The sequence below is a fragment of the Clinocottus analis genome, unplaced genomic scaffold (genome assembly GCF_023055335.1).
Source record: "Clinocottus analis isolate CAN_PGR_092001 unplaced genomic scaffold, fCliAna1.0.p SCAF_6, whole genome shotgun sequence".
Taxonomy (NCBI): domain Eukaryota; kingdom Metazoa; phylum Chordata; class Actinopteri; order Perciformes; family Cottidae; genus Clinocottus; species Clinocottus analis.
In genome coordinates, this window is record NW_027176218.1 from 19194797 (window position 1) to 19338975 (window position 144179).

The window sequence follows — 144179 nt, forward strand, 5'->3', positions numbered from 1 at the left end:
TTTTGATCTAAAAAACACTTTTTTTTTCTTCTGTTGGACTGGACACCCTGGCGGGCCGGATGCCGCTGCCTTACACTGTCATCTGTTATTCCCCTGGAGAATACATTCCTTGATAAAGAGAAGAAGAAGCCATTCAGCAATATTTCTCTTGTTTTCTGGGAGGTTGAGTGGATGACAATGCAGGGAGGTCATCCAGAACCAGACTCTCTCGGCGGGAGATGGCTTAGCCCGATAGTGAGACGACAAAGCAGCGGCGGCATGCGATGTCTTCAGTGATTTTCATGGTAATATTCTGTCTGAGGCTGTTACAAATACAGTGGCATGACAATTCAATTTTCCGAGCGTTCAAAGACACCAGGGGGAGCTGAGAAGTGCTTTCACAACGATACCGCTGTAGATAAAACCGACTGGAGAATGCATAGACAGTATTTCTGCCGATGGTGTTAATTAGTCGGTTAGATTCACAGACCTGCATATCGCTGAGGAATCTGGGCCCCGTTCAAAAAGGAAAGGAGCCTCAGTGAAGACAAAGTGTATTTCTTGGCTGTAATCAGACTCATCAACAGGCGCAAATCATGAGCCCCTCAGGTGGCAAATGGTGCCAAATTTGTCCACCTAATTTACCCCATCTTGAGCTCTCTGTCGCTGTGTGGATATTTTGTGCTGCTCCTGTGATGCTGCTCTGAGGCGCTCAGAGTGAGATGAGCTTCCCGAAAACTGAGGAAAGGTTGTGCAACTGTGCCACAGGCTACGTTGTGTTTTGTTAATTGAATTGTCAAAGAACTGATCTAAAGAATAAAAAAGAACTTTATTGCCTTATTCCTTCTTACTTTAATGGCGTGTCCTGTGTTTGTTAGTTGACTTTTTTTTTCTCGTTATTATTTTGTAGCTTCCGAGTGACGTGTGCTCGTGTATATAAATCCAAACATTCAAACTTTGGTGGAAATACATGTTAAATGCATATCACGTGACCTGACGTAGGTTTCTGAATCATGACTTTGGTAAATAAATAAATACCATAGTCATTTAGTGTGTATTATCAACAGTAACTTATTATAGATGTGGAGAAGCAGATAGAGGACGAGCCATGTATTGATGCGGACGTCCTGGTATTTTGGATCTAGTAGTGATGTAATAACATAAACTAACAAATCTGAGATTTGGTAGAATGTTAAATAAATAAAATAAATAAGAATGAGTGACATACACAGTTAGAAAGTGCTGCAGTTTGACAGGAAAGTACAGTGGGTAAAATATTCTAAATATAACGTACACATACATTTTTTTGTCAAAAGGTGCTTTTGACTCGATTGACAAAAATAGCTGTTTTTACCCCACAGAACAAGGGAGTATCCATGTTTCCACTGAGAGAGAGGAAAGCTGCTGCTCTGCTGAACTCACGGTGCCCGCTGTGATTTAATGATGGTTGAACTTTTTTTCTACTTGTTGCCACGTGACCATGGTATAATAATGATATCATGTTGTTAACATTAAACACAAACCACTAAGCTTGAGCTCAAACCGATTAATAAATCAAATGAAAACACCCTTTACATTTTTTTTCAGTAAATTACCACCTTAAAATATGCTGTGCAACATTACAAATAAAGATGCTTCCAAGGGGGCATTGAGGGCAACTGATTGCAGTGATTTGATGATTGTTAAAAAACATGTGAATCTTATTATGCAATAAAATAGCAAAATATTCCACCAAAAGTGGCAAAGTGATGGCATGGTAGAAGCAAAGAGGTGTTCAGAAATTATGTGTTTTTAATGTGTTTGATTACCTTTTATGTAAGCGAGCTTGCACTGGAGCTATATATATATATATATATATATATATATATATATATATATATATATATATATATATATATATATATATATATATATATTAGGACACTTTAGGATAACTTTAGGACACAGTTTGCAACATGCATTGCACATGAGATAAACATTCTGCAGTTTACACTCACACACTGTATTATGTCACTAACTTAAAACCTTTTAAAATTCATATTTCTCAATCAGACGTCTCTTGATTTCTGAGCGATGATGCAAAGAGGTGTTGACAGCTTTGTGTGTCTGTGTGTGTGTGTGTGTGTGTGTGTGTGTGTGTGTGTGTGTGTGTGTGTGTGTGTGTGTGTGAGGAGCTTCCTAAACCCACAGAAGAAGCAGATGGAGACAAACAACGTAAAACAAAAAACGACGCTCCTCGTCCTCTCAGCTGGTTGTCGGGTGGTGTTTGGGGTGGAAGGGCTTTCTAGGGTGAGAGTGGTTCAGTGGTCAGCAGTGGTGCTGGGTCTTCCTGGGATGACCGGCTGGTTGGTGACGTCCTCAAGGAAAACATGAATAAGCCTTTTTAACACCCCAAAATGACTATATTTGCAACATAAACTACAAATGAATCTCTCATAATGTATCAGCGTGTTGGAGATGGATTGAGAGATGGGGCTGCAGAGGAGAATTTGGATGGCCTCATCAGAAATGCTGTGGGTTACAGTTAGGCGTGCTGTTAATTCTGCTTATGCACACGTGTAGGTGTTGAGCTACGGCTCAATTTGAATGCACTCCCACACAGTGTTGCTTCGTGCTGTTTATTCACCCCCATTTTCTAACAGATCACTGAGGAAACCACATTCAACCAGCCAGAGGCTTGTTTAATTCATTCACAGTCAAACATTTACTGGAAGGTGAAGGCCAACCTGATGGAGCAGACTCAACACCATTTGCGTTTGACACGTTTTTTTGTGTGCCCTCGAATCAAATTCATTCAAGTAAAGCGTTCGGCTTTGACCCAGAGATAAAAAATAGTTCAACGATCATGTGACGAGGAACAGCCAATCACAGCCAACAGATATGTTTTTGATTCTTCTGTAAAGACCAGTCTCAACCAGTTCCACATTCCATTGAAAGGTCACCTAAACTGAAGGTCACAAATACAGCAGTAGTGCTGTGAGGGATTGGAGCATAGTTCTTGGTCCAGAGGTTCTAAAAATCTTCATTTGTTGAATTATTTTGCCACCAAATCAAATAGTTTACAGGATATTCAACCTTTGTTTCTCTCATGCATTTAATACTCTACTTGTTTATTTACAGGGCTTGCACAAAGGAAATTAAGTAGGCTATGAATAGTGGAGGTTGGTTTAATCGTCTTTTTGATCTTTCACAGTATTTCTTTTGGTTTATACGCCCTCTGTGTTTTGGAGAAGAGTGCAATGAATATAAAACGCCTTGTGCGTGTTACTTGCTGGCACGCCATCTGCAGGCAAGTGTAGCATTTGCCCCATCAAAGCGTGTGTAGGCCACAGCTGCCAGTCAGAACCCAGTACAGCCGGAGCGTAACTGGCTTTCTTCTCGACACTCTCAAGGGCGTGAAAGAACGAATGAACGTGCGCTACTAGGGAGCTTGTTACCAGAAGACGGGACACACTGCCCCATTTTCACCGTCTTCTGCCAATGGAGAAACCATTCCCTCTTTGCGATTGTGTTTGACCTCCGAATAGAACAAGGAACAAAAGAGAGAGCGAGAAAGAGGGAGCTGGTGGAGGAGAGGAGGTTGGATGGTACCAAGACCGTCCCACCAGTCAGAAGCACTTAGTTGAAACAGTAGAAAACAGAATCACTTAGTCCGCAAGCCGCATCACCGCCAATGGGATTCCAATAACAAACACCAGTTACGATCCACACAAACGTGCACACACACATACTGTAATTGCTCAGGCATGCTAATGGTACCACTGTGCAAGTATGTTCTCTTCTGAGTTGTGAGTTACTGATTTGTTTTTTAAACACGAGGGTAGAACAAAATGCATGAACATCAGAAAAAAACGTTATGCATTGCTATCGAACATAATGTAAACTCATACACAAAGACATTGTATGCGATTTGTAATCATTTATTGATAAATAATCATCTTCACATGGATGTTTTTAAAAAAAAAAAAATTAGCACCTACAGTAAAAGGCACAGAGTGTGTATATTTTTAGAACGTGCCGCGGAACGCGTTGAGAATAGATTGACTTATGCAGATGAGATCATGAATTTTTCACATCTGCCGGCAAATCAGAGCAGCTTTGAGCTCCCCGGTCGCTCTCAGCTGTCCACCAGAGCTGGCGGAGTTAAGTAGATGGAGCTAAACCCCACGGGGACTAGCTGACAGTCGACAGAGAGCAAGCTGGGACAGAACCCCTGAATAAAACAGGGGCTTTTTGAGAAATTCTCAGCGGGGAACGCTGCATTTTCACATGACGTATGTGCTGCATGTGCATGCACAGACTGGCTGCCTGAATACAAGCCTCTCTGGGAATTCTGGTTCAGAGTTACACTTTATTTAATCTGCATTGTATAACCTTGTTAGCAGAGTAATAGTGTGAAAGCCGCGCCTGATGCACGATGGCTTTCACAGCAAATCTTTTCCTAAACCTAACTACCTAGTTTTGTTACCTGGAATGAATTAAGTTGTTTTCTCTGAAGACAGAAGTTTATTTTGAAAAGACCTTAACAAGCCGAAATGGTCAGATCTTAATTTAGTGTTACGTTAGCATCATGGTAACATTCTGTTTTGGGCTTATCTGAAACAAACCTTTGGCGTATCTCAGAAAACAACATTTCTACCTATTGTAATGCTTTTCAGATGCATCATGTCCACAGACTATAATAATAAAATTTAATTAAACGTCACTTCTCAAATACGTAAACAAAATGGTTCACAGACGAAAACGGAACCATCGATCCTTTTGATTGAAGGACGGACCTGCTCTGCCACTGAGCAAGTCACCGCGCAGTCGTCTGTAAAAACATATGCAACAAGCCCTTTTTCACAAGAGGCACTGAAGCAGCAAGATGGAATTCAGCCTTGTGTTTGTTCTATGTGCATTCTCTGTGCTTCTGCTGTGCTTCTCCTATAAGATGTCTTCTGTGAAAAGGTCTAGGGTAGGATTCGGTAATATTCAGTGTTTTTCAAAACTGACGCACCGGTGCAGATCTTTGTTCCATCGCCTGACAGAAAGAGATTGATGACACACCTGTCCAGAACCAAGAAGGCCCTCCCGCTCTCTGAATGCCCACACAGGTGTTTTCACTCACGCTGCCTGATTAGAGGTCTCTTTAGGACTAAGCACCTGTGAGCTCGATCACCAGAACATCACAGGCAGCTGCCAGTTTGCCACAGTGGGAGTTGCAGATTCATACACAATTCATACACTGATAGGAGGAGCTAGCATGCAAGGTGTCACCTGCTCATCAGGAATCTAACTAACATTCATACGCCACAGGAAATTATACATTTATGTATATATATTTTTGTCTAGCTCTTATAGTAACAATTGCACACATTCAAAACTTTGCCTACGCCACCTCTGCTGTAAAATATGTGTAACACGGTAACTAGAAAACAAACCCTAACCCTAACCCTCACAAAGATTTCCAAATGAACATAAATCCTCTCATATGCTTGTCAAAAAGACCGGCGGGCAGCTAGCTGGGGTTAGCTGTCAGTATTTACATCCTCATGCAGCAAGCTAACGCTGACCCAGGAAACAAACGCCTGCGTCTGCTTTGCCGAGGACTCGAAGACACACATTTGAAATGATTCATGTGAAATTCAAGGTTGTTTAGGATACTCTCCAAGGCCTGATCTAGGTGAGTACAGCGTTAGCATGACCCTGTAGTCAGAATAGACACAGAAGATGAAATAAGGTTACGAAGTATTTAATCTGCGTCTCTTTAAGAAGCTGTTGAAGGGGTAGGTTGTGTTTACAGTCAACTGGATGCAATACTTGGATGTATGCACACATGCATGTGCAGGAATACAGATGATGCTATCTTCCCCTCTCCCTTCTCTGGATGGATACTGATCCCAGGCATCGTTTTCTTTAATACACTGAGAAAAATATCCTGCTTGTTCTACTTAATGAAATCAAGGCAACCTTTTGCATACATTTATTACATAGAATAAGCAATGTTGGTTTTTTTATGCATTCCTTAATTTCTTGTATGCAGCGAATCAATTTGTCAAGTGAAGTCAACCTAACTTTGTAAGTAAAGTCAACTTAAATTTGCTTATACATTTAAGTTGAATTAACTTACAAAATAACTATTGTTATCTGAACATTTTTGAACACTTTACTTGCAAAAATATGGTTAAAATTAAGTTAGATATACCTTGAAAGAAGAATTTGTTATGTACAAAATTGAGTAATTCTTTCTTAATTTTTTTGCAAAAAGTTACCTCAATTTGGTTAATGTTGGGTTTTGTAGAATTGTAATAGTTTGGGTTGTAAAAATTAAACTTGCACATGTATAATAAAGAATTGTTTAATGCGTACATTAAAATATATGAGGGTTATAATAATTAATAAGGGATATTATTAGGAGTGAATGGATTTTTGTATAGTCTGCATGTGTTAAAATTGTGTTACTGTAGCTTTAAGAGTTAGTTCTTGCAGGCTCTTGGTAAGGTAGTGGAGGTGGACATTGAAAGTGAGAGTCTGGTGCACGGCTGAAGATAACCCGCCCCTGAAACAACGTATAGCCAATTGCAAGTGAGGAAAATGGTTTAGGTGTGAAATTAGGAAAACTAACCAATAGTGGCCTTAAGCTGAGCGAATGTGCAGTATTTAACCTGGTGCAGAGATAGTCACCTTCTCTTTGGTCTTAGACAGTTTGGATGATAGCTAACTAGCTAATTAAACAACAGGGAGGTCACTCAAACTCCCTGCCTTCAATGATGTATGAAGATTTCATAAATATCACAGGAGAAATATGTATACAGGATTCCACAAAGCCATCAACTACGCTCGATTGTACAACGGTGATTCATACAGTCAGGGCTTCAAATCCAAACAGCAGAGTTATATTTTCTTTAACTTATAGACCTTGATGAACTCCTCGGGTTTTTCACCAACGTAGAGAATGAGGCCTCTGATCACAGTTTCTCTTCGAGACTCAATGCTGTTGTCCTGTAAAAATATGAAAAAATGGGATTAATTCAAGTATAGACCACAGACTGTGTCATCAGAAAACTTCTAATTTGTACGTGCCTCATTCAGTTTGTTAAAGGTCTCATCGAGTTTCTTCCTGACAGCTCGCTCGCTCCGACTCGCTCCGACTTCCCAGGAATGTGAACATTAGTGGCTTCAGTGTGATCCTCCAAAATTCTTCCTCAATCTGAGAGAGACCAAGAAAGAGATGAAGAAACATCACAGATACAGAAAAATATATAGACACTAGGCGAATAAAACGTTCATGCCAGTCAAGCACATGCTTTGTGCTTAGTTTATTTAGGCACATAGTTTAACGTAAGATAAAATAAGATAATCCTTTTATTAGTCCCTCAGCGGGAAAATTACAGGATTACAGCAGCATTGCAAACAAGAGACACGGTAAATACAAGTCAAGTAATATAAATAAGCAGTAAAACAGTAATAAATAAACAGTAATAAAAAACAGAAAGAAGAAGAAGAATACAGTCGCAAAATTAAAATAAATGATGGAATAAAAAAGTACAAAAGTACTTAAATGTATCTGTGAAGAAGAAGAGTGTAGTTAAAGCGGCCAAAGTGTTACAGCGATTGTTACAATTGTTTGTGGTCTACTTTGAGTCCTTATTGAGCAGCCTGACAGCAGCAGGAAGAAAGGACTTGTACCTCTCCCTCAGACACTGGGGATGAATGTGGTAAAAAGCGATGGATGTTGGTAAAAAGAAATTGCTCAATGACTTTGGGAATCGGCCAAAGTATATGGATCAGCCTGGTTGTCCTGGATGAAGTCGGAAGATTTTACGTCTCACGGTAGTTTAAGGCCACTTGCTTACATGTAAAGACTTTATCTAATCAAGTCACTGTACATTGCTAGCTTTATTCTTACCTTGAAGTTCAGCTCGCAGGTCTTTGTCGAGGTGGTTCCAGTGACTTATGATCGGAAACAGGAAATGGTGGAATTCTTGGGGCGAAATTGAGTTACGTGACCACAACTACTTTACAGCAAATACAATGATGCAATGTGTGTTGTTGTGTGCATTCACTTCAGGGGCCAGTATTTCAAAACTTGTAATCCATATCAAAATGATCCGGATAACCAGATCCCCCTGTCCTCTGCCACGGATCAACCTGATCTATCCCGGTATTTCAAAACTTTGCCGGATTGGATCAGAGTGATCCTGATACTGGCAGACTGGGATCTCCAAATCCGGCCCGCCTACTGGATCACAGACAAGAAACATGAAATGGAGCAAAGATTTTCAGAAAAAAGGAGAAGCTGGCACAACTATTGTCTCTAAATGCAAGTATCATCTTGGTTGGTGTTGATGCGTCCTAAGACTAGATGAAAGGCAATCATTATATTGAGTTAACAAATTATGTAAATCAGCACAAAGTTGAAAGAAGAGCTGCGCGAAGTCAAATAAAGCCGAGTTCGCGCTAATGCGAGCTAACGCTGCTCCATTGACTTCTGTGTTAAGGAGCAAACAAGTTAGTAAATAGGCTAGCGTCTGTATGTCGTGGTCCACATTTTAATGCATTTACTGGCAAGGCATTGTGTGTAGATTTTAAAATGTGTTGTACATATCTTTTTAGGAAACAGTTGTCAACAAAAGGAACAGCCCTAAAACCTTAAAATTTGTTTTTCTTTTCAGATGTTTGTGGAAAGAAAAGACCACCAGTTAACACAGACCTGCTCCAAATTGCAAAACCTTTTGAGCTTTGGTTATGCAGATGAAGTGTGTGTGCTGAATGCATGTTAATAAATACATTTGACTGATTTTCAGTGGAGTCCTTTATCAGTGGGTATAACTTAACAAAAAACAGTTACTTAAATAAGACATCCAAATTCAAAATTCAACATAGAAATAGCACTTGTTTTTTTACTCCAGTTTTTCACGGTGTTTGCTGAAAAAAAGAAAGGAACGTGCAAAGAATAATAAACATTGATCAAACAGCATCGAAGATTAGCTATATCAAACAATAAACTTTGGGAGCAGTTACACTTAGGCTGTTCAAAACCTTTGCATGTAATCTCCCTCAAATCCACCTCTGAGGTGGGATCAGGGTAATCCATATTTTTATGATCAAACTGATCCAGATTTCCCACTAAAGTTTTGAAATACTCAACAGCAGTTTGTTATCTGGATCAAAGGCAGGATTGGATTCCCAAATCTGAATCTGAATTTTCAGGATCAGATTTGCTTTTAAATACCGGTTTTGGGGATCAGATCAGGATTTAATTCAATCCAGGAGAATTAATCCTGTGGGATCATTTTGAAATACCGGCCATTTGCTGAGATTACGCAGATACAGCTTGTTAAGGAAGAAATGCACAATCTTAGGTAATTTTAACTAATACAGATCAAGTCCAGGACTAAAATGCTCCGTGTAGAGAACAAAACATGACTTTTCATTGTTAATGTCATATGTTTAATTGTGTTACATATACATCTTCTCATAATCACTTTCATCAGTGTACTACTCTTTGTAATCCCAGAAAAAGTCTTTGTAACTCAGTTTGGTATGCAGAGGCATTGTTGCTTTAGCCCCAGGATGGCAGGAATGTGAGGGAATTATGCTAATCAGGGACAGAGAGACAGACTCAGGGAACATATAATACACTGGAGGATTCCAGGAGTTTAGTGAAACTCCCCTTGGACACTACATGTTATATAATACTTCAAATTGCTTATCAACTGTATACAAATAGAGCAAATGAATATTTTTGCTAGGAAGAGGATGATGGAGAGTTCATGTTCTTGGTAAACCCTGAGTCTGGTATCATCTAGGAAAAAAATAGGATTTTGATGGTCCCCAATAGATAGACAATAGACATTTCGGTTAGTTGGCAACTTTGGATAGAGAACATTGTAAAACCGAAATGGACGATTTCTATGAAATTGTCAAACGAAAATGAGTAGTTCTGTTTTGGAAATGTGAAATACTTGGATGGCAACCTCAATATCAATATCAAGCCTGTGTTGTAACGGTATAATAAAGATTCCCAATTAAAATCTCTAATGTTCCAACAGTTATCCAACTGAGATACATTTGTAGTTTTAATCAAGGAAAAGATTGTTCATCTGGTCATGCATGCGTCAGCTTGTGGTTGTCTAGATGTCATAAATGACCTTTTTATTAAATTTTAAGCAAAACACCAACAACGTTTGGTCGTTTTTAATTCTAAAAATAAATATAATTGTTTGTGTAAATTGAACATAAACCAAAGTGTAAAATCGTCGATTTCAAAGGGGGTTATGTGATTAATCATTTTTAATGTCCGAATGGAGCATATATTTCAAAATGTCAAACTATTCCTTTTAGAGATTTAGCATTTTGGCTCCCAAACATCTCTAAATAGAACGAGCGGAAAATACAAAAGGATGGTAAAAAAAAATGCCAATTGTTTTTCAAATTGTTGAATTGTTGTCATGAGTGCTTGACAAAGGCAAAGAATACACAATGAATATAATGTGGCAAAAAAGTTTTTTGTCTGTGTGAGGTAAAAAATTTCTGAACTTTTGCACCAAATAAAAGACATCAACCAATCACGTTGTGCAGAACAGTCATATCAATACACTTTTATTGTAGGACAACAACACACACAGTATATTACTACTTTCAACCATCACAAAGGCAGAGCAGATCCCCTCCTTCCTTTCTTACTTTCCACAATAAAAGTGCAAGACATATTCACAGCGCAACTGTTTACCAGAGGGAACTCAAATTCACTTATTAATGAAATAACTTACAGTAGTTGAGGCTCTAAAAACATTTAGCAGTGAAAAGTTCATTTCTCAAAGTTTTACCATCACAGGCACAGAATGGGGCATAAAGAGAGCAGATCACCAGTAAAGATTCAGAGCAGTTTTTCATCTGAGCTACTCGGATGGATGATTGTAGTTAAATAATCGTGTGTTAATTGATTACTCGCATTTATAGCTGCAAACTGCTATTGACCGTTATCAATGATTCACAACGAAACAGTCATAAATGTGCATTTGTAAATGTTTATTTTGGTTTAGATGTTCAGACAATGCATTGAAGGTCTTGTGTCATATGAATTGAAGGAAGGTAACCTTGGCAGCCCAAATACATCAGTATTAAAGTCATTTGTGTGTAAATGCATCCCCGCAAGAAATTGTTACCCAAAATAGCAGAAAGTTGTTGAAAAGGTAAACAAATCATCTTACCCGGAACCTCAGAAGCGAGTGTACTAAATCACCTGACATCCTTTTATTTCTCAGGTTCCACGTGAGACTTTTTACTGTCAGTTCCTTCTTCGCCACACCAGCAATAAAACAATTCACAATGCCACCGCTTAACCCCTCACATCGGACAATCTAGACGTCTATTACATTTTTATACACACCTACTTAAACCTTTTTTAAAACATTTTTGCATTTGCTTAATTTTGAAATATTGCTGTGCTGCCAGTTCAAGTGCTATAAATCTGTGGTGTGAGAGACGTTACATTGTTAAGTATCTGAACCGCTTGGGGCTTTAGGTGGTTTGAGAGGAAACTGAGCGGATCCTCTGTCCTCGGTTGGTTGCTCTTGCTGTACAAGCTGAAACACGATGCCCACGACTGAACTGCAGCAGAAACATCATTCAATATTGATCATTAGCAGATAAAAAAGCTAGTGTACTTCATCTGGCATCAATTATTCACGAGCATCCTTTACCGGTGATATGCGGTTTGACGTTGTACCGCTTAACGTCTCGTTGTATTGCACAGTTCACTTAAACAGCCTAAACGTTTCTGTGCAGAGGGGCAACAAGTTCATCACAAACAACTAGACATAGAACTCAAGTTCAGGGGGAGAGCACTGGAATGTCACACTTGAGTAAAAGTAGCGTTACTTTGAATACATTTACCAAAGTAAAATGACTTCAAATAAAATTGGACTTTGATGAAAGTAAAAAGTAGGTCAGTTAAAATGTCTTAACCTCTCCACGTTTCCAATGCAATAGCTAATAAGTACTCCATGAGGAGTAACTCCGATACATAGCAGTGTGTGCTGGGACCCCACTGCATCTTAACATTTCAAATGAATTAAAATGGTACTCTTTAAACATAACGGCTATTATGCATTATTAATCATCTTGTAAAGCAGTTATATCCATTCTAATGTTACATGTTTGTCTTTAATGTTAATGTATGGAAACTGTTAAACTGATAAAAGAAACAAAAATACAGAAACAATATGAGTAAAATAAAAAAAGATGAACTTATCAGCTTGATTATCAAACTTCTAAAACACAATGTTTGAGTTTAAAACATATCTTTCTGCTGTTTTATCGGTGTGGTCGTGACCTTCAAGGTTAAAGGATTCTGTATTCCTCTACCTCCATCTAGTGGAATGAACTTGTAAGTACAGAGCTGAGAACGCTGTTAGGGCTACACACTCAAATGGCCATGTGGTCATAATATTATTTTAACATCTACTACAAAAAAGAATTAATAAATGTCACTGGAAAATCTCAGACCATGGCCCAATCTCAATCTCCACCCTTACGGAGACACAGACTTTGACTCCCGCAAAGTCCTTAAGGGTTTAGGGGTGTCCCATTGTCAAATTGTGGAGTGACTAATGGCTCTGTGGCAGACATTTTCCGCCCTTATGAATCCTTTCCGTAAGTCAACATTATATGCTGACTTTGCCTTTGGGAATTACCCACTATGCATTGCAACGTGAGGTTAAACACGCAGTTCCCAATGTAAGAATGGGAAAAAGGTAAACAAAGAGGCAAGTGGGCATTTAGCCCGATAAAATACCTTTACACTACGACATTATGGACTAAAAATGGAACATAAAAACACATTGATCAAACATTTCGTTTTGACGAAAACGAGTAAATGAATCATTTTAAATGACTTCTCATCTTGTGAGGAAGACGTTCAAATCAGTGAATAAAAAGAATACAATAAATACTCAATTGTACACAATATTTTGTTATGTAAGTCACGTGATGGTGCAGCAAAGTGCTATCCCATTCATGTTTACACCATCAAGCCCTCACAGCCTCTCACACTCAACCACTCAGTAGCTGACGTCAGTGAATCCCTGAGGGTTCAGGCCTTGAGGGTTTAGGGTGGAGAGTTGGCCAATATCTTTAAATGCTTTTAAGATTCCTGATCCCTTAAACTCTGTGTTTTTTTAGGCATTGGCTTTCCTTCCCAAATGGTGCCACAGACCTGTAAAAAATGTATGTAATATTTTACCTTATTTACATCTACAAACAAATTCCAGCATCTGCTTCTTCTAAAACATGTAAAAAGTCATCAAAAGTATTTTATTCAAGCAGCTCTTATACAAAAGTCATGCACACCTCAAAGAGAACACTAAGATGGATCAAAAAGAGTCAAATGACGTCGTGTTTTTCACATTAACATTTTTTTTAAATGTTTTTTTATTGTAAAGGTGGTTTCTTAGAAAATAGTCATGTAATACAGGTTACAAGGAAATCAAGAAAGAGGCCTGAAAACAGAAAAGAGTGAAGGCAAGAAAGTCAAGAGAACATCGACAGAAAATAGAACTTTGGTGATGACATTCTTATTTAAACAGAAAAAAACGGTGATAATCATAAAAACATTTTTTTTTTTTTTTTACAAATCACTCTCATCATGGGGACATGATGGAAAGGGCAATATATATATATATAAAAAATAAGCAAAGTGTGTTGTAACCAAGGCCCCAGTAACAGTCTGCTGCGTGTTGAGCCGCTTGTCTCGACAACATCTTCTGCAGCACACACACTGCACACACACGTTTGAGTTGTTCAGGCAGACGCAGTCATTTGAGAAATGTGTTTTAAAGACGACATCTACGGCAGAGAAAGCATAATGTGCAAACCAAACAGTCATACTGCATGCTAACAGAAGGTCTTCCCACTAGAGTCGAGGGTTCAATGCTACATCAGCTGAAACGACAAGATCAACAGCAGGACAGTATATAAAGACTAATTTTAACAGTATAAAACATCTCTATTTAAACATATCTGTCTAGGAGGGAAAGTGGTGTTTTTTAGTACTTACATAGTAGTGTCATTTATAAGTGTTGGTTAGATAGGAGATAAAGTACATCCATAAGTCTTTAGAGACTTCCTGTGTGAGTGTCTATGTCTTGCAAAGAAAAAGGAAATCCTAAATTCGTTCAGATTGTTAGTGGGGGTTTTTTCTTGGCAACTTAAACTTAGTCATACTAAGGGGATTTTTAAAATGACAACTCTTTTTCATACTAACGCTCTGTAGAGTAATCTGAGAAGAAAACCATCTTTGATTTAGGGAGGCCAATGATTCCCAACCGGTTTTCCTTCAGGGACCCCTTCCTGTATCACTGAGTAAACTGACAGCCCCCTATTGAGTGACATATGTTATGGATCTTTTACATTATTTTTTAATTTATAACAATAACAGAGTTTTAAAAAATTGATAAATTCTCCAATCAATCCAAATAGTGTGAAGTAATTGTGCTAACTTGGATGAGCAGATGAATTCGTGTGAATATTGCATCAACGATGAGTTGTTATTCTAACAATAATACATATGTAATAGCTCTGGTTGTTTTAACAGTATACTTTTCTATTTCATGCTCTGTGGATTGCCTTGAAGACTTGTATCCTCCATCTGTAACACATGGGCGACTCCTAGTCCCCAATGTCAAATTGACAGATCAGATTTGGGCCGCAATGGCAAAACTACTCGTTGTTTCTTTATTGTTTTTGCAGGACACAGACTTTACTCTCTAATACTTCCATTGTGGTCTAAAGTAAATGCCAGCCCTGGTAACTAAATGCCTACAATGGCTTCACTAAACAGCACATCATCCCCCCTCCCCGCCCCCCCCCCCCCCGCCAACCCTTCCTATCTAAACTCATATTTTGTCTTCAAAAGTATCTAACCAACTCCTCCCCTCCCCTCCCTGTACACAAAACACTTCCCCATCATCATCCTCCTCAAATAAACTCATGTCTTCACGCCTCACGTATGTAAACCGCTGCTCCCCTCCCACCGCCCCTCCCAACAGTAGTGCTCCCCTCTAGCAGGGATAAACGTTACAGGCGCGGATCTCCTTCCGGTCCTTGCAGCCGGCCGTCTGGGCGCTTTTGGCTCTCTTCTTCGCCACCATGAAGCGCTCCTGGATGCCCCCCTCGCACGGCTTGGTGCATTCCGTCCAGGCGGTCCATGGCCGCATCCTGCAACCTGAAACACAAGCAACTCAACTCAACTCTGGCTCTCCTGTCGTCAAGCTAATATAGCACATCGTTCCCAACCAACCTGTCTGCTCCTCGGCCGCCGCGTCTCTTCCCTGTTTGCCCCGTCTCCTTCTCTGTCCTCCTCCTGCACCTGCCCCTCGGCCTCCTCCTCTCTCCTCCTTCGTTTTCGTCCGGCACTTCCTGATCTTGCACTTCTTCCTCTGGATGGTCTCGGGGCAAGCCCCGCCCCCGAACTGCGGCTCCAGTTTGACCATACGGGTCCGGATGGTGTGCCCTTTGCCGCAGGACTTGTTGCACTCGGACCACTCGGACCACTCGGAGACCATGCAGTCGACGGCTGGAAGGGAGAACGAGAGGAAACCCGGCCAGACAATGAAACGTCATGGAACTAATACAAGCACAGGACACGTTTCGTGGCATATTTCTTGTTGTGATTGATGAACTCAAAAAGACGTTTTTCCCGTGGTGCACCGGCCCTTTACCCTTCCCTCTTGGTGTCGTTCCATTCCCCTGAAAACACGAGTGAACTTGTGCGACATGGACGGTTGGTGGCGCCATGTGGAGCCACCTTACCCAGAATGCTTTACACTGTCATCAATTATCAGTACCCACTGGACAATGTGAGATCATGTTGCATTAACCCACACTATCCAACTACAGTAATGGGCCTTTGTGCAGAGAACCAGTTTAAGTTTAAGTTTGTTGACAAATCCAATAAACTTTTTCAAACAAGGTGACTGCATCCTCAATAATGCTGGCAAAAAGTGAAACAAGCAGCCGGCTGCTTTCAATAGGAAGTAAGACGGAAAAAAACCCCTGAATATAGAGCCGCCAAAAAAACCCATTAAAATCCGTTCATCTCATAATTAGCATATCAATTACTGAATTTGAGTGCAGGCGGACGTTGGTGATCAAATTCCCTCGAGGCGCCTTTCTGAGATATCGCATTGACAGGAATGGGACGGGCGAAAACAAAAAAAACAAACACAACCCACACCTCAGGAAACACACATGCATCAGGGCAGTTTCAATCAGGTCGTTAAGTTTAAACTAAAGCGAATGCGCCGACAAAAAGCCCTTTTCCATCATTCTTAAAGCAGCGTGCTTCAGGTACTCACGGCACTCGGGCAGCATGCACTTCTCCGTCTGCTCCAGCTCCTCGGAGCACCCCGCGGGATCTGACTTCAGCATCCTCTGGCGGGTTCGCAAACCCCGCCCACACGTCACGCTGCAGTCGCTCCAGTCGGACCAGGGCGACAGCATGCAAGGGATGCTATCTGCAAACAAGCACACGCATGCAAGAACACAGCTACCGTCAGGTGGGCCAATTGTCGCTAATTATCTGGATAAGTTTACAACATTTAAAAAAAAAACATCATGAAGCTCTAAACCTAGTTGGTGCTCACGTGCAGTATCTCCCTCGTCTGTGTGCTCGTGCATTACAGTGAGGTGAGTTGAGCCCAGGTGTACATTGACAAACCCTCATTATTTGCAGTTTAAAGTCCACGTCAGAACAAAACGGCATCCCTTCAGCATTTCATCCTTTTTGACATTTGTGTTAAATTGTCATGGGGAACATATTAACCCATGAGTTATGGCCCAGAATGTGTTTTGCGAGGTCACAGTGACCTTTGACCAAATTCTAATCAGTTGATGCTTAAGGAAAAATACAAAAATAACAACTAAACTGCACTGGACTGCTTGGCTGAAACGTGCTACAAGTGGGTGTTTGAGCCAGAGATGCTGAGATGGGACCCATTCTTGTTCCCGAGGACGGAAAGAACGTAGAGTTACGTTGACCTTTGACCCCCATCATCTATAATCAGTTCATCCTACCAAACTTCAAGACACATTTGAAGAAAATTCCCTCCAAGGCTTCCCGAGATCTCATGTTCACATTCAGCTCTGATGCGCACACAAAGGAAACAACGTGTAATACGATAAAGGCCCCAGAATGAAGAAAGTCTCTTTTTTTTTTTACTTACGACATTCTGGCATCATGCATTTCTCCACTTCTGCCACCTCGGTCTTGCACATGGATCCGTCTATAGGGGGCATCTTTACCATGCGCTCGCGTCTTCTCATGCCTAAGCCACAGGTGACGCTGCAGGGGTCCCACTCAGCCCACTCGGTCACCACGCAGCTACTGGGTGCTGTGGAGGAGGAACGCAACACCAAAAAACACACAGTTAGTATTATGGTGTTTGCCAATGTTCCAGATTGTTGCAGATTCCGATTCTTTAAGTCTTAATCTTTGCAGAAAGGTGTCTTATTAGTAAGTGGACTAAGGCCCTGAACCTTACAGACTGCCAGAAGAAGCATTTTTGGTGAATCTTGCTCATAATCATGCTAGATGTTTATCGTTATGATCAAAATATGGTATCAAAGTAATTTTTTTGAACGTTCAGAACGAATCATAGAAAATAACAAGTATTAGATCTCATTTGAGGTTCATACAACTACTTGAACACGGGGAACATGAGGTACAGGAGGAAAAGCAAACCTCATGGAGGTCTATCGAGCTTAAATAATATCTATTTAGATGAAAATAAAAATGTGTTTCTCTTATTACACGTGTAACTCATATATACATAATGGTTCATAGTTGGGAAAAAATGCTAACAAATCAAAGACACTAGGTAATGGAAGAACATTAAAGTCACTTATGAAATTTTATTATTCAACACAATTCTCTAGTCACGCAGCAATACAATAAAACAAAAAGGCCTCACAGCATTCATCATTGACGACGCACTTCTCCGTCTCCTCAGTCTGGAGCTGGCAGAGCGAGCCGTCCTCAGGATACTGTTTGACATAACGCTCCCTAGACCTCATCCCCATCCCACAGGACACGCTGCAGGCCGACCAGCTGATCCACTCAGACATCATACACGTCGAAGGCTCTGTCCACCAGGGGAGAAGAGATGCTTTCAGAAGAACATCCAAGACATTTTTGATCTATTTCTCTTTTCGAGGTTTATTACTTGAAAAGGGTTCTGGGATTGCTGTTGAAACATGAAGAGATTCGACTCCAGAGAAGCACGTTGGAGCTGACTGGATATTCTGGAATTTGAATGAACAGCTGAAATTGTTGACTTGTGTCTACCCAGTAGCAACTGGAATAGAACTAGAAAAGGTTCCCTGAGAATATTATATTATTTGTGAAATTGAAATAAAAATCTTGCATTTACTGAGTAGATATCTTTTTCCAAACACATATGGTACAATTTGCTGTTCAGTTTGGTGCAAAAGAGAAACGTGTGTTCGGTGGCGTGTTATATTTTCTTTACTGTAGGTGTGAGAATATCTGCTTTAGTAACATTGAATCAGTTTATCAGAAGCAGCAAAATCGCTTGCAATGCATCCTAGTATGATGAGGAGAATCCAGCAGAAGAGATCAGCTTCCTCAGTATATACAGCACACACTGGGAAATGTATTCCTCTAGTGGACTACGGTCACCATCAGCACTGATTGCACATCCACATAACTGCTTTTTCTGAGCTCAGGAAAATGTCACAATTCTTAGTTTCAGATGATTACACACTGATTAAAACATGGTTCTGAATATTTTATTGAATGTCACGCCAATAAACCCGCCTAAACGTTACACACTGTCTCTTCATTTAAGTCTTCATATTTGGAAGTCCCAATGTGAGTCAATGGGGGAAAAGCATTTTTGGGCTCAACGGGCTCACATGGACCTGGAAGTTGTAATTCCATGGTTCGGCCACTAGGAACATTGTCTTCGCTGTTGGGGACTTGGTTTAACTCAGATCCTCTTGTTACAGGACAGTCTTCCTCCACGCCACATTAGCCTCCTCTCTAACAGCGTCTCGTATTTTAGTCTGTTTAAATCGTCTTGCCACAGTTGCCACTTTCATAAAAGAGCTCGGCTTTGGCTCTTTTTAATAAGGCAAGTTGCCTAGAGGACAGTCCTACTCACAGAGTGGGCCTGAGGGAGTGAAAGTCAATATGTATGACCCCCGGCTGCTCTATCAGCTGAAAAGTGAAATGCAGCTTCTCTTAACAAGGCTCCATGTTGGTGTACTTTATCACTATTAGCCAGCCCTGGCACCGCGAGATCCTTCCTATCCCTCACTTACAGAGAGTCACTACGAGTCTAACGGCCCTTTGATGCCGGACCCCTGGTGCAGAGACTGAAGGTGAGTCGAGGCAATGAACCGAACCGTGGAAATGAAGTTGCATTGAGAAATCACCCGAGAGCACCATTGCTTACCGGCTGCGGCCTAATAAAGCAGAACTGAGCGTTGTGTTGATGAAAGATACGGGTATCTCCAAACTCAAAACAACGGGGCCTCCAAAGAGCCAAAGTGTTTTCCAGGAACAATCAATCCGTGAACCATGCAATTATCAATCACGGCGCTCTCAATGAGAACAATGGAAGGTGATCCGAAGCAAAATACTATTGCTGTGTGATATATCGATAAGAACAGGAACAGTGTGTGTGTGTGTGTGTGTGTGTGTGTGTGTGTGTGTGTGTGTGTGTGTCTGTGTCTGAAGCACCGTCAGCCTTGAAAAGTTCGAGCTCTACTCATCCGGTGACTCACAGACATCACAAAAGCAAGAGAAAGGGGGGAAGCCGGGCACTGACCGGTGCTGCATCTGCATTGTTACAAACTGACAACTTGACATTTGTTTATGGGTGTTTGTTTTATTTTAGATGGAAATCGGAGAGGTAAGAAAAGATGAGTCAAATTTGATCCTCGGATCCCGGCAAATTTGTGCTGTGTTGTTGTTGCTTGTGTCTTCGCATCTACATTTTGTTTCTGCATCTTAATGAACACACGACCGTCCTCAAATCCCATCACCGCCACTAGACCCACACGGCGGCGGCATCTCGAGGACGCTCGGCGCCAACAGGCAATCCACATAATCTCATGTTTCAGTGAAGTAATCAGGGTTTCCAAACCAGTGCTTAGGGATTTGTATTTTTTCTGACAGATCCTCTCGAGGTAACCACAGCTACTCCAGGTATGTGTGAGCTTCACTGACTTTCCCGGCTTAGCCCCCGGCTCCTTCGGTTTAGCCGTTGCTTACCACACACGCCGCAAAATCCTCCACAACAACTATCCTAAAAGTCACGCGATGGCTACACAAACATTTCCAAATATAAATGAGGCGGCGGCTTTGTGTTTCTACTTGCGGATCAGCCCAAGTGAACCATCCACTTTGGGTTTTAGTCACGACGAGATGAATACCTGAGCTTTAATCTGCCTATTATTTTGAGGGCTCGCTGATCAAAGGAAAACAAGGATCACGAGCAAGAAAATAAATGCGGTATTTGTTTTTTTTTAATGATAATTTGTGTGACGGTGTGCGGCAGAAGACAATGATACCAGCATGTTTATATTCATGGGTTTGGACGCAAACTAATCATTATTTTTTTTTTCATCGCGTTATAAGACTTCAGAAATGTACATCAACAAAATATACATTAATTATCCACATACAAGATCCATTGTAGCTGCTGCAATTCCAATTATGAAATACAGCATTAATAAACAGCAAATTGTTGACATTGTTGTTGCTTTCATATTGGTATAGGAAGATGGGATAAACTAATAAGAAAGCGCTCGGCAGTCTTTTCATGTGTGCTGTGAGACAACGATACATTTGTAAAACATTTAGATATAACTGGTGGCTGTGTTTTTGTAGTAATCTGGAGTAATATCCAACATATTTGTGAATTCCAGTACATTTTATGAACCTAAAAAACGAGTTTAACGTCTAGTCAGTCCCCAGGGACCTGAGTCCTGCTGACACCGCCAAACTTCAGAGAGCTGGAGGTGATCAAATGACAACATTCGCTTTCAGTAGTTTCCCTGACATGAGAAAAACGTTCAAAATATGACTGTTTTTATTTCCATAAACGGGCAAAATCCAGTACACAGAGCTACTGTATGGGGCTAAAGCTAGTGTAGGGGCAAACAAGTCATGCCGCTGATGTGTATCTTGTATACTAATATCTTGTAAGAACAAGACAATGGAGGATATTTGGTAAGCCCGTCACTAATTATGTCAGAGCTGCAACATTTTTCAATTTAGAATGGTATTCACTAAAATTATACATGTAGATGAGCCCAGTCGCATCTGATTTGCATGAAATGCTGCTCAATGAGATCTTATGTCTGGAAAGGATAAGAAAGTGTTTCCTGCTTGTGAACCTGCTTGGATATTTATAACGCGAGAGGAAGGTTGTGTGTGATAATATATGCATGTTTATACTCCGGGAGAATATACTCTTGTATATACATATGCATGTATTCCTTTTTATAAAAATGCATTAAAACACAGAGGGCAGTTTAAAGAATAAGTCTTAACCGTTGCCATTTGTAGATAGCATGTAAATACCTATAATGTAAATACCTGTTTATACTGTCAATACTGTCAATACTGTCTATATCAATACTGCCAATACTGTCTATATCAAAATCATATTATCCACCACACGGCACTGCACCTTAAATGCGTCTTTTGCACTCTGGACAGATGCAAATTACATATTGTTCTCACAGTACTTGTGCTAAGTGCAATGACAATAAAGTTGAATCTGAATCTGAATAGCGTTGCTAACCAACCATCACGCAGTATTTTCAGTGAAGTATGTCTGCTGTTGTAGACAGCAGCGTGTACTCACTTCACAGACTGCTGGACTAATAACTTGTATCTACTTGAAACAAGTGGTGTGCTCCAGATTTTCATGAGTGGTAATGCTTATTAGTGAAATATGGCTTCCCATTTCTGGCCCTGTTTAGAGGGAATTAATAAAGTTACATTCGATGCAATGAGTGCAATACTCTCCGACTTTGGCTGGATTACTGGTAGTGCAGAGATGCAACGCAACCAAATAAATATTATTTATTGAAGCGAAACTCTTCCAAATCCACCATTATTAGATGATTCTCTAAATCAACCAAGCAGGAGCGCCACCGATCACCTACATAGCACCTACAGTGGAGCACCTTGCTCAAGCACATACCTACATTGCTTCAGTAGATACAGTGATGAACGAATGTACCCCCTACCCCATACACTATCCAACCTTTACTTCTGTATTTATGTGTGTGTGTTTTTACCCTCGATGCTGCATCCCGGCCCCATGCAGGGCTGGAAATCTTGGGTGTGGGGACAAGGCACACTGAGGTCCAGCTGGGCCTTCAGCATCCTCTGCCTCATCCTGCGGCCCTTTTCGCAAGTTGCGCTGCTACAGGCCGACCAGGGAGACCAGCCCGAGTAGATGCACGTCTCTGGTGTGTCATCTGAGAGAGAAGCACAGGCGTTAACAAGAAGAAACAGGCATTATGATATGTCCGTTGGGCTGACACTGATTGTTTAACATTGTACCCACAGGTGATTACTGGCAGTACTGGACCACGAGAGGGCACCGAGTGACATCCGTGGGGGGGAGAGGGAGAGGAGAGTGTGATTTGTGAATGTCTCGCCCAATTATGAGCGGTAGCTGGAGCACCGAGAAGTAGCAGGGGAACTGGCTTCAATTAAAAGTGCTCTCTTGGGGGTTAGGAGAGCCAGAGAAAATGAGACAGAGAGAGGCGAGAGAGACTACATCGTCAGGCTTCGGGGACGAACCTTGAGCTGGGGCAATTCTCCCGGATAATGTAATGACAGAGGAGAATGAGGGAACAAAGGATCTGGAGACGCAGAGAGGAAGGGAAGAGAACAGATGGGGCTGATGCGTAAGTGAAAGCAGTGAGGCTCCGCAGCGGGACATAAGGGGACCGGCTTCGTCTCTGTAGTGTCATCTCACAATGGAGGAGATGGGAGGCGGCGGAAAACAAGAGGATGGGCAAGAGAGGAGGGAAAGGAACAAATGGTCTATGACTGACTGAGGAAGACATTTATCAGGTAGTGGGAGATTCTTGTTAGGATATTCTGCAGCGTGGGCAAAATGCCGCACCCGTCTCGAGGCCACTTAAAATAGGCTCAAAGCGCCAATGTACTACACGAACACCGGTGTGCACTGATGCGTCTTGTTTAGCCCGTCTGTTGGTTAACAAGCAGGAAGGGGACAGCTCATTTCGTAGGGTTTAAGGTCACAGCGCCGATCCCGGTTCGTGCTCGAAAATAAATTGATTGTACGACCATTTAGAAATTAAAACACTTGAATATTTACTCCATACTCATTTGTTACTGTATTTTTTATGGTCGCAGTTTCAAACGGTTAACTTTGTAAATTCAACCAAAAGAAAAACACTACAAACTTACTTGGTTATGTTTCATCAAAAATCATGGTAGGTATGTTTGTCAACTAATTTAGGTTATGTACATAACTTTAACAGGGTAAATGTTGACTTTTTATTTCACACAGGACATAAACAGAGGTCTCATGAAAATCTGGAGGTTTTGTTTGCCACTCTTCCCTACGCGGCCTTCCGCTGAGTAGGATGACTAATGTTTTTGTGGAACGTCAGAACATTTGGTTTTATGGAAAGTTTGTTTTAGGAGTCCCAGCTGACATTTTCATGAATTTTTGAAGTAGTCTGCATTTGTTAGCATTGTGTTACAGTAGCTTAAAGAGTTAGTCCTTGCAGGCTGTTGGTCAGGGCGCAGAGGTGGACATTAAGACACTGGAAGTGGGACTTTGGTGCGCAGACTTTTTTTTGATGACCGGATTTTGGTGACGGCTGAAGAATAACCCTCTGTTGAACACATTGTTTTCAGATGTGAAATTAGGAAAGACTAACCTAAAGCCCAGCGACTGTGGAGTAATTAACAAGGAGCGGAGCTTGGCCCGGTACCTCTTTGTTCTAGAAAGTGGATACAACAGCTAACTGCTTGCGGTCTGTGGTTTCTGCCGAGACTTAGAGGACCTTGATCAAGTATTGTATTTACTGAATTATCATCACCTTTTTATTACATCTTTTTTATTATAATTCATTAGATTCCGGACTTCTTTCTTCACGGTCACCTGGAATTTTTTCATTTATTTTTGAAATCTTAAACAAATAATACAAAATAATTTCCCTTGAATTACTTCTTGAACCAAATGCTTTGACTTTCCTCGAAATACTCGTAAAATAATGCTTTAGTTAAGCGGTGTGGACATTGTAGATAAACTAATAAAATACTCTAACAGTGAACTTTAAAAAAAAATCAGGAACCGGGCAGTATTACTTTAAAAGGTGTATCTGCTAATACAAATGCCCATTTTTAGGTGAAGGGGTTGCAAACATCCTAAATGTTTATTCTTTGTCGTGGTCTCACTACTTGAACAAAACATGTATAATAGATACAAAAAAATGTGTGAGGATGTGAGATGAAAAGAGAGCACGAGAGAAAAGAAACCATGATATTGCGGTTATCCAGTAAATTACCAATACAACTCTGACCGTAAACGGTTTTAGTATGCAGCACTGCTGAAATATCGTTGTCCAAAAGTGACAGGATCTGTGATGCATAGCGGAATATAAAGTGTGTTTGATAGGGACAGGACTTGCTCTCTGTGTGTTCTGACTACCTGACCTGAGCCCATCTGTGCCTCCAAACCAGTTGTGTCTGTAATGAGTTATGTGTGTGTCCTCGAGCATCACACGTCCCTGAATCCCTGCAGTGTCTACTCAGTCTGTAAGTGGATAATAGCTCATGTGAATGTTTTGCAAACACAGAGTGAATTAAAGAGTTCAAAGAACATAAAGGAATGCAATATCACGTAATGACATGGTCAGAATAGTACACTCCATCGAGCCCTAAAAGTGAATCCATTGTATCTTGTTTGGGCCTTTCCCAGAAGAACTGTAATCAGGAAAAGGTCTGTTTACTTAAATTAAATGGGAGTAAAGGACATTTTTCAACCAAATTAAAAATCACAGGATAGCCAGAGCTGAGGCCATTTTTATTTGTATCGGTGTCGCAGCAATCGTTGTAGCGCGCAAACTTCTGACGTTAATAACTTAATGCTTCATCCTTACTTGATTGTCACAGCGTCGGAAAGCACATTGCTATCGCTAGTATAGTGACAATTCTGTTCAGCTCCTTTTCTGTAACCAGTGTAGCATTAAAGGGTGGGGGAATGAACAAGCAAGCTATCTAGCTAACTAGCAGACAGTTGGCCAGTTAGCTAGCAAAATTCCACCACGATTTCATGCTACACTGGTGACAGAAAATTAACTGAAAAGCAAGCTGGTGTCCAGCGGGCCTTACTCTCACTCCTGGTGTTACCCGCAGAATGAGAGGCTACATAGCTAACTAGCCAGCCAACCGTCTCCGGAGCTGCATCCGCTCTACTCCCATTTTATTTGTGCGTATGTGTGCATTTACTGTACCTTCTTCCTTCTCCTCCTGTCCAATATCTGCAACGATGTCGTCTATGGTGTCCGGCACCACGTTGCACTGTTCACCCTGTACCACACAAGAAAAACCCATGAATAAATCATCCAAAACTCCGAGCAAAATACTTGTATTATTGCAATGGTTATCTCACTAGATAACAATTGGCTGTGTATGTAACAATGATATTTCAAAAGTTCTGTGTCTTGTGGAATGAAGTTATTTTCTGAAGTAACCTCCAGGCCTGTATGTGTAATCCACAGAGTTTACATAGTTTGACAACATCATCACGAAGCAGTCTTGTTTCAACATGAAAGCAAACAACAGCTGCTTGTTGTTGAAACCCTGCATAAGGTCTTAACTTGTATGTCAATGACATATCTTAAAAAAAGAGCTGTCAGCTACAACGTAAATTTGCCAGCGATAGTCTCGTGCAAGTAAGCCCAAATTTGTGAAAATAAATTGTTTTAAAAATGGCATTTTACTTGCTTAACATAGTGTGTTAGCTGTACTTCTCATACAGTATTTCTTCCACATATAAGTTGAGTGAATATTCAATGACAGTTAAAGACTTTAAAAAAAGTCACCTGTGAAGGTTATGAACATGATGCTTCACTGCGGTTTAGGCAACGTGGTTGTAGATCACTGCACGTTTTGTAAAATGCTAATAAGTGGAATTTTTTGTCAAGAAACGTTTTTATACAAGCATACCTACTTTTCAATATGACATCGTACCTTTCTAGCGATGCGTTCCACCACCAGCCTGGCCACAGAGGTAATTGCCCCTCCCTCAGGGTCGTAGAACGGGCTCTGGGGGTGGTCCAAACTGGTCAAAGGTCGGATCTTCTCTTGAGGAATGGTGGGTTGGTTTGGTGACTGAAAAAAAAAGACGCAATAAGGAATAAAGTGAGAACAAAGTACAATATTCAAAGGTTACAGCTGCTAAACACTTGTCTATTTTATGGTAACAATGAATCAAATGAATTTGTGTCATGTAAAAAGTTTTGCTTGCTTAGACAAACCCATAAATAACAATGGCCAGACTCCTCTCGACATACCGTATTTGTCACCTTACAGTTCTTTGTTTTGGTTTTGCATTTATCAGTGCTGTTTTCCAGCTAATTAGCATATAATATAAATATAAGCTGACTTTATGCCACAACGGACAGATAACGTGAGACAATTTCCCACTGGAGACTACAACAAAGTTTAATGTTGTAAAAAATAATGTTGCTCCATGACAGCCTAATATATATAACGGCATGTCTTTAACACAGTTGTCATAATAGCTTTTAACTGTATGGTAATAATATGTCAAAGCTGTGTTCACAGCTGGTTCAGTTGCCCCCAGGCAGCCATAAAAAGCAAATAGATTATTACAGCTTTGAGTATCTTATACATAAAATATATCATGCCTCTGGAACACATCGAGCCCCTTGTGACCCTTCTAGAAAACAAGCCCAAGTAATAAGATGCTACCGATGAAGATGACAATGATTTGAAGGGAGAGTATTCCCCCCTCTTGCATTAGCATTAAGAAAATGGAGCAATTGGAGTTGGAATGGTTGGTGTCCTAGAGGAAAACATCTGCTCTAGTACTGTATACTGAGTATAATATACAACTCGAGGGTGAACGGTCTGAGTCTTCCACTGAGCAATGGTAAGAGTAATCAAAGTTAAACAGACAAAATTTAGGACATGGGAATTATTCGTGGGACAAGAATACTAATCCAATAGCAAACGTACAGAGTCTGTGTGTCTTTGAAACAGGCTTTTAGAAGGAGAACAACATAATTTCTCTGGAGGGGAAGGGAACAGTGGAGCGGCAGTAATTTGAAGTAAGCAAGCAAGAATTCATAAAAAGTAATAACACTCTAATGGCTGCCGTGATTTTAGTCTGACGGGTGAGGTAGGTAGATGTCAGGGGCTCTTGAGAGTCACCTACAGCCGCCGCTTCTCCCATCAGCCATCTGGTGCGGGGCTTCTTTTCTTCTCTTTTCCCTCACATTAATTATTCTCTTTGTTCTCACAGGTTAACTCAGAGTTGTTTCAAGTTTCAAACCAACCTAACATATGCAGGAGTAGTGAATGAGAAAAGGAAGACATCCACGACAGAATTAGGAGAAGGAGATATGAATGTACATCTACAGAACTGTACCCGCGACATTGATGATGTCCTTTGTGGTTACAAGTTCACTAAAAGTATCTTCTCTGAGTTTTTTGGTTAAAAAGGTACAGAGGACATCCATCACATCATGTGGGAGACATTGCATGCCACACATTTCATGTCTGCAAGCAGAAAGAAACTTCCAAGTCTTTGCTTTGTGCAAAGTTGAACAAGGAGACTTGTATTTCCGTGATTCTGCCCCTAGGTGGCAATGATTCAATGTCTGTTGTGATGTAGCGCGGCATGCATTATCTGGTGGTAAACCGACTCAGTATGTTTTTAGGGGAACACTTTCCAGAGAAATGGTCCATTATCTACTTGGAAACTGTCGTTTAAAAAGACCTTCCAGGAACCAAGGAAGCAAAGGCGATTCACATACATGTAGCACAATACACATTGGACAGGGGGTTGTTCGTAGCCGCTTAGTGCTGCCGGTGATGGAGACAGTTTGATCAAGGGGGCTAGCTGTTCCAGTATTTGGGAGGGCTGAGAGTGCTGTGGACGCCATCACACCTCATCTCGGGGCCCCCACAAAAGCACTGCTGACGCCAGCTGGGCTCTGTTCCCGCCGTCCAGCAAAGCCTTTCACCGGGGAGTTGGACGGCATCGCAAGCTTAGCCTCCAACGCCTCCAGTGCAGGGGGATAGTGTGTTTTTGGGTGCCTTGGCGGATAGTGGAGGTTCCCGGTTGTAGTCCATCCTCACCTATTTTTTTATAAACTGCGTCATATCTATTCATGTTAATAAAAATTGTCCATTTTGTTCTGTAAAGTTAAGTTTTGGGATCATTTGACGGCTTTGACTGGGTTGCAAGTGAATTCCTGCCACACCTTTGGATTAGGTGTGGCAGGAATTATCACGCAGCACACAAATCGGCTATTTTCCTTCATCGTGAGAGGAAAAAATGCTGCTGTTTAAATATGTTCAGTTTTGAGGATGTCTCAGGTTTCTACCATTGCCAACCAACTTATGACCAAACCAGTTACGTCATGTTAGATTACCTCATATGTGACACCATTGTCAGTGCCTGCATCCCAGGGAATGAGGCCCGTCTCCAGCCTCTGGACCCAGCCACACTCCTTGGTGCAGAGGTCCTCTCCCGATAGTCCCACATTCCAGTCTGGGCTGGGCCCCAGCATGGTGAGGAAGGACATCAGGTGACGGGTCCGGTCCACAGAAAACTCAGCTGATGGAGCTGCTCGCCTGGTGATACGGGAGGGTAAAGAAAAGAAGAAGAAGAAAAAAATGGAAACAAACAAAAGGTTATATCCAGATAATTCAATATTATAATGAGACAGTTCTAAGTCAGCAATGTTTTCATTGAAAACGTGTGAATGGCTCTGATGTCAAGACCTCTGGCCCGACTAAACCTGTGCTAATTGCTGGATAATTGAACCTCCGAAACATCCAATTAGCGGCAGAAAATAGCTCATAATAAAATGTTCTCTGCCAACGTCTAAAAATCTACGGGAAATAATAAAACCTTCAAAGATAATAATAGGGTAATTTAAAGTTTTTTGTATGAAAAACAGTCCCTGGTATCTTAATTATCACGTCTTAACCGAGACATAACAACTTGACAACTTTGCATGCAAAATTGAACAAAATTAGCTCATATTTCATGTGATCGTGCATGTGTGTGTGCGTGTTTATGTGCAAGTGTGCGAAGGTTCTCATTAGTAAAAATAATAGCGGCACAATGTATCGCAAATGACAGACAACGCTAGGAGGGGTAATTAAACAGATGTTTGGTGAAAGATACGGTACATTAGTGTGTGTGTGTGTGTGTGTGTGTGTGTGTGTGTGTGTGTGTGTGTGTGTGTGTGTGTGTGTGTTGAAGCTCATGCAGTGCCTGAGGCAAGAACTGAGATAGGTTTCTAATTGCTCTTGAGCTAGTTCCAAGGAGTGCACAGGATGCCAGAGTATGTGACTATTCAGCCTGGCTTTTTAAAGAGCTGCATAAAAAGAAGAAATCATAAAACAATTAAGGATTATTTGTAATCGTTCAAGATCAAGATCTGTGGATGTGAGCTGCCCGCCGTCCGGGACATTTACAGCAATTGTTGTGGCAGTAAAGCCCGCGGGATCGTCAGTGACCCCACTCACCCCGACGGTTAAGGCTGCTGCCGTCTGGCAAGCAGCATCGCAGCTCCGGGGCGAATAAGATACTAGGCAGCTGTTTTCATCAGGCTCACACAAGCATTTCCACACAATGTCCACATAAATTACACAACAGTTTTACATACACTATATGCACAAAGTTTGTATCATTATACTGTATAGTATTAGCATTTCATACCCTTCTTTGGGGGATTAGTTTTATTGCTATTATGCTAAAATTTTAAGGAGCCCAAAACAAAATAATTTTACTCTCCTATATACTTGACATGAAAGAATAAAAGTTTCTCAATCATACATATATACAAATACATGTTATCTTCAGAGTACCTATTCAAGTAAATAGGTATATATATATAAACAGTAGAGGATATTTTAAAAAAGGACAACACATCCCTTGTGTATCAAGTTAGTTGTAGAGCGACATGAAAAGAAAACACTGTAAACTATTAAATAGACATGTCTCACTTACACACAACAGTTAGATTGAATCTGTATTTAAGTAGAAAAGGAGTGCTATGTTGTGGACTTCAGAGATGGTCAAAGAAACCGCCCCAAATCTTTAGCTTAGTCAACTAACCCTCGAAACATTTGTAAAACTGTGAAGCACTTATCCAGCTAATGAGCATTTGATACCGCTCATTATGAAGGGTCGGGCTTTGTGATTCACGGCAAGGTCGCATTAAAGATTTCTGCAACATGTTGTCAGTTTCCATTTATCATTCGGCATGAGCTAAATTATGTAGATGTAGTATTTGTGATAATATGTAATTTACGGATCACTGGTTCTGTATATCTTTGTGTACTTAAGACTTAACAGATTGTGTTATGCCGATGAACCAAAAGAAGAAAAAAAGAAGTTTTTAGCTTGGAATTCTGACCAAAACATTTGATAGGTCAACCCACACTAAATGTGTTTCTAAAAGCTTTCCATCCAGGCGACAATGGAGATTGTGAATCACAATCCTGCTAAAAACGAGGATGAATAAATAAGGGAGACTTCCATTAAGAGCTCCAGTGAGGACGACGTGTTCATGGTCAACATGTAAAATGTAGTGACCACCATTCAACTGAAATTCAAACTCTCTGTATGTATTATGTCAGTGAATATACGCTAAGAAATATGTGTGAATATATGCTGTGGGCGTTTCGCATTGCAACATTTATTGTAACTGACAGTAACATATTAATGTGTTAAAGAGACTGCTCGTGACAGAAAAAAAATGAACTAATAGGTAACGTCATGAAACGTCCCAACTTAATTACTTAACATAACAACAACTTTTTATCACACAGAAATACACTAGATACACTAGAAATCTGAACAATACTTGAGTCAGATTAAAAATTCTTGTTAAAGTTTATTGAAATATTTGAGTTTTTCGCCGAGGGAATTTTTAATACTTCTTTTCCTTCACTCCACAAATCAGAAAATACTTCCAAATTTGGAGAGGAATGAAGCTGCAAATTTTGGTCTCATGTATTATGTACCATGAAAAAAAAATATTTGCCTTTAGCGTCTCGACAAAAGTGATGAATGTATGTTAAATCCTAATAATAAAAATAAAATCTATGGTATGTTATTCACGTGAAACGAGTAGTGGCATAATTTTTTTGTGACATAACATTCGTACCTCCAAACAACAATCTTTCCTTCAAACTTAACCAAGTAATTATGTTGCTTAAACCTAACTAGGTATTTTATGATCGTTTTGGAACCCTAACTAACCTAACTTGAAGTGGTTGTGTTGCCTCAACCTAACAAAATTGTTTTGTTACCTAAACCTAAGAGATAAGTTATGAGAGTTAAAAGTGATATGACTTATTTTTTTAATTATCTCAAGTGTGACCAAATTAGTACACTAGTTGAAACATAAAGCACTAAATTAATAACAAATAAAAAAAGGGGATGTTAAGTTCTGTTTAAGATTGATTTCCTGTTGTTTTTTTAGTTATTATTTGAATTTCCATCCCTCGCAGAAGTGCCTCTCCCATTCAGTGAAACTGACATTGAGTGATACTTACAGGTTGAGCGGCTGCCATGCCGGCCACTGAGCCTTAGTCTTAATGACAGTAAGCACTTCATCTCCCTGCGAAGAGAAAGAGACAAAGACTGAGAGAGAGATACGTGAGGCAATTTGTCTCTAAATGGATGACTATAAAGCAAGGGAAAATACAAAAGAGACATTGACAGAAAAGGCTAAAATTGACCATTTGACACGACTGAGGGTTGAGTACTTTCAACCAAGGACAGCAAAGTGTGCTCCACTTCTCGGAGGCTTAAGAGCCTCTTATCGGTCTCTTATCGGGATAAAATGACTCTGTGCCATAGTGTTATTGTAGTGGGGAGCTGCACTCCCATCGTCTCTCTGCAGCATTATGGCCACTTTATGCACAACACATCTATCATAATGCATCAACGCAGACTTTATATTTAGCCGCAAGCAGCAAGACAAATGATGGATTTAGTGTGGCGCTGCAGTTCATTACGACAGAATGGGAAAAGTTCGTATTAACCCTTTCTGGTTCAATAAGAGCTTTTACTGTTTTCCCCCCACTTCTTCAGCTTACTCCACATCTCTATGTGGAGAAAGCTGGAGAAGGAGACACAACAGCTTCAGGTTGGAATGTGCCCAAAAAAGTCTAGTTGACTGAAGGTTCCACAGTCCCTTTGAAAGCCTCCCCTCTTCACCGTGGGCGGTGTGGAGAAAACAAGTGTGCATGAGATTGTGTGTCCTAGTGTGTTTACAAGTCAGTGGCCATCCATCTTTTTTGCAGCAGCCCGGGGCTCTGAGGCCGCTGTGGCCTCAGACCTCACTCCGTCTTCTCGAAAACACACAAAAACACAAATATATATAGATGGACACACACAAATAAGTGTGTGTGTGTGTGTGTGTGTGAGTACAGGCAGCCAGAGGGACAAAAACACACAAGCTGGCATTGAATAAAGAAAGACCAATGGAGCGATTGGTGAATATCCAGACAGGAAGGATGAAAAGGAACAATCGTTTAAGTTTGAGTGTCTGGTCAGAGATTATTTTCTCAAACTTCATTTTAGGACGTGGTGTAAAGTGAACACGTACACCCCAGCCCGTTCACTCCGCTCGGCTTCTGCCATTCGGCTTGTAGCTCCGTCACTGGAAGCTTAACACTCAACAAAGTCACGACTATTTGGACTAAAAACACATCTTTTTCGATAACACCTTGAATAAGTAAAGTAGCAGCGTAGCAGCACTTTAGTAGCACTTAAATGACACTTACTGATCCCACTTTGTAGTTTGACTTTAGTGAAGAAATTGTACATTCCTGATTCTTGTTGTTCTGAGTTTGTACTCATGGTTAAATGCACTTATTGTAAGTTGCTTTGGATAAAAGCATCAGTTAAATGAAATGTAATGTAATCCCATCAGTATACTGATTCCAGTCGTAGTTCCACTAGTAGTTTCAGGAGGAGCTTTGCCCTGAGTCCACACTTGACATGGAATGATGCATGGCTTGAATATGGATGGCAAGCAGCAGGCTTTGAAAACATTTTAAAATGTCACAAATTATATATTTCAAAATAAATATGTATTTTTTTTTCTAGAAACAAGCTTTTTTTTCAAAGATCTAAGATGACCAATGTTCACATTTACCTCTTATGTTATGAGGACTGCAACCACAGACTGTATATAAGAAGTGGACGTAGTCATGGTGACGTCACTCATTGGCTTGTGGACCAAGATGTGTGACATTTGGATTTTGTCCGTCGTCATTTTAGCCTTTTTTTGTTGTTGCAACTAACGGACCTAAGTGACCATATTTGAACAGCGGAGGAGTGACCTAGAGATGCCATGTGAGGCTCTAGTAGGGTAAAAGTCACAACTATTTGGACTAAAAACAACATGTCAATCATACGGTAGCTCCGGCTTGAAGTATCCTCTGCTTTTACAGTCCTTTTTACTCTAAATAGACCATAACTTACTAAATAAACATCATGCTTTTTAGAAGAAGCCTTGAAACTAGAGATTGAGACATGCACTCATGTTTACAAGGTTTCCAGAGGGAATACATCAAGAGATAAGGAGAGTGATTTTCTCATAGACTTCTATACAATTTGACTTATTTTTTGCCACAAGAGTAGTCGCCCTCTTCTGGTCAGTGGAGATAATGCTTAATAAGTTTAAGAAACTATCGGCTTACTTTTGAGACTGAGAGGTTGCAGCCTAGCAGTCAGGCTGTAAACAAGTTTATTATGGGGATTGTCTGTCTTTTACAGCCAGCCTCAAGTGGCCATTTGAGGAACTGCATGTCGTGTTGTTCCAACCTGTGTAGCTAAACTGCAAGGAAACTAATGGTTCCACGTTCCTCACTTTGTAGATAAACATGTTTAAGGTAATTGTAATTCCCTCCACCCTCTGCCATTACCAGAAACTCTCCCGCTCCGGTTCAATTTTGGCCACGAGCAAAGCATCCTATTTCTGTGAAACGGTCTTGCGCATTTAATGGGGGCCCTGAGCTGGCAACACGTCACACAAAATGCTTTGCGGAGGCCGGGAGGAGATGTAAATCTTCCTGTAATGGTCTTGTTTGTTTGTGGTAATCATCATAATGGCACAAAATGACTGTGATTTACCCATGTTTAAAAGCACATTACATTTTCACGAATGTTTTGAAGGAGAGGAAAAAGCATGGAACAGGAGGAGAGGGAAGTGGAGTTAGATACGGAGGATACAATTGTGGAGGAGAAGTGGCTCACACAAAGTGAGGCGAGGAGGAGGAGAGGGTGGGTGAAGGAGCGTGATACAGCTGAAGCGTATGAGGATGGAAAGAAAAGACGAGAGTAGGATGAGCAGGACAGCAATAAGATAAAATGAAGACAGAGTAGGAGACCATGAGAATGGGACAGAGGTGGATTGGGGAGACACAGCTGAGGGGGAAAGAGGGAGGAAACCGCAGCAATGCACTTAAATGAGGGAATAAAAGACTGATGAAAGAGAGAAAGGTTAAAAAAGGAGCCGAGGGGAAGAGCAGCGGATCACAACTGACGCGCAGAGTAATCCAGTTGAAATAACTTTACATTCATTCACATACTCCTAAGCATGATAACGCTTTGCTCACTCACTCCCTGTACTTGCTCTTTTGTGTCATACTTCCTGCCTCCTTCCAGGTTCAAAGTTCCGGCATTGACGTTCTGAAACATGCAGGGTTGCGCAGTAGAATGAACATCTTAGGATACACTGAGTTCCTCCTCTCCTCTTCTTCCTTTCATCTCTCTTCTCCTTTCCCCTCCTTTTTCTCTCCTGTATAAATTATTGTCTTTTCAATGCACATTACTAACTCTACTCCTTTCTGGGAGCCTCTGTGCTTCATCGCCTTAAGTTTCCATTGACCATGGCTGTCTGAAGCTGATCCTGCCCCCATCATGGATCATGGCTGTCTGGAGCTGGTCCTGCCCCCATCACGGATCATGGCTGTCTGGAGCTGGTCCTGCCGCCATGGCCCTGCTAATGCCCCTCCTCTCTACCTCTTCCGTTAACATGGACTGTGAATATTTGAATTGTGGTCCATGCCTACTACTCATTATATGAATAGTTTCTGTTTTATTCATGTAATATATTGTAACTCTGTTACGTTGCACACTGTGGTCACATGACTTCTATTGTTTCTGTCCATCCGGGGAGAGGGATCCTCCTCTGTTGCTCTCCCTCAGGTTTCTTTCCTTTTTTCCCTGTGAAAGGGTTTTTACTATCTTTATTTAGAGGAGTTTTTCCTGATCTGATGTGAGGTCCTGCAACAGGGATGTTATGTGTACAGATTGTAAAGCCCTCCGAGGCAAATCTTGTATTTGTGGTTTTGGGGCTATACAAAATTAATTGAATTGAATCAAGTTATCCTACACAAGAAGAAAAAAGTTTCAGGAGGAACGCAAGCAGCAACAAAAATATATAGATGACAATTTGTTCTAAGGACCCGGATTCAACTGGAAAACTGTCCAATTATTGCGGTGATGGAAAAATGTGGTGATGACAAGAAAAGGATCCTCCCATTCTGGCTACCCAATAATAATACAATTAATAGAAATCTGAACATAACTCATGGACATGTTCACCACCTAATTTTAGCATTTGAACATGCTGAGCTTTGCTATTTAGCTCTAAACACACAAACACAGAGACTCATGGGAACATCGTTAGTTTTGACCTTTTCACCCAAAGATGGTGCTAGTTGAAAAGTCAAGGGGATCCGACCGAGCGGGACACAAAATATGGGCACCAAAATTGATGGCAATCCAACCAAAAATTGCCCACACATTCCACTCAAAAACACAACTTCATGGTGGCGCGTGAGAGTAGATTTTACTCTAGTTGTAATCCCTGTCCTACTTCTACCCAACAGATTGGTAATAACTTGGCCACTTAAACAACCAGCAGCGATCATCCACACACTCACACATCCATCTACCACTGTATGCGTTTGAGCTGCTGTTACGGAGAAGGGGCTACACACCGAGGTAAGTCTCCGAGGTGTGTGACTCTGTCAGAGATCAGCTGCCCTTCATGTTCCGTCAGACACTAAAGCAGTCGGCAAAATGATGGGGAGAGAGCTGCAAGCCAAGGGCGAGTCTTACAAGTTACACATATTGGTAAGTGACACTGCTGGCCAACACTCAAGTACACGGTGCTGATGTGAAGGCCTGAGTTAAAGAGCTGTGACTCATCGCTGCCTTAGGACTGGTGACAATGCAAAAGAGAGTGAGGAAGGAAAACTATTAAAACTGAGTTGAAAACAGACCCAAGCAGCAGCTGATTTGGGTTAATCCACGTCTTTATTATAATGTATCTAATTAAAGGATAAATGGAAAAAGGATGAGGTTCCTCAAATACTTTTATTAAACCAAAAACAAGGAGCTGAAACTAGATGAAGTTTCATATAGAGCTGACGGCTGATAATTATTGGCGGGTTCATTACCACGATCAATAACCCTTAAATTACACGTAATAATTGAATCTATTGTTAAAGTAATCCATTCATTTCTAAGGAGGAAAATCTGACTTTCACGTTGAAACATAAATCAAACTGTTGCTTCCATGTCTAAGTAACCCAGTACGGGCTTTTTTAAGCATTAGCCTTGATGTATTTATTTTTATTTTCAGATTGAGGCATGTCTTTTTACAACACTTGCCAACAAACTTGCTTTCCAAATGTACTATTTTCTTTTCCATTTGTGAGTGATGTATTTATATTGAAGCATTCCATCCTGTTGCTTTTTGTATGATATTTGCAGACTTCAAAGTACATTTTTCTTGATGGCTGGTTGGAAACATACCTGTGTGGACAGGTACAAAACAAGACTATTCCTTCACAAATCCCCTCGGTGGTCTCACTTCTGCCGTCTTATCATTCGCTCACGGTTGGAATGAAGCTTTGCCTGGAGGGACTCTAAACGCGCCCGTGTGGGGCTCTGTATTGTCCTTTCAGAGTCGGCCTAATAAAGGAAAATGAGCCTGGGGACTAAGGGAAAAGGTGTCTAATAAAAAAATCAACACTGGACTAATGCAATTACAATTGCATTTGGGGCTGCGGAACAGATGGATGACTAGGCCACGATGTTGTAACTCAGTCGGATACAATTCTCAGCTTAGATCGGTAACACACACAAACCCATTTGCGCACTCACACATGGAAGTTCTCACTTCACGTCACACTGATGGCGTTATCTAAATGTAACTACATGATGAAACAACCTGTCCTCGTGGAAATAAACTGTTATTCCCCTCATCTAGCGAGATGTCTTCGATGATTTGTCAAATGTAATTTCACTGACACACACACACTGAACAATTTCAGCTCAGCAGGTTATTTATCAACCACCTGTGACATGGATATGAGGCCAAGAGCCATGCTGTATCATCTGTCCAATTACATTGTCATTTGCTCGTCCCTCAAGCGAGCTGCTGTAATTGTACGACACATAATAACCACCTGAGTTCCCCTATAGCAACACAATGGATTTGAAATAAACAGAGCCCATATACTCTTACCCTGCAGGCGTGCTAGTAGCAAATCACAATTCAATATTTAATGATGGGATATATAATGTGATTTCTTTTCAAGGCATCTGATTAACTCTGACAGTGAAAAGCTTTCGTTTGAAATGTTTCTAATGTGAGTAATAACTTGATAATTCTCCCCGTGTCTCCTGGAGATATGAGTGTGTTCCTTCTCATCTCCATGTTCGGTTAGCCATCATAGCTCATATTCCAGCAAATGCATCAACATTTTTATTCCGCCACAATAAAAACTGCGCTTAGAGCGCCAGTATTGAAAACAATGCAGCACTGCAACCCACGTCAGAACCACATTTTAATGAGACTTTGACGACAGTGTTTTTAATTGTAAAGAGGGCAGCAATGACAAACCCTTTACTATCGGAGTGTGAAAACGTTAACATTAAATGTAGCCAATTAAAGGCCTTGGGTTTGTGAAGAAGAACTCCCTGATGGTTTTGGATTATATGCTATGATAGCAAACACAGCATACAATGTTTTTAAACCCAATCGCCATCAAAGCCCAATAAAAATTGGTTAACTGTATTTCTCTACAATGTTATATTCATTCATAGTCCAGGAAGTGAACACATACGTTCCGAAACCAAGACATTCCAGAACCTAGACATTCTGGAAGACGGAAATCCCAGAATCTAAACTTTACGGAACCCAGACATTTTGAAAAGGGTTGGCATTCCGGAACACGGACATTCCAGAACCAGGACAAAGCAAGCAGTCCTTACTGCGGTAAAAAAGCATGACCTCTTTAAAGGGAGGGTAACAGACAAAAACCAAGTTCAGAAATCTCTCGCCTAAGTTTTTGTAAGTTAACTTTGGGAAAAGATAGTGTGTTTGTGTAGGACCCCACTATTCATGCCAATAAACTGATTCAAACAATGTGTGGGCCTTTTGACAATGTATGTGTTGTTGTATAAGGTGTGCTGACACACACCTGCACACATTACTTGTGTTGGCGTCGTGTTTCATATGCACCTTTTTGTGCACTTTGCTGTGTGTCTGTTCCTGTGACACAATGATTTTGTGAGTGTGCGTGCATCTTTGTGTGAGTCCCCTCCAAGATATTATAACCTGCGGGCCGGATAATCCATCACACCAGTGTCAGGCGTAATATGTGACACGTTCACCTGAGGAAACGCTGTCATATTAGTCAGCATAGATCACTGCTGCGCTCCATCTTGGCAGACTTCCCTCTTCTGTTTGGTGCAAAGAACCAAAACAGCTGCAATTAATAACGGCTGAAGAATGAGTGCTCAGAATTGTTTGTACCGTAAAGTCATCCGGCCCAGAACCCTGTGGTGCAGGCCTGGATATATATATATGAATGAATATTTGCATTAATGTGAGAAAAATCACAGCCGCAGATCATCCCATTTTCATATCCTAATATACCTCTTGCTGGTACTCGCTGATCTGTTTATCGAGCCATTTAACTTCAGGGTAGTTTGGGAAAATGGATGACTCCGTTGAATGAGTAGATGAAGTCATTTTCATCAGCAATGTAAAGTAAAAAAAAATATGTGGCAAATATAAAAAAAATATGTTGTGACAGATGAGGAAAAACAAGAAAAAAACAACTTTCAAGCTGAGATAAGAAATTAGATGAAGCCATTAGAATGAAAATAAATCAACTGCCACGAAAGCCCTTTGAAAACGGAGGTTTTTGATATAGAAGAAGGAGAAAAAAATGGAAGCTTCCACAGAATGCCTTTTGAATTTGCGTTTGAAGTGGATCTGGAAATGGAGATGATGTTTTTAAAGACTGCAGCCACTCATCTATGGCACCTCAAAGGGTTTTGGACCAGGCGCTATGGGTTTAAATCTGAAGCATCATTATCATCAAGATCTTCCCGCAGCGTGTGGGAACAGAGAAGAGAATAGGAGAACGCGGGGTGGGTAGTTTTGTTAACCCGTGTAAGTTAGTGCCCCAACATGTCCCAACACGCCCTGTCTGTCCACTCCCCCGTCCTGTTCTGTGTAATTCAGAGCCTGTAGCAACTTTGATTTCTTATCATCCATTTGCAATCACTCAGGTCAGGTGAATCTTAAATGATTGGCTCCGTTATTCAGGCGTTTGTGAAAAAGAAAAGCCTGTAATCTTTTTTCCCTTTCAGGACATAAGTTTAGCCCTTTCTCATAGCAGGCTACGGATGCTGCAGGCTTTTCTCAGCTGTAATTTGGGAAGAACACAAAGGTCATTATGTGCTCAACGAAGAACTAGTTCTTTGCCTCTGGCGGGTGAGGTGCTGATTTTGAAATGGCCTCTGGCAGTTTAATCTTCTGGTACGGTGTCGTAGACGGGGCTTATCTAAGAAAAGCTTGATTGTAAAAAAAATATAAAAGGAAAGAATCAGATCTGATGAACTGATGTTACAATGTATCTATAAAGAGGAATGCAACAAGCTCTTTTCGCTACTGTATCCGCCAGTTCTGCTACTCTGAAGATTCTCCCTAATATGTGTGTATTTAAGCATATTGTAATTATAGCGTATTCTATACACACAGTACAGCACTGTGTGTCACAGTATAATGTATTTAAGCCTTAGTATTCATAATACTCTTACTTTTGTCTGACCTGCTCTGATTAAAGGAAGCAGAATATTTTCTTTTTTTGGTCTGGATATTGTTCGTAAATTTACCAAAAGTTAGAATGCCATATTACCTCATTTGTATGTTTAAACACAACATTTCGGAAAACATGTAATGTAAGGAATTTGTCAAAAGACAAAAATAATCCATTGAATGATAAATGATATATAAACAACTCTATAAAGACCTTCATAATATATATATATATATATATATATATATATATATATATATATATATATATATATATATATATATGAATGACATAAAGTTCAGTGGTTACATTAAGTCAATATTTTTTTTATATAACAAGTTTTTCAGAAATGTAAGGTTTTAATATGCAGACATTATCTATTACTAACTTTTGGTAAATTTAGGACAATCAACAGCAAATGTAGTAAAATAAACATTTACCCATCTATCTCCCCTATGTGTGCTTTTGCTGTCTTCATACTTCTTTGTTCATGGTTCCATGGATGACAAATAAAATTATTGAAAAAATAATTTTAGCAAGAGAGTTTGTAGTTGTCAAGCAACTTCAAATAGTTCACAATGCAATGCATGTTGCACAGGGTAAGACACAAATGGGAATAAAAAAACCTCTCAAGAAGAAGAGGGGGGAAACAAACAAGCAATTTATGTGCGTGACATGCGTTGGCCACAAAAACATTGTGGAGGGAGGAAGCAAAAAAGGCGAGTGAGGTGACAAAGTTGGGAAAAGAAAAGAACGGCAGAGAAAAAGAAAAAGCAGCAGTGGCTGTCGGAGATGTGGCAGAAGGAAAGCCGGGTCAGGGGGGACAATGAGGAGTAGAGTTTTGTGGAGAAGAGAGCCGAGAAAAGGGAGAAGAGGGAGGTTAGAGTAAGGAGTGAAAGTCCAGTAATTGCTTTGACCTTGAGCCGAGGCGAGGTGTAACTCATTCAAAGTGAGTGATGAATTCCTTGCCCTCCGCCATGTCGCGGGAATAATGCCACCGCTCGCAGGGATTTGTGTTTATGACCACTTGGAAGAAAAATAAAAACACAGTAGGCAGAGAGGACCGGCTGAAGGAAAGTCTGGGCAGGGCGGGGCTCCGCAGACGCCCAGGGAAACTGGGAAATGGAAAAGGTGAACTGGAGGCGTTGCTTCCAAGGCCAGAGGAGCAAGACAGACCGCAACAGAAATATTTGTATGAGTTTAGACGGCCGGACTGTTTGACCCGTCAGACGGATGATGTTTGTGACCACTGATAGACTGAACACTGGGAAAAAAGGACTCGGAGAGGGAGAAGAAGCGCTTACACACTGCTTCTCTTTGTGCTTGTCTCTGTTACGCAGCAGCAGCAGCAGCAAAGAATGCATTAACTTTTTTTTTTCTCCCTCATTAAACTTTCATAAGGCTCATAGCAGCTACAGTAAAATATGTCATATTGTGAAATGGCATTCACCGTGTAACCCACAGAAAAAGGATCTTTTCATGCTGCTTCAGGCAGTAAAAACTAGTCACATATTTTCAGAAGGAGAAGGAATTTTTTGATTGAGGTTGAGTTGTGTTAAGAAATTGGCGAAATTTACGTTGAGTTCTGGTTTCACACAAGGACAGCGGTCTCCTGGCTTAAAGATCTCTCCTTGCTACTTCCCTATTTTATATCATCGAGTAACATTTTAAAATCTTGGAGACGAGGGAACCCAAAATTCTAAAATGCACTCGTTACACTGTACTAATGGTCCAACTTGAGTTCCAACTTCTACTTGAGTCCTGTGCTCCTTCTCCGCGACACGTCTCCCTTGAGAACCCGCGGTAATTATCTTGTCACAGGGCTAGATTGGTATGTTGGACCCAACTGATTACACCGAGGCTGATTGGCACAGAAATATAACTGGCTGCAGTTCCCCTAATGAAGAGGGATGTGAACTGGTGTCAAGCTGCTGTCACACAGTAAATGCCAACCCACATGTCAGCGCTGACACAGTCGCGGAGGTTGAGATGGTGGTGGTGGTGGTGTGGGGTGTGGGGGGCTGATTACACCTTATCACCCAATATCCGCCTGATGAGTGTTGTACAGCGATGGAGTGACAAGGAGAACACGAAACAGACGAATCCAAGGCGGGAATGAAGGGAGGAAGAAACAACAGCGGGAACAGAGGGCAGCAGGGAGATGTTATGCAAAGTGTGTGTGTCTGTCTGTGTGTGTGTGTGTGTGTGTGTGTGTGTGTGTGTGTGTGTGTGTGTGTGTGTGTGTAGAAGGAAGGAAGGAAAAATAAGTAAACAAATATATTTTGTGTGTTCTGAGACTGAATATGGTGCATGCAAGCAAGCAAGCAAATACCACTCATGATAATTGGTGCTTAAACTATTTGTTGCCACACTGGTGGAGAGGCTGTGTGGATGGCAATGTCAGCGGGTTGGCCCTGACTGACAACAAATAACGAATGGATTGCTGTAGTAATTCTGTCTCTTGGTCGTGTTCAACATCATTTTTAAGCTCACACGATTAAAGGAAAGTAGACTGTAGTCGTAGGTGAGGGTGTATGGGCGATGAACACAGCTGGGAGGAAATGAGGAAATTTGAAAAAGGTACCTGTTTCGTATGTTATTAGCCTCATAATACGGCTGAGGAGGTTCCTGCTACACCTACTAATGGGTTCAAAGGGACTGTCAACACCTACTCACATGGTTGATGACAACGTCAACCTCTAGTGGCTAGAGTCCTTTTCTCAGAAGTAAAGGAGGAAGTCTGGTGGCTTCGTATATATAGAGAGTGACAAAATAAGGTGTTTGTCGGTAGCAATAGTTTTGATGGACTTTCGCCTCGCAGACCGCTGTTTGTGTCCAGTGTGAAAATCAAAAACCAACAGATTTTCGACCATAGTTTTGCTACAAATGACGTCATACTTATATTGACCCGAACCCCAATCTTTTCCGAAACCAATCAAGGTAGTTTTGGTTGAATTCAGTGGGAAGTGGTAGGTGCATATTGGCCCATCCGAAGCATTGCAACGGTAGCTATCCGCTATTAACAGCCATTCCATCAGTTGATAATCTGGGTGATAATCTTCATTTGGATTTTAATTCCAAATGAGGGACAGAATGAGGAGGTTGAGAAAGTTAAAATAATGCTGATGTTAACCTGGATATCGCCTTCGCCAATCAGCCTTTATGCCGTTTACATCCATGTCTGTCAAAAATGTTATCACTTTATTTTATCCTGGAAGACATTTGTGTGAAATTGTCAGAAATAGCAAAATCCTAATTAGTTCTACCTTAAGGGCATGTGAATGTTTGTGCCAAATTTGATTGAAAGCTTCCCTGATATTTCATGTTCAAGTGTCCAGTTGGACATTGGTGGCAGATTTGATGGGAATTCCTCCAGGCGTTCCTGAGATATTGCGTTAATGAGAAAAGACCGGACAGACGTACAACCCAAAAACATAAACTGGCCCTGGCCGTCGCCTGTGCGCAGGCATATTAAAATGAGTGAGAGAGGCAGGGAAAGAAGGAAAACAAAGCAAAGGAGGAGTGGAGAGAGGACTGACAGCGGAAAGGAAGGAATGAAAAAAAGAGAAGTAAGGCGTCGGGAGAAAGAAACAGATGCATCAATTTCAGAGGGGAAGTATAAAGAATCAGAATGGAACGGACCAAATCAACAAAGTGTGCATCGGTGACAAACAATGCACCGTTTACCATATGTCTCGCTGCAGTGATGTGTTGGGGATTAAAGCTTCGGTCCACATGAAAGAAGCCACCTCATTACCTAGCTCCCTACATACTGTTACCTAGTAGGCATGTGAGGCTAACAAGCCTATTCGCTGTCAGTCATCTCTGAATTTTTGCGACGAGTAGAAAATGATCTCAACGCCTCTGTCTCCGTGCCTGCAAGAAGCCCGAACACACCCCTTTTGATCAAAAACTTAATCTTTCCTCTCCACTTTAATGAGATACACTGGCGGGTAAAAAAAGAATAATTAGGATGTAAATCTATGGCGGGAAGTGCAGTAATAGCTTCAAAAAGGAGATTCTTTTCATTATTTTTTCGAAAACTGGAAGACAGCCTCGGATCTCGCCCGCGGGCAGCAGCTTGGGAGATAATTGGGGATTCATGATGTGATTGTGATTATTGATGAGAGCGAAGTGGGGACGGCAGGCCGCTGTTAATCCTGACCCGCCTCCCTCAGAGCCGCCGCCGCCGATACAAACAACAGGTGTGGACTTGCATCTTAGTGTTCATTCAGGGCATTTAATGAATACAAATTCCCAATTAAAGAGAAGACGGAGGCACAGACGCACATACACACACAAAAACACATACACACATACACACACACACACACACACACACACACACACACACACACACACTGCAGATGCAAATATTTAAAGTGTCAGCTGGATTAATGCAATAGTGTTCCCTGTAGAAACGTAGCAATATGTTGAATTAACTCAGGGGAAGTTAAGGTATGCACTCATTTCATTAATTGCTATGGAGAGTATAGATAATACATTTAGCACGCAAAGGTGTATTTATGGTTTCAGAAGAGGAGGCGACACAAGGAAACTATGTGAAAGCTTGTTCTAGACAATCTCACCACCAGGTCCATTTAGTAGTGGTGTATCCTTTTCTGAACACTTTAAGGACGTATCTGCGATTTTGGTTTGCAAGTCTAAAAAGGTCACCATATGGCATTTCAAAACATTCTCACTCCCAATTCGTCAAAAATGATGCTAGATATGAAAAACAAACAAAAAGTAAGTCCTTTATGAATTACATAAGAGAAAGAAAAGCAGTAAATTCTCAAATTGTTAAATGGTAATGCTGTTTTTGCTTGTCCTTTAATCAATTATCAAATTAGCTGCCACTTAATTTGCTGTTGATGGACAATATAATTTCAGCTCTACTCTCCATTAAATATAAGTCCAACTAAAGCAAAGTGAAATGCTCTGTTACATACTTAATATTAATGCATTATCCCTACTTCTAATTACTTTTAAGTCCAACAAGCACCCGCTGCTGCTTCCCAAGCTTATTGCTAAGAGTGCTTGGTAATAGTTGGTACGCAAGGCAACGAATTTAGGCAACAAACTTCTCAGTTGTTTGAGCACCACAAGGTTACAAAGCTTGGCAATGGTATCGACACCGGAAACAGAACACCAATGAGTAAAGTGACAGGTGAGCAACTCCACATAGGTTTCACTATTATTTTTATTCCAAAGAGAAAAACGCTGACAGTAGGCTTCAGGCACCGGCTCATAGATTTTTTTTAAACACAGCAGCTTTCATTTCGGCATACTCTTAGCATATCTGCCAAGCTTGCTGCAGAATATGCTTCTGGAGCTTAATCAGTAAGAAAGCAATGGAGCGTCAGGGTGCACTCAGTGTGTATCTGCCACTCGCTCAAACGAGGAGAAAGTGTCAGAATCTTTCGGTCGGTAATTACCGAGAGTAAGGTTCACTGCTTTGACTCGTATTTGGTTTGCTCTGTTTCAAATCTCGATGTCATGATGTTCAGACGGAAAATAAAAAAAATCATATACCGCAGGTCAAACTATTTTTTTTTTTTTTTTTACAAGAAAGGCTACATATCATTCTACATACCACCCCAGCCCTAACCTTACCTAAGAAAGTACTTATCCAACTCAACCACGGGCAGTGGTATGCATAAATTAACAAAGTGAAGAAAGCAATGGAAAAAGCAAACCAATAGGAATACCCCACAGAAACAGAATAAAAGTAGAACAGACGTTCCCATCCAAGTCAACATATCAGGATGGTCCGAGAAGCGGTCATTTTACATGTACGGTTGCTATTGCAACTGTCGCGTGCTCACCGAGGTAAGGGTTTGCTGTGACGACTAAATGACCAATTGAGTAGTAATGTTCCCTGAGAGCCGGAGAAAAACATGTAAAAACTTGATGGTTCATCCACGCACTCGTGTAACAGCGTAGAAAAGCACATTGGTATCACAAGTTGAAAGACAACTTTGTGGGCTTATTTTCTTTAACAAGTATAGCATTACAGCATGGTGGAGTTAGCAAACCAACTAGCTCGCTAGCTGACTAGCAAGACAGTTACTCCGCTCCAGAGAAGGACAAGCTGTGTCCACTCTCTTTTCCAGCGATCCGCGAGAACACTTTACAGCCTCCGAGTGTTACCAGCTACCAACTCTCGCCATTTCCTTTGCGCTTCGAATAAACCAAGTAAAAAATGCAATATTGTGTTGACGTTGCAGAACACATCAAAATCAATTAATTAAAAATAATAACATTTGCAGTATAAATGTACATACATTTACTCTGACATACTGACCTGGGCTGAAATACAAAAAGAAAATGGTAAGGTTTACAAATTTGACTGAATTCTTCTTAGGACCTATACTGGACGGTTAATTAGGTCATTGAGGTGTGATTACATAAGTACAGCATATAGGACACACTGCTGTGCTCTACTTTTGGGAATGCGCACCAGGGACTTCCACCAGCCAAGCTGGTTTAGCACTCTACTAACTTTAATGGGGAGAAAATAATACAATCAGGACTTTCCTAATGTTATTGGACCCGATTGATCTAATTCTGATTGTGAAACAAGTCATTTTGCATTGGAGGGAAGGACAGACTTTGATGGAAGCTAAAACATGGCTGGTCGTCCAGTTATTAATTTAATTGCTATTGAGGAATATATTACAGTGAAAATCTTTAAGGTCAATCTATCGCCCAGCCCTAGGATATGATACCCTGCCCCTACATGTCCGACTCACCCCGGCCCCCAGAGGAAATAACTGTGACCAGTGTCCTTAAGGTATTACTCAGAAATTCCAGTTCAGGTTTCTGTCAAGCAGGATTGTGGTCACTTCATCATCTCACGAGCAACTTTGAAAAATCCAGTGACCTTTGTTCACCTAGTCTCTTGTCTAACTTTTTCCCTTTTCTCTTTTCAGTCAAGCAAAAATCCCCTTACCGCCCTTCCTTTCAAAAAACAAAAAAGCACTGACAGAACTAAAATGACCAGACAAAATAAAACCAAGTAAGACATTGCCAAGGACAAGACAGGCCCCCAAAGTGTCAGCCAGCCTAACAGACTGTCTCGGCACAGCCTCAATCTCCTCCATTGATTTGCTGACAGAGATCTTTAGCCCCGAGTAAAAACAATCCATTCTGGGCCACGCTTTCTGTCAGTGCTGCGCATTTCACGATACCATATTAAACATTTACGACTTGGGCTAGAGTTATTACAACCACAATTCTATTAATCTAATACATCACTCAAACATCACTGGTTTATCCATTTGGCTTTGCCGCCACATTATCAGCACAGACAGACTTTCATTGTGGCCTTTAGAAGAAAGGAAAACATCCATTTATACGATCGGTAGGATCAGATATATTTAAAAAAGAACATCCCAGCTAATAATATTGGGTAACAGACAATTCAAAAGACAGCTGATGTGTCAGGCAAGGCATTAAATGAATTAAATGTGGGAAATTCATTGAAGAAAGGGCCATTTAGAGCTGGCAGTCGACTTCACAGTAGAGAAGAGATGATACAACAATGACAGTGACAGGGAAATATGCTCTGTGCGTCGGAGCGTTGAGCTGAAATAAAGTCCCACTACAAAGCAAAGCGTTAAAGTCTTTCAACATTAGATGAAAGAAAGCATGAGATGCTGAGATGTCATCATGCCGTCTAACACCAGAATGTAATTGAGTTGTAAACCCATTTAGTCCAATGTTAGCAACAACCTGCTGTTAAATCCTGATTGGATTACATTTTAATCTCTCAAAACAATACATATATTTGCTCAAGGTGGTCTAAGGATTCGGCACTAAAATACTGGTTGGAAGCTCCATATAGCAGTCAGAGGATAGTAATAACTAACAAGTTTCAATTTCAGTCCGCAACCCCCCCAGGTAATTGATGTCCATAAACTGCACATTAATGTCTACCATCCTAGCTGACGTGTGCTGCTTCATACCAAGCGGGATGAAGAAGATATTATCTCTTGTCTGCCTCTGGAGTGCTGCTCACCAGTGTTTACAGCTGACAGTTTGTCATGACCTTTTACAACTTTGGATTTGTCTCTTCCATATCGGGCACCAGAATTTCAATTTCAGTCAATTGCAAAAAAAGTCTCCAGCCATGCCATCGACCCGGTGAGGCAGTACCCATTGTCCAAACGGCCTATTATTCTGAAACCCTAGCAGTCTGATATATTTTCCATTGACTGAAAGCTCCATTTATCCGACAGTTTATTGTTCTTATGGCCCATTGCTCCAAAAATACCAACTCTTCGTGCAACAAACAGAAGTACATGGCTAATTATTAAGCAGAATGACGTCCTCAGACCTTCCCAAGTGCTGATGAAGGCATGACCCCACCATTCAGCCTCTTACTACTCATAGCCTTTGTTGGTTGTATTGAATACATTTAGGCATGAGGCGTGAGATTAGTTAGGTTTAGGTTAAGGACATTAAGGACATTTGGGCAATCCAATCAGAAGCAGATTTTGGTGGATTGTGCCTTCGCTATGGTAGGGAAAAATATACTGCAACTTTCGCATATCAATTAGCTATTTTATGTTGCATAGAGTGTGTGCATTTTTTAAGCAATGTGCCTTCAGAACAATAAGAGTCTTCAGTGCAAAATACAATTTGACAATTTTTTAGGGATTTTTCAGAATAATGGATTGTGACATGGCTTCATACCATATACAGCTGAATTGACTGTTGATCAAATACCTGCAAAATTATTAACAAGGTATTGAACAATAAAAAATGGGGTTTAAATTTTTTTTAAAATTGCTCAAGAGGGACAATGTACATTGATGAACACTTAAAATTAAAATGTAAATGCACCCAATTCCAGCCGCAAGGCTGATTTCCATTGACTGTCCCCCTGCCAGAATGTACAGGCTGAGTGTCCAAAAGGAAATGGTCAGCTAATAAACTAAAGTCCATAGGTCACAACACAAAATAGTTCGGCAACACAAAATCAACAATGGATAAAAAATAATTGCATATATATCTATCTATCTATCTATATATATATATATATATATATATATATATATATATATATATATATATATATATATATATATATATATATATATATATATATACATATATATATACATATATATGATAAAAGACTGATATATATAAAAGACAAATATCCAATGAGACAAAATCCCTGACGCTTTTGGACTCCCTGCCGGACGCATTTTTTAGGTCTCGAAAAGAGGACATGTCCAGTAAAAAGAGGACGTCTGGTCACCAGGTAATTCTCATTACTCACAGAAGTCCAGTGATCCCCTGTCAGTGCCACATGATCCTTAGCAGCCAAGTCATTTTCCGTTTTGTTCTTTCCAACTTTATACAGCGCGTGGATTTGTGTCATGATTGTGCGTCTTTGGGTGCTTTGGCGCTCGGGTCCCCCTTTGCCACTCACAAGACTTTGGTGAACCTTCATCCTCAACAATATTAATTGGTCGACAGCTTTTTTTCAATCCATTCCGCAACTGTGCTACTCAGCTTGTCACAGGCAGACTTAGTGAGGGGTCTTTGTTGACGCATTGCTCTTGAACGCCCCTCGCCAACCAACATGCTGCGCGTTGAGATGTTAAGGCTGGTTGTGCTGGTGAAACGTCAACGTCTTCCCGCAGAGTGAACATCTGACATCTATGTGTATATATATATATATATATATATATATATATATATATATATATATATATATATATATATATATATATATATATATATACGTAGATGTCAGATGTATATGATATATATCTAGCTGCATTAGAGCGGAAATAGTTAAATAGGTATATTGGATATAGGTATATGGATATTGGATATAGGTATATTGGATCATTCTGCTCATGCGTTAAATGCGTTAAAAAAATTAACACATTAATCATGTAATTTAATCATAGCGCGTTAACGCGTTATTTTTCATAGCTCTAATATATATATATATATATATATATATATATATATATATATATATATATATATATATATATATATATATATATATTTAAAAAAACAGACAATAATCACAGTGTAAGGAAGACACCTCACATTGCACACAGATACATTTCACACAAGGGCATTAATCAGCCAACACATCAAAATCCCCTAACTTGGTCCAGAGCAGGTTCAGTGAAAGTTCACTGGATAAGGTGGCCACTCCCACCGGACAAAAAGCAGCTCCCTTCCTCATTGATTAAATTAGTTTTATAGGAAGAGAGTTCTTCCAGATCGCCAAGATCCGATTTCACATCATGATGACTTCATATGAGCGCTATTGATTCTGCCGACAGAGACTCATTTATTTACGAGACTTTCTGGAGCTGTACGTTGAACACCGGCGCAGCCGAGCGTTGTCCGTCTCACATAATGCGGGCACATTTAAATAAATGTAATCTGATTGATTTGGGTGATGAGGCACTTAAAATTAGCCGATACTTTTTTTTTTTGACAGATGAATTCATTTTATATTTTGCAATAATTCTATCCCAACCAGTAGAGGCGGTGTTACGCTGCATTCACAACACGAAGTGTTGCAAATGTTTACTACGCTTTCAATGTGAACACACCATTAGATTTTGCCATGATTATGTACTGGAATTCATCGTATGTAGTCATGATCATCCTCTGCTCGTCAGCAGAGAAAAGATACCGCCTTTCTCTTTCTCTTTTTTGAAAGACAACATCATGAATTTGGCGTTCAAATTTTCTCTTTCTAAAGTGGAGTGGGGACGCACAGTTATCCTGAGGACTGACGTGTGGTTAGAATGAACGAGACCGTTTGAGGAAGGATCCACCTTCGTGGAACCGACATATTCTGTAGTCAGTCATCTCGTTAGGTTAAGCTGGATTATAGGATATTTGATCGACTTTGTTGAACCGAGGAACAGGGCCCTGGTAGATGTGTTAAAAGCCTGAGAATTTATTTACTGGACAAAGTAAAAAACAAACTAACCGAACCCTGAAGACACATGGCTTATTTGGATAAAAAAAAGGATTCAGAATTCAAGGATTCCGCCTCAAACGTGTGCATTTTTACTTGAGATTAAAACTTCATTTTCTAAACTTTATCTAGTGTACGGCTAACTTTGTAATTTCTTTCTCAGCAAATAAAAGAATAGCGAGAACAGTTTTCTCTGTGCTTTCAACTGTCAGTCACTAAGCTGGGTCTGCAACTGTATTTCTGATTCCTCACACTTTTCATTAAATAGCAGGCAGCCTTCCCAACTCTTGTCACGCATCATATTTGCCAAACATTGCAATTCTTTGTCGAAGTAAAACTAAATAAATATTCTACTTTTCAAAGAAGCTCATAAGTGCATCCTGTGGACATTATCACACCCACACATTTACTGGAGTCAACATGCTGCTATTCACAGGAAAGAATTCATTGAAAACAAAAGTTTTTATCTTCTGGCCATAAGATGTTTGTGTCCTCAGTCTTATACTCATAGGGTCATTCAATAATAAAGAAGTTGCTGGGAACAGCATTTCCTCTATCAAGCCTTTCGTTCCACAAAAAAAAAAAAACAATAATATGGGGTTGGTGTTATTAGACCCTTGCTCGCAACGCCAAGTCCTCCGATTGTGGGAAAACTATGAGATGCATTCTCAAAGCTTTTGGCAACAAAAGCAAACGACACAAACTGGTGTCGGTGCTGTTGTTGTCGTCATTTGCTAACAGTTGGCGACTATTACAACAGAGTTATCAGCGTTAACGTAGCATACTTTTGTACTCTTATTTGAGTCGGTTGGGGAGAAAATGTATCTTTGCTTTCACACCGTTATATTTGGATGTAATCAATGGTCATATAATTAATGATAAAACATAACAGCATTGTTTCTTAATCAGCCTCAATGAGTCATCTGATACAAGACATTTTCAGTCCCCCCACCCTCCCCACACCTCCCCCGAGGTCTGTTCAAGTAGTCAAATGAACCCCAAATGAGTTCTAATACTTGCATTATTTTATATCATATATCATCATTCAGAATTCAATTGTGAAAAGGTGATCATAACTACGCACATCCAGCATGATCTGAGCAAGATTTCCCAAAAATACCTTTTCAAGCAGCCCCAGAGTTTTTCCAACTCTATGGTTCGAGGCCTAAACAACAACCTACAGAGTTGTAAGACTCCTATTTGGAAACATAATGACCTAAAGAATCAGAATCTGCAAAATCACAAAAAAAGAAAGCCTTGGCCTGTTACCGAAGATTTTAGTCAAAAAACTGTTCAGTTCAAAAATGGAAAAGTTATAAGCTTTATGCCTAAACCTGCTCAGATAGAGGCTTGCTGGGTATTACAATTTGCATACTGTTCTGCTGTGACTCGTTTGAAGAAACATCTCCCGAACACGGAGGCCGTCGCAGTCTGAAAAGTCGGAGGAGTAGGAAAAAAAACAACCCCGGCCGCACTTGGATTTTTCAGGTACTAATAAACAACCCATAAGAATCTATCATACTTCACTGGAGGCCTACAAGCTCTGATGGTTACATAGCGTTGACTTTGTAAAGTGTATTTATCAACAATCTAGTGAAACGTTACGGCCGCGTGTGAAAATGACGGCAATGTTACGGAGTTTATGTAATCACATAAACATAACGGTAAGTTTATTTTTATTTTTTTGCCACAAGGCTTTACTGAATTTTAGCAATTTAAATGAAGTTATTCAACGTTACGCTGCTGGGCTTGGGGTGCTTGGGGGACTAATATATACTCGTAATATTTTGTGATCACATTTGAGAGAAACAAACTGGGAATATTATCTGGTGTACAAGTGGCAATCTATCTAATCAGGAGACGATGTCTTGTCGTGTCATCTGAACTAATTAGAGGAGTCTGTTCACGTTTTTTGTGGGACAGATTTTACTTCTACTTGATCTTGATCGTGGACGCACCTCCAACAACGCTGTGGACACGTCTGTAATATTTAAGCACTGTGCCACTTTCTGATCATTTGTGATGTTGTATTGAGGTAGGTCCCTGGGACCAAAGCGCCGACTCGTTTAAAACAAGTCAATGCAGAGGCGATGAGTGTGTGACAGCATGGACTTTTTATTATTATTTTAGTTGTGCACATTTTTTCTTCTAACAACCCCAATGACCAATGTTCAACCAAAACTGCAGAATAACACTGGAATAATTTTACAACATGTTTCCCTTTTTTTTAGGACTTCAGCCCTCAAACAGAAAAAAGGAAATGTTTCTCTCATGACCCTCTTTGCTCAAGTTCTGCAACCTCATCTGTTCTCATCCACTTTCAGACTTTCATTCCACAGTAAGGTATTACAATATAATAACGGAAGTGTAGACATTAATTGGCTACACAAATTAAATGAAATAATCTTTCAAACAAGGGAGGACGCATCTCAGCTGTCACCATCTTCATCCTCCACTTCATTCGTCCACTTGTCTCTCTCCTTTCAGCCAATTAGAGATACTTGTGAGACGCTGTCCGTCTGTCAGCCGCCAAAAGCTTTCCAAAGAATCCTCCAGGACCGATTCTGTGAGTGCAATGTGTTTGTGTGTGTGTCATCCATTATCATCAGCTACTCGCTGACTTAACTACCTTTCACTCTTCCACAGCGAGAACTCAAGACCAGCACGGCATACTTCCACTCCCACGTGTGCACAAATAACAAAGATGCGCGCAGCAGGCTGAGCTGCATCTCATTTCATCCGCCAACCTCTCTCCAAAGTCCAAATATAGTGCGGCTGAGAGCACCGTTCTTTGCAACCTGACAAAACCAAATCCCTCCCGAGGCCCGAGAAATGCGTGAGAAGAAAAAAAAGTTCATAATATATTTGAATAAATAAACAAGCAAGGTACCATTATCTTACATACAGCGGCAGAATTGGGGTTAAGAGGGTAATATATTCTACCCGTTGTTTTATCGAAGATGATATGTATCTGATTAAAAAGGAATACGCCTTGAGGCAGGGAGACGTGCGAGGTGTCTGGTTCGTGTAAAGTAACAGCATAAATTCATCATAGAAATCAAGATGGGAAAAGATTATTTGTGTTTCCATCAAGAAAAAGCTGTTAGCATCAGTGTCATTATTTATGAAGGCTTGACAAGGTGCCAATCAGCTCGTGCTTCCCAAAGGGCCAATGCGATGGGACACAGACAGCTAATAATTCAATTCACATGCATGCTTAAGGGTGTCCATAGAGAATAAAATGACATTGTGTCACTGCCCTCAGCTTGTGACAAAAACAGGAATAAAAAGTAACCAATAAAAGTACAATCTGTTACGGACTGTTACAATTTTCATCAGATCCTAAAAACTCAGCAATTATGTAAAAGCTGGAGGGATGGACGATGGTGTTTATCATGCTATCAGACACCATGCATGTATTTGCGGGGTTACATATTATATGCTGTTGATTGGTCCATGGTAGTGTAGTGGCTAGCACTGTAGCCTCACAGCAAGTAGCCTCACAGCAAGAGGGCCTGGGGTTCGGATAATTGGACTCTAAATATCCCGTAGGTGTGAATGTGAGCATGAATGGTTGTCTGTCTCTATGTCTGCCCTGTGGTGGACTAGAGACTTGTCCAGGGTGTACCCTGCCTTCGCCCATTGACAGCTGTGACCGGCTCTCGCGGCCTGCAAACCCTAAACAGGATAAGCGGTTCGGATAATGGATGATTGGATGGTCCAAAAAAATATTTTGCAGCTTGAACTGTTCTTGGAAGAATTCAAAGTAACAGAATTATGGCCTAAAAGCATTCAGAATTTTAATAAAACAAGAAATGGCAAACAAAGAAACCCGCTAAAGTTATTATTTGTATAAATGTAATCTTAGATTACCACAACGTCACCAAAGCTATACTCGGGAAGTGAATGTTGACCGTCAACAAGGTCATTTTACGCAGAACTCCTCAAACATGAATTATCTGCTAATATAGTTGCATTGAATGGCATTGCTCTGGTATCCACCAACACCATAAGGAATCTCAGAGTTATTTTTGACTAGAACCTGTCCTTTGGATCCCACGTAAAACAAATCTCAAGGACTGCCTTTTTTCACCTATGTAACATTTAAACTATTTAAATGGACTTAAGACTGCACCTCTTATAGTTAAGGCCGGCTCAGGTTTGCCCTGGTTAAGACCCTGGATATGCTACTATAGGCCTAGATATCTTAGGATACACTGAGCTCCTCTCTCCTCTTTCTTCTCCTCTTCTCTCTCCCCTTCTGGGTAAGTTTTTGTCTCTTCAATGCACATTACTAACTTTAATTCTTTCCCGGGAGCCTCTGTGCTTCCTCGCCTCAAGTTTCCAAGAATCGTGGGTTTCTGGAACCGTTCCTGTCTTTCAACCATGGATCATGGCTGTTTGGAGCCGGTCCTGCCCCTTGCCATGGCGGACTAACTTACCTCCTTCTGCTGACATGAATCAAGGTCATATTCATTGAATGTGCTGTAACTCTGCTACGTTTTTCATTCTGGTCACATGACATCTATTGCTCCTGTCTATCCGCTGAGAGGGATCCGCCGCCCTCTGTTGCTCTCACAAAGTTTCTTACTTTTTTCTCTGTGAAATGGTTTTTATTATCTTTATTTGGGGGAGTTTTCCTGATCCAATGTGAGGTCCAGGGATGTCGTATATGTTCAGATTGTGAAGCCCTCCGAGGCAAATTTGTTTCTGTGATTTTGAGCTATATAAAATAAACTGAATTCAATTGTACATTTCTGCAAACCTCTGTTTCATTATGTTGAAACAGAGGTTTCATTATGTTTCATTAAAAACATTAAATTATGTTTCAAAAACATAAATTTCAAGCAACACAACTAAAATTAAAAACGGCATGGTTATTATAGCATTATAACATAACTACGCAATCTCGTAAACACAAATTAATAACACTTTTTGAGAGTAACAACATGTAACAAGTCAATGTTTAATTATGGTTGCATGCGATGCACGAGCAGCATTCTCCTGGATGAAAGTCATGTGTTGGTAAAGTCTTAAAACGACTTTATGTTTCCATATGAAGACTGAAACCAAATACAAATAATTTGCCCAAATTAACACTGGACGTGTGTTAAAAATTGCTTGTGTTATCATGTTTTTCTTTTTTAAAAGTGTATTATATTCAAATCTTTTACATGGTAAAAAAGAATTATAGAACAACAGGAGGAACTGAAAAGACTTTCCCTCAGTCTGAAATGCCCCCACTTCCCTTCACTAAGTGCTAACTATCAAACCGGCGGCATAGAAATGTCGAGGCATGAGGCATTTCAAGCAGTGCCACAAAAAAAAAAGAGAAAAAAAATGAAAACGGCGTTCCTCCTGGCAGAGTGCGGACGCTGCGCCTTGACGAAATACTGCCGGTTTTGTGAACATGCACGTGGAGATGCACTAAGAGGAAGTAAATCACTTCGCATTTCTTCCTTTGCTCTCAATCTGACAGGTGTCAGCCTTGGGAAAGGGAGGGGAGAAGGGAGAGAGGGGGGAGACTCTGGAGCGCTTCCTGGACTTCTACAAGAAGCAATAAAGATGTAGGGAATGCTCTCTGTGTGTGAGTGTGTGTGTGTGTGTGTTTGTGTGTGTGTGTGTGTGTGTGTGTGTGTGTGTGTGTGTGTGTGTGTGTTTGTGTGTGCACCTGTCCGCCTTTGTCTATCTGTGCTGCAATTTCCTGTGAAGTGTTTCGAGTAGAAAGATGACAGTGAAGGATAGCTTTCTTGCTCGTCTTCCCCCACCCTGACTTCTCTCCTTCCCCTCACCCCCACCCTTCGCCTGACAATCTGTCTGAAATAAGGGCTTTCAAAACAGAGAATAGGTTATATTAAAAAAAAAACAACAACAAAAAAAGTGAGAGAGATGGAGAATGGGAGAGGAAGAAAAATGAAGAAGACTCAGATACACTCAGAAGAGCATGCGCAAGAAGGATTTCATGAAGGAACGTCAATCACTGAGTCAGTGAGGTGTTCGGAGAAAACGCAGGAATGGAGGAAGGGAGGAGAAGGAGCATGCAAGGAAAGAAAGATAGTTGGATGGGTGAAAAGAGAGAGGGAAAGGACTTTGCTACAACTTCACTCATCTCTGCAGAGGAACAGATTTGTAAACTAAATCTCCAAAATATGCTAAATCTGTCCCTTCAGGGGGTTCCCTCTGAAGCCACGCCCCCAAATTATCATGATGAACATAAACAACGCTTTAGAGAATTTGATTCATCGATTGCTTGTTTGGACGCAATAAGAATTTCAACAAAAATATTCAAAGTTTTTTTTTCTTAAGATGATGACCAACGCTGCCTTTCAAAAGAAAAAAACACACAAAAAAAAATAACATCTCTCTGGAGAAGAAGATCTCAGACCAACAGCCACCGAGAGCCGCAGATGCACTTTCTACCCCGACCGATCTCTCTCTGCCCCCTCCAGCACAGAGAAGGTCACAGTGACACATTTTACATTTATTTTTGTCAAACCCACATACCTCAAACTTTGTGACGGAAAGAAAGAGTGGCTTTGTACAGAGGAGCGACCGGCTGATGGGTACCAGCCCCGGGGCAATATGCGGTCAGGCCTGTGGCTCGGGGCGACGCTCGGTCCACCTGTCTTTATACTCCTGCCTCCCTTTGTCTCCATGTTTTAAAAAGGAGACCGGTGAGCTCTTGACTGCTCCCTGCGGGGCTTAAAGTTAAACCAGATTTCCTCTAAAAACATGTTATGCTTTCGCACAAAAGAATCCAACGTCAAACGGCTTTTCACAATAGCTATAACCATGACAGACAGGCAGCACCTCTCCCCCCGAAACGTCCCGCTGAGTGATGCGTGAAAAAAGAAAAGAATGAAAGAAGGAAGCCAACTGACAAATCCTTTTTTTTAGAGGTGAACAAGAGTGCGCCGCGGGGCCAATAGACCTTGAGATTTGCGGACGCGCGCCATCACTGCCGAGGCGGAGAGATGGCGTCGGCTTCATTAAAATGCAATTGGCCGGGGCCCCGTCACCGCGCTTCTCCACATTTAGAGTTAATGCAAGCGGCCAGTTGGTCAGCCGCTCTTGACATTTCGCTTCCCGTGCGATCGCACCTGCTTGAGAGCGTGTGGTATTTCACCGTGACTAATAATTAGGTAGCTTCACATTTCTTCTTCAGTGTCAGTGCGCCGCGGCATTAAAAAAAGGTGGAGGATTTACTTCTCGGTCGGCAGCCCTTTTACGTTTTTTCCCGCGTGTGACATTTACAAGCAATCGATGATTAGACGTGCCGTGTAATTTTGTTTCTTCAGAGCACGTGAAAGCAATTATACTTTAAGTTTGTCTGAACAAAAAAGGAGACGCAAATCTGTCCCTTCTTAACCTGCCGACACAAAATGAGCTCAGGTAGCAAAGCAACGTGAAACGAAAGCTCGTGCTGTTATTTGTCCGAAGAAAAAAAAAATAAAGTTAGGATGTTCTCACAGCTTCGGTGAACTGACAAAAGTGCACCAGGATTGCGGGCGCGTTCAAACTTGGCCAACACTCAGTCAACGTTGCCGCCACCAAGAGGGGTCTGTTTCCAGAGAGTAGTCAGGGCCGTGACTCCCAGCTGGAGTTTGTCGGGCGTATGAAGAGAAACTGTGTGCGCCTAGAGCCTTTTTATTATTTTTTTTAAAACAGGGCTTCATTACACATATTTTCCACAAGCTCATGCATGTCGGGGCCCCTGTCCAGCCGGGCCTGTCCCCTCCTCACTCACATGCAGAGGGGAGAATTTTGATGGATGCCCCCCCCCAAATGTCCAAGTTTAAACAAACAAGCGATAAACGACAGATTTAGGTCGGGACTTTTGAAAAAGTGATGTGTGCAGCAGAAATTCAATTCTCTTGATTTACACTGGTGAGATGTAGCAAGGCGCTGAGTCAACACCCATTCAGCGGCTCAATATTTGCTCGCAGAAAGTACCGGTGAGTAACGCCTCGGCTGTCAAACGTTGCCTCGTGACTCTTTGAACAACGTGAAGCCTCTGACAGCGCGGACAAAGTTTGATGAGGCGCCTCTCTTGACAGAGATGTTCTGGCTTGTACTCGCATCATTGCGGTGAGAGCTCTCGGGCCTCGTCCGTCTGTCTGCCTGCCTGCCTGCCTGCCTGTCTGCCTGTCTGCCTGTCTGTCTGTCTGTCTGTCTGTCTGTCTGTCTGTCTGTCTGTCTGCCTGCCTGCCTGCCTGCCTGCCTGCCAGCCTGTCTGTCTGCTTGTCTCTCTGTCTATCTGCCGTGTGCCGAGCCCAGGCCTGCGTTAGTTAGGGGAGCGCAGGTCGGCTCCGGGGCGAGAGGGGTTGGTCTTAAGGCTTTGTCCACACATCACCACAGCTGATTGCTCCAGCTGGATGGTTGGGATTCTCAGTTAAGACAGGGATTACCGACCCATGTCGGCTTCCCACCTTTACAGCAGCCATTTCAATGTTCGCCCGGCCTGAACTTGGCCACCCTTAGAGGGTTGAAGAGATGTGTGGGTGTGTGTGTCTCAGTTTGCTTGTGTCTAAAACCTTAAAAAGGTAACTTCAATATCTCTTCCAACAAGCGAAAACACTTCTGTCTGCCAACCAATTCCCTGTGCATGAGAACACACACAAAAAAGAGGGGAAATATGAGACTGTCAGACCTGCCAGGGTGCTGGTGAACACATATAAATAGTTTGTTTCCATTGATAATAATATCAATAAGAATAATCACCTTAGAATCAGGCTGCTGATAATCTGAAGGTAATCTGACACCAAGAGGCCAGCTGGCACAGTTTTGCCTCGGTTATTAATCACTTAATTACACCTCGATTACTTCGTCATGGTGTGCCAAAAAAAAAAGCACTGCCGATCCTTTATCGGCGCATATTAAGTAAAAATGATGCGAGTGGGGGATCGGCATTAATGCTTTGTCATCGCTGGTTAATGGTAATGTCACATTGTGAACAACAAATCAGGCAAAAAGAGCTGGTCATGGTGAGAGCAGCAGTGCTAACAGGTAACATACAGAGGTCCATTGTGATACATTATGGTGCGTTCAACTTTGGTAAATTACAACGTTATCACGATGTGTTAAACTGTAATTTCTTCAAATTCAGTTTTGTGGAGAAACTTAAATAAATACATTTGTTGAAGGATATGTTTTTTACAGCAATATACAATAGAGAGGGAATTATGGCCTGTTAGCTCGAAGCTGCTTTTATTACACATGTAATGGCTAATGCCAAGATTGTGATTTCATCAATAAAAATACAGTCATTTCATCCTAATCGTTTGAACTGAGCATTGTGTGTTTTGATATACAGAAACCAGTATGGAATAGAAGAACATACATTTGTATGAGCCTTCCATGGTGTTGTAATCCATTATAGCCCGTTCTTGATCAGGTGCCATCTCCTCAAGAAAGAAAATAAATAAATAAACAAAGCATTTTTTTCTAAAAAGCTAGCACCATTTCAACCCCCTGTTAAATGTGTTTATTTATTAGTAGAGGTTTGGTTGTTTGGCTTGTGGGCGTCACAGAGTTTTGACTCGTCTTTTTCTTCAGTCAGATTTTCAAATGTGTGCTGTAGAAGATAACCCTCGTCATGGTGACCACAGCTACTATTTTTTATTTTTTTTAGAGAAACTTCTGTCAATTATGAGAAATTGACCACAAGACTACTTGGCAATGAACCAATCAAATTGTAACGGGGCAAAAGGCAACAAGCTGCATCTGGCATCAAATGTGTGCCATTCACTTTCAGTGCCAAAGCCATCGGGCATGCACATCGTCGTTTTCCCACACTCAAGGGACTTGACATTGCGTGCGTAAAGCCAAAAAGAAAAATTAAAACACCATTTCAATCTATTCTATTTGTAACCACTGACCTTAGATTGTGTCATGTTACCTCATATGCATTTCAGATCTGTTAAAAACGACCACTGAAACCACAGTTTCAGGCCACTGACTGTATTATTACAGGTTGTCATTTTAACGGAAGTTACAAAAAACCCTCTAAATTAATACAATTAAAAAAACACATAGTAACTAAATCCAGGAATATGTTATAAATACCTATTTTTAACAGTTGGAGCCCAAAAGACTGAATCAAACGCCTTACCGATCAATAATTAAGGACATCAATACACTGGTATTAGTGATTTTACAGATACTAACTCCTTATATATTATTCCTACCGATTTGAAGCAGTGTTTTCTGCTGCTGTCTTATCCGTTTGCATTATGTTGTACAGATGATCCCCATATTGTGTGCAGCCAATGTGCTTGCCTGCAATGTTACAATGTGCTTTATAGTGACACGGTGCTGCTTCGCAGTAGGAGGAGGATGCAGGAGCTGCCTCTCTTTTCGCCGTTTCCAGTGAGAAATGTTGCCGATGACGAATCGTTTGGACCGGTGAAAGCGGCGAAGAACCTTTGCTCCTGCACCTTCATCCCGCATGTGGACACGCTGGGCCCGAGCAGTGGCGAGGAAGTCATTGGACATGTGACTGCTGTGAAAACTGGAGAATTATAATTATCTTCACTCCATGGCCTCAAATAAAATGGTGAGATTTGTTTTTAATCCTTTATATTTAAGTACAATCAGATTGTGTAGACATGTCTCCATCCATCTCCATCCATCTCTCTCTTGCCGTAGATGAAATGTTGGAGAAAGAGAGACGTCAGAGATCTTCTCCAAGAGCATTTAGAATAGGAGATGTCTTCCAAAACCAAACTTGAAAATGGAAGAAATGCTCAGAATGACTCTTCAGAGAGCCTTGAGAATTGAGAGATCATCAACAGCTACTCTAGAAAAAGCTCTGGCTGAGGAAAAATCAGCAACGGCTCCTCTTGAGAAGGTATTGCATAAGAAAAACGCAGACAACGCAGCTCTCCACAAGTCTCAGTGAAAGGAGGACATTTTTGATCTTCGGGCTACACTTGTAGCAAATCAGTTGAGCTATGCAAAGGTGGAGACTCAGGCGTCTGAACTCAAGAGCTGTAAGAAAGTAATGAAGAAGCTCAAGAAGAATTTAAGGAAAGCTGCAAAAGCACGTAGAAGCAAATTACACGTGGGCTCAGGAGAAACACGAGGAGATCCGGGAGCTTCAGGACACCTCAGCGTCAACGCCTCTCAGCTCCAGCTGCGGAAACTTCAACAAGAGACAAGAACCAAAGACCAACAGCTGCTCTCGCTGAAGACGAAGGCCGAGCGGGCGTCCGCAGACCTCATCGCAGAACCAAACAGGAGCTTGTGTCTAAAGGTCGACGAGGCGGCTCTGTCCAAACAGACAAAAACGGAAGAGAGAAAGTGTTCGTCTAACTCGTGAGAGTAAAGAGATCAAATCCTCTCGGGTAATACAGAAAGCTGAGGCGGAGCGCACGTCAGCTCTGATCACGCAGGTGCAGGCTTAAGGAGAGACCATCAGAGTTAAGAGGAGCTCCTGGCATTAAGAGAGCAAAGAATCAATCAGTTGAGGTCTGAGTTCTTTGAAGGGAAGAGACACAGCGACGCTCCAAGACACACCAAAAATCATTTTGGGACACGTGTATGTTAATGTGTTTACTTTGTGATGGGACAAGGGAACGGCAGAGAGGAGAGGACTCAATATGTGGAGCTACTGCTGCCACTCAAAAGCACACTTGGATATTGCATTATTTGTTTTCAATTTCAGTGAATTGAATTTTTGGGAACATTTCTGTTCCCCAAAATGTAAAAAATTGACACGGACAGCAGACGTCACGACATAGAAAGTATTAGTTGAGCGAATGCCAATTATTTACATTTTGTAACTTCTTGAATGTAATGATATGCTGATGATTTCCTGTTTTATATCATTTACAATTTTGTGAAATGCTGATGGTCAACACCAGTAATTTTCTTTAAGAAATGATTTGGTTTGCCAATTGTCTGCAGACACAGAATTTGGACCAATCTTCTTAACTTTGAGCCTTGAGTTTACATTATTAATGTCTTATGTAAAATCATATAAATTATGGCATTTGTGATTTTATTCTATTTTCTGGAATTTTTAGATCTGTGAGATCATACTGCTTCTCAATTTAAAAATATTAGCTCGAACACCAGCTACAATTTTAAGTAAAAACACAGTTTTCATGTGGAAAGAAGAGTCACATCGTGCGACCCATATTTTGGCATGTGAATGGGACAAAACCTATTTGAATCACGGATTAAAAGACAAGACCCCGTTACAAAGTCTGACAACTCAATAGCCGACATTCCAGCGTACAGTGTACAATCGAGCTGTTTCATTCCACAGCTCAACAGCTAACATTCCAGTCTACAGTACACAATCAAGCCATCTCATTCTGCTACGTTACAGGCTGAAGTTTCCATTGTGTCAGAGTAGTTAGCCCCAGAGACAGACCGAGCCAGCCAAGAGAGGAGTTAGGGCTGCCCGTCAGACTCCAATGTCTCCACACAACAGCCCAAACCTAAACTGACAGGCACACACCATACTGACAGCCCACTAACAACACGCTATTGTTCGTTCGCAAATGGCCAAGACACACCTTTCAGAGCTCACAGAGAGAGACGGAGCACAGAAACAACCGTGTACTGTGAGCCTCAGCGCACAGGAGCAACATCATGTCACTTACAGATTAGGGTTGGTCCATGTGGATAAAATCTTCTCTCACAATACATGTAATTTCACACTGTGATCATTTGAGAAACTGATTATAGATTGAAAAATAACCAAATGTTGACGTCTATTTTACGTATGCTTAATGTTATGCAACGCTGCTTCCAATGGCCTAATCCAAAGACATATTAAGGAGTAATTTATCAATAGTTCCATTCATGATACATCCAGCCAGTGTTTCTCCTACCATTATATTAGAGGGGCAGGAGCCCCCCTGAAATAACCCCCCGCCCCCTTGTAATTTTCTCTATAGCGCCAGATCACAATACGTCATTTAAGGTTATCTTTCCTATAGAACAGCTCTACACCTTGTTCTGTTATTAAACAAACTAAACGGCCGTATTTTATTGACGGGATCTACACGACAGCTTGTCATTTCTGTCTCTACGTGGTCGCGCGTAAACACTCCTCTCCTCTGTGCTGCTCTCTGTATCGCGCACGGCGTTGTTCCGTTCCGATGCGCAGAGACACGTGAGCACACAGGTGAGCGCTGAGCATCCAGCAGCGGGCAGAGAGCGGAGACGAATATGTCGCGTGAAAAGCAGACAACTGTATCTGCGTTTTAAACGCTCCCAGGTAGAAGATAGCAAGAGTAGCCCTCCTGCAGGATCACCGGAGCAGCTCTCTGAACCCGGAGCAGCGCTCCTGCTCCAAGTGGAACGAGCCAAAGTGCTCGTGTCTTGTTCCAACAACGAGCTGCTGGCTTCACACATTACAAATTAATAATATTACAAATAATTATAATTAATAATAAGTTATGAATAAGTACATAGATAAATGCCTTTACTTTCAGGTAAATGTTTACGGTTAACAAATTACGTTGCGATTTTTGGCGTTTTGCCAAAAGTTAATCTCCGCAAAGTCTCCGTGAAGTCGTCTTTTCTGCTGTTCCGTCTCTCAAAACCGGAAAGAGATCTCCTCTCAACATGGAGAGTGGACTGAGATCAGCCGTATCAAGTCTACAACCGCGTTTTAAAAAGATGTGTAAAGGAAAGCAGCTCACTGCAGCACTAATACTGACACAACCTGATGCTCACACATCTGCAGTATCATTCTGTTTTGTTCTGCAATTTGCTTTTACTTTTCCAAAATGACCTATTTAGTAGTAAGTACATACCATTTACTTTTTGCACAGATAGAACTTTATTTTTATTGTTTTAAGTGATTGCAATTTTGTTTTCTTTTTTGTGGTCTGACGGGGCAATTTGGTTAAATTGAAAGTTATTGTTCTTTATTCTGTTAATATTTTAAAAAGCACAGATGCAGCCACAAAATGATGTTATTTACAGAAAAAGTAATGCTTTTTGGTGTTTGTGTCAATGTCGGTGTCGTCGAGCCCCGACCCCCCCCCCCCCCCCCGAAGCTGTAAACCTAGGGGGAAACACTGGTCCAGCTGTAGCTCAGTACTGATGGCTGGTCGCTCATTCGTCACAGGATTGTTGGTTCGATCCCTAAATCCTCCTGTCCATGTCTCGTTGATTGTTTGTAGCTAACGCTCCATGTAATTAAATGCTGAGCCGTCCTAAATTTTAGTTGAAAAAAATAGAAGGAAAAAAAAATAGAAGTCTGATTGTATAGAAGTCTCTACTGACTCTACTTTGTTCTTGATTCATCACCTCAGCAAACATAGTAAACATAAGTCTGTAGTCTCAATCAAACTCTTCTTCAATACAGCATGATGTTCATTTCGTAATTGATGGTCCATTTAGACGGAGCTACCTCGTGTTGACAGGTCACTACCACGAATTTGTACGATCTGGATGTTGTTCGGTTTTCGTCTTCAAACTTTATCCTTTTCACAGTACGTTTTTCATGGGTTTGTGAAAGTTAATTGTCATAATTTGCCAAACGGGCCAAAAAGCCAAGGCTTAAAAATGTCAGTCCACCAAACCAATGGGTGATGTCACGGGTTCACTTCTTCTGTGCAATCTATGGTTGAAATGGAGATTAATGTAAAAAAAAAAAAAAACACACAAACACAAAACACCACATGTAAGTGTTTAAAATAAAAGGACAAGGGAGGTGTCCCTTTTTATTAGAAATTCAAACTTTGGAACAAATATGGAAAAAGATGTCCATCTGACCCATTGCAAACCCCATTGACCTAATGCATTAGTGATAAAACCAGCAACACTTATTGATTGTAAAATGTAAGATTTTGTATTGCAAAACATTTATCTACATATCACATTACCGAATCTTTTAAGGATTTGAAGAGACATGTAAGCTCACCATTTGACTCAGCACACACACACAAGTATGCTCACGCACAGCCGTGTCCTCTCGTGCACGCACTCACTCACTTGAGGAACTATGTTTTATTTATCTTTTTGGGATATCACATGTTTTGCCATCGGCTCTTGGTTTTAGATCATTCTGACTCTCTGAAAAACACATGGAGAGTCTTGTAAATAGTGCCGTTGACTGAAAAAAAGGAGTGACATCAGATCCCCTACCTTCTGTCGAATCTCTTCCTCCATCTTGATGGGGGAGCCGAACTCAGCGACCTGGCGGACGCCCTCGCTGGCGTAGCCCCCGTACTCCCATAGCACGTAGCCTCTGGAGTGAGACGCACCAATCAAAGCCGACCAGTGGTTGGCTCGTCCTGAAATACATTATAGTTTAGTTGTTTTTTTTATTCAGGTTTGAGTGGTTTGAGTTCTGATAAGCAAGTCAAATAAGGGGTGAATATTAGCTGAACAGACAGATACACAATATGTGTATTTGCTTGTTTTGGGTGGCTAGCTGTTACTCTGTTTCTCGTCGTTATGCTATGCTAAGCTAACCAGCTACTGACTGTAGGTTAAAAATGTCAAACAATGTCTTTGCATGTTGGTTTTTCAGAAACCCAGCAGGCTTTTTTGAGTGGCGGCGGCCAACCGTCTGAACTCACTTGGGTAGTCTTTGGGATGGACTTTCTCCGACCAGTTGCCGTAGAAGGTGAGTCTGTACTTGGCTGTTCCGCAGGCGCAGCACTCCATTGGGGGAGCTTCTGTGGCCTCGCCGAACACATGCTCTACAGGAAGACAGGATGTCAACATGAACAAACACCATTTTTAAAGATAGACAACGCACAAGCCACATAAATGATCGAAAACAGAGTTCAGGAATGAGCAGACAAACAGTGGTTGGCCAGTGTGCAAGCTTTGACATTAATAAACACCTGCATAAATTACAAGATAAATGACTACAATTTGGACCCAGTGAGAATGTCACAACAACAAACATCCCTGGAATAAACTGGTATTTAAATGACACATTAGCTTTTACACAGACTCATAAATATTCAAATATTGGCCCCAACCAATGTTTTGCAAAGATAGGTCAAGGGGAGTACTTGAATATTTATGAGTCGTCATAATATACTGAAAAAAATCCTCACATATCCTCGACATCTAAGTTAGAGCAGGATGAGTCAAACATCTGAGGTGCCTGTCGTATGTCAGCAAATGGAGACCGGGTGGCTTGATTGGCATGCATAATAGCCTGGAAAATTTGATTCGAGATGAAGTTTGAAACACATGTCCGGGCTCTGTTATTTCATTGCACAATTAACGCGTGCTCCGGAGTTAAAATGGTCCCGTCGCCTTGCTGTCTGTCTGGTGTTTATTTTGGGGGCGGACAGCTCTTTAAATCTCGCGTGGCACTTTTCTTCTGCTGTGAAATCCCAGGTAACATAAAAGCTGCGCTGTGGTGAAATACAAAGGAATATTTAAATACAACTCTTAAGAGATGCATGATTCGTAGTCCTCACATTTTTCCACACCACTTCTGTCCGCCCTATGTATATATATATATATATATATATATATATATATATATATATATATATATATATATATATATATATGGAAGGTTGCGAGCTATTTCTGCTCTAAAAGTGAGAGAAGGGGGATTTTAACAGCAGATGGAACAAGGGATAATGGCACCATGATGGGCAGTCAAGGATGAAAAGAGGAGATGACAGACAGCTGCCATTACCTTTCTCACACAGTCGAATAGTGAGGGAGCCTTCGTCCTGGAAATAAATGATTCTCTTCTGGACAATACTGGCCCTTGAGAAAGAAAAAAAAAGAAGAAAAATTATGAGAAATTATGAGGTGCAAAAAGTGCATTAGATGGATATTACCAGTGTGTGTGTGTGTGTGTGTGTGTGTGTGTGTGTGTGTGTGTGTGTGTGTGTGTTTTGTTCTTTCAATATCTGATCCATGTAAAGCTTGGTGAGAGGGAAAGGTAATGAGTTCCCTGATGTTTTATAGTGGACATGGAGTGCACAATCTTTATCACAGAGACGTATTCTTAGGTCCTCGTAGTACAATCACACTGCAGCCGTACAAAATGTAACAGAGCAATCATGCCGACGGACATGCAAGGGAGACAGAGCTGGAATTAAAGTCAGAAGCAGTAAAATAAATCTTTGAGCAGAGCGCGAAAACACCCCAATTCTAACTTATGAAGTAATAATGGCTGGAAAGGAAACCATACCAATGAAAATAGGTGGTTTTACTAACGGCAGTTACATTCCTTTTCAGTAAAAAATGAAATTAATTTCTCATATTGCGCACACAGAGCTGTAAAGCTCTGTGTGACGGCATTCCTATAGAAATTTTGAGCTGAAAAGGACAATATACTGCAACACTTCAACAATACGTTTGCAATAGTTTTACGTTCCACTGCAATATGTTACAAACTTACTTTTATATTCCCTTTTTTAACGGTTCTGTAAGTTTGTACCTACATTTTCCTCAGATAAAACACCTCACTTGTGATTTGGAGTATTTCACATCCCTTATTTTACATTTTTAGAACTAACATCACTTGTTAGTGCCTGAGCTTGCTCTGCTGGGGAAAGCTAGCAGCCTTCTATTGTAAGGTGGCTGCTTCGGATGCAATTTGCTGCGTTTGAAGCTCTTTATCTTTTATTATTACTCTGACCCACTATAGCAAAGCTTATCAGTTTATATTTACGTTCTGACATTACTTCATAGCATGAAAGATGGTTATACAGTTCTTGCTTTTGACATGTGGACTACGGCCCTGCGATATTGTCGACTGCAGCAAAAGTAAATAAATAAAAAAGATCTGCAGAAGTTTGAGATGTTAATCCAAACTGTTATATTGAGACAATGAATGAAGATAGCCATTGCGTCGTTTAAGAGCATAAAAATGAGGAAATAAAGCTTTCAGGCAGTATAGTAATGAAAACATCAGGTATTCATGACAATATCATACAACTTGTAAGCCTGGTGTCCTGAGACACTTTCTTGATGGACAATTTAAAAAAAAAAAGAAGAATTCATTAAGAAAAACTAGTTTTCAACTCTGTTCTTACAGGCTTTGTGGCAAATACAAACTACCCTGGGCTCCCCAACCGTAGAGGAGGGATCTTTATGTTCCTTTAACCCTACGTTCATTCAACCTTATGTTCCCTCAACCCTACGTTCACTCAAGCCTATGTTCCCTCAACCCTATGTTCACTTAACTCTATGTTCACTTAACTCTATGTTCACTCAACTCTATGTTCACTCAATCCTATGTTCATTCAACCCTATGTTCACTTAACTCTGTGTTCCCTCAACCCTATGTTCACTTAACTCTGTGTTCACTTAACTCTATGTTCACTCAACTCTATGTTCACTCAATCCTATGTTCATTCAACCCTATGTTCACTTAACTCTGTGTTCACTCACCCTATGTTCACTTAACCCTATGTTCACTCAAGTAGGTGAAGTAGGTCCTGAAAGATGAAATTATATGACAGTCATGCTTTCCTAATATCTTACAGTAGCTTCAGGTTACACACCATTTTGTGTTTTGTGATAATTCCAGATGTAATTTTCAAAGCAATTAATGTCCACAAGTTATATTTGAGAATGGATATCTTCAGTAGAAGCACCGGTTTTGGAGAGCAGACACCCCAAATATAACTGTGGCAAAGTCTAAAAATAAGCAAGGTTTTATTATATACATTTTTGATTTTTAAGAATAAAAAAATAAACACTGCATAATATATATATATATATATATATATATATATATATATATATATATATATATATATATATATATATATATATATATATTGTATTGCATAATTGGAAATATGTAGCAATTTTATAACTATTTTGGTACAAGCAGTCTTTGTGTCCCAGCAGTAAGCTCTTGTCTCGGAGAGACACATGAAAGTGAGCTGAACAACACTGACTGAGGAGGCAGAGGAGGGACTGCCGCCATTAAGTAGGAGTTATCTGTTATATTGCTGCTATAAATCTCCCGCAGACTGAATGGTGCAATATACCCTGCAACTTGGGTTGACTGCTTGGGCATGAAATTGAAAAACAAAAAGGGAAATAAACAGAATTATTGAGGGACGTAAATTATTTAATAGTTCCAATGAGGCCAATGGTCAACTGTTTATTTATCAAATAAATCCATCAATATATTCAACAATACATCTGGCCATTTGGAAATATGTATATATATTTTTCTTTTAGCTTCCAGTAAAATATGATCCACATCTACAGTTATACCTACTGCCTGTCTTTCTTATAGATATCCCCTCTTTAATCAACATCTCTATTCAATCTGTGCATCAGTTTGAAAGTCTCCTCGGCTCTATTTTGAAAATGTGTCAATTACAGGCCACTGCTCCTCAGAGAAGGCAGACAGTAATAGAGATATGTGTGGGAGGGAACAAGTTCCAACAACGTTGCTGCATTTCCCTCTGGTCATAAAGAGGTCAGAGATTATATATTTATCATATCTGTGGAGCTTGAGTCTAAAATGTGTCTACTTCCCATTAATCTAAAGAATCTTCAGTGTTGAGTTATGAACTCACATTCTGACCTTTTCTAATTAAGTTATTATTATCAAAATGAGCTATAAACAAAGCCATAATGTTTTTCAGAAGCCCAAATGTGTTTTAAACTAGGCATTAACTGGAATAATTAATTTTGTTTTGCATTTAAACATGTACCCGTGGCAGCCGCGATTAACCGAGTGTTACGTTTAAAACCTGCAATTATTACTTTTCATTGAGGCAGTGGAGCTCGTTGCATAAAAAAAACATGAAATATTATCACCTATTAAAGTTTGTGATGCGTTTAAAAACAATTGTTCTTTTATAAATCCAGAAGAAACAGATGACTCATTTATAGTCAATGTATGTTGTTGTCTTGATGCCGGGCAGGTAGTGCATAGTGGCTTTACAAAAAAGAAATCTGACCAAAACCAACCAAAACAGTAAAGTTAAGGGCTGTAAAACCAAAAAGTGTTGAGGGGAATCGCTCAGTTGGGTAATAGTTCTATGTTTGTTTGTTTTTTACTTCTAGTGCAGTGGCCAGAAGCTCACCCCTTGGACAATTGTCATGATCGTGGAAATTAGCAATAAAAAACAAAGTCTTTTGGGACCTAACATTTTAACGTGGGGAGATGAACAGTTCCGGAAAGATACTCAGATACAGACAGACAAGTGGATAAAGATGGCTAAGAGTTACACAAACAACTCATTTCACATTACATTCAGCTATTTAATCTCGTCATTACAAAAGCAAAGACTATTAAAACTTGTAAAGGTGCAAAATTTAAAATCCAGATGTTTGAGCGATTGCCTCCGTGCGGCTCTCAACATGGTGGCTCATAACGGTGCTAACAGCGTGAACAACGCCAACAGTGCGAGCAGAGCTAACAGTATTCACATGAGGTGGGCTTCTTGTTAATACTTCTGTCTCTTGTCCCCCATACTGTATTTATCAGTGTGGTGCTGCTGATGACCACACATTGAACACTGTTGATTCTACAACGAGTGAATTATAAAAGAAAGAGCTTCACCAAACCACTTGGCTTCATCACAGAGCGCAGCGTCTCGCCTGCAGCTCTCCCCTGACATCCTCTTCAATGTCAAAATCTCTCCGACAGCGAGATTCGATCGCTGCTCTTTCCTTTTGCCATTTCCCCTCTTGACTCTCTTTCGATCTGGACTCCCAACACGGAGCAGGCCCACCCCGGCGTAGCTTCTCTCTGGAGACGTCCCCTCGCTCTCCGACTGTTCATTCAAGTAGCATGCCCCGTCGAGCTGCCGTGGCGCTGTTGCCTCGGGCACTTGCTGATGTAGAGTAAATGATTGGCAGCCCCATGCAAAGCAGATGCCTCGAAGGCGGCGCTCGACGCTGAGAAAACACTGAGCAAACTACGCGACAATGCAAACGTTGCCCATAGTGAGAGAGACGCTAATCTTGAAGCACTTTAAACAAAGAATATTCATTCTATATTTTCCCATCTGTTCCCGACCTGCCACACTGATGTATACTCCCCGCTCGACCTGCGTCTTTCTGATCAGGTTCCTTTTAAACTTGCTTCCGTTCTCTCGCCTCATGCATTATATATATTCCGCTTCAGCAACATGTCGGCTGGCGTCTCTTCTGTGTACCCGGAGGGGCCCGGGCGGCGCTCCCATGCCGTTTGGATTCATGCGGGGAGCTCCCCAGACAGGAGCGCCAACACATGCAGCTGTGTGACTCTTCATACGATCGTGTTTTTCTCTCCATGACAAGTGCTCCCGACTGCAATAGTAAACAGCATTGAAACGGAGGAAACCCCACTTCAAGTTACTGTACAACAACAAAAAACCTGAATTGTTTCATCTTGTTTTATTGTGTTTATTTATTTACGAATATACAAAGAAATTGAGAGTGGAGGTGGTACGACATATATTTGTTGATGATTATGCAGAATTCCTCCCTATATGGAAATATGATCTCTATGAAGGTACTGCTCTGGATCCAAATGAAGACAAATTCTCAAGGGTCCGTAGAATATGAATAAATATTACAGTTTGTAGAAAACCGATTACGGAGAAAGGAATCAGTTCTTCCTGAAAACAGCACAAACCAGTTTGTTATATATGTTGGTAATCATAAGCATGGAGTTTATATAAAATAATCATAACAAGTTAAGCTTGGGGAGAGAAAGTAAATGTAAGAAAAATAAGGATATATTCAGCTGTAATGGTTATTAAAATAGATGGTGATATTAAGTGTGGTTCACATTCTAATGAATGCCGCCAATGTCATAACCTTTTTCTGTATAATTATATGATTCTTCCACTGCACTGTGTTTATTTAACTCTCCTTAGACTTTGACGTTGGCAACGCAATCGTCAGCACAAGCTCCTAAAATACTGCTTTTCAATTAACACCCAGCGCCGTCTTCAAAGAGCAGCTAAAACATGCCCTTTAACATCCACTGTCGGATTATCTGCTGCCTCAAACTTTGTGAGTAGCGTATTCATTATAGTTCAAGGAGAGATTTTGACTCGGCATCAGTGGAGAATCTCAGAGAGGGGCTTCATGAATCAAAAACCCATTTTGGGAAAAGTATTACTTCTCATTTTAAATTTAATTATGTTCTGAAAAACCATTGACCGAATAAAGTCCAAATTAACCTTTCCATTGCCACTGCAAATTGGGATCATACCTTGGTGAAACGCTGGAAAAGAAGCATGAGGGTGATTGGTAGTAACAATGTAAGTTGGATGGCCTCGCTAATACGGTAAGAGGAGAGTAAGAAACACATCTTCTAGGGACTTTTGACTCCAATTGATGACAGTACAAAAGTGAAAGTAAACAGCTACCGTTACTCACAGCTCAATGCTGTACGGTTTGATGTTCAGCAGGTATGCTTGCTTACCATGTTCAGCTTTACCATTTGCGAATTACCAACATACCCCAAAGTATGAGGATGACGAGAAGGTCTTTAGTTTTCCAGGTGTTAGGTCATAAATCAAAGTAATGGCCAATCAAAACATTTTGGACCAGTAAATGGTCCTGAATAGAAAAGTCTTACTTCGGGGATGTGTATTGGCATGATTCTGGCGATACAATATGCATCTTTATACAAGGGCTAATATATTGCAATGCCATTTAAAATTTCTGTTATTTTACCCTTATTTAACCAGATAAGTCAATTAAGAATCAATTCTCATTTACAAACGTACCTGCAATAGAAGGCAAGTCGATAGATTTTAAAACATAGTTAAAACTAATGCCATGAAACTAATTTAAAGGTTAGTCCATATATTGCAAGTTTCACCACCGCTTGATGGCGGCACTACACATCAGGTCAAAAGTTGGACAACGTGATATGTAAAAAAGTCAAATATCACAATATGTTTGACCAAATACCTTGAAAATAATAGTTTAAAAATAATCTTGGGTTTTACCAGTGGCAATTTCACAAAATATTGACACAATTGATAAATAATCATCTGAAATGTGTTTATAATAGTAGAGGCAACCAGGAGGAGACAACAATTACTCCGATATTACCATATTAAAAATCTAACATGATATCTGGTCTCGTACCATGATATTGATATCATATCTCTATATTAACCAGCCCGAGTCTGGAGCTCATAAAAATCATGAGCAATCATCCTCTGGGAGCATGAATCTCCGTTCAACTCTTTGGTAAATCAGGTCAGGTATCGAAGCGTCACACTGACAAACTTGCTGGCCCGCAAAACAATGAGCGAAACAGAGAGAATGGATTCATCTCAGCTCGAGTTTACTTCGGTATTCATTATTCTTGGGCTTTCACGGTTGACATCAAACAGCAGCCCGGGCGGCTGGCTTCCCTACAGCTGAGCGCACTTGAAATAATCTAGTCCCTGTGATCAATACAAAAAGGCTTCTCTCTGTCTGTGACTGCGTCAAGACACAACCATTTAGATCGCGCTTGTCAAGCAGCTTTCCCGGAGTCTCGCAGTCAAACTTTTTGCTGTCGCCAAGCTGAGCAGACGATTGGTGGCCTCCATCTCGTCCCGGAGCGCTCCGCGGAACAGCGGCTGAATACTGATGGCAATACCGAGCTGGAAGGTCGGAGCGAGGTGAAGATGTGATGGAACAGACACCCGGAGGGCAGAGGAGGAACGTTACGTGTGGCCTCGATAACGAGATGAGGAGAGGAGTGATCAACAGGACAGCAGCACTTAGATTGGAAAAACAGCCTCAACCTCTTTCTGCTCACACACACACTCCCTTTTTTCTCGTCTTTTTTTTGTGAGGCCCCGGGTGGAAACGTTTCCAGACCCTGAAAGGCTTTTTCAGGACTTTCTGGAGATTAAAGTACAGATATTAGCTATCAGAAGGACCTTGGTTACCTGGAGTGAAAATCCCAAAATAATAAACACACACACACACACCCTTCACACAATCTCACACCCACTAACACACCCTCGTCGCACCCCGGGGGCGTTCATATATACGGGCACGTTATGCTTGTGAAAGAGAAAAAGAAAGAAAAAACGAGACAGAAATATAATTGAAGCGCTTCTGCTGAAAATCCTCCTCGTAGCACGCAGCGGTGGGAACTGGATGAAGCTTTGAAGGTGAAGAAAGGAGGGAAGTGGTGGGGGTGACTCATCATTATTAAAGCAGTCTGGGAAGATTTGACAGGTTTTCCCCGTGAAACAGAAGTGTAATCAAGTTGTTTTGTATTATATATTCTCAAGACATAAACAAAACTTCCGACTGTTTTCATCTACAGAAGTTGTCAAACCCGAGGTTGGAAGATCCTTTCAGGTGCACGAGCGTTAGAGAGTTGTCTTCTTTTGAAAACTGTGAAAGTGTCTCGTGGGTGGAATCAGAGAGCAACAGCATTAGCAATCGAAGCAACTTTGCTTTTTGCCCCCCAAAAGGAAAAAGATGGTTGATTATCGCAAAAACACTGATTCTTAAAGATGCAATAATGAATTGTGTCCATCGACCAAATGACTATGCGTAATATGAAAGGTCTTTTTTGGAAGCACTGGAGAACCGGAACCAGGACTCCACGCAGAACCCTCAGACTGCTGCAGTCAAATGAGAGGTTTTCTAAAAAAAGACTCAGGTGTCAACAGTGACCGCCAAATTAAACACAAAATGCAAGATCTTTGTAGCAACTTAGAACTTTACAATTGTACTTACTTCAGTTGCATTTCTGTAATCCGAGATAAACGCGTAATTGGGAATGCCATATAGTGTAATGGGACTGTCATTCTTAGAAGACAGGGTTGAAGTGGCATGTAATAGTACTGTAATCCATAGTAGTAGTAGTGCTGGTAAGGCTTCTCATTCGTAGCTGGTGCTGAACAAGCTTCCACCAGTTGAACTAATACATCACTGATCAAGTATAACAACTAAGGTGTGAACATTTTAATCAGCAAAACCTCTTCTGTTTCTGATACGTCATCGGCATATCCTCCCATCTCAATTTCAGGGTGTAGAGGCATGTTGTGAACACTAATTAGGCTGTCAAAAAGTGGTCATCCTTATTAGAGAACCAATTACAGGTCGAGCTTCAATCTTTAAGTTATTTATAAATGTAGTTTATTGTTCATTTTGAAAGCCAGAACTGTATTTGATAATGGATATGAATAAAAGTGCATATTTAAAACTAGATTTGTATTCATTAAAAAAGCCATCAAAAAACAACACTTCTGACCTAATCATGGGTTGAGCTCTTTAAAAAGTCTCCTAAAAAGTTGGACACTCTTTTTGCCAGAGGCAAGTGGCGATGTTAAAAGCTCAATAAAACTTGGCTGATGGACTTGGATGAGGAAAAGAGCTGCTTGCCTTTAACGAGACACATCGCTATTCATGTAACAATAGGTAAGTAGTACATACGTGACCACTTTATAATGTGTGATCTATAACAACTTTTGTTGGCCTGTTGAGCCGGAAAAAATAAGTAACTCACAAGAACATCAGGAACGGAGGAGGAGGGCAGCGTAACATTTTATTTTAAATACAGCAAGGCTAAAAATATGGAAGAAAAGTTTAAAACACGCTTAACACAACGAGCTCGGACTTCTTCAGCGCCTGTGGAGGCTTTGCATTTGCCGGTTCCCTCCGCCTCCGGCTCCGGCTCCATGCTGTTCAGAGGCAGGCGGCTCGGCAGAATGTATGACAAGAGCCGGGGCGAAAACCTGGACCAACTGTGGAGGAGGAGGGCAGGCCTGACGGTACACTTCCTGCCTCGAGGAGAAAAGTAGCACGTTGTTTTCTTGAGGTAGTTGTTAGTTGCGGTGCCAGCAAGCGGCTGAGACGAGCAGAGATAGCGCATGATGGAGGGAGCTGTTTTTTCAAAAGCTGCCGACATGCTCCGCTTGCCAAGGAAGGAATGAGCGCGTTGGAGCAGCTGACTTCTCTCAGGTGTTCAGCTCGCACATCGCTTAACGGAGGGTGGAACAAGCGCACGTCCAAGAGGAGTCTGGAGGCTTGTGATGGAGAAAAGAGCAGCAATCAATGCGGCTGTTGTATTCATGTGCGGTTTATTTGCAGATTCCTTTAAGGATAGGATGACGGATTCTTCAAACGCTGACCCTACTCGTCTCAGAACTGAATGACAGACTTGTTTATGCGCTTTTGTGTGTGAAACTTGTATCCCGCCGTCTTTGCCAGGCACCCCTTAAAAAAGACATTTTAAATGTCAAAGGGGGCAATCTGGACGAATAAAAGTCTAATAAAAATGATAAAAATGAAGTATTTACTTTACTGTCTGACTGTTCTATAAAATGAATGATAAAAAAATGCCTGCCAAATATTCTCAAGGCTTGAATTCTGAAAATCAACTTGATGTTTTCCTGACAGTCTAAAACCTCCAGATTAAACTCACTGCATACAGGACTAAAAACATTATCATTTCTTTTACATGTTTTGTTTCTAAATGTCTCTTGTTCCACTTGTCTTTCACTATCATACCTTGCTTTAGGGCAGCCATAATTGGAAACTGTATTAGCCTGTTAGCTAGCATGCTAAGCTAGGCTAATCGGTGGCCGGCTGTAGTCTTCTAAAATAGTGAGAAAAAAAGTGTCTTTCCTAATTAGTCACTATTTCCTTTTCTTTTCTTTAAGAGGGGTGTTAATAAATATGTAAAACAAAGTGTAAATATCGAGATAATCAGGTTATAAAACCAGGTAATCTTTGTAAGTATACAACCCTCCCCAACAGCTCAGTCACCTCTCCTCCTTAAAAAAAGTAATGGCATTGATGTTGATTGAGCAGATGTTAAAGTTGGAATGGTATTAAAAAATAAAAAACCTGGAGGCTTGCGTACTGAAAGGACACATGAGATTATTACAGTGGGGAAAAAGAGCTGGATCACTCCCAACTGTAAGGACTTGTATTTGAAGCTTCTTGGAATGAGCTGAGAGACGATGTGTTTGAGGTCCCGGACTGGCAACATATAGTCTATAACAAAGTGGAGTAGATAGGAACCGACTGGGGAAGAGTGAGCGTTCCCATGGTGATAAAGGCTGATGAGGGAACGAAGTGAAAATGTGAGAGCTTTTGGCGTGAAGATTCACAGCTGAAGTTTCTTTCTTTTCTTTTCTTCTTTTGGCTCGACACTCCCGTGTAGATTATGAGACGATGGCCTCCCCGGGCACAGACGTGCAAGAAGAGCCGCCGGCATTTCCACACACACATTCACAGAGAATGGATAGTGGTCACTGATCATTTAAAATCTTTCCTGTCTCGAGGTCCTTTTCACAAAACATGTGGCACTAATGATAATACAGCAGTTGTTTTTGTCTATTTGTGAATGCTTTTTGTTTGGAGCGTTGCCCCATTATGTAGTCATATTACTTCTCTTTGTAGTTGTTTTGTGCCTTTTTGTAGTCATATTGCTTCTCTTTGTAGTTGTCTTTTGTCTCTGAGGTAATTTATGCCTCTAAGGGGTTATTTTGCCCAAAACCATATTCTGTGTGAATCTATTTGAAGCTATTTTAGATCTTTTCGTATTTGTTTTGGTGTCTTTGTCGTATTTTTGTAGTCATGTGCTTTTTCTTTGTGTTCATTTTGAGTCTAAATTATTGTTGGTACTTGTCATTTTGATTGACATTTTGTCAGGGAAAGCCAGGGTGGCCCCTGACATCCTGGGTCCCTGGGCCTGTGCCTGTTGGCGGTTACTAATGTTGGTCGCTAGAGTTATCTTTTATAGTGCATACCTACTGCAAAGCATATCCTTCCTGACTGATGTGAATTTGCCTCTGAAGACGGTGCCAGTAGCACCATGGGGGAAAAAAATAGCAAAGAGTCGTCAACATAGCCAAAGTGACAAGCGAGTTACAACGGCAGAGAGAGGACGGTTAAGGAAAGGAGACAGAGTGAGACGGAAAGCCGTGCACGTTACATGAGGTAATGCTGAATCTCTATCTTACTGCTGACAGACAAAAGTGACAGCAATACGAGGTGTATTTGCATAGCAGATGTTCCCCACGCAGGACTAGATTTATTGGACGAGCAAACACTGGGGTGGCAACGTGCCATCTGTCTCGTGGCAGCGGCAGATAAATTAAAAGTAGCAGCTGTGAGTACACTGTAGCGGTAAGGGCAAGTTATAGCATCGCGCTCAGAGGAGGAAGGGATGCGTGTCAGGGAGGTTATTCCCCTCGGGACTTTGGATGAGGAGAAGGAAACGAGAGGGAGAGGCGGACAAAAGCAGAACTGTGGAGAAAGTGGGAGCGAGGCAGAGCGAGGCGTGTTCTCAGAGTCATCGCCTGTTTATCATTTGTATTCTCAAGTTATGAAAAAGTGGTTACATATTCCCATAACTCACTGTCACTGTCTGAGCCCACGTATATGATTTGTTTATGGCACACACTGGTTACACTTTACATTATGCATTAACTGTAGGCACTATTTGTTACCGGAGAATATTACGTTTGTAGAAACATAAGTCATAATATTTTTGCTTTTCTGAAAACTCCTGCATTCTTGTTCTCTTTGGTTTTCTACCTCATGTTTTTTTCTCTCAATTCCACAACAGCCGGTGGCTCTTATGAGAACAATGTTAAGTATTAATAAGTTAATTATGACGCGAGCCTCAAAGTGTTGTGGTCCTGGGGCTAAACACAGAGTCCGCCCCCACTTTTTGCTGTGATCAATCAAATTCAAACTTCTTTCTTTCTCCACAGAGCAGCTGAGGTGATGCGCTAAAGAAAAATAAGCGACTCTGAATGCGATTATAGCCACTGTAAATATCATGTGCAGATTATGATCTTTTCATTTTATAATTAATCCTTTAATTATATTATCATGTTTGTGATTCAGAGCACAAATCAGGCCAAAATTAAAAGGTCCATTCTTTTTGTAATTTAATGAAATCTTGTACGACAGCGGTTTCCCTTATGTTTAAATAAATTTCCGACGGTGTGCATTTTGGTGTTGACCTACAACAATATCATCAGAAGCACAAATTAGAGAAGTCCCGATACGATTTTGTTTATAACAGTGTGGTAAAAACTGAAAGTACTTTTATTTTTATTATCTGTAAACAATTAATATTGTATGGGTGAGATATGATCCTAGTATGGCCTGTCCCAGGTTAAACCTTGTGTAAAAAATTAACTAATGAGCTGATTAAAGTCTTGCACACTGTGCACGTTACTGTTTTACACCAACAGTTGTTTTTTTTACTCCAAAATTTTCCAATGTAAAATACTGCCAAATTGCTGACATCTTGCTAGCTCTGGCTAACGTGACTATTTCCACTGGTAGATTGAACCGAGATGTTGTTCCTGTGCAGAGTAAATGAGCTGATGCCGATACTGGATGATCTGATGTACAAAGGTTTATACTCCCTTCATACAAAGACATTATAAAATATACAATCGACATATTGCTTAACACACACTCTTTGAACAGTTTCTCCATTCATATGAATATGGGAGCATCAGAACAAGATTTGGGGACTCGAAGCAAACTAGTTTTCGCAAGATTGCTTTACACAAAAATAGCTTTCGCAGTCGTTTCGCAGTTTTACAAAACTTATCAGTGCCCTGTGTTGGATCAACACGCAACGATATTACAATTACTAAATTGTATCAAACATTCCTTCTAAATTGTCTAATGTCAGTTATGATTCATAATTGTCAAGACTATACACTTAATACCAATAGATCTGCAAAAGTAAATATACGCTAATATTGACTGATATATCAACCTGGTTGATTTCGCTGAAAGATCTCCTTTAAAACCTAAATCATTAGTTCACTTGATTCTACCCATATCACACCCACCCAGCACTGGTTCCAACCCACCATCATGTTTCACACAGGTAAACAGGTGGGAATATTCCTCAGAGTTGTTGCTGCTATCTCACAGCCACATAAAATAAGGCCACACACACTCACACACTCATAGTGCAGGTTTAGAGTCACACCTGCTTTAAACCACAAATTGCCTCCCCGTAACCATTATCTGTCTCTTTGTTGTCGAGCCGATCCCTCTACACAAGCCACAGAGTAACATGGCTTCTGGAGAAACACCTGGTGTTCGCTTGCATGATGTGTTGTTGAGAACCAATGACGACTATCTGTAAAAGATAACAATGAGCCTGTAGTGGTCACTGTGTGAGGCCGTCTCGATTTTGTGAAAAAATAAATGTAAAGAAAGAAACTGTGAATATAGTGCTCCTTTGTGTGTATATATATATATATATATATATATATATATATATATATATATATATATATATATATATATATATATATAAATATATATATATATATATATATCTATATCTATATATATATATATATATATATATATATATATATATATATATATATATATATGGAGCACTATAGAACTATTTAACTTGATGCTTGATGGATCGTACTGTTTTTTTCATTTTTATTTCAGCAATAGATTACGTTTCATGAGTGCTCTCCATTATTAAAAGCACACCGTGTGCTTTATGGATTGATTTTCTTTCTTTTAGGCTGCCACTGATTTCCATTCATTTCGTCACAGCATGAAAATCAACAGAGAGACTTGCTGGAGCAAAGTCATTTATCACAGTTAACCCACTCCTTTTTTTGTCAAAAGACCAATAACCAGGAACAAGGACTCATTTGGACTCCGTCTTTGTTGTTGATGCCAAGTTATCGACATTGGAGTCTTCAGAGGCCACTTCCGTTTAAAGCCAAACAAAACACATTCACATGATCATTTTGCACATTGTTTTTCTTTTCAGGTTTCCACCAATATACCTAATTAATTAAGTTGTTTTGAAATCTTGGATTTTGACATTTGATACTTGAAAGATACTGTTGCAAACTAAAAACAAATCTTTTTCGACTACACCTTCGACTACACTTCATAAGGAAGGTAGCGCAGTAGTCGCACTTTAGTAGCACTTAAATGGCTCTTACTGATAGCACTTTGTAGTTTGACTTTATTGAAGAAATTGTACTTTCCTGATTCTTGTTGTTCTGAGTTTGTACTCAAGGTTAAATGCACTTATTTTAAGTCGCTTTGGATAGAAGCGTCAGCTAAATTAAATGTAACATTGTCCTCCAACAACATCACCATAATTTCAAAAGTCTAATCTTAAACAAAGATATAGAATAATTAGACAAAGATGAAACTCACTTTAGTATGACGCAGCCAGACCCAGTGGGCGGCGCCGTCCAGAAGACCTGTATCCTAGTGCGTCTGCGAGGAGTGCTCTCCGTCACTGCAGGGGCACAGTTGGTCATGAACTGTGTGTCCTCCTCATCAATGTTCTAGAAACGGAAGAAAAGAAGGATTTAGGATAAACATATTCAAAAGCAATGTGATGGCTTGTGAAAATGTCGCCGTGATTCGTCATGAAGTTCAATTGCCGTGAAAATGAGTCGTCAGACAACTCGAAGCAGTGAATTCCAAACTCAGAGCTACAGGATGCAACTATCCGTGCAATGCATACCCACAAGAGCCGTTATCGTCCCGTGGTCTGTCATGTGACTTGCCTGAGACAAGAGGTTATTTTTGGTAGTCAGTAAAACAGATCACTGATAATCTCCTTCGTCACTCACATTGCAGCTTCTCAGAGATGCTTGAGTCATGGAAGACTTGTTTAGACCTAAACCCTTGAGAAACACATTTGAACAAGCATGATGCAGTGGGGAATATATATATATATATATATATATATATATATATATATATATATATATATATATATATATATATATATATATATATATATACATACATATATATATATATACATATATATATATATATATATATATATATATATATATATATATATATATATATATATATATATATATATATATACACAACAACAAGGCTGTTGTTGTATACACCTTTCAAAAATGTGGCCTTTGGCAATCCAGGTTTTATTTTAAATGAGTGACTGAGGGACCATTGGAATATACATATAATCCTAAAGGTTTATCAAAAAGAAATACAGGACATATTGGGGACAAGCTCATGTTCCCACCAATGGCCCCAAGAGGAAACAGACCTCCAGCTAAATGAAAGCATAATAGAAGCAACATGTTTTTTTTTGAGACCAGTACAACTAAAACTGCCAGCTGGTGCTTATTTTGCAGGGGCAAAGTTTTACGATGTTATCAGGGGAGAACTTATTCACTTTGTTTACTCGTAAATATGTCGTCAGTGCACCGAGTGAGTCGTCTGTCATCTTCATCTGTGATCAGAGAGCAAGAAAAGCAAAATGTTTAATGTACTGAGCTATGGGGGAGAGCAAAGATGAGTTAACTGTCCGTGTCAAGTTTATATCAGTTTGGGGGAAAGAGTCATTAAAAAAACTCTTAAGTCAACATAAATCTAATTTGTTAACTGATGTCAACACTTAATATATGAGCAAATTGTTATCGTTTTTTATTATTAAATTATTTATAGGTATTAAAACAACATCCGCAGCCATCGTGAACACATTACGCAACAGGCTGATAATATAAATCTAAAATTCCTGTAGATGCTTTTCATATTCATGTCTAGTGAAGTTCAGATTATGCTAGTAAGGTCAGTACAACACAGCTATGCAGCTGTAGTTGTGTCTAGAAATGTCTGGTTTTCAAGGGAACTGCAGTCACACGCCTGCACTCCTCAACACCCACACCTGTTTATCAGTATATTGACATTAGAGAGAAGCAGACTGGACGTTGCACGTCTCTTTCTGTGAGAATATGTACGCATCAGAAGGAGACTCAAAATGACCACAAAGAAATCTAAAACGACAAAAACAACTATAAAGAGACCAAAACAACTATGAAGAGATGCAAAACAGCTGCAAAGAGACAAAAAGATCACAGATGGACCTGCAAGGACTATTAAAAGAGATAAAGCAATCTCAAAGAGACACAAAATAACTGTAAGGAGACTTAAAGCAACTACAAAGAGATGCAAAAGGACTACACAAATGTGGGAAAGCAACCACAATGCACAAAATGAATTACAATGATACCAAAACAATTAGTTTGGTGGCACAAACCAACAACAAAGAGAGGCTCAACACCTATTAAGTATGTTTATGTTGTTCTTCTGTCGGAGAGGTGGTGGGTCCTTTTGCATATTTGTGCCCATTGTCTCATTGTTCGCCCATGGTAGCACTAATAAAACCAAGGTTTGATTCTGCTTTACTAACCTTAACAAGTATTTCTGTTTCACTCATTGAATCACACAAGTCACGCTGGCTCGAGCCAAAAAGCAAAGTTTTGTGAAAGATATTCTCAAAGTCCCTGAGCGAGGCTTTGGATAATAACAGTCTTGCGAATTCAAGGCATGTCTAGCCCACTCCCTCCGGTATTCGGACCTTGTCAGACATGTTAAAGATTAAACACACAGAGAGACAGATATGTAACATGCACACATGGCCTGTGACCTTGTAGCCAGTGTTCCCCAGCTGCCTCAGCTCAACAATAACAATGACCTAAGAGGATCCCACACTCCTGATAGGACATTAAGAGGGAGACAGAAGTCACAATCGGCTTTTCCGTCCTTCTTTAACAAACTGTCCTTTCATTTCCACAAACATATATCCACACAGACACTGACAGACACTAACAGATGACCACATCTAGACCATAAAGAAAAATACATACATTTAGAGCACAAAAAACATATGTCTGTGCATTTGTGAATTGACTTCCTCGGGTCGTCTTATACGCAGCGTGATAAGTTAGTGTCACCGACAATGTAGTTTTGTCAGTTGAAGGCAGACACAAACAACTGGCTAAAAGGCATAAGAGATATGGGGAGAGAGAAAGACACTACAGAGATAAGGGAAGAGAAAGTGGAAAAAATAGAGCAAAAGGAAGGCATAGGATTAGGGAATAGATGGAGAAAGTTTTGTGAGAAAGTGGAGATTGATAATGACTTCAAAACAGAAACAGCACAACCATAATACTTAAATAAAGAGCAGCTGTCTAGACATGAGAAAAACAGAGTTTGATTTGTGTATTGACACCGTCAGCTCAAATGTACGGGTGTGTACACAATTAACAGCCAGAGCGATAGAACAAGAGTGACAGCTTGCATCAAGAGGACTATAGCTCAACACTGTGCTCGCTCAGACTAAAGACTGTCTACTCGACAGCACAGCAGTTTGTTTTAATATAATGTAACACCCCAACACTCTAGTAAAGCTAAGTTACCTATTTGAATAGAATTGGAGCGATGGGGTGGTTGGGTTTGTTTCTGTGAGGCCATATGAGAGGTTTACGAGACTGACCACAGACACCAGCTTTCGCTTTAAATTAAATCAGTTTAGATGACACTTGTGCCCAATTGTCAATCAAGCGAGACAATAAGTATTATTATTATCAACCCCAGGGCTACATTAATAATACAATTTATTCCAGTCAAGTCCTAAATCAAGACAAGTGTCAATACATTCCAGTCCCGAGTCATGTTTCAAATTCAAGACAGACACGTTTGAACGGAAGGCAGAGTCGACTGGACGGACAGGGAGTCTAAAAGTAAAAGTGGAAAGCTGAATCCTTGGTCTTAAAGTCAGACCAGCTGACTCCAATCTGGAGACAGGCAGGCCACACGGCAAGACAGTCGAGGCTGAGTTCAAGACAAGCGAGTGCCAAGTATCCCAAGTCTAAAGAATCAAGTTCCGAGTCAAGTTTGAAGTTAGGACAATCAAATCCCCGGTCAAGACTGAGATATCTGTCACAAATCAGAGGCTTCAGATTAGACTCTTAGTCTTTCTCTATTTTTTTTCATTCCAATTTGATACCTTATTAAACCTCCTGCTGCTTGAAATCAGCAGCTCTGCCTGCTCTGTTTTGAGCCTGACATTCATAAAGACTCCTCCATTTTGGGCTAATAGGAAGGTCAAGTCTTTAAGGTCGGCTTAATGACTGGAGGTCAGTAGGTCAGGAGTCAGTGGTGGTAAAGTAAAAATTGCATTGACAAGTCTTTTTGCTTAAGTACTGAGTGCATACATTATTTCTGTCAAGACTTCCCTTCAAAGAAAGGAAACAGGGATAGCCTGAAGACCTATTGTTCGATCACTGGTAACAGTGAATATGGAAGTGATGGAAGGACAGACAGAAAAAGAGACGGACAAAGAGAGGACGAGAGGCAGTGTGGGAAGACTGGCAAAGGAGCGTTTGTTTTCACTGCAGGGGAGGCTGGCATGTCTGTGTGTGTCCATGGTTAGTCTCTCTCTCTTTCTCTTTCTCTCTCTCTCTGTCGAGTCGGTAAACACAGATGCTTCAGAGTGCCTGCGCAAGCAAACGCAGAGCCCTGTTCAAACACACATACACACACACACACACACACACACACACACACACACACATACACACAAAGAGACAGAGAGCGGGAGACAGACAATGCAAGCCAGAGAACCCTGGAGAAAACTGACAATAAGAGTGATGTAAGAGTGTGTGTTTGTCGGTCGGTGTGTGTGTTTGTTTGTCGGTCGGTGTGTGTGTGTGCGCATACATTGCACGTTTGTAATTAAAAGCACGGCAGCTACAAAAGGAGTGAATACAGTTAGAACCTTCGGGACCACGGTGCGGAGATGAAACTTTTCAGAGGATGAAAAGAAAAACACAGGCAGGCAGACATAGATTGAAATGTCACATCGACGGTTGAAGATGAGCTTATTTCAGAAAAGCAACAGAGTTCTCTCACACGATGAAGACCTCGAAGGCGCCCGACATTTCGCCTCGAGCTTTCCATCAATCAAAGCCGCACTATTGCTGCAGGACGCCGCCGAGATCTCAAGGCCATCAAAAATATTGCATCATATTACATTTTGTGTCTGAGCCACCCAACCAAAGCAGCGTGTCACATTATCCAAACATCTTCTCCGCGAAAGAGCTGCTGTGTGGGTTTATTTCCTCGCAAATGGAAACAATTCTGTGTCTTTTGGCGTTCAATTACACAAAACAATATTGGAGGAGAGGAGCGCATTGTTCATTGTGTCTGTTTCATATAAAAATGACCCCAAAGCTCTTTTTTGAAATGACATTTTTACCGCTTCATCCACATTTTTGTGCCACGATGCTTTGTATAGGTCAATTTGAGAGCATTTAAAAATAATAATTATGAGCGGTAATGCAGCCATCTCAAACTGAGGAGTTTTTGTGTTCACGCAGACTAGACACTTAAATGGACTCTCTCCATGCTACTAAAATGAGTTCTGTCCCGCCTTTCTTTCAGTCTGTCATGTCCTTTTCTCGTCTCTCTTTTCTCGTGTGAAAGCTCTGATGTTATCGGGGTTTCGGCGTGAAAAGCTCTGACAAAAACAAGACTAGTCTGTCACCTTGACTAAAGAGCGCACTGAGTGAGCAGACTGAATAGCACGGAAAGGGAAAAGTCTTTCTGTGAAAAGAGAGTTAGCCCTTTACAAACAATATTTTTACCATATCAGAAAAAAGGACAAACTATATCATGAACAACACTTTTTGTTATTCATTTATTTATTTATATTAACAATGTAAACCTTAACAAAACCGTGGGGTCGTTATCATTCTGAACAAGGAAACTCATCCATTGTCCCTGTGCATGTGCATATGAAGGGTTGACTTTGAGTGTGTGTGTGTGTGTGTGTGTGTGTGTGTGTGTGTGTGTGTGTGTGTGTGTGTGTGGGTGTGTGTGTGTGTGGGTGTGTGTGTGTGTGTGTGCCTACCCGTGTCGGTTTTCCTCCCTCTGCCCACTCAGTTTGTTTAGCCTATTGTCAGTGAGAAACAGCATGAATAACCTCGACAGGCTCTTGTTCAGATCAAGTCACAGAGCTGTTGAGACGACAGCAGCCATCCTCAAAACCAAGTGGTGACATATTCTATGACAGTGGCTCAACGTTTACATTTTCGTAACAAATTGTCATGGTTTGTGCACAGGCGGCAACCTCTGGTTCCGCAGAGTGAATCTCATGCGGAAGCTTCTTCACACCTGCATTCTCGCTACTGACCAGTAGCAGGCGACTCCTCGGGTTGCAAAAATAAGTCAGGTTGTGTAGAAGTCCTCGAGAAATTGACTTTACTTCTCTCATGATTTAATCCGTCAGTAAACATCCTAAACAGGAGTTTATGGTATTAATCTCCAGTTTCAAGCTTTAAGCAACATGATGTTCATTTATTAATTGATGATCCATTTAGAGTCAAACTGACCATAAGGCAGGGGATGCTTTAGGGTGGGTCTTAACTGTGATTGGCAGGTCGCTACCGCTACCAGGGCTAACTTGAGGCTTCAAATCGGCAGTCCACAAACTAATGGGCGACATCACGATGACTCGTCCACTGCTTATGTACAGGCCCATCATTTGTAACCATTCACTAAGCATCAGTGATATTGGTAAGGTCGAGCTTGAACATGCTTGCGAGCCATTGAACACAAAACCTGCGGGTGGGAAGTTGGTAAGGCGTCAGGCAATTGTTGCAGCACTAGTAACTCCTACTGGCTGGCCAACAGGAGGGAAATGGACGCTCATGCGTGAAAAGCCAGTGGGGGGGTCAGGTCCTTGCTGCTACATGTGTGACTTCAGCTTGATATTTGGGGATGACCTCTTGGGGGCGGTGGGACCTCTTGGGATAGCAGGAAACTCTTTTCTGTGGTTAAAAATGGAAATACACTCCCTGTTCAGTGACAAAAGTTATCAGTCACTAAAGTGTTAAGAAGAGCAATTGTAAAAGCGTAGGATATATTTCAATATATAAACACATTTTTCTCAGCAACAAAGTGAATCCCTCGAGAATCACATTAGTGCAATTAGTAAGACAGACTGTAATGACGCTATAGTCTTGAATGCATTATGTATAAGTCATAATCAGTGCAGAGTCCAAAATTATTAATGACACACCTCAAGCATCTGAACCAACCAGCTTGTCAAGCATCGTAAATAAAGATGTGTGAACTGCCTTATCGGAGGGTCCTTGAAATAAACAAGGACATAGTCCTCGTAAACTCTTGTTAATCAGAAAAAACTGGGGGCTTGGGTTCCTGCGTGTCTGGGTACTTAGAGCGGCAATAATTACTTCAGGGTCACATTGGAGTGTGGTTATGCTACATATCAGGTCACCATCATTTCCAACTCTGCACACATCATTTTCTTTTGAGCCCTCGAAGCACTACTTTGCTTATGTAATTGCCTCAATCTAAAACCTATGACTTGCCTGTGACATTTTAAACTGATTGGGTTTGTTTATCCCCGGCTAAACTCAGAACCCAAGATAATCCACGTAGGAGTAAAAAAAAAAAAAGAAAAGAAGAAGAAAAAAAGATAATATCTCATGTCTGCTCATCTCTTCCCTTATCCAAACAAGCCCATGTTTGTCTCCCTGAGCAATAACACGTTGCTGGCCTAGATAAATATGACCCACGTCCCACGCTAACGCAAGGAGGGCTGGGAAAAACACACATGCAGACCTACGAGTATACACACACACACACATACATATACATATATACACCTAAATGCCCATTGGGTGTATATTTAAGCACAAAGGCACACATTTCCAAGCACACAAAGGCTGCAGACTCGGTGGGATACACTGATGCACTTTGGGGGCTGACACATTAAAACAGAAGTCCTTTAATGGCGGTAGTGGGAGACAGAGAGCAGATTATTGCTTCAGGAAAAAAAACAATAAGAAGCAACTCTCAATTGTGGTGTTTGGGCGGCACATTCCAGGACAGCTGCCAGAAACAACCAGAGTACCAGGGAGCCAAATGAGCGAGAACCGGCGCACGGGGAACCGCAACTGTCCTCATTTGGCCCCGCTCCCACGGCACAATAACAGTCATGACATTGCAAAAGTAGCCGCGTAATTAACTCGCGGAGAATAAACTGTCAGGAATATGAATTGCTGTGTCGATTTATTCGATGTATTATTATGTAAACCGCTCGGATGAAGAGAAGCAGAGTTTGATGGATTGAGGTTGTTTAGACTCTTTCTTTTTTTAAGTCTCATGCTGCAGTTTCTCTTGGCGGCCGGCTAATGTGATCGGGACATAACGGACGGCGTATTTACTAAAAGGCAATCATACTGAAAAGTAATTTCTGTGACCACATCCATCCAAGGTTTCCACTGATGTAATCCTCAGAATGAGGAGAACATCTTGCAGCAGACATCTGCAGTCAACTTCTCAGAAACCAAAAATATTTTTAACGAGTAACTGTACACTTTTTTTTTAAAGCTATGTACTACATAAAGTACCTGTACTGTAATGAAGTTAACATCAACATTGCTGAAAAAATCATTGGCATGTATATGCTGAAAATGGATCTAAATGCCATGTACTATTTTAAAATCAGCCCTAATTTTCAAAGCCAATTCTGAGCAAGAGTCGACAATTTGAGACTAATCTAAATGATGAAATAAAAGAATGCCCCCTAATCCGTCCCCCGCTTCTCGCCTCTCCCCACTGCGTTTATCCTTTTTATACTATTTCCATAACCACTGTGTGGCATTACAATAACAGTTTGTGTACTGGGAATGAAGCCAGCAGCACATCCCAGAATATGGTGAATCAGTGTTAAAGACCGATTCTCTGGCGACAGCAATGGGCTTTCCTACACGACGACGAGAGTGTGAAGCATTAAGTTATTTCATTTGTTTGAATTTAGCGGCTGGCTAGCGGTAGCTAACAAATAGTTTGCCAATTCCACCATGTTTTCATGCTGAATTTCCACCACGCTGGGTCCCTCCTCCCGGCTGTAGTCTCTCTCAGCTATAGGAGAGTCATCAAAGTGCACCACACAACATCGCTGTTTTCCAAGCTACTGGAGTTGCATATTTGTTGACTCTGCCTCGAGGCTTTTGTCGTACGGAGGTTCATCTTTATAAAACGTGCATTCATATGCGGCTTCTGTAGGCAGCTGGAAAAGATTTTGGTCTTGGAAGAGTTCTTGAGTCCGCTGTAGTCCGAGTAGTATTGACCAATCCCGCTCGAGCGGGCTTTGGTTAAATGCAGGTAAACGGTCCATGTGGAGAGCATTGGCCAAAATGCAATCCAGGAATCCACCGGCTATTTATTTCAAAATGGTGCAGTTGGCGGGGTGAGGCTCAGACCTGGGGGTTAAGTTCAACTTTAAACACTTGGCAGCTCATCTCTAGACACTTTTGTTATTATTCCACATGGGTAAAACTGTCAATCACAACTGTTAATTACGCAACAAAAAGTGTCTGATGGATTTGCCAATATTTAATAAACCATATTTTCTACTTTATTTTTGTTCAAGCTCCCACACGTTTTCAGTTTCTGCTCGTCGCCTTGAACTCCCCGATCTCTGCCTCACTGCAGACTCCACCGGGACTCCGCGGTTGAGACTTGGAGGTATTTATTGAAAATCAAATAGAGCAGAGGGTGACGAGCGATATGCGACTACACGGAGTGGGTGTTTCAAAATTACCTTTGTCTCAATTCAGCCAAAACTATTGCTACTGTGAGCTAAAGCAAGGTTACCCTGTTTTGGTTCGTGATACGAGGTGATACGAGGGACCACACTGGAGTCCAAGCGCCAAACTCCACGTAAAAATTTAATAAAATCAATGGCAAAAGTTTGTGAGAAATGTTTTGAATCACTGCCTTATTTTTAGTTTTTTTGTCCATTGGCAGTAATTGAATCATTTTTAAAGCAGTTGTAAAAACGTGCAAAGCATTTTCATGATAATTTAAGGGTTGGCAAAGTTGGAGAGGCAGTCAAGCAAGCGTGCACGGACAGGACTACCGACAGCGAATGAAGAAAGCACGTTAAGAGCCAATAACTCTGCCAAGAATGCAAAGTCCTTTGTTTGTGATTGTTTAGTTTTCTTAATAAATCTATTTAGAAACTGCAGTTGGATTTGCATAAAAAGACACATAATGACAGATGATCGTGGGATAAAAATATATAATGAAAAGCAGTAGTTTATGAGAAAACTGCGCAAGAGTTCAAAAGTAACAAAATCCTATACAAACGTTATGAGACATAAAGTCAGTGGCGGGCCGTCACGGCCTGCTAAGCCTTCTCTGCTAGCCTAAACAGAATCACAAAGATATAGCTTTTCTATCTTCTTTTTTTGTATCATTCATTTTTACTTATTTTTGTATAGTTCAAAGATATAGCTATTTTATAATGTAATTGTTTTTTACAAATACACTACATATATTATAATATATTTTTCCTATTAGCTTATTCTTTCACTGCACAGCTCCTGTCTTCCTCTGTTGCTCTGCCTTCAGCCTGTAGCTTCCAGCCTGCTGTGCGGCCGCTGGTTAAGGATCTAGTTAAGGTTCTGGTTAAGGATCTGGTTAAGGATCTGGTTAGGGTTCTGGTTAAGGTTCTGGTTAAGGATCTGGTTAAGGATCTAGTTAAGGTTCTGGTTAAGGCTCTGGTTAAGGATCTGGTTAAGGATCTGGTTAAGGATCTGGTTGAATAGCGCTCATCCAAATTACATTTCACCTCTGTTTCTCTATGGAATAGCGTGCGGGTTCAACTATATGGGAAGGACTGCTAGCATTATGGAGATGTGTTTCGCCACAGGGCGTTAACACAGCGTGACAATTAACGTGCGCTGTGATTGGTCAGAGGTGCAGTGGAAGTAGGTGGCGATAATGCACCTTTTGTTGGATACAATCCGCCTCAAAACCCAATAAGAAGAAGAAGCTATAGAACCTTGAAGTTCAGACTGAAGCCTGAGAAAGGACTTACTTTGGCGCAGAGGGTTACGGACATGTGGTGAGTGAAGCGCATGAGACACGCAGCAGGATGCTTGAAATGGGGATACAGCACATTTGACTGCCTGTGTGTGTGAGGGCTGAGGGAGGGGAGGGGAAAGCGGGGGGCTGTTTTTAATAATCCACACTGGGCTATTTTATTTATATTACATCATTATTTCATTTCTTTGGCTCAAGGCAATGAATGTGCAGGTAGAAAATCCACGGCCCGCCACTGCGCTAAGTGATTCGCAAGCGACTTTCTTAGATTACAATTTGCTCCAAATTATATAAAACAAATAAAATACAATCTTTGACTGAAAACAAAAACCAACTATATTTGCACAAGTCTTTAGACAAAAGTATGCATACAACTAGATTAAGGTGGTGTGGGTAAAAATGGCCGTGTATGTCATATAAAATAAGTACCTTTGTTCCAGAATTTACAATAGTTGCGTTAGTTGAATATGCATGTTTCGTGAAAACAAACTAAAGGAAAACGAATACTTTTGGGTTCCATAAAAAAAAGTTGTATTTTAACTTAGAGCAGTAGATTGAAAGGGAAAAACAATTTTTTTCCCTTTTTGCAATCAAAGACATCCTGTATAACCTCCTGGATGCACTTATCGTTTAGCCGATAGCTGAAAATGTTCCACCACGTAAAGTCCATAAAAAATTGGGTTTACCGTTGAGGTTTTTTTTTTGAAGAGCTGGTAGAAATGAATGGAAGAGCAACTGGAAGTGAGGCCTTTTTTACCCAACTTCAGTGGCCGACCTCACTTATTATCAGTAGCCAGGTTCCAAAAACATAGAACTGAAGGTTGGAAGGTGCACTTTCCACTGAGCTGCCCCATTTATTAAGTGCCGCACTTAATAAGTTACAACGTATCTTCATAGAACTGTTTGTGCATCTTATAAAAAGCGGTCATCAATTTCTGAACGTTCTCCCGGGCGAGCCCTTGCACTGCAGAACACGTCTCGGCAACACAACTACTTGGCTAGGGTTCGAAAAAAGAGTACAAGTATGGATGAGTATGTTTGAACTACTCTGTCAAGTCTAGGAAAATGTTGCGGTTGCCGCCTGCCAACCGTCCAACAGAAGAACAATGTGAATCCAGCAGTTGGAAAGTTTAATCTCATTGCCAAAACATGGAGCCACTCTTAAAAACACGGCTCACTGTTGGTCCGAAACTCCAAAGGGTACCTTTAAATAATGTGGGATCATCAATCCAGGAATATTGACGATTAACCGGCTAACCAATTAAATTAAATCCTTTTGATAGATTAATGCCATGAGTAGGAAACAATTACATTAAAAATATCAATTAATTTAGTTTTTCTAAAAGATCGAGCTAAAACTTGGGAGGAGCGGCTCATACCTAAAATGCAAATTGCTGGTCAACCTTAAAAGGTCAGGCCACCTTAAGCAAGCCTTGGCGGGGGTTCTTGCCAACAACCTCTTTTTATTTCAAATCAGCAGGTGGCGAGCAATACACGTGCACTGGCTTGTGGATTTGTAGCATGTATTCACTGAGCAGTCCACAGCTAGAACGCCATACTTCACACTCGGCATCACGCCGAAACTATGGCAGAGCTGACCGACAGACACGCTGCTGACAACCTCACGGCTCAACCGGTAGACGCGGTCACCGGGAAAAACGTCCGACAGTGTGATGAAGTCGGTGGGCTTTGTGGGAACAGAGAGGCGAGCTCTTGCCCGCTGCTGGCCACATTTAAGCAAGCGAGAGTCTGGTTAGCATCAGGGCGTCGAGCCACGGCCGCGGACGTGTGTTCCTGTTTACACTGAGCTGGAGGTAATTGAGGAAGTCTGGCTCTCTCCTTGGGAGCTCTCCGCTGCTCAGCGGGACCCGTGTTACTACTGAACCAAACATCTCACGATTTCCTCCTGCTTTCTCCCTCAACTCTCTGTGTTTATCGCTGTCCTCACATGACTCCATTCTTCTCTCGGCCCTCCTCTGCCGCATTCTCCTTCCATCTCTCCTCCCGCTGGGAGTAAATAGGGAAAGATGCCATGCCTGACCCGAACCCCCGAGAAGAGGCAACCACATCCTTTTTTCTACTCCGCCACAACAGGAGAGTGAACAGATTTCTAGCTTCATCCGTGTCCCTCAGCAGCACCTCCTTTGACCTCCACATCAGAAGACAGTGGGACAGGGGCGTGTGGTGGGGGGGGGTCATCTGTTTTGGCAAACCTGTTTGGCAAACCTTCCCAAGAAAAGCCCACATCCTCACCTGAAACTGGCCGGTGTAGTCGTCGTCCGCGGTGCCCTCTCTGCCCTCCTTCAATGCGATGAGGGTGAAACCCCGGAAGTAAGAGGGGCTGGTTGCCAAGAGGACCACTGTTAAAGAAGAGGGGGGCGTTTTTTAACTCCAGATGGTAGACAGTAAAAGCATAGGCACACATCAGGGTCATGAACGCGACATGAAAAGCAGAAACTGCTGGACCGTGCCTGCTTTTTCAGTGGGTTTTTTTCATGCCTGCTTTTTCAGTGGGTTTTTTTCATGCCTGCTTTTTCAGTACCTTTTTGTGTGATTGGTGGAAGAGAGAGGGTACATATATCCCACGGTAATAACAGAGAGCTGGTATATCTCACGCAGGGAGTTCAGTGTGAGGGATTTTATTCGGCTCACACTCGTGCCCTAACCTTGGATTTTCAAACCAGCCCATTTATCTTAAAATCTGACAAGGAAAATGTCAATATTTTCAACCTCATCCAGATTATTATTGTTTTTTTAAGTGAACTTATTTGCTGCTTAAAGGCTGTGTAATAACTTGTTTAACAACAATGTTTTTGCCCCTGGGTGTTGTCCTTCACAGACCTCTGATAGCTGATTTGAATGTAGCATCACAGGCTGCCCCCCCAAAGAATTGCATGATATGGAAGTTGGGAGACTTCAACACAATGTGACCATTGTGTATTTGGGGTATTTTGGGTATTTTATTTTTAGGACTGTGACAAAACTGTCAAACCTGTAACATGTCAGGTTAAAAAGCAAAGGCCCCCATCACTTCACTGGGTTGTTTTATTAAATATTTCGATCAATACATTTTGGATTTTAAAAAGTTGACAGCGTGAAGAGGTTGTTATTGATTGTTGACAATTCCTAGCAGTTCTAAACTTCACTGTGAGTTGACCAATTTTTTTTTATTACGTAGACACCAGGCAGGATAGGGACTTTTAACCAGAACCAGATCTGTGTGGCGTTCTTCTATGAGCGTGACCCCTCGTTTAGGAAAGGAGAGGAAGTGAATATAGGTCAGCAGTATAACATAAGAAGCCTCATCAGGCCACAACTCTCCCCGCAGGAGCCAGAGGAGTCACGCCGGCTGGTTTGGAAACTGTGTCCTTCGGGCTGCGATGTTTAGTCAAATTTTAGATTACTTGCAATGTAGACATACCCACATTTTACCTTTAAGAATGCATTGTAGGCATACATATGTACAATATGCCCTGTTTAACTTGACACACTTAATGTGGCGCAGCTTTACGCACTGATTACGCAGACGGACTGATAAACAATATAAAAGTCTACCTCTGTAGGTGCTGCCCGGCTGATAGGACTCCGGGTCCCCCTCCACTCGAAGCCTGAACTCGTGGTGCCCGTCCTTGCGGGTCCCCTGGGTCTGCGCCCGGAGGATCCGCCCGCAGTACCCGTCCAACCTGCCGCCAGCGGGATCCTCCACGAAGGCGACGGCGTTGCACACGAAGGTCGAGACGAAGCAGCAGAGCAAAAACAGCACGTGGAGGTACATTCCCATCTCGGAGTCCGGAGATGAGTGTGTTCAAAACCCCCCCCAAAGGAAGATAAAAAAGACTTAAAAACACTCAGCAGAAAGGCGAAACCGCGGACAGAGAATCAGCTCCAGCCCTCTTTCCTCATGAACTCCCAACCCAACTACAGCGGCGTCACAGTCAGTGGTAAAGGTGGAGAGAAGGAGAGTCCATCCTGAGCTAGAGAGAGAGAGAGAGAGAGAGAGAGAGAGAGTGAGAGAGAGAGAGAGAGAGAGAGAGAGAGAGAGAGAGAGAGAGAGAGAGAGAGTGAGAGAGAGAGAGAGAGAGAGAGAGAGAGAGAGAGAGAGAGAGAGAGAGAGAGAGAGTGAGAGAGAGAGAGAGAGAGAGAGAGAGAGAGAGAGAGAGAGAGAGAGCGTCAGGGGCGCACCACGAAGAGGGTGTGAGAGGAGCTGCTGCTGTTGGTCCCGGATCAGTGTGCAGCGCTGACGGGGAGCCTGGGAAGCAGCGGGGTGGGTCGGGAGAGAAGGGGGGGGGGGGGGGGTGCCAAATAACCGAGCGCGGGTGCACGCGGCTGTCTCCTTGATTTTTAGGCGAGGGAAGGTCCAAAGCTGGAGCTCCGCACTTTTAATAAGAGCCCGTCAGCCAGCCCTGCCTCCTTCCCCAGGAGTCTCACGCGCCTCCTGGGGAATCATACTCGCTGTTGAAAAGCAACAGCAGATTGTTTTTAGAGCAACATAGTTGCACCGTCCGTGCGTATTTACGCATTATCTGTGTTGCTGTCAACGTGTTTTTATGACCAAATGAGCAATGCGCATCTTAGTATCACTCATTACGCAGCACTGTTCAATACTCTGAACTCACAAACACACCAGAGTACAGTATGAGCCTCGTACCTCTCTGATTAACACATAGGTGTTCCGACCTGAGTTCCATCAGAAGCTCCGATCATTTTCTTGTGGATTACATGCACATTTCCTCTCTTGACATACAGAGTACACGACGCTTTCTCCTCACGGGCTGACTGCCCCTCATAAACACTTTCACAAGACACACATGCATTTTTACAACAGGGCAGTGTTTTGTAGCCACAAGGTGTCGCCATAGCAGCTTTGCGCCTTTGGGCGCTCCAGAGCTACTTAGTAAATGTGTCACTCTTCTCATCACTGCACCCTTTACTCTCCCGTCGCCTCCGCGTTGTATTACAGTGCAGGGAAAAGTGCGAGGGATTATGGAAATGGGGGGTTTAGAAGTTGTTATTAAATGTGTAGTTTTAAACAGCTGAAGCAATAAGTTACATAGTTTCATTTTTGTCATCCATTTCCTTTTCTGTAATTTATTTTATTTCTTTGTGACATTCTGTCATCCTCCTGAAGTCTGTCTAAATCATGAAAAAACATTATTAACTTTTGCTTTTAAATTTACTACAATCAAGTGTGTGTGTGTGTGTGTGTGTGTGTGTGTGTGTGTGTGTGTGTGTGTGTGTGTGTGTGTGTGTGTGTGTGTGTGTGTGTGTGTGTGTGTTATAAAACCTCATGGAAATGAGCTGATTCAAATAAACTTGCAACAACAGTGGTCCGCTCATGTGTGTGAACCTGAGGAGTGTTACCCGACTGAAAGCAGAGAGCTGGAGGTGGTTAAACCAAACAGCCTGGATGTCTCCGCGTGATGGATCCCATCTGGAGTGACTCTGAACTATAAACTGTCTGACGAATGGCTGACGTCTGTTTTGTACACCCTCGGCCGAGAAGTGGCGTCACGATCAGGATGAAAACAACCTGTTTGCACACCAGCCAGTAACATTCCTCCGCTTAAAAACATTCAATTCAGTTGGAGGACATTGGTGTTGCTGTGAAGCCTTCCAGTTCCCTCTCATGAACAACATGTGAAACAATCAGGAGTCTCATCTTGTTCAGCCGCCTTATGACCCTATTCATTCCTATGCAAAAAACCAGGATTTTATAATAGCATTTTATTATTATTATTCATTTATGTTTCATTGTCTGGTGCTCTTTGCCTATGAGAGTGTATTGACGTTAATACATGAACTATACACACAACTAAGACATGGTTTCCATGTGTTTTTCTGTCCGTGTTATTTTATATTAAACATGGGGAGATATGTGTTACTTTTGATACTGTATGTACCTAAACCTCCAGTAATGATGATACCTATTAAATTAATGTCTGGATGGATGTATCTTTGTGTAAAATATCTGCTTGTTCAAAGTCTTGCCTCAACCCTAATGGCACAGGCATTTGTCTTTAGTCAACTTGACTGGTTGAATAAAACTTTCATTAAGGGTAATAAGGTTGTGAAGCAGGAAGCGCCGGCCAAAAGGGTGTATTAAATATGAAAATTGCACTGATCTCTGGGGGGGGGGGGGAGGAGGAGTCATTTCCTCTAATGGACTCAAAGGGTCTTGGAAAAGCCTTCAATATTGTGCTGAAGTGAGTAATATATATATATATATATATATATATATATATATATATATATATATATATATATATATATATATGTATATATATATATATATATATATATATATATATATATATATATATATATATATATAAATACATTTCCATGTATTAATATGTGTAGGGTGCATGGGGGAAAGAGGGTTCAACTTTCCTCAACTTGACAGAGCTGACAATGAGAGTTACCCTATCGTACGATTAGTAACTGTAAAATAATGGCTGCTTTAAGGCTGGTTAGTTAGTTAGTTTTAATTCCACAAAGACTTTCAAAATGGATTTTTTTTTAATTTGAATTTGAGGTGACACTGCTATTAAATAGATTTGTTTCATGTTGAAATATTTTAAATATATTGCTCACACTCTTTTATATCTTTCACGTAACTTTAACTGTATTGACCGCAAAAGGATATTCAAAGCTTCGTTGGACGTTAAGCCATCGACCCATGCCGATCAGACCGGATCACAGCGAAAAAAGAAGTAAGACGGACACATGTAACGTCTATAGAGGTTAGAAAATACTGGACATTTGTGTGCAATCTCATCTGACAGCGTTTTAAAGCAATGCTGCTGTTGTGTTGCATGTGTAAGTCTGGGTGATGCACAAACCGTGTTGCAGTGCTCCGGCTGAAGAAATAAAATGGAAATGATTTGGAGTTTGCCTGCTCACAAACAAGATTGAATCCTTGAGATTCTTGTGGAATCACGGCAGATGATGACATGCCAGTGACACACGGGTCGGTTCCTCTGAAAAGACTCAATGCAAACAGTCCAACGTTAGTCACTTCCTTTCCTGTTGGCTGTGTCTTCTAACTGGAGGAAATCTCCACCCCGAATCGCCTGATGGCCATGCAACAGTGCGTCTGCCAACAAACATTAGGGACTGAACATCTATAACAAAGTGTCAGTCTGCTGCACTTATCCAAAATTATTTTAAAGGAGGAGGCATAATTTACATGAACTTACGTCCCCTGAAGCAAAATGAATCATTCATGACAGATTGGTGGAGATGCAGCAATGTGAAATCACAATATTGCTTTCATGCAGTCCCCATGCATGGACATCTCTGTTCCATTTCCAAACCCCTCACTGCCCGAAAACTCACCACAGATATCTGGTCCTGTCAATCAAATTTAACAAGCTATAGATGGAGAGAGGCGGTGTCGTTGTCAGTGGGGGTGAAGAGGGGTTAGTGGCAGCCCTCAGAACAAGACCGGGAAAAGACTGCAAGTGAAGAGATGCACAGGAGCGACAGAGAACTGAGTTAAAGCAACGGCAGGTAGAGCGGTGCAGAATGACACCCAGCTGTGTACGCTCTGCATGCACGGCGCCAAAGGCTGCACTTCAGGTTGTCCGAGCCTTCTGATCACCAATTAAGGACAGCCAGGAAAGAAGCACAACACAGTTGAGTCACTTCATAGGAATAAGTGCTGAGTTGGGGTGGGAAATAATCACCTAGCTCACAGTCCTAATGAGAAGAAAACGCAATGTTTCAAATGTAGTTCGACCTCATCAAATCTTGAAACAGTATCCGCCCTGCATGTCCACAGCAGGATGGAATAATTGTGCTGACATTTGGAGAGGAAGTTGGCAATCAGCTCCTCTGTGTTCTGTCTGCGGCACCTTTACCTCCAACTAAACTGCACTCCTTTTAATGTCTTGGAAATGAATGTGAGTCTCTCTTTTTTTTGTATTTCTTCCACTTTGGCATCCTCTTCCTTGCCTTGCTTCAGTCCGCTTTAGCTTTGGTCCGGGGCTAAAATATCTTTCAAGATGGATGTTCAAGATATTTTGTACTCCAGAGGATGAATAATATTGCCTTTTGAAGTCATGCCACCATGAGGTCGACACATGTGGTTTCATTGATTTGGTCCAACAGGAACGTTAAGTCCTGCCCCTTTTGATGGACCACCGTGGGACATTATTTATGAGACAAATCGTGTTTAATTCCATTTTAATTGTGCCACGAATTGACTATTGATTTGATGAATTTAACAGATGATTTAGCAACAATAGAGTCGATTGTATAGAAGTCTATTACAAATTACTTGACTTCTCTTTTGATTTGGTTCCTCAGTGAACATTGTAAACATGAGATTATGTCTCAATCTCTAATTTCAAGTCTTCTTCAATGCAGCATGATATTTATTTAGTAAATGGTCCATTTAGAGTCAAACAGACCATAAAGCATGTCACTCCTCCATATTCCAAATAAGGTAACTTCCGTTCACTGGTTGCACAAAGCTAAAAAGGCGACGGCAGTATCGACAAACTCAAGGCTTGAAAATGGCAGTCCACAAAGTAATGGGTCGCAAACATCACATGAAATTAAATGTGCAATTCAAATATTATTCTTTTAGCGTTGACGACTGCACATGCCATTGTTCTAATGGCCCGTTTGTCCAAAACCCCAATAGACAAGAAGAATGTACAATTAGTCCAAAGGACTTTTTGTTCGACAGCCATTGGTCTGAAAATACAAACTCCCTCTGCTACAAACCAAAAGCTAATTATGGTGAATTATTATGCTAAATTATGTCATACGACCTTTACAATATTTTTTTTCTAACCATAGGGAAGATATGATGTGCCTTACTCTACTCTGATTGTCTTACCTTGATATTATTTCATTAAACATAATCAGGAAGATCCAATATTGTATTGCTGCAGGGAGAGTGTGTATTTTTTAGAGCAATGGGCCTTTCGCACAAAGGATGTTTGTTCATGGTGATAATGGGCTGTCAGACAATGGGCTTCCGTTGAATGGGACACTTTTCAGACTGGGGTTTTGGAACGATAGATGTTGAGGGGTGTCCTGTTTACCAGGTTCACACCTCAATGTTAGTATGTGTACTATGCTAACATTTACCAATTGTCACTCTACCTAAAGTGCAGCTGGTCACATTGGGAATAATCTGATCATGGTGCCATATGAGAGCGTAAAGTGCTGAACTAATAGTTTTTTAGTCATATTTCACTCAACGCCACAAATGTCAACCTCATGGTGGTGTAAAAATAAAAGTCTTGAGCTCACCAAAGTTGTTCGGACTCATTCTTTGAGACCTCGAATGTCTGTATAAAATGGCATGGTTTTACCTTCAATAGTAGTCAGATCGATAGATAGTCGGCATTGCTCTCCCCTGAGCCATGTTGTTAGCATTGCTAAAGATGCAGAACATAATAAAGGGAAAGCTTAAATAAAGAGATTCCCACTTCTCAAACTAGCGTACCGTGCTACGAACAGATCGGGTCCGATCTACATTCAGGACATGGTAAAACCGTACACCCTGGCTCGTTCACTTCACTCAGCTTCTGCCAATCGGCTTGTCGCTCCATCACTGTGAGCTTAACACCTAACAAAGTCACAACTGTTTGCCGTCCTGGCTCCTCAATGGTGGAATGAGCTCCCCATTGGCATCAGGACAGCAGCAAGTCTCTACATCTTCTGTCGCAAACTAAAAACACATCTTCTTTGACTGCACCTTGAATAAGGAAGGTAGCGCGGTAGTAGCACTTTAGTAGCACTGAAATGGCTTTTATTGATAGCACTTTGTAGTTTGACTTTATTGAAGAAATTGTACTTTCCTGATTCTTGTTGTTCTGAGTTTGTACTCATGGTTGAATGCACTTATTGTAAGTCAATTTGGATAAAAGTGTCAGCTAAATCAAATGTAATGAAACCATGCTTGTTTATAAGACCAGAGCTAATCTCAGTGCCATTTTTAAGAAGATACATTTTGGAATAATGCTGCCCGTTTAACACCTTAACTCCTGTTTAGCTCTGCCAGAGCCGGACCGACTGACACATTTTCCAAAGTACAGAGTATCACTGTCCTCACTGCTGTTTAATTCTGAATACAATGTATAGTACAGTGCAGCTGCGTCCGGAACATTGCGTTCACTTTTTTATTCTGGGGTTCTGGTCTTAAATCACTCTAATGAGACTGTGGCAATGGAAATGACATGGGCAGGTTTTAAAGATAATGTTGTTTCTACCTTGTAAGCTCGATCTAATAAGATCTTCTAAAATCTATGCAATGCTGTTGAAAAAAATTCTGTATGCATCAAGTCAATGTGGTGAAAAACAGCACTCTGAATGAATTGCTCAAATGCAGCAATCTGCAGTAATAGTTTAAGAATTGTATTCAGTAGACAATGGTTCCATTGAAAAAGTGTACACAGCAAGCTCCATAGATCAAGATGATCCTGAATACCCGGAGCGCTGAAGCCAAAAAAACCCACTAAAAACTGCTTTCATGGCGAGATAAGACCAGTAAGTATGTTTTTGGTAACATGGGTGAACTGACACTTTGAGAAATGTAATTTGCATGACCTTTGCATTAATAGTTGTCAATCTGCCTTGTGAAATAAAGTATGGCATCCCATAAGAGCCTGAGGAAACTTCAAATGGATGTAAGGATTATAATATACCTATAATTTACATATCACACAGCCCTATTGGATGTCCTTAAAATAAGATAAAATAAGATAATCCTTTATTAGTCCCTCAGTGGGGAAATTACAGGATTACGGCAGCATTGCTCAGAAGTAAATAAAGATACATCTAGTGTTGTTTTTATTGTTTATATAACATTACCATTAACGCTACAGACCAGAAAGTCTGATCTTACTTCTGCATGATTCCTGACTTAAACTCCACTTTCATAGTTATGTATGTTTGATATTTATTCTGTTACATATTTAATTTGATTACAGTGCAATGAATCATTGTTGAATCAAAGTCAAAAGCAAGCAGGTAACGCTAGTTAGGGTTTAAGTGCTGCTTGTTTTACACATGTAGAAGGTTATGTTTAGTGTTGTCAGACTGATTGTCCACTCAACCCAAACGTTTCTGCTTTCGGTGTGAAACTGTGTTCCTTAATTTAACCTATGCATACATGAACTCTTTGCAAATTAAACAATATCAAAAATATAAACACATACCATATAATATAACCCAGAACATTACTAATTCATGTGCAATATATGTATCAAGTATGCGATTTACCTATTTATTATATCTTACTGTTTGAACATGTATTGTACTCGTTTTGTTTTGTACTAAAGTCTCTTGTTACACTGTCCACCGTAATATTGATAATACTAATACAAGATTATATTATTTTATGTTAAGTGTTGATACGACAGCGACATTGATGATATTTACAAGTACACCCCTCCCAGACTAAGAATTTACTAAATTGAATAGGTTACGTCTTTTCTTGTTTTTTTACTCATTTATTGACACATTTGTAGTTGCAGCGCTGTCCGTAGTACTGAAATGGAGCGGCGATCTCTGACAGACAGACGGAGCACAGTTTCTTAGCCTGCTTGCTTTTCATGGCTGTAATCTGAGCTTGTGGCCCGAATGAAATTCTCCCCCAGTGTGGCTATCCACATGGAGATGGGAAACAACACAGGAGAGCCAACAAAGTCACAGAGTGCGCTACAAACAGCAGTGTCCACTCACCTTTCCCTGCTGATTCTGACAGAAAATCGTTCATAAATTTAAGAATATCTCGCACTTTGATAGTGTTTAATTTATATGCGAGTGCTTTTAATAATACATGTATCCTTTGGTTTTGAAACAGTAGCCTTATGTTGTTGTTATGTAGCCTTTCTTACGCTCTCACCAATATTACAACTTTTCTTTCTCAAAAGGGTGATATTCATACAAAAATAGGCTTGATTATGATTTATTGGGAGAAACAAAGCAAGTGTCAGGTTGTCATGTCTGTGCTGCCCACATGAAGATGATTGGCAGCTAAACAGCCAATGATATTTAGTTAGAGAATGTTGAACATGTAGGAACCAGCTGATGTCAATCGGCTATTGCAAATATGATTTCTCGACTCCATTTCTTTTTATGTCTAAGTATATTAAAAAAAGTTTACTTTTCATTCATAACTAAATTGTTTTTGTTCTCGTGTTTCCGTGTCTTGACTGACCCACAGAAGAAAGCTGGGTTGAAGACAAAGAAAATATAAGATAACTTCAGCTGCAGCTGACGACTTTTTCAGATTGTGTTTGTCGCAATGTACTTCAGTATATTGGATGATCTTTGATCTTAGTGCAACTTGAAGGAATAGCATGAATGATTGAGAGGTAAAGATGAAGCCTTTCACCTGGCGGGTCAGTGTCTCTGGAGCTCCTAGGGTTTGTCTACATCGCAAAGTGCTGCTGAGTTCATCCAGGGGGAACTGACATGAATATAAAAACAGAGAAGTTCATGACAACATATTTTTGGTCTCCATCAGCAGAACTATAGCTGACGCATACACACTCATCCACGCACACACAAAATCAGACATGTGGACGCACAAATATGTGTAGCACCTTGTCACTCTTTCTCTCTCTCTCACTCATAATTCCTGTTCCTCATCTCACATATAAAATGCCAGGTTGCATTTCTTTTTGCTTGGTCATGATTGTAATGTCTACATTTCCTAAAAGAATTAATGTAAATATTTTGCCACTAACGGCACATAATTGGTTTCTGTGTAATGTTTGTCACAATTCAGTGGATTAATTCCCAATCCAGCTGTCCCGACATCAGCGGGGGCACGTTCTGGAGAGCCATGCTGGGGAATAATTTGAAAAAGGACTGGGTCAGCAATCTATGAAAAAATGAAGTAGGAAGTAAACTTTCCTAAAGCTGGAACTTCATCCTTTGCCCCATTAGAGAAAAAGGATGAGGTACTGGCAGAGGTTCAGTAGGATCAATGGGACAGCATCTGCCACTGATTTCAAGTTTAATACATATGCCCACAAATAGATTAAATTAGTACTTTCAGATCATTCAGATCTGCCTAGATTGTAGTGACTCAACGGTAGAGGTGAAACGCTTCTCCCTATTGGTTCGGATCATGTGAAGCATTACACATTGCACCTTTGAAATAAAGTTCTGTGGGCTTTTGTGACAAGACAAACATCTTCGGATCAGGGAAACTCCTGGGAATTGTATTCCTATTGGACAATGATCTTGTCCAATATGTCCATTTTGTACTACAGTGTCATTTGCAAGTACCTGCATCATTTTAAGTGTTGATTGTGAAAAATGTCTTCTTCTTTTTTTTCTTTAACAATCAACACTTGAAATCATGCAGGCACAATGATCTTGTCAAATGTCTTGGACAAGATTATTGTCCACAAGACAATGTCCAGTGCCAATGCAGGAAGTGGTGTGCCCATTTTCTACCCATGCAGGATGTGTTATCAAGGGGTTGAATGGCAAGTAATGTGTCTACACACATTTAATATGCCTTTCCCTCAATTTAACCTTGTTCTAGTCACCAATGTACTAAGCAAAACATTGACAGTGGACGTCAAAAATTATAATAAACGCATTGGACAATTTTTGGAATTGTCCATTATGGACAACTAGGGTTAAAATCATCTTGATGTCTTTAAAAATGTCTAAATGCATTCAAAAGGGAAACTGGTCCCAATCTAAGTAGATCACAAGTAGAGTTTCAAGTTTTACTTGAAACTCTTTACTCTAAAGATCCTCATCACACATATTTTGTATGCATAAAAAACATAATGTGTCATATTTTTTCATGTGAATAAACCTTTATTGTTTTAATGATCCATAACGTGTTGTAAATTTCATATTGCTTTCTCTCGTGAACATTACAGCCTGTAGCAGCTGCAGAGAGGTTGTCGTCTTGTCTCACAGTTGCACCAGCTGTTGCCGCTCTTGCTGTTGCCCATGATAGAATCACAATGCTGTTAATTGGCAGTCCTTCACCTTCATCAAAATGTTCTCAACTGACAGCCCAGCATTGCCTACAGGTGAAGAGCTTGTAGTGGCAGCAGATGGTCACACGTGTTGGATTTTACTCCTGCTGTTCTGGCTGAGGAATTTGGGGCGTGTCAGCTAAACAGAAATCAAATCTGTACTATTTTAGTACTAATCACCCACCAATTGTTTGGAAGTTTATGAGAAAATTACTTAATTTATTACCTCAGTAAATAGAAGTGTATGGTCTCAATTGCTAGTGTTTATTCTTCTGCAGTACAGCATGATGTTAATTCAGTCGATTATGGTCCCTTTTAGAATAAAATAAATGATAAAGCGGGCCATACTCTCCGGTGCGCAACCTTGTGATTGCAAGGTCGCTTTTGTTAACAAAGCCGTCTCTACAGTCCAAATATGGTCACGACTATTTACTGGGTGCAGAAAGCCAAGATGGAGGCGGCCATGGTCCAATGTGGTGATGGCCAAAACACCGCACAAACCAAAGGGTGATGTCACAACGCCCATGTCCAATTCCTATACACAGTCTGTGGTAATGTAACGGATTGTCATCCCAAACTTAACCGAAAAGTTGGCAGCAAAGTTTTGTAGTGTGGCTTTAGAGAAGTTTGGGCCCACTACTAACCAGAGGTTGAGTCTAAGTAACTTTGGAGATGCTAAGTTTTCGTCTTGTGTCACTAGCAGGTCAAAGATTCCCCACAGCCAGTAAAAATATTGTTATCTACTGTCCTGAATAGTTTGCTGCAAGATTGTACAATAATTCAAGTTTCCCAGACGACGGATTCTAAAAACTCCACTGTGGCTTGGTACAGCCACAAAGGCGGCACTAGATGCCTCTAAGACAATCTGACAGCGAGCTGAACTGTGACTCATTCAACTCAGACCTTCTCCAGCTACTTCTGCTTTCATTCACACAACAACTTTATGTAACACCACACACAATTGTATCAGTCTTGAGCAATGAGCCATGATTTAATGGATGCAATAACCTGAAATAGTTTCATGCACATGTCATTTTAAACAATTTCCAATGTTCCTCCCTCACAAATCTTAACCCTAACCCTGAATTGTTGAAATGTCAAATGTGTCAAAATATCCCTCTTTTTTTGTGCTAAATCCTTTAGCAGCTGCAGTGTCCTTGAGGAATGCCACAAATAAACTCCACCATTTCTGAGATTTTGATAACCACAAGTTGTTTTGGTACATGGTAATAGTGGGATAATAATGTTTTTAAAGTTTTATATTTACAACTAAGTACCTGCATTGTAGTGTGTGTGTGTGTGTGTGTGTGTGTGTGTGTGTGTGTGTGTGTGTGTGTGTGTGTGTGTGTGTGTGTGTGTGTGTGTGTGTGACGCTGAAATAGTTGCCTTCTCCTAAGAGCACATCTTGGCTGTCTTTTATTACCTCTGTAAAGGGCCCGAGGCCTTCCAGGCTTAAAGCAGTTACAATAGCTGTGCCCCCTAAATTGCCTGGCGACGTCCCTAAGCAAACTCATCTTTTTTGCTGCATGTATTATCATATTTCGAAGGTAAAAGAAAACACCCGATACACTTTTGGAACTAATTGACCACTTTCTGTGGAAATGAAGCATCAAGGACATACCAAGACCCCCATCTTCCTTATTTCCGTGAACACTTTTGGTATGGCCTCAAGAACCCATACACACACGCTCTCGGACACACACAAACACACACACACACACACACACACACACACACACACACACACACACACACACACACACACACACACACACACACACACACACACGCACACAGACCTGCTGAAGCCTAAAATCTTCTAAATTCTCTGGTGAGCAGACTTCCCTCATATGTATGTTAATGAATCACTGTCTCAGCAAAACACACCCTTAGCAGCAGGGGAGTTTAAAGACCAGGGGCCCTGAATGAACCTCACGTCCCGAGAGATACCTCTTCCTAGGCATGTCTTCCAACATCGTTCTGATGCTTTTCTCATGGCAGGTTTTTTTCATTCCTCAGCATTCGCGTCAACAAGCTTTGTCCAAATCTAACTGCCCGAGGCAATGTGTAGAGTTTTCTGTTTCGTGACTGTGTGAATGAATGCAGATAGACTTATGCTTGTTGGAGTGTGAGCTTTTTGTCTTCATCGTGACTGACACCTGACACTGAGTAAGGCGGATTCTGCATAACGCTGGCTCAGCGCAATGCCGCCTTACCATTCAATAGGGAAAAAGTTTTTGGGAAACTTGTTATCGCCAGGAGTAGAGGAACCGTCTTTGTCATCTTACATATTCAGATGGATGCCATGGCACTTCTCAATAGTATCCTCAGGCTACCAACGCTAGGTTAATTGAGGTTAATATAATTGTCATACTACCTATGGCACAGGGTTTCACAACAAAATGCAAGTTGGAGCATATTTATGCTGCACAAGTAAAAGAACATTTACGGTGCAGTTTGGAGGATCAGTTAAGAAGTCTTAGTCTGAGGACATGGGGCATGTTGCTAGTCTGGTGGTACCACAGGGAGAACTGTGGCACTTGCCAGACGACAGGAGGGTGTGTATCGTCTTTTAATGTCTTTTGGGTTCTGGACGGGGATTGCCTATTGTTCCGACTGTCCATTGTTACAAAATCCCAATAGTCAAATAAATGCCTCATCGGGCCTCAAGCCCATTTGTCCGTTATCCCGAAAGCAGACGAGCTTTGTTGAGAAGGCACTTTGATCCAAATGCACTCTCCCTGCAACAAACATAGGCACATGACTCATTTTTATATTATAATTATGTCATCAAGCCTTGTTGATCAAATGGCATGTTGATGTTCATGTCATCTGAATGTGCTTAGTTCAAATACATGAAATAACAACTCAGATTTCTTAAAAGGTGGATAAGTTTCAGTGGATGTCAGGCCTGGCCTCAACACGCTAATGTTTGAAATAAGATGGTGGTTGTGCTACCTGACCAAGTATCTGTCAACAGATACACCTTATAGTATATAATGTATCATAATTCACACTATTTATACTCTATACGTTTTACTATGTTTGCATATGATGCAAATATGTTCCCACCACTGTAAATTTATTTCCCTGTTAGTCAAAGCATTGGTCAAGTGTGCTATCATTTTTGTTCCTATATTATTCTATCTATCTGTACTTACCCTGTCCTTGAGCTGCTGTCACACCTGCATTTCCTCTGTGTGTATGAATAGAGGGAAATCTTATCAGATGTTATCATTGTCTTTGTCTGTAATTGTCTGTTTTGGAGTATATCTGTATCCATTCACTCATATAATACAACATAAATAGTTAGCAGACTAACTGCCAGTTTCTCTCTATCTTACTTTTTTTTCTTACATTTTCAACAATGTCGTACTGGACACAAAGCTGCAGGTTTTTATCTCAATATTTCTAAAATGTATGTGGTGTGTTCGGACCTGGAGCACAAGAAGGGATAAAATGATGGGGACCAACATTCACAAGAGGCGTATCTACTGATGTATTTAATGTTATAGAACATTAAAATATCTTAATTTTGTGTTTACCACAGAGTTCATTTAACCAGAAGCGATCCATTTGTAGGTTTTAGGACTCATTCCTGCACACTGGTGTGCATTACCGTCTGACTGGTTGTGTTTCTGCTACATTAAAGTGATTTCACCAAGTTCCCAGACTTATTCCATTATTATTGTAGTATTATTATACTACGTAGGGATGCGGGGCGCTGGAGCCTTCACCCAACTGACATTGGGTGAAGGCAGGGTCACCAGTTCGTCACAGGACAGACACGGAGACAGATAACCATTCACACTCACATTTACAGGCAATTTAGGATCTCCAATGAACCTGAAACGCATGTCTTTGGACTGTGGGAGGAAGCCGGAGAGAACCCACACTGCCACGGGGAGAACGCGCAAACTCCACACAGAAGGACCGCCCATGATAAAGGATTGAACGCTGGGCCCTCTTGCTGTGAGGTGAGAGTGCTCACCACTGCACCGCCGTGCAGCCCTGTTCCCAGATCTCACAAAGCAATTCAAAAAACATGACCCAAGTTCTAATAAACAAGGATTCCTTAAAGATTGTTAATGCTGTATTGGATTACACCGCACTCCCTTTGAGGGATGGGAGAAAGTTAGACTATTCTAGTTTTAAATGTATGAGCTTTGTGCCCATGCTTTCTTTTTAATTAGTGTCAAGCGCCGCAGGAGAAAAGGGAGAAAAAAGGAGACGGCAAGAAAAAAGAAGCATGTGGCAGGAAATTAAATCAGCTTGATTAAGTGATTGTTTATGAGCGACCAGAACCATTAAGTAGAATTTTATTTTCCCACAATCCCTTTTAAATAACCCTTGTCTTTACACATTGCTTCATATCCTGCTGCACAGCTGTTGTTTGTAGCATCGCTTCAAAAGCTTCGGATTAAGCGAATGCGTGTTTGACTAAGATTTGGATATCTATTGCTACAGATGGGCGTCTTTAGAAATGCACTTCCTCGATCCCAATACAAAAGCCTTGATTTCCGTGTCGCTTCATTATGATGCTTGTAGTTTGTGTATGGATGATTGCTCGACAAACTCATCATCCAACAGAGAGGAATGGTATCAAGTGTTGTTTATTCTTATGGAATATTTCCTTATCTTCTCCTCATCCATGGTTCCCCCAACTGTCCACCACAATACAATCTTGGTCTGCATTGTTGATGGCATTGGTCTGTCCATTGTGGAGACAATTGGTGGGAGTAAGAACATACTTCATTATAGTCTTTTCAGGATGCCATATACTCATGGAGGAGGCAATGGATGAAATTGTATCTTGATGTTTCATTTACATGAATCAGTGAGGCCTCAAGTCTGAGATTTGCCTGTTAATTGTTATACCCAGAAAAAAAACGAGATAATTTGTGTTCAGTTCACTGTTTTGTGTCTTTATTAAACATAGTGATACTTTCCTTCATTCAAACAATATTCATATTCAAAACTACCTTCCTCAAATTTGACAAATTACAATTGCAAATTGTGACATGGGGCTGTCACTGAATACACTTCTCTGCCACACAGAACTAATTTAATCAGAATAGACTCATTTGAAAGAGGAACTGAAATAATGTATTGATATTGTGTACAGTAAGAATAGAGATATGAGAGGTGATTAAACTTCATGGTGATGAAGTGGATATCAATACTATGAGCTCCGAACTGTAACAAAATGCAATTTATTGGTTTCGCGTACAGTGAAATTATACTACAAAAATGTTTCCAACCACTTAGTTAGGTTTTGGAAAAACATAATGGTTGGGTTTAAAATAACAACATACAGTTAGGTTTAGGCAACACAATGAATGTTAGATTTAGGCAATGTTGGAAGAAAAAATGATTCACGCTTAATCAGTTACTGTTTCACTGTTATATTCAGACTTCCCGTTGAACTGTCTCTGTTTAATCTTACACACAAACTCAACATGTCTCCTGATAGCAGTGAGACTGGGGAATCTGTATGTTTCTGTCTGAAAGAACGAGCAGTTCCTTTGTTATCATATGACCATGTCTTGCAAACCGCTCTATGGGACGAGGGGGAAGGTTCACGGTTAGGCCGAAGACGTCGTGAGTGTTTCTGTTAGTGTGTCACGATGTGTATGTAAGAGGTGGTTCTTTGAGAGATCTTTGAGCAGTCTTGGATATGCAATTTGTCTATCATGTTGTACTTCTGACTCTGCTCCTTCCTTGCAACGAATAAATGTTCCTGTTTTAATGAGTCGAACACTGGTCTTGTGGTTGAAAGTCCTGTGTTTGTTGGGCTTTTCAATCGCATTAAAGGTACAGGGTCAGTATACATTCTTATAAGTAGTTTATTGGATTAAATCCAAAGTGGCGTTGAAAAGAAAACCACCAAAAATGTAGTTTTGTCCAACTTGGCCGAGAGGAGGTCAGCTGACCATCAGTTAGCGGTGAGCTGCATTCAGCATTCATCTGAACCCCGGCAAGCTCGCGCTTCATCTAAAGTCCTTTACTCTCATGCGATCCTCTCGGTGAAGAAGTAGTTTTCTGGAGACAGGGAGGAAGAATTGTTTTCTCGTTTCCGAGCACTTAATGGCACAAACACACAGATGACTAACGGAAGCTAGAGGCCGACGCCATTTGTAAAGCGATACTGCAAGTGTTTCACAAAAAAGCCTTGTTAGAAATCAAGGGTTTCTGTCAAATTAAAGAGTTTTTGGAGAGAAAAGTTTAAGGAATATGAGAGATAAATATTAAACAATATCATGCCATAATTATTTTAAGGGAACAGTGGTGCCTTGATCTGAATAGGAAGAAGCCCTTAAAGAGTCTGCAGATACAAAGAAGATGAGACGTCAAGATTACAGCGGGAAGGAAAGTGAGGCTGATACACAGCCCCATTGTGTCATCTTTTCCCAGTTTCTGTGCCTTGAGTGATATGAAAAGTAATGTTTTTAATTGGTAGTGCCCTAGCTATCTGATATGTGAATAATGGCACGCATCTACGCACGTGAGAGTCACACTAAATCACTCCAATTAGCTCGATAACAAATGTAACAGGGCTTTTTTAAAGTTGCCACAGTGACAAGGTGTTTGCTGTACGCCAGCACCTGACATTTGAGGGCGAAATATGTGCGGTTGAGCGACTAAATCAGGCGACTTTGCTGCCCTCAACTTGCTATAATGTAAAAGAATCACCATGACAAGTTTCCTGAGGCATATTCATGTTTTTCGTCTCCAGGGAGCTCATTTCGAAGGGTGATGTGTAGTAGAGGAACACAGGGTGCTGCAGATAACCTCCAAAACAACCGTGGAATAAATTACATCTCGCGAACCAAAACCAGGGAAAAGCATTTATTAGAAAAACTTTCGTGGTACAATATTCCACATAAAGCACTTGACAAATGCATTAAAACAAGACGATACTTTGACGCTGCTGTAAACAACAAAGCACGCTTTGTCATTGTCTCGTACCTGACCCAGAGTGCGTATTCCTATCAAAGTAGACCCAAAAAACAATTACAGCTGCAATTACTTTTGCTTTGTATAAAAGCAGCCACACACACACACACACACACACACACACACACACACACACACACACACACACACACACACACACAAACCTAATCCCCAATCAGTGGTGTGTCAGTGGAATAATAAGACGCACTGCCTCCCATTCAGTGTTATTTTGCCATTCTTTAATGATGCTTTTTAGGGTGTAGCAGAAACATAATATTCAGGCTGCAGGCAATTTGGCTTGGCTTGTTAAACCAGATTAATTGTGTTAGGAAGAGGAAGTGTTTTATTGCCTTGTTTCAGGCCTGCAGTATATTTCCTGTAGCCTCGGTTTACAAAAGAGATTCTGTGTTTCTACAGTATGTAGGAGCCTGTATTTAATTTATTTTTAAAACAGGGCCGTGGCAGCGAAGCTAGTGTCAAACCAGTCACTCCAACACCCTGAATACGAAATGGCTGCGTGGCTTGAATGTCTTTTTAAATGTGCGGTAATGTCGGCCAATCATCTGACTATTCTTAGTTCGAGTCTCGCCGAGATTCACTTGGGAATTTGGCAGAGTTTCAAAGCTCGACACAATCCTCTCTGAAAAGCAGTCGATCGAGTGAGGTGTTGCTAGGTTACGGTGCCGGGATGCTGGCAGTTGAGCGGACATCCAGCGGTCAGTTCTTATAAAGGGTCTGTCACATCAAAAATTTTATAACGGGAAATATGCTAATAGGACTTTTGTGGGAGAAAAAAACGCTTCAGTCCATGTGCATGTTTACGTGGTTGCCAGGTTGGATCAATAGCATCAACAAAAAAAAATTTAAACTCTCTCGAAATAATCAGATGTAAATTGCGGGACACAACTGAAGCGTTCATAAATTGCCACATGAGTACTTGCAATCAGATGCAAAAAAAAAGTGAAACTGTAAGGGTGAGTTTGCACTCACATCATCAGGGCGATATCTTTTGTGAATCGAGACATTTGGGAAAACAGTGCCTGCAAATGTTGCCTCCCACATGCAAATTCCATTCTCGGTAAATTTTCCCCTCGGTGCACTGATTTGTTGAACTTCTTGAGGATTCTTTGTCCACCTTCAGGAAAGTAATCTCCACACACTCACCCAAGCCTCGCGTAGTGCATCTGTCCCACTTCATCCACATTAATGAGCGTCCTCCTGCTGTAAGCTCTGATTTACACACCGCCTGGCTCCAAGCTGAGGCAGCACAATTCTTGCCCATCTCCACTGTTTCTGCTCAATAAAACAAGGAGAACACAACAAATATTCATCCCAACAGTGTTTTATCCATTACGGGAAAAAACAGGGAAAGACAGAGCCCGAGAGAGGGACAGTGAAAGAGAGATGAATGGGAGGATTCGTTATCCATTATGAATGACTACCTCAGTGCTCCCCTTTATTCAAAATGATTTTTATAGCATCACGAAGTGCTGAGGCAGTAAAAGTGAATTGTGTGTCTTGAATGATCAGGGACAGTCTTTAGAGGTGGCGAGGCTCCTCGCCATGAGCCCACTGAGCAGACGCTTCCAATTGGTGCTGCGGGAGCAAACGGCACCTTAAGGGCCTGAAACAAAAGAGGCGTTCAAGAGCGACTTGTTTTTTGCCCGCCGAACACAAGTTGGAATGAGAGGTGTAATGAATCGTATTAATATTACAAACTTTTTCTCCCACACACGGGCAGATAAGCACAAGCGTATGCTTATCTGCTGAGGAGGGCAGCTTGTACTGTAACCACAGGGAGAATAATGATGATCCTTCAAGATAATGAACCATGTGCGACAGTAGCCAGCGGCCTCAGTGGGAACACTGCCATAGTGTGTGTGTATGTGTGTTATGGTTTCTTTAAAGGGATAGTTTAGATGTTTTGAAGTGGGGTTGTATTGGGCACCAACCTTCGGTATTGTAATGTGAAGTCAATGCTGAAGACCTTTCAACTTGCATTCTCCCTCATAGGCTAGTTTAGTAAATTGTAGTCCCATTTAATCATGGTATTTGGGTGTGGCTACTTTGTGATTGACAAGTTGCTCCTGCATCCTGTCCCATATATGGCATCCCCACATCACTCCTCCACAGTCCATGTACTTCCGGTCAGTAGCAGCAAAAGAAAACAAGATGGCAACAGACAAAATCTAGTCTCTGTGGCGTCAACCACAGATTTCTGCACAGCTGTTGTGATACATACTACATACCCAGGTTGAATCCATGTTGTGTAACTCAGTTTATTTTTTCCCCTTTCTTTTTGTCTTTGTCTTACTTGGTATGATCTCGTTTGACTTTTTATGTTTCAAAGATCCCAGTTTATTCTCTGGGGAACATGAATGTCTGCACCAAATTTCCCCAAAAGCCGTCCAATAGTCAAGATATCTCACTAAAACCCCAAAATGTCAACCTACCTTTGGCACTATTGGAACTGTCAGTCGATGGGGCTTATTGTCTGGGAACCATGAATGTCTGAACAAACATCAAACTAAGTTTACATTCATCCCATCGATTCCCTCTGAAGGTGCCTCTCCCTGTAGCTTGAAAATGCAATCGATGTCAGATTTTCTTTTTTTCTCGTTAAAAGGAAATGTCTCATATCCGATACTTTTCAAACATCAAACTCAACCTCTGTTATTACTCAGCCAGTCAAATTGAGCACTGTACTGGTTCTAAGTGCTTTTTTTTTAAAAGCCTAAAAAGCCTGAGTGGCCAGATTATTACCTGCAGTGTTTTAATCAGTGAGACAAGTTTAAGGGAAGCGGCACGCTGTATTCCATCCCTACTCTGATTACAAGATCTTTGCAAAAGGCCGATGAAAGTAGAACAAAAATTTGCATCAAACATGAGAGGAGTGAGTTAAGCTGGAGGTAGTTATTTGCATTTTATTGAGGAAGAGCAATCTGATTTCATGGTTGATAGTGGTGATGCATGCTGATGCCAGGTGTAAATCAGACACGGATGATTCCTTTATGGAATAAATCTGGGTGCAGCACATTTTAATGCAACAAACACTCAGTCCTTCACGAACCCCTCAGGATTTTGTTGTTTTCTTGTCATCGTGTTGTTTCAGTCAACACGAATCTCATAGGGATTGCTATGAGAATTGACGTATAGTACACCCACACACACTTGAGCTCACGTTGTCATATGGAGGGCGAGAGACAAATTGGAAACTTCCATCATGCATCTTCTATTTGTCAGCAGGTTGTCATTCCCAGCCCTCCCTGGCCTCTGCAGATATGTTGACAAGGAGCAAAACTGCCTCTGAAACAGTGGTCTGCAACTTGTCTGAGAGGGAGTTTTCCATTTTTTATGTTTTATTTTTTCCATAAAGACAATGTGCATTGCAACATTTAAAGCATATCTCTTCCACACACTGTCTGGAAATTGTAATTATTATTAATAAATCCGCCATAAGGATCATGTGATCGGTTACATGTGTGAGAGTGTGTACCACTGTGTCTTTCAACTGCGCAACTCACGCAAGAACAGTTGTTGACTCAGTCCCACTCTGCTGAGAACAGCTGGCGAAGGGGTGTGATTGGTTGGATCTGCAATGTGTTTATTCAGTTAGCATTTTTGCAATACGGAGGCATATCAATGTAATTAGTGAGAAAAAATGTGTTGGCGAAAAGTAAATTACCCAACGCAGGTGCTCATATTGTCCAAGAGAAGGCAGGTGTTAGCCGAGCTCACACTCACTTATTCTCTGTGTGATCGACAAATGTATTTCTGGAGCCCATCATCAGTGCTGATGGAGTTACCACTGCATTGAAGGAATGGCTTTCAAGGGTTTTCATTTGCATTTGATTTAAAGTATCTGTTTTGGTTTGCTTGTTTGAAGCTCACAGCATTTGTTCACAAAGTTAGAGGAGATAAGGTTTGCTACAAACTCCAAATTAGTTTAACATTTCAACAGATATCACTTAGTGTTTTCACAGCCACAGTTCTCCCTCAGTTGGCCGTGTGTTTTTCTTTTCGAATGCAGACTGCAGCCCTCAACATAGATCTTGGTCTCGGAGGCGGATTGAAAACACCAGCTGCCTCCTTCCCTCTTCCCCTTCTCCCTCCCCCGGGCCCTACATGACATCTGTTTTAATCTGGACGGCATATTAACAGCTGATTTACCATCAAGGTGTTACGATGCTAGCGGTACATGTCGGGTGACAGATTTCAGTTGCCCCTTGATGAAAAAACAAATTTGGAAACGAAAGGATTAATTCTCACAGATGTTGATTGCAATATGTTTGGTCATGCCTGGTAAAACAATAAGTGTACCCGTGATTAATTGCGTTATTTAAAACTAAGGCTCGTCTTCGGATGGGATAACACCAGCTGCGGCACCATATCGAGCCAAGGGAGTAAAGTCAATGGCCCCTTCCCTACTTCTTACCTCCTTTCTTCTCAACGGAACACCTGTGAAGTTTCGTGGCGCTACAAGGTTTCACAAAATCAGTCAAACAGAAATATAAACAATGAATGTTCAGAACCTCCCCTGAGGTCTGCTACAGTAGGTTTACATTTTACCTTTGCTGCGAAAAACAGAGGTAGAGAATATCTTAGTGTGAGTTTGAGTTAGTTTGAATTCCTCACAGACATAAAGGACTTGACTATTTTCCATACAACTACGAGGTTAAGCCACGTCAGTCTGCGAGGTCTTTAGCATGAACGCTGCTAAATATAACTGTTATGAGAATTGAATTTGTGTGACAAAGTTTAATTTCCAACAAGGGGCGTTTTCCTGGCCCCGCAGCCTTTTTGCGCAGGGGAAAAGACAGTTTCCTGTATGTCCTCCAATGACCCCAGACAGTGGCTTTCATAAGCTCAGAAACCAATATGCCAATTAAACTTTTTTTTTTTTATTATTATCAAAAGCTTTTCTCCAAGCCGAGGATCAATGGCATGAAAATTCCCCGGGTTCAAAGCCAGTCGCAGCCTAAATGTTGAACCAAATCCCTCTGGCTATGTGTGTGCCAGAGGGATTTGGTTCAAACGCCGTACACACACACACACACACACACACACACACACACAAACACACACACACACACACACACACACACACACACAGACACACACACACACACACACACACACACACACACAGTGACTCCCGAAAAGCCTTGACATATCTTGGTCCTAATCCATTAGTCAGCTGTTCGCCTTTGGATTTTCTCACAGAGCACATGCTTATTGATTTAGAATCACTCTGAAACCTCCTCTCAGAACTTCTTTGGCTCGATCACTTCTGTCCTCCTTTCCACAAACATGCGCTCATTTGTAAATGAACCTGAGGCTTCAACGTGATCCAAGCTAGGGAGCAGGTCTTATCCCTCTCCCTTGTGCCTAATAAAGCTCTCAGGGTGATGTACAGCGCTTCCTTAAAAGCCTCATCAGCTCTGGAAACTAGAGAGCATAGAACATCCCGCTGCAGTAAATGTGAAAGATGGTACCTTTTTTTCTCTCTCAGTTAGAAGCCCTTTGAGTCATTTTTTTTTTCAAAGAAAGGGAAATAAAAAAAATTATGTGAGACGAGAACACGTGGGCTGTGTTTAGCTTTTATCTGCAGCTGAGGTATTAGAGCTGGCTAAGTCTCATTAAACAGAAATCAGTGACAGATGCAGTGCTGAGGTACAGTCCTTACAGAAGAGGTACGTTGTTGTGAATGTTGGAGGTGGAATGCTGCTACGTCAATTTATGGAGTTAGGAATGCTTAAAGCGGCACTAATCAAGATATTTTAAACTAACAGTAGAAGCTTTGACTATATGTGTCACATGGAAAGGACCCCTTGCAGTGGAAGCTACAGAGAATTATGGCGTAATTCTGGTGTCTTTGCTAAACGTAACATTTTCATCGTTCTGGTTTTCCAGTCTACAAATTTCCAACAGTGGAAACCACGTATAGCGATTATTGTCGCCCACATTTCTTTTATATTCTATTGATCTCACTACATAACTTCTAAAGTACTGATAACAGAAGCGTTGACTCTTGACCTCATTGATACCCCGGGTATTTATTTATCGATCGTCCTATCGATTCTTATCGACTGGAGTTTGAGACCAATGTCCATGTCCCAATAGTGTTACCAAAACTAAGTCAAAGCCCAGCCATGAGGTTTTTCGGACAATACAAAACAAAGTTAAGTCGAGGACAAACATCATGATTGAGCTTCAAATAATTAAGTACACTTAGGCAACAACACTTTGAGACACACAGTGTCCAATATCGGTCTCGTTGGTCAATGTCCTGTGTTTGTTGGACCCTTCCATCTCCCGACTCGCCCAGCATAAGTGTTCTTTATTGATATGTAACACTACGTCCCTCGGTCTGACCATTGTCGTGTGGATGCGTTTGATTCCTGTGTCCACCACAAACAAGACTCCTAATTAACTTGTCCAATGGCATCGTGTTTTTGTCCAAAGCGAAATGAGAAAAAAAATAGACAATTAGTGTCCAATGTACACAAAACCAATAGATTGCATGCCATAACTATTTGACGACCTGCCATGACACTGGTCCGGACCAGGTTGGTTGGGCAAACATGTCAGATGGTGGAGCAAACCACAAACAGCAAAGTGAACTTGATTAAAAGTAGAAGTGGGCCCAATATTGATACACAAAGCACTTTATTTGAATCCAGTGGTCCACTTTGCAGCGGTAGGGAAAGCAATTTTGAGTAAAGCATGCATAAGCTCGTCGTAGCAGATCGATACAAATTATGGAGCAGGGCATGGCCTGCTGATAGTTTTATTTCATTTTATCAATTACCTAATTAATTGGGTACAGTACTGTAAGGAGTTTACAGAAAACATTCAGCACACTGTGACAGGGTTTCTCGCTGAGCATCCATCAACAACGCTAGTTTTTCCATCGCAATGTAACGCATGTCGTTACCCCGTGTGGATGGTCTTATCGTTGGATGTGTATCACACACACACACGAACACACACACACACAAACACACACGCACACAAACATACATATAAATATGCATGTGGTCCACCATGCACTTCCCCGTTGGTACACTCTAGTCGATTTACAATCTGCAAGATGACTTTCCCATAGTCCAGTGCTCCGGGTGTTGCCCTTCCATGTAATTTGATTTCAGGGAAATTAAAAAACTGATTGCACTGTGGTTTTGCTCCATGCAGCCTACCGATGCTGCAAAACACACACACACACAAACACAAACACGCACACACACACACACACACACACACACACACACACACACACACACACACACACACACACACACACACACACAAACCATGGTGCTCATAGTGAAATGTGAAAATCACTTAAAAAGATAATATGCACAATATTTCTGTTCCCATCTCATCATTTGATGATGTCATTTCGAAGATTAAGCTGTCTCGTCGACAAAGCGCCTGCAAAAAACAGTTTGTGACTCGAAGGGGCCGTGTTTGATCATTTGACAGGTGTCACAGTATCGTGCAGCCATTGAACAGATGACAGACAGGATAAATTGCTATTAGAAAATGAGCTGATGGATGCTAATCATGCCTGAATCATAACTATGTGTCATCAGGCAGTCTTTCCTTCATACTCAAATAGAAAAATAGAATAAATGTTGTAAGCAGATGACCTGCTGACTTCAAAAGCTTGTATATAAGGTGTGTGTGTGTGTGTGTGTGTGTGTGTGTGTGTGTGTGTGTGTGTGTGTGTGTGTGTGTGTGTGTGTTCTGGTCCTACATTAAGATGTTCAAGGGATTTAGCTTTTGAACTTCATGAGAAAAGTGATATCTATGCTGTTAATTTCTTTCTCCCCAAACCGGCCGTACATTATGTTTTTGGACAGATTAATGTTCATCTGTTCAGATCCTTTTTCTTTTGGGGTTGCAATAATTTCACAAGTCTTGGGAGGGAACTAACGGAAAGGAAATCCGTTAATCCTTTGTTAGAAAACAGTAGATTGGCCAGATGTTTGTAGCGACACAGTGGTAATGTGGCACAGTGCAATAAGCACTTCATTTTGGCCAAAGTGTGCTAATGTCTGAGCGTGTTCAGCCTCATCTCCAGTACAAAGCAAAGCAGTTACAATAATTCAGCTTCAGTTGTCACATCATGAAATGAGCTGAGTTTCCAATCAAGTGTCAGGCGAATTTGAAGTTAACTTTTCAAATGTCGCCGAAATTAAATGCAAATTAGGCTTGTTTCCATCAACTGGTTCAGAGCGAATAAACTGTGGTCTGTAGTTTCATCAGAAGCTCTACAATGGTTTTAATCTGCCAGTGAAGAGCAAACGGTAAAATAAAAAAATAAAAAGACGTCGCCTTGGCTCATCTACAGGAGAAAAAAAATTATGTTTTTGCAGTTATTTGTAAAGGCTGTCGAGAGATGACTGAAATGTACAGTACAGTCATCGATGGGCGGGCATGGGCAGATAACAAAATTTACTTTGATTTGGAAAGTGCAAAGTTTATGATTATTCAAAAAACAAAGATAAGTCTAATCTAAAAGCTTAATGAGGAGCTTTTTTTTTACTGGGAAACTACTCTGGAGCGATTTCACCATTTTATGAATTAATCAGTATGCTTTTGGAATACAAAAAACTAAGTGAAAATCAGCCTCTAAAGAATTGCACTTGCAGGAGTTAGTCCTGAAACCTAAAAATGTGTCCAACTTTTTGCACTCTCAAAGTCAATGGGTTCTCTGAATGGGTTTTTGGTGGAGGTTTTTAAGTGTTGTTCTGCTAATGAAACGACTGAACGCCATCACAGCAGCTAGTCCACCTTGACAGCTCAGTAGTGTTTACTCAATTTTTCTGCGTGGTGAGTTCGTTTATAGCTAATGGTAGCTTTTCACTTCACTTTCATGAAGCATTCACACTTAAAAAAAATCATAATGTTGTGTTTATTTGTCAAGATTATCGTGCTGAACAAAACATTGAGTTTATTTTCTGCAAAAATCGGAAAAACATCATTGACATTTTGTGTATGGAACCAGTTTTATGCTAACTTCCGGGTTTATAAAAATATGTCATTCCTGCAGCACTCTATTGCAGATTTCTCACAATTTTTCTCTTTCAATAATTATAGATTCAGGGTGATAATTTAAAACCATACTCTGTACTTTTTTTGGGTGAAAAGCAATGTAACCCAAAATCAATGAGGCTTGAACACATCGCAGCGTGATTCAACCGCACCATCGTTCATCATACCGCTGTCTGAGAAGGTCTCGGAGAGAGAGAGCTATAAAAACAGCAGTCAAAGAGCTGGAATTATATCAGCATCGTAGGCTCTTCTTTATCTGGCTGGATGGATAATCACCATGAATACCAAGCATGAGCCTAAATGTTCAGGTTAAAGGAAGTCCTCCTTCCTGCAATGTAGCTTCTTGCACCAAATATTCCACTTTCTTCTTTTTCATTCAAACTTATATTACCTCGACCTGGCTCAAAATTTTTGGACTGATCCTAATCATTAAAGCTTGGTTGTGGTGCTTAACTGACGGCTGATGTTCAAATGAAAGCAGTGATAACGATCAAATGTCAGCTATGTCAGGTCTCTTTTTTTGTTTGTTTGTTTACCTCCATTTCCGTGGGCAATAATACGGAATCTCAGTTTTCTGTTGCAGCCCCTGAGGAGGAAGTTCATCAGATAATGAAAAGCGATCATATCTGTGAGTTTTGGAGAAAGGCAACTTTGAATCTATGTTGTTGTGTATCTAATGGTGCTTTCACACCTAACCTGTTGGGTGCAGTTAAAAAATGACCTCATGTCACTTTGCACCATTAGTATGCTGTCTTTGGGCAGGTGTGAAACCTGTCAACATTTATACAGTCCTGTCTTTACCATCCATCAGAACACCAGAGCCACCAACTCTCACGGTTTCGCCGTGTGACACACGCTTATTCATGTTTTCACACGCTCACACGCCACACAACCAATATCTCACTGCAAAAAAAAAGTCTGAGGCGCGTTTGTTCCTTTTCAAACTCCCCGACGATAGATGGCGCTAATGAGCGCATCTGTAAACCTATTCGCTGCATAGACATCCTGTTTACCCCAAACAGACACAGTCGCGGGAGAAACTCGCGCGACTGTGGGACCGCCCGCATAAGAAGAGCAGAGAGACGGAGGTATCGGGGTTCTCAAGTCTCACGCATTAAACGGGACTGTCACTCATTACGGTCTTAAGTCACGCCCTCCCAGCACACAGCTGTACAGCAGCACAAAAAGTTGGCAGCTCTGGAACACGTGGTCAATTTTGCAGTCTTACCCAAGTGGGTCCTGACGATGTCAATGATAATCGCCAAAACTGTTATCTGTCAGTCAGTTTTTACTCCTCTTGGTTAATTTGTAGCTGCATTCCCAATCTATACAATATGTATTGTGAAGGAATAGTTTCTAAACAGAGATCCTAACGTGTGTACGAGTCATCTTAAAACAGTCTTCCTCATTGAACAGCAGCTGAGTTGGATGAAGGACTTTTGTAAAACAGCCTCAACAACAGTTTTAAGTTTAAGTAACATCTTGCAGAGGTAGCCAACACAGTGCCTGTGGGCACCTTGTCGCCCGCAAGACGTGTTCTAAAAAAAAAAAAAAATCGTCAAATTTTTTTAATTTTTTTTTTAAAAGTTAGCAACCGACCATGGTCGCGTTAAAACTCTGATGTGTATGCAAGCAGCGGAGTTCTGCCCCCAACACGGGCGCGCACAGAGCACACACACACACACACACACACGGGCTCGCACACAGTGGACGGAGAGAGAGAGAGAGAGCGTGGCGAAAAATATGCTGCGTGCTTTTCAATGGGATTTTCTGCTTTAAGCTATCACTATGTTAAGCTAACCGCTATTAGTTTTAAAGCCTAACAGTTCATGTACATGCGGGTCAAGACACACAGGCTGCAGCCTGGAGCTCCATGAACAACGTTTCTGACTATATCGAGCGTCTCTGGGCGCAAGACGAAATGCTGGTTTTAAAAGTTCACCTTACGTCGTTAACAGGCTGCTGCGCATGCGCGAATCGCCGATTCTTGGCATTTTGCCAAAAGCCGAGTTTTACGAGATCTCCCTGAGGCCTTTCTGCTGTTGCGTCTTTTATCAGAAAACAGACCTCAAGTCATTAAGCATGAATTGAGAGTACGTATTAAATCTACAACCCCGTTTTAAAAGATGTGTAGAGGAAAGCAGCTCAGTGAGCCACTGATGCAACCTGATGCTCACACATCTGCACTTATTCTGTTTTGTTTTGCAAAAAAGTAGCTTATTGTTTTCCACAATAAGCTTTTTTGTCGTAACTAAATATTAGTTATTTTTGCACAGATATAACTTTATTTTCATTTTTCTAGCAAAGTGATAAAAACATGTTTTTTCCTGCCATCATTGTTGTGGAAATTGTTCATAATTATTGTGAGGAATAACATTGATATGTGATCAGACAGTTCACATATAGTATAATTAAAAGGTGATCTGTGCAACTTTGTGGTTCAGGAAGTTTGTATCAAACAAGTAGCCCTTCGGATTATTTTGTACCTCAAAGTAGCTCTAGGTTCCAAAAAGGTTGGTGACCCCTGCCCAACAGGGAGTGTTGCGAATATTCGCTACGCTTAATATGTGAATGCCCCTTTAGACGTTTCCATGATTATAAATGTAAATGCATCATAAGTAGTCATGATCATCTTTTGCTTGTCAGTGAAGAAAAGAGACACTCTTGCGCTTATCCTATTTGCCATTGTAGCATTAGAAAATCATGAATTTGGTGTTAAACTTTTCTCCCTTTTGAATAGAAGTGTGCATGCGCAATTATCCTGAGGACTGACGTCTTGTTAGAAAGAACGAGACGGTTTGAGGACGGTTCCGCCATCGAGGAACCAACATAGCCTGACGTCAATCATCTTGGTAGGTTAAGCTGCATAATATGACATTTGATCGACTTTGTTGAACAATGTACGGAGAATAGGGCCCAGGTGTGAAAGCACACAGTGTTCTGTGCCAGTGAACAATAATGGGTGCATGGTTTCAGTATGCAGTACAGTCAAACTCCTCTTGCCATTTTGAAAATACCACAAACTTTTAGGTTAAGTTAATCAAGTGACGACAATGTACAGCTGGCACAATTAAACACATGATAACTTCTTTAGTTCTGAACTTCTAAATCTAAACCACTAACTTTGTAGGAATTCAGTCATGTTATGTGGACACAATGTGATCAACAGGACGGAAAGCAACAATGTGGAATAGGAGTATCAGGGTGTGTGGGCAAATTCACCTTCAATGCACTCTTGATGCCTGTTCCTTTGTGTGACTACCCCTACCACTACATTGCCCCTTAATTAAATCTGCCAAAGCTATAGTCTCAGAACAGGAAGGCTGGGTTGAAGTAGGTGGACTATTCAAGGGTGCAAGCATTGCTTTACAATGATCCCTTTTACTGTACAAATATCTTGTCTGTAGATCTACAGCTTTTTTTTAATCAAAAGTTTGCCAGTATATTATCCATCTTGATGCCAAAGTAATCAGCTAATTAGCACACTATGCTACAAGTTATCTCAACGAGGCAAGCGATGTGCTTGCTGGTTTGCGTTGCGCCACGACCATAAGTAATTGTTGTGACAAACTAATGACAGAGCCTGACAGGAGCAATGAGACAAGACTGGAATAAAGGAGAGTTTTATTCCATTTTCAATACCTAGCTGGTTGGATGGCGGATAAGGAAAGAGAAACAAATGCTGTCTTTGCGAAGGGATATATTGCATTTGTTATGCTATTAGGCTTGGCAGAGCTGAGGCGCACTGCAGACTTGGGTGATCATTTCCAGTTGGTTCATCATTACAGGAAACCACGCTTGCTCACAAGTAGCCATGTGATAAAGTCCAAGACCATCTTCTGTAACAATCGGGTGACATAATTGAACCGCTACTCTCATCAGTTAACTGTTCTGACTCATGCTGCATGCTGCAAGGATGGCCAATCACTTATTGTCTTTCCTTTTTAATTATGATTAATGACCTTCACCTTTCATTCCAACCAATAAAAATGTTGGCATCTTACGTTTTTGCAAACCACGGATATGTTAAATATCAAAGTTTCTGAACCAAAAAAAGATATGTTCATATCAACATTATAGTTTTTTTAAACACTCCTGGTACTTTTACTGTTTCAAAACTGCATTCTCACTTGAATTTAGGCTTCAAAACTACTTGATTGGGTTTAGTATAAAATGTCCCCGAACAAAGAAATTCTTAGTTGACAAACACAAAGTTGTCTGGTTAAATAAAGGTAAAAAAATAAATAAATAAAGGCATTTAATTCATTACATTAGTTGTTCTTATTAAAAGGTCTGTAACACTCTCTTCAAATAATAACACAAAACCACCACAATCACTCCAGTGTATCCAGACATGTGCGCACACGTTTCTTGCAAATAAGTCATTCAGCATGTGGTTTAACGGCTAACTGGATCTTAAGATTAGGACACGGTCAAATAAGCACTACAGCTTTACAGTGCAGATCCACAAATGCCTCTGCATCTTTCAGTAAGCTCCTTGACACAAGTACTGATGAGACTAATTATCAGACTGAATCCATGAGGATTAAGAAATGCATACTGCTTAAGACATCTGAATGAACAGCAGGTGAAGTTAGACTTTTGGCTGCATTCCAATACTTCATTGGTCTGAGGCATGGGATACTATTTCTAGGGTTCTGGTGTAGCTAATGCATATATGCATACCTAATTACGGATATTTACGTAAATACTTCCTCCTCTGTTACTGCTTACAGTCCGATTAGCAATTTGAGACACATGAATGGGTTTGGAGTCCACAAACCGACTATTTTTTACAAATCGACTATTTTGATTCAGTGTTCAGAGCCATCTGTTTTATGAGAATAGAGTATTTTCCCAACCTGCATTGTTGTGTTCCTCTGTTTTGAAAACCTGAAGCAAACTTGTCAGCTGTCTTCTGTCCCTCTGCTTTTGTCGAGCAGTCCGGTACTCACTCAGTATCTGCTGAAGATCAATGAAGTGTTATTGTGAAAAAAGCCCTCTCAAAGAACTCCTGACTTCAACCAAACTCTCTGGTTAAAGCCTCACTATTTTTCATTTAATGCTGTGTGTGTGTGTGTGCACAAGCGTGCGTGTGTGTATGCCTTCGGTTCACGCGGTAGGGCCGGTGTAATGAGCACTGTTTAACGGCTTTGTGTGTCATAGCATGCATGTTCAAAATATTTGCTTTATATTTAAATGCACATTTTTTACTGACGAACTTTGCTCCATTGACGTAATTCTGTCTCTCTTTCTGCCCTTTTTGTGTGTATATATATATATATATATATATATATATATATATATATATATATATATATATATATATATATATATATATCTATATATATATAGATATATATATATATACTTTTGGATGTAAAAGATACATCCACTTTTGGATGTAAAAAGATAGTATGTGCAGACATCATTCAATCTAAATTACTCCTTTCGTAAAAAATTGTAATGGTAAATGGATTGCCTTTAAATAGCACCTTTTTTTCGCTTTACAATTTCCTCCCATTCAAACATTCACACAAACATACACAGATTCATACATGGACACACAAGCTGCTATGCAAGGCTCTGGCTTGCACAGCTTGGGGTACACGGTCTTGCTCAAGGACACTTGCCAGGAATTGATTTGCCAACCTTGTGATTAAAGGACGACCCGCCCTCTCTCGCAAACCACTTAGAATGAAAATAAAATGTGAAGCTGCATTTTAACAGTGAATGTGAGTAACATTTAAGTCAAAGCACTAGATTCTGTGGTCTCGCCAAATTACTTGAGTAGCCAATAGCGATCACAGATAATTGGCTCTACAAGATGAGTGAAAAAACAATATTTATAATGGACTTGAAACTACTTCAAGTTCTGTATTATCACAAGCACAACAATTACAGTGAAGCAGTCCTTGGCAATGGAAATCTTGGCTCGGAGGCTCCCTCCAACAATGTTCATTTCTAACTGTCATAGCGCCACTATTCTTCTACTTTTTCTTTAGCTGCCGAGCTATTTGGCACTCCATCTTTTCGATGACCATTGTTGTATAAGTGCATGTCATCAGAATGAAGAGATGATTAGCATTCACCAGCGATAATGTGATCTGCTTTCTAACTGCTTGGCAGATAATAAGTTAACTCTTCACTTCAAATCACTTTTCCTTGACCTCGAGGGAAAAACGTCACAATGGCAAAGAAAGATGTGAAGGAGAATTAATTAGGATTGATGAATAGACAACTGTGATGCGCAGATTACTGTCCATACACTAAGCTTCATAATTATGATGCAATGGTGTGCAGTGTGTTATTGACAAAATAGTTGATCCCCAAAGATATTACTCATATAAGCAAGGACCCAACACTGCTGCACTCAACGATGCCAATGCCTATTATTGGCCTATAAAACTGCTCCAGGAGAGTAGCAGAGCAAAATGGAAGATGTGGAGGTTGTTGTATGGCTCACCTTGCAGCGAATCCAAAGAGTAACTCACAGCCGGAGCCTTGAAGGCATTAGTTGTTTAGTATAGCGGCTGTTTCAGCCTTCTATCGAGGCACTGATGATTCTTTCAGGAGGGAGAAGATGGCTAGGTGCAGTATATGAAGGCCATCCTGGTGGTTGACTGTCTGGCACATTTTCCATAGTACGCTGTTGTCTCCAGTTCTCCGATGTCCCACAGACGACGATGTTCCACATCCTACATCACATGTGTGATGCACTCTTGTCTCTTGTAGATAATAAGTGGTCAGTTTCCCCACACTGGCCATGGCTTCCAATGTCAACAGCTCAGCCTTCAGCCACTGTGAGGGAACCATTGATGGGTGCCACGTCCGCATCAATCCCTATAATCCACATGGACATGTTTAACTGATCCCTGACTTCTTCCTTTTTCTGAAGAGCTGATCCAGTTGAAGCCTTGCCTTTTTTTTAGGTTTCTGGGACTGAATTGACTTGAGTTAATGATATTCCTGAAGGCTGACGATACAAGAACTTTGATCATTTTACAGCAGTTTTCAGTAAAACTAGTGTAATGTTCCTGTTTGTCTTTGGGTTTTTACATCTAATTGAACGTTTACAACATCTAAGCATTACCAAGTTATGGCAAAGGCAGCTTACGTGATCTGATCCGTCATGATCGGACAAATGGTGTGTTTCTTCAATTGGAATTTTGGTACAGAATTATCTCCTTTTTTCGTAAAGGATGTATCCTGTGCTAAAAGAGATGAGAACGAAAGCACTGACACACCCTTACTTAGCATTTACAAAATTGGAACATTTTGACTACAACTTTTCATAGTTGTCCTTATAGTGGGGATCCTTCTTTTTGAAACTTTGAACTTTCCATATAATTGCTCAACAGTCATATCCTATATTGATTAATAAAGTTTTTAATTGGATAACTTTCATCCAGTATTATATTCACATTATACAAAAAAGTTATCAAACTCCTCTCTCTTGAGGTTTTATCACAATCCCAACAGGGAAATCACAATGGTCTGACCAGCTGGAATTAATTTCCTTAACATCGAACGAGGAGAACCAACCCTTCTCACTGTGGATATTTTGACATGTCATGGCAGGAAAAAGCACATCTGTTAAACGGTACTGTTAATGGCTCTGTTCCATTCAGGTGTGCCAGCCAGCCATGGCCGGGAGCCATCGTGCACAATAGCAGCACCCTGGCGCAGAGTACAGAAATTAAATTCAGTCATCTTTATTAATGTTATTGGTTAAGCCTGTGACTGTAAAGCCAGAATGTGTTCTGAAAAAGGTCTGTAACCGAGAGATGCTTTGATTCATAAATGCTGGCAAGCACACAAACAATGCCAAAGGTGCGGGTAAACGCATCTATGAATACCTACGGCACAGCTGTCGCAACACCTGGGCCCTTACAGAGATGATGAACATAAGTTAGGGTTTGAAAGTGCTGTGGCAATGGGCTCTCAGCCACTTACGAGAGTTTTGACACCAAGATATACATGCAAACCTGTCCCTGCATACAGAAAAACAGTAATGAGGGTCCTTGCCTGGCATCACAGACAGACTACATATTCAGATATTTGCTGAACTGCAGTGCTGTTTTTAAAGGGATGGTTTGGTAGTCTGTGTATCACATACAGTGGATGATCGTAATTATGCTTCTGCAGTGTTGGAGACTTTATGTTGTTGAGTTGTCCGTCCATTCGTCTGTCAGTCTGGGCCATTCACGTAAAAAAATGATCTCATGAACGCATGGAAGAAACAACTTTCGATTTAGCACAAGCGCCCACCTGGAATCAGGATTTGACTGATCAGGATTTGATTGTCAATGGTCAAAGATCAAGGTCACTGTGACCAAACGACTTTCTTGAAATATTTCACAAATGCGTTGGAGAGTTGGAGTGAACTCTTTCAAATTTGGCACAAACTTCCACTTGGGCGGTCAAGGGTCACGGAGACCTCACCAACACACATTTTAGATTCATTATGCTAGTTAAAATTCTCTCATATCTATCATTTTGGACAGACATGGATATGAACTGCATCTTGCTTGGCGGAGGCTTACAACCGCAGGGCGACAACTCCAGTTTCCAATGGAGTCTTACAATTATGTTGATACCCTATTCACAGCAGTACATTGCTTTGCCTGAATGCTGGTACTTCAGCCTGACTATTCCAAACTGGGAGCTTGCGGCCCGTGATCGCCTAGATAACTACCTCATACAACCCTACTGAAAAAAGTTCAAACTATCCCTTTAATACTGTGTACGGAGAGCGCTTGGAAACCAGTCAGTCAGGCTATGACAATAATGGCTTTTAGGTCAAATGAGCATGCATTTACATGCAGCTGCCTTTTCCCTTTAAGCCTTATTTAACTATAGTAGATTGTATTGAATGTTAGACCAAGCAACTGTTTGTCTTTTCATTCTATTGCATTTTTCTCTTTCTCTTCTTCAAAGTAGGCAAAAAAAGAAAGAAAAAAAAGTTACGCAGAGCCGCTTGCAAAATGAAAAACTTTCTGGTTGCAATCCAAGAGAAGAAACAAAATGCTTCCCAAGGCCTTTTTGAGAAAAGGCAGAACATCTCCAAAAAGTGTGAATCATCATAAATATAACCCATATGTGTGAAGCTTTAAAGTCTCTCTGAGTAGGAACTTTCATGGCTTTGTGGGGGACATTGAAGCTAAAATAACCTGTGAGCATTAATGCAACCTGCAAAGAGAGGGAGACACAAATGGAGGGAAGAAGAAGAAGAAGAAGAAGAAGAAGAAGAAGAAGAAGAAGAAGAAGAAGAAGAAGAAGAAGAAGAAGGCGGTGGTGTGGGATGGTAAGAGGAGAAAGTTGACGAATGCAGAAAGATTTTCATGTGCACAGCTGTCTTTTAGAAATAGCATCTTCAGCACGGCAGTGCAATATAGATCCATTCGGCATCAAGTCCGTGTTGTCTTTATCAAAGACAGTTTCCTTACAGTGATGAATCACATGGAATCAGTTGCGGAGAGTAATGTCAATTTCATTTTGTTTTTTTATTCAATATTGGTCTTCTGTTTTAACAACTGCAGAGATTTAAAGGCTGTTATTCATTTTTTAATGCCAGATTTTACTGGCATTCTGGCATGGAAAAGAAACAGCTTTGCATAGAAAGTAGCAGTTCTTTGTTTTTATTAATTCAGTGGCTTGATTGCAAAATAATTGATTGTGTAAAGAAAAAATCATAAAAAAAAGATGATGCAATGTTTGTGCGAGTGTAATGTCGATGTGTGTGATCGTTTGTGGGATTTATCATCCTGATCTAATGCTTGGAAAAATACATCCACATAAAAGGACATTGGCACTCGCATCACGTCACAAATTACTCCTCGTAAGTGCAGCTTATGATTTGATTTCCGCCTAAAAAAGGTAAACCATGGTCAAAATGCTGAAAGAAAAGTAATGGTTAACCTATAGTAGAAGGCAGAATACAGGTCCAAGCAGGACAGAAATACAAGCAGTCAGCCCTTTTTTGCCAGATTACTGCAATCCTATATTTCGTATTCTGCTCTGGTGCCATTTTATAATCAAGAGGCTCATTTTGTACGTAAAGGGTTCCTCGTTCAGACTGGGCAAATAGAGTGGGAGACAGAGAAGAGAAAGTCGTGGACAAAAGAAGAAGAATGACGCAGGAGATTTAGCCACTTCCCTATCTCTGGACAGAAAAACACAATAGCACTTAGTCTGGATGTGAGCCCGCCGGTACACAAACTTTAAATATCTCATCTTGGATCTCAATCTTATCTGCGATTGTGACAACAAACATTGATTGTCTCTCTCTTGCAGTGAGGGCTGTCTTTTTTAAACTTTTGATCTATAGTGATCCAGATAAGGCCCGCACGGTGAGAGACTGTTATCATCACTTGACATATTGGATGCTCGGAAAAACAGCAGACTGATCAAACATGCTTTGAATCAGCATTGGCAGCTTGGTGACAAAAAAGCCGATTAAAATGCCATCGCAGGGCTCGAGCACCACCTGCATATGTGTGCGTTCAAATCTCACGTGTGCAAGTAATATCTCAGGTGTGCAGGGATGCTAACTCTCACATAATTGACATTTTTCACATGCTCTCAATTCAAAAATAAATAATTTACAGCACATAACGTGCTAACCTATTTGTGCTGTTACGTTATGAGTACGGAATGGCCAGGAAGGACGAAGAAGGAAGAAAAACTAACATTTTTGCGATAATTGTTCATTTAAACCACAAAACATTTCCATTCTCGGTCTACTGAGAAGCACAATGGATTCCTGCTCGAAAGGTTCCTCTGACCTTGTCACATATAAAATGGTTTTACTGCACATTACCGTGGAGGGAAGGTCTGCTTAAATTATGTTCTAATTATATATAACTCTCATGAATTGAATTAATAGATGTTTTCCTTCAGAGGTGTGCTGAAAGTTTTAATGTGATTTAATGTAATGAAAAAATGTAAGGGACAATGAATTAAAATTACATTATAACACATTGATGATTTCTTCCTTTTAGAACTGGTGTCGATGTTGGCTTTCTTTCCATCGGATCTGAGTGCGGCTGGTCGGAAGTGCGGGTAAAAGACCCAATTGCACCAGAGCGTAAAACGTTATCATCACATGAAAGACCATACGGTCCGACTCACCGTGGGTCTCACAGGAATTCCAGCTTTTTTTTACATTTATTCTTTACTGTACTATTGATGTAACCTGTAAAATAAATTCAGTTTGATGCTCCCAGTGTGTGTGATAGATAAATAGATAGATAGATGTGTACTTTATTACAATGTGTAGTAGCGCCCAACACTTTACAGACACCAAATGGAATAACTATAACTAAATAAACTAAAGTCACAAAAGAAAAGAAAAGAAAATATAAGAACAGGGATGACAGATGTTTAGCAAATAAAACATTCATTCCATCCATCCATCCATCCATGCATCGTCGTCGCGGTGCACACACCCATCAGACCGACCCAGGCTTCCCTCTCACCCGCAACATTTTCCAGCTCGTTCTGGGGACCCCGAGACGTTCCCAGGCCAGCCGGGAGATATAATCCCTCCAGCGTGTCCTGGGTCTCCCCGGGGCCTCTTCCCAGTTCCCAGTCCAGGCACACACACACAATAGAATACAAATAACTGCAGTGTGTATTAAGGAAATTCAATTAAAAGTAAACAGTGTGCACAATATACAATATGTAATATATATATATATATATATATATATATATATATATATATATATATATATATGTATATATATATATATATATATATATATATATATATATATATATATATATATATATATATACATACACACACAATAAAATACAAATAACTGTGCAGTGTGTATTTAATCACCACCAAAACCCCATCACCCTACTATTTATTATATGGAGAATAATCCAACTTAAAATCCATATGGGCAAACACAGGTGAGGCCACCGTGGAAACTTTGGACAAACCCACTTGGGACTCTTATCTTCAGCCCAAATTTAAACCTTATGGGCCCCACATGGACATGCTGGCTGGGGTATTTGTGAAAAAGAATTAAATTATAAAATAGCTATAACTTTGAATTATATATATATATATATATATATATATATATATATATATATATATATATATATATATATATATATATATATATGTGTGTGTTTTTAAACAAATAAATTAAATACATGTAAATTAAAAAAAAAACACACACATATATATATGTGTGTGTGTGTGTTTTTAAACAAATAAATTAAATACATGTAAATTAAAAAAATAGCTATAACGTTGTGATTCTGTATAGGCCAGCAGAGAAGGCTTAGCAGGCCCTGACGGCCTGCCACTGATTTATATAAGCACTGGAAGTCACTGCACAAGATGACGTGTCTTTTGGTGACAAATGGAAAATAAATGTATTAAACCTGGTGTAAAGGTAACCATAGCTGACAGATATGTCCAAAGTAAAAGGAGATGCGGTCGGATAAAGGAAACTGCTGGACACTGAAAGCAGATTGACACCTGGCGCCAGAAACTTGCAGAATTTGGTTCTTGTACGGTGCGGATAAAAAAGCTAATAAAAAAAAGTTCTTGTTCACCACAATGCATTGCATGGCATCACAGCACCATATTCCAGAGAGCGTGTGGGTGTTGGACCAGAAAATATGTCTACCTCGTCGATTTGTGCAAAGAGCTGTCAGAGGACAATAAGGCTTTGTCAGGAACCAGTGTTTCCAATAATCAAGCACGCTATAACGCTCACGGCATTGCCCCTCAATTCAGGCACTGCTTATCTGAAAAAAAGGAATGCTTTCCTTGAATGCTGATGAGTCTACCAGCCTGAACCTGGATAGAATCCTGAATGTTTTGCTTCGATTTTATGATGATGAGCTGGGCAGAGTTATAACGCAGTATCTAGCCAGCAGGAAAGTAAATATTGCTCTTGCGCCAGCCCTCATGCTGGAACTAAGAGAACTAGAAGACCAGAGTCTAATGGTATGTGTTGGAAGCCAGTCATCAGTATTCTAGTGGACGACTGTGCAGTGATGAGGGGCAAGAGGACCAGAGTGGAGACACGAGCAACATAAATACAGGTATTACAAATGTAAATTGTAGGCCAGTTAAAGGCAGATTTTTGCTCAAGGTATGCACTAACATCTGAAGAGAAAGGCCCGGTACTGGCTACGGGAGCAGCAGTGAACAGAAGTCGTAAGGATTGAATGAAACATTTTATTGACCCAAGGGGGATTTGCTTTGCACAAAGAGCATAAAAGAATATCACGAGAACGTCAACAAACATATGCCAAAACATAAATCGTTTGGGAAATCGATAAAAGGACATCAACGACAATTTCCAAAAAGACGTGTTGAGTTCAGACCATGTGTTCAAAGCTTGTTTAGCGGCTAAATGTTGGGAGTGACAAAGGATGCGACCCCCCCTTTTGGGCTGCACCCTGGGCATGCGATAGCTGCGTCTGTAGCACCTCGCTGAGTTCCGCAAGTTACTGTTTGTTTCTGCGTGCTTTGACATTTATGTCCTTTTCGGCTTCTCCCTCTCGTCTTAAGATAACTTTACTTCCTGCCCTTGTGTGTTTCCCGTGTGTGATTACCTTTCCCCACCCTGATCAGCTTCACTTTCGCCCAATTACCCATCCACCTCCCTGGAGTATTTAGTCCCCTTTGTCTGTTCCAATTTGTCTGATCACTTTGGTGTCTAACCTTCCAGCAAATTCTCCCTGTGATCTTGGTTTCCCAGTTTTCCACTCACTTTTCTACAACAGCCTATATTTGCCTCACCCCCAGATTTGGAATTGTTAGCCTGACCCGATTGCCTACCTGTGTACCAAAACTTTTTTTTTTTTGACTGTTCTGGTCTCAAATTGTGCTTTTGAGTCTTTGCCTAAGAGGTGGATCAATTATGATCTTGTAAACTGAATTGCTGTATAAGTGATTCAAGTTGGTTCCCCTGTTATCTCGCCAACCAGCGAGGAGTTTTTTCTCAATCAATAATCCTTTCTTTGTGATACAAAAATCGATGAGTTATCTGAACACCAGTTGGAGAAGTGGTTGATCTCAGCTCTATGACTGGTCTGTGGGCTGGTGGAAAACACGATGGTGTGGTGGGATGCACCTATTGGTGCTTTTCTGGTTGCCTTGGAGCCGGTCTTATCATTGCTATAGCAGAAATCACTACTTTTTGATACTTCAGAATAAAATGACTAAATAAAAGCGTCATTATTTTTGGTGCATCTAGGGAGATTGCTTCAAGATCCTGCACGTTGGTTAATGACCTCATTAATTTGTGTTGGGGGGACTTAAAATAAAACAAATCCGCCCCATGATACACATGCAGGACTCAGTAAAACCAATAGGAACTGTATGTTGGGTGTGCTCGTGGTGGGTCTCAGCATTAGATTGTTCCATCAATTGCTGTTTGTACAAATACACACCTCCTCAAAAGCAAGGATCTCTATGCTGTTTTCAGAGTCTGACAAGTTGACAGACTTGATGAACTTGTTCAGAGGTATCTTTATAAAACTGACATTAAAAATTAATGAATTTGTTAGGTTGGATAGCTCTAAAAGACTTTTAGGGAACCCTCCAGACCAGCTATTGGGTAGCTCCCTCCTGACAATATAAAACATACCGGCACCTCTTCGGGAGGCTTGAGAACCTCCTCATGAGCCCCCAGAGTCCTGTTGCAACAGAGGGGCTTTGATCAGTCCGAGGATTACAATACCGAACCCAAACAAATGAGCTCTTTTGGTTTGTTTTGCACAATTTGTTATTGTTTTGCTATTTGTTTTGGTTCATTTTCCTCATGCAAAGGTCTGGAACATCACAATAATGTCCAACTTGCGTGATGATTTCGTGCCTTGACAGCTGTATGTAGTCAACAACTGACTGTCACATAAAGAAAGTTCAATTGAATAATATAAATCAATCAATATCAAATTGAATCAGAGTGAATGTCTGACAGAGCATTAACTATGTTCAAAATTCCGATCGTCCTGCTTTACAGATCTGAAAGCAAGCTGTGCCTACTCATATAAAACATTCATCGCTCCCTGCAACCATCTCCTTCGAGCTGACCCTGCGAAGACGAGGGGGACAGCAAACAGACTCTTGGTTCCGATGAAGAGCACGCAGCCGAGAGGAGTGTTGCACCGACATTCTCACACTCAACTGCACACTGATACGTACAGACACAACAACATATGGCATTCAAAGTGCAAACACACACACACACACACACACTCAGTTGTCTGATAAACCATTAAAGTGCAGTGGTTCATATCATGACACGTTAATAGACTTTTCTCGCCTCTGGCTGTGTGTCTGAGTGCCTCTCTGGAAAGCCGCCTGCTTGTCGTTGCCTGCAGATGTTAAAGAGTCTTCTATCGCAGGCTGTCACTCTTGGAACTGCAGTTTAGGACTCTAAACATCCCGATGTTTTTGGGGTCAATAAAGTAATTCATCCGGTAGTGATCAAATACAGTAACTTGTACACTTCACAAACAACTTTTACAGTGAAGAATACTTCTTTGAGATGCATTTTCACGGGTTGTTATCTCGGGGGAAAAACTACATCTACCTTATTACAAATTGTTACAGCCTATTTAGGGTACATCAAAAGTAACATAGCGAGTTATAAAAAAAAATGTTCTAGAAAAACCTTAACAATAGGATAAGAAATACAAAAAGGATGACGCAACTAAATACACTTGAGGAATAACAAGAAGGAACATTTAGTAATGACTACCAGAAATAAACCAACTGAAATGGAAGCAGGGACGTCAGAGTCTCCAAGGCTAAAATTACAAGCAAAACCCCTCACTAACTAGAAAATGAGAAGGCATTCAGGAACAAACTGTACAGAGCTCTCTGACCACAAAACAGGAGAGGACAGAACGGACAAAGTAAACCAGGACGTGAAATGGGGGCCTGGATCTGGATGCATAGCTTGCCAGACGCTGTGTTCACCAACATTACTTTGTGTATTTTTCTGCGTTTGAAGCAAAAAGTGAGATAAGGTCTGTAATACCAGCAATCGTTACTGAAAGTAAGTAAGGTGCATGTTGGAAAACCAAATTATTACGCTACCCCTAAGCTTTACATTGTCAGATGCCGAAATGTTAAAAATAAAAACACTGGTAGATTTTCTGTCCTAATGAGCTCAAACATTTGAATTTGCAGTACGTGGTCTTAAAAACGGCACCTCCTTCAAAGCAATTTGTCGCGTCTTGTTTTGAAGGTATCATGTATGTACGGGATATGTTGCTGCCACATCGCTGACAATGTACAATCTCACAAGAGAAAGCTCTTTCCCTCCTACTGAGAAATGTTTTCATTTTCTTCAAACAGAAGTGTCTTTCTGATGCACATCCCAACCCCGAGCTAAACTATGAATGACATGACCAAATTAATTTGTATTGAACCGGCCCTTTAGGCAGTAATGACCGGCTAAAAGCTGCTTATTTCTGAGCTGATTCCAAGCCCAGGTAATAATCTCGGGGAGTTGAATAGGTATCAGAAGCTGCCCTGGGGGTTAAATAATTGGTTTTCTGCAAGTTTCCTCTTCAGCCTTTAAAGAAAACTGTCACCAGATAGTAATTGCACCAATAGAATATAAGACAATGTTATGATATCCACATACCAGGCAATTTCACATAGTGTCCATTGACCTTTTCTTCCGTACAAATGCCCTGTATATCACCTAAATTACCAACAAACACAATACATTATGCAGGATTACTCCTCGGGGGCTCGGTTTGACAATCTTTTTTAATTCCTCATCTTGCAGCCACTACACCCAGCTCTTTATTAATATGGAAAGTATGAACACTTTCCTGCAGTCACTGAACAATTCAAATAATTATTGTGGTAATTATAGAGGCCGCAGCAGCTTGCCAATTCCTTTTTTTCATTTGAAACTGCTGAAACACTTCTGAACGAGTACAGCCAGCCAGAAAGCAGTCAGCATCACTAATAGTGCTTTGATGGCCTTGATCCTAACTACGGTTAAGAGCTGTGCAGCTCTGGGTTTCCAGCCAAAGTCAATGATGTCGAGCGCTTTTATGCTCTGCGTTAGATTATTTTCAAGGTGGGGCGCGTAGAGCAGTAAAACGTGGGGTGCTCGGCAATACTAAACAATTGCTAAAAGCAGATGTCTGATTGAGGCCTAGCTGTGTGAGAGTGGGCCCATTGAGATAGAGTAACGCTGGTCCAGAGGATGGATGCTTTGAACACTCGCAGCTACGGAAATACAACTGGATATCACAGCTGTAGCTCAAATTACTTCCGTGAGGGAAGAAGCAATGGGGCTATTTGGCCCTGTTGCCAGCAGGGATTTTATAGTGAGGTTGGATCTGTCAATAAAACCAACCAATGGTTTGGTCCAGGGAAACATATCTCAGCATCAGGCAGATGTTCCATATTTTAAGTCCCTTAATTACCGACAGTTAAAGTTTCCAAGCTAATGTCTGTATATGGCCTTCTGAGGACCGCCATGAGGTACTTTTTCATGATTTGGTTAAAGACTGATCTAAATATAGTCAGCAGTTTGACAGGAAGTTTGCTCAGCACATGACCATGCTACCCAGAGCATCGACAAGCGTTTCTGAACTTCTACTGGGCGCCCCTTTTCCAGTTCTTGCAAAGTATGCAAAGTAAAATCGCGATGCATATGTGACCACACTCAATTGTAGACACTAGATTGAGTGCTGCAGGAATGAGAGTAAATTAAACAAGTTAGCATTTTTACATCTGAAAGTCAGTGTGTGCCTAAAATAAGGGCTGTGGTTAACACAAGCTTGAGATATTTATCATTTTGAAACTTTTACGTTTCTTTGAAATGTGTGAAAATGAGACTAGTCCTCGTTGTGTGTGCTTGGTCTCACATACATTATGTATGATGTACTTGTTTTTTCCACAGATAATCATCAATCATCCATAAACCAATGGATGCAGTTTAAGCTAAGGCGACAGCCTTAGTATGGAGCTTTACATGTACATCACACAGTAAGAATTATAGCTAATGAGCCACTGTTGAATGTTGATATTTTCAAATTACTCACCACAGAGTGTAACATGCAATCTCGTTCAACCAATGCTAATGTGAACTCTGTGATTACAACGCTAAATCAACTTGAGCTGTCGCAAGTCATTTACTTACGTCTAAGCACTGGAGAGTATCTGCCGTCATCCATCATCCTCTCCGACAACCGCAATTATATCCAGAAATATGCAGACGGCAGGTTCAGACAGAAACGTGACAGCAGGCCACCAATGTAATTTCATCCTTGATTGTACGGTAGTTGTGTCCCGCTATCCCCTGATCACATCGTCAGAGTTTTCCCCATACCTGCACAGTAGTCCACGGCCGTGTCTTGCGCACTTCGAGCACTTCAGTGCTTAGGGCGCCACACTGACCAAACCAGCAGAATTCAGTGCACTGAAAGTACCCGGACGGCGCATTGCAAACGGTAAAAAAACCCAGTGTAAAACGATGGACACTACTCACACTAAACGGGCGCCATCTTGGCTACGTAGCGGAAGAGGAGCCCTTCCAGCAAGCTTTTCATTAAATCCTCCAGCCGCGATTGTGGAGGTGTCGCCGTTTCCACATGGGTTGGAGAAAGGGGAACACAAGGGACGAAAATAGGAAAAGAAGTGCGTTCATATTGTCAGTTTTAGTTTCGCAGGTATTGCGAGCAGATTTGCGGACGTCACTTCCCGCTTAATTTTGCGGGTGCCACGAACACATTTGCGTCCGTCACTTCCGCCAACTGGTTAACGTAAGTGTTTCATTTGATACAGCGCTTATCAGCAACAGAGTGCACTACATATATTAGTGCTCTGTATTAGAGTGCACTGTATTGCACTGTACTTTGTAAAGTGTTCGATAGTAGACACGGCCCAGGTGTTATCTGGTACGAAGAACAGCCTCAGCAAAGGAAGAGATCAACAACGTGACACCCTGTGGTCTAGTTTTAACATCCAGTCGTGCTGGATGTGGCATGTTTTCATGTGCTGAGTCACATTACGCTGTGCTTTATGTCAGTTACCCAACAGATGGACGTTCGGATGCAAATCCATCTTTCCAAGCTGTTCATTCACAGGGAAAGTGTTGACTAAGTCCTGCACAGCACCCCACACTGCATGATGTTAAGATTTGAAGATTTCCTTTTTCTGTCTTGATTTGGAGATGACTTGCTCAACGTTTAGGAGCGAGCCAGAAGTCCTCCTCTTCCTTATAGAGAGCAATAATTAAATGGACAGGAAGACATGAAAGCCAGGACACATTGACGGTGTTGATGTTCAAGACAAAATGTATCTAATCGTTATCATTACTGTAAAAATGCTCTTGGAAATTCTGCCTTTTACATTACTGTAACAGTAAATGTTAATTGGTTATGCGTGTCTCCCCTGATTACTTAATTCCCCTCACCTGTCCTCAGCCACGCCCATGTGTGTCCCCTGATTGTTGATGCCACACACCTGTGTTCCCCCTCACATGTATGTACTCCCCTGCTTTCCCTTGTCCCCTGCCAGATTGTCTTTGTCAACTAGTGTGAGTGTTCTACAAGTGCATCTTTCCAAATGTGCTTTGTTCTTTGTTTTGTCTCCTTAGTAAAATGATTTTCTCTAAATCTGCCTCTTGTGGTTAGTCCTCTGCACCTGAGTCTCTGCGCCGCCATACCCGGTCATGACAGTTACTTCCACGGTACCTTTGTAAATACGTATGTTTAATACGCTATTTTTTCTGATTTCTTTCAGTATTTTCAATCTTTTTTTGGTTAAATCATTGAGTAGCATTTAGGAGGTTTTATTGGCAGAAATATATCGAATCAGATGTTTTCAAAATATATTTTTGTTTAGTTAGAATGAGCCGTTCATATCTACATTTAGTCCTCTCCCACAGAGTCCATCATGTTTCTACGATAGCCCAGAAAGCACAAACCAAACACTGGCTCTGGAGAGGGCCTTTCAAGTTTCTACCTTGATGTGGCAGCTGGAAGTTGATGCTTGACTGTAGTTTGAATATGAAGAACTGAATAGAAATAATAGTTGCTGATGCTGGATAACCATTGTGTTATGTGAAGTTTGAGAACCCAAATCCTCGAATAGTTCTGGAAGGAGGGACAATGAAGTTGCTTGCTTCTTGCTGTGGGTACACTTTAACATTGTCCTCCCTCTTTTTACTGGAGACAAGTCATTTGTCCTAATACCACTCACTTTTATATGAAAGCCCAAGAATGTTGCACAAACTCCTCATCTTCCTTGTCCCTATAATTACTACAAAATCATACTGCACTTTCTAGAAGATCAAGCTTTTGAAATACATTTGTACTGAATAATAAAGGTGTCGGGGTTAAACATAACCATTACGTCCCAGGCTCAAGACAAAGTGGACACAGGGATCAAGAAAAGATGAAGTCATTCATCAGTAAACACATAAAATTCTCGGTGGTAAGCAGCAGCTACATACCATGATTCATTAAACTTGTACAAAGGAACAACTTCCTACATTCCTCACAATGCCTTTTGCCAACTTCTAATTAGCCTAGTTTCATTCAAAGTTGGGTGCTTTGCAGTGCAAATATGGGAACACAGACCAAGATATGTCTTTAGGCTGCATTGCATTGTGGGTGGTGAGGCTGCTGGTGGAGTTAATTGCTATTCTCCTTTGTGATGGATTCCTCCGTGGAGAGACTATTGGCATCGTCATAGTCTTTGAGTCTCGGGGACAGACACCAAAACTTGACATTTTACATCAGTTTGATGTTTGTTCTCCACCCGTGGCTGTCAAACATTATGAATGATAACCTGAGAGCAAATCGTGTTTTGACATACATAACTATAAGGCGGCCCACAAAGTATTCAGTATGAAGTGGTTGTCTATTGACTGCACACACACACACACACACACACACACACACACACAGAAGGAAACAAAAAAAACCCAAGGCTACGCTCTGTGATTTATTCACTCAATAACCAGCAAGACGATCATTTTTCTCCATTTGGCTGCATTAGCCCTATGAGAAACTGCTAAAAACTCTAGTAAATAAGAAATAGTGAATGAAAAATGAATAAATAAAAATAAGTCGAATTACATTATTGAATCTGACCTCCCAGCTGATGGCATGATCGCTTGATGGTAAAATCTGCGGTGCACATAAATCATGCCAGATGAAAAATAAAAAAAGGCAC

General features: G+C 40.9%; 1 protein-coding gene across 2 annotated transcripts; it reads right to left on the reverse strand.

Moving 5' to 3' along the window:
• Positions 1-14886: 14886 nt before the first annotated feature.
• Positions 14887-97137, reverse strand: spon1b (spondin 1b). Of its 2 annotated transcripts, XM_068602768.1 has the most exons (16): positions 96546-97137; positions 95244-95350; positions 82449-82582; positions 68014-68087; positions 66926-67048; positions 66489-66637; positions 31820-31884; positions 28678-28879; positions 26246-26386; positions 25507-25582; positions 22303-22485; positions 17937-18107; positions 17190-17357; positions 16323-16481; positions 15266-15541; positions 14887-15190 (listed from the first exon to the last, which is right to left on the reverse strand). In XM_068602768.1, exons 1-16 carry the CDS (start codon positions 96769-96771, stop codon positions 15027-15029), a joined length of 2418 nt encoding a protein of 805 aa, XP_068458869.1. In that variant the 5' UTR covers positions 96772-97137; the 3' UTR covers positions 14887-15026. The 2 variants fall into 2 exon arrangements, with proteins under 2 accessions (XP_068458869.1, XP_068458870.1); XM_068602769.1 differs by lacking the exon at positions 16323-16481.
• Positions 97138-144179: the final 47042 nt, after the last annotated feature.

What these genes read in the sequence shown, in the direction of transcription:
- spon1b (XM_068602768.1), bottom strand. Translation starts at nt 96,771, where the DNA reads ATGGGAATGTACCTCCACGTGCTGTTTTTGCTCTGCTGCTTCGTCTCG. An exon ending in GCCGGGATGCAGCATCGAGG is followed by an intron (nt 18,108 to 22,302) that starts GTAAAAACACAC and finishes CCTGGTGGACAG; the next exon opens with AGCCTTCGACGTGTATGATG. An exon ending in CGTCGTCAATGATGAATGCT is followed by an intron (nt 17,358 to 17,936) that starts GTGAGGCCTTTT and finishes CCTCCTCCACAG; the next exon opens with CACCCAGTAGCTGCGTGGTG.